General features: G+C 40.3%; 1 protein-coding gene and 2 long non-coding RNA genes across 3 annotated transcripts; 1 reads left to right on the top strand and 2 right to left on the bottom strand.

Annotated features, from left to right (window-relative positions):
• Window positions 1-7,952: 7,952 nt before the first annotated feature.
• LOC310882456 lies at window positions 7,953-39,576 on the bottom strand. Its single transcript, XR_014572977.1, has 9 exons — window positions 38,464-39,576; window positions 37,392-37,497; window positions 27,863-27,958; window positions 27,118-27,201; window positions 18,683-26,350; window positions 12,302-12,474; window positions 9,871-10,005; window positions 9,228-9,279; window positions 7,953-8,062 (listed from the first exon to the last, which is right to left on the bottom strand). It is a non-coding gene; the product is annotated as an uncharacterized lncRNA (long non-coding RNA).
• Window positions 39,577-63,966: 24,390 nt separating this feature from the next.
• Window positions 63,967-83,296, top strand: LOC310882458. Its single transcript, XR_014572979.1, has 5 exons — window positions 63,967-64,092; window positions 68,044-68,711; window positions 69,202-69,334; window positions 70,747-72,341; window positions 75,197-83,296. It is a non-coding gene; the product is annotated as an uncharacterized lncRNA (long non-coding RNA).
• Window positions 83,297-101,006: 17,710 nt separating this feature from the next.
• Window positions 101,007-112,333, bottom strand: ZFP64 (ZFP64 zinc finger protein). Its single transcript, XM_083801241.1, has 6 exons — window positions 112,141-112,333; window positions 111,525-111,764; window positions 110,035-110,196; window positions 108,769-108,831; window positions 107,900-108,151; window positions 101,007-104,013 (listed from the first exon to the last, which is right to left on the bottom strand). The coding sequence occupies exons 1-6, from the start codon at window positions 112,193-112,195 to the stop codon at window positions 102,713-102,715; spliced, it is 2,073 nt and encodes a 690-aa protein (XP_083657367.1). The 5' UTR covers window positions 112,196-112,333; the 3' UTR covers window positions 101,007-102,712.
• Window positions 112,334-128,353: the final 16,020 nt, after the last annotated feature.

The raw sequence follows: 128,353 nt of genomic DNA, 5'->3' as shown, positions 1-128,353 counted from the left end.
AATTCCCTCAATTTTGCACATCAAGAGAGTAAACCAAATCCAAATATTGATATATGCTGAAACTACAGATACAGCTGAAAAGGTATCTTTCTTTTGAGATTTTCCAATTTCTAAGCCTGGTGTTATGTGACAACTTTAGCATGAACAATCTTTATCTCTGTGCTAGTTAATTGAGAGAGGTCAGATTACTTCAAGGAGCCAATCACTTCGGGGTGGGGGTTGCTGTAATTTAGGACATCAGGAATTTTGACTCCAAGAACAATTCTTTTCAAACTTCTCTTTTCATCTCCAAGATTAACTTTTAAATTTGCAGGGAGGAACAACCAGAAACACAGAAGAGATTGGCAGTCACCTTGAATGTACTAAAGGCTGACCAAATAGAGGAAAAAAATTGCAATTTCCTTTATTTACTAAGCTTGCTCCATTCCTGATTGTGTATGACTTGGCAACGATATATTGATTTTTCAAGAGTTTCTTTTTACAATTACAAAAGAAAACAAAATTACTGATTGGGAAGGAAAACTTCTTTGTTCTGTTTTGTAAAGGAAACAGTTTTTTTGTGTGTTTGGGAGAAATAGAAATGCATTAAGAGAAGAAAAAGAAAAAGATGATGATGCTACAGGAATCAATACAGAATTAGGTGAAAGAACATTTTGTATGTTTTTAAGAAAATCATTTTTCATATACTAAATACACTTGCAGACTTGTTTCCTTACAAGCCTCCTCAAGTTGCAATTTTGAGTCTGAAGCAATAGGCCTCCTGATAGGTTTTAAGATGGAGGTAATCCTTTATGTAGTATTATTTCCGGAAAAAGCAAAAGATTAGAAAGCTTTGGCTTTCAGAGACCTGAAATTATCTTAAAAAATGCACGTATATTTATCATGCCTACAGCTGTGTCAAAGAAGGTATAAAGTTGTCGCTGCCCGAGGGTTGAAAGACTTGATCAGGCATCATCAACTTGCAGGGCTTTCCCTCAAAATGAGGCAATGCATGTGGCGTGGCACATCAGGTCTCAGAAATGGCACAGCCGCCTACAATAACCAGCGAGCAGTCTATCACCTGCATTTCCCCTGCTATTTTGGGCAGTTGGTACGCTCAGGACTGTATAAACACAGAAGAGGACAAAGATGCAGTCAGGAGACCCAGTGTTTTCTCTCAGGGTGAAGCTACAGAGTAAAGATGGGAGAAGACTAAAGCCTTCTCCCTTGGGTGGCAACAAGACTTCAGATGGGTTTTCTTGTTCACAGAGCCAAGACCTCCCAGTTTAGCTTGGTGACATTTGGTATCAGCCCTAAACAGCAGCATAGCTAGGTGCTCCCACCTCTTTTGTTCTTTTTATGCTGCATTGGCTGAAAAATAGCCAGTAAGGAGTTCATAACTCAACTGGATTATTTCCTCAGACCACAACCACCAAAACAAAAAAAAAATCTTGTGGGTCCAGCAGGCTAGGCTAGGCATGAGCTGCAGCCTCCTGCCACATCCCTGGGACAGATCTGGTGTAGCAAGGTAGAGAGCATCAATAAGCACAGAAAGGACCCAGCCAGAAAAATTCCCATCAAATTCTCTCACTTTTATCGGGTTCTCACCAGCATGGCTGCAGTCAGGACGGGATCAGGTCTTGTATCCAGGAGCACTTTCGAGGAAGCTGTGCAGGATTTTTATTTTTTGCTACTAATGTAATGTCACCTCTAGGAAAGGGAAATTAGTCAGCAATTAGGCAATTATCAGTCACTCTGAAGCTCAATTAATACATTCTGTAACCTTCTGAGAAAGGAGAGAGGGCTGTTGGATGCACAGCGTAGATATAAGTGCTGGGAATTTCCCTCTATTTTCAATTCCATTGGTAGGGCTGTGTCTGACTGCAGTCAGATCAGTTGGGATGCAAATCTGCAGCTCCCCGAGCAGGATCAGCTGTGTGTTAGCCTTGGTGCACATTATTTCAGGCCCTGCCTGTATGAATGGAGTTGCTTCAGCACAAGGAATTTTGCTGCAATAGCCTGGGGCAGCCATACACAAACAACCAGCCTCTCAGGAAGAAATACTCTGAATGAGTAACCCAGGATACAGTTTCCCAGGCTAGGGTGGATTTACCTCAAGTCATGGAATTGTATAGTAAATTGTATAGTATGGGCACTCCTCCCACCCCCCCTTTTTTCTTTCCTTTTTTTTTTTTTTTTAAATAGCCTGCCCCATCTTTTTCCAGTGAGGCACTGGGGGTGTTCCTGGGGTTAAGCAGCTTTTTGAATATTTAGGTATCTACTGAGATTTATCAGGAGCAGTGACACCAAAATAAGGCTTTATGTAAAAACTTACAAGGAACTTGAAAATTAGTGAAACAAAGAAAGGATTGACAGCGTTGAAGCCCACGTACATGCCATAGTGCAGCCCCCAGGTTTGCTTTTCCCAGGGGTGTTATAGCCTGCCCCCCAGTCTCTGCACAGCTCTGGGCTGAATTTGCACCACTGAAAACCACAAGTGTACTTTGTTTCTTGCTAGTTCACCTAGCAAAAGCACATTACTAATACAAGAGAGGAATACAAAAAAACACCCATAAATTTCACCTGTGCAGTCTTCACAAATCCCAAGGCAGGAGATTGCCAGCTCTTCCTTTGGGACACACCTCTGCAGCCAGAGAAGAGCACCTTCTCTCACCCTTTGGCATGGTCCTTAGTAAGGACCCCAGGGCCTGGGTGTGGGTATAAATGGGCTCCGACATCGGTGGCGTGACGTGTAACAGCTGAGCTCTGGCCGCAGCACCAACAGCCGTCAGCTGCTCTCCCACCTTGCTCCCTACTTTCAACATTCATTCAAGAAACGCTGATTTTATTTAATCAAGCCTTACAGGGAATTCTTTGTTATCTACAAAACGTTATGGAAAGTCCATCCATGCATTCACAAGAAAAAAGGGAAAAAGTTCAAATTCACTTGAGGATATATTTCTGAACATTTCTATAATTTTGGGATCCGACTTTTACATGGCACTTCAGCTGATGGCACTTCTGAAAATGAATGACTGCTATTCAGAGCACTCAATGTTGTATCAAGCAGTTTCTTGATAGGAGCTGTTCGGTTTCAGGTTACTAACTCCCACGATATTTGATGTTTCATTTAGAACTGGAGTTCCTAGAGAAACAAATGGTTGTATGAGAAGCCTTTCTTCTGTGGATCTGTAAAGTAATCTTAAAACACATGATAACAAAGAAAATCTTGAAAATGTGGGGTCTCTGTGGGGTTCACCCTAAGGTCACAACCCCCAGAAAGTAAATAGAACATTACATATATTTGTATAAATCTCAGAGGGCTTATTGTGGAGATTTTTGGGAAATTGAAGCTAATACCTGCACATTTTTTTCTTAAAATACCTGTGAGGCAGAATGCTATGTTTATCTCACCATTATGTGAGATGTATTCCTTCAAACCCAGTGCATATTCAGTTTTCCAGATACTGTCGATGATACATGAATAAAAAAGGCACAGGAAATCAGATTTTGGCCTGATGGCAATAGGAGCTTCAGTCTCTTTCTGCTTTTAGTCTGATGATCACAGTGGGCAAATAGATGGTGGCGATACAACTTGGAACAGGTATTAAAAATAAGGAAAAAAAAGCTCAGAGGAGCCAGATGGCAGGAAGCGAAGTAATGGGTAAATAAAAAGAAACAAGCGTCCTGACACGGGGGAAGAACAGCACGTCACCATGATCGATTGGCTCAAAGCGACAGATTCGTCGGACGTAGAAAGATGCCTCAGCAAGACTGAGTTTAACTAAGTGAGCAGATCCAAGGTCCCTAGCTATAAAGCAGATTTGCCAAATTGCCTTTGATTCATTATATTTATGAGCTTTAAAAGGATGTAAAATATTTGTACTTTTTTTTTTTCTTCTTCCCCCAAACAGAATAACCATAAATAATGTAGGAAAAGGCTGAGTTCAGCAGTGTGGGAAGCTGCACCCACCTGAACGTGAGATGATGAATGTGAGATCTGGGCATGTGGGATCGGGCCTGTGTGGACTGAGACTTTAAGGACAAATCACAGCATGCAGGGCAGAAAACTTTTATCTAAGTAGCCTGGTATTGCTGTGCTCACAGAGCTCATAATCTCTTGTCTCCTACAGACAGAATCCTTCTGCAGGGCGTTTGCACAGTACCTTCCCTGCTGCGTCTGAACACCAACACTTGATTTTAGACCAGCAGAAATTGCTGCGTGGGACTAAAAGGGGGGAGGTCCCTATCTAGTTCAATAACCACTCTTGATACTGGACAGCAGTGGATGCTCAGAGCAGACAGTGTAAAAGACCTTGCATTAAGTTGATGCAAGATAATCAGCCACCACATTAGGTTTCATCTTGACCTGAAAATCAGAGTATAGATTAGGCTGTGAAGCCTGAGGTTAAACAACCCTTGCAGAAATGCTATTAGCAATTACAGTTAAACAAAGATAGTTCTGTCATCCAGTCTGCGCATGAAACTTTTAAAATCCTTGTCTCTGTGGCCATGAGTCCCACAGTACTATAAATCACTTCACAGAAAAAAGCATTTCCTATGAATTTGCTGTCTAACATAATAAAATATCTCTTGAATGTCATGTCCCCTTTTTATGTGTCTCTCTTGAAATTTTAAATTATTTTCCTTCCTGCTGGAGTCGGGCTATTGTTTCATCTTTAAAAGCTTCTTGCCTGATTTTCAGAAGTGCTGAACACCCACAAATGGAGTCAATGGGTTTTGTAAATGTTCGAAATCTTTTTCAGACCAAGGCATATTCTTTATGTTTAGCCAGTTCAATGATGCCGTTGATTTGAGGATCACACCTAGGGAGTATGTGCTTCATGAAAGGATATGGGATCTGCTCTGAAGAAGCCTTTAAAGAATTAAAACCAAAAATGGATCCAAAATCCAGTTGCTGGTTCTCCAGCTAACAATTTACCTTCTGCAGCCCTAAGCAGTATTTAATCTTCTGAAGAATAATTACTGCTTGTAAACATGTTAGCAAGAACAAAACAAGATTGGCCGAGAATCCATATGTTACAATTATTGGGTCTTGCTGTGGTAATGTGGGTGGGCTGAAGGCTGAATTTTCAAAGAAAAGATGCACGGGGAGAGAGAGAGCAGGAGTGCAGTTGAACCAGGCGCAGTGCTGAGGCTGTTCTGTATCTGAACTTACTCAATGGAAGTAAAATATTTTGCTTATAAAGAATTTTCATAAACATGTCTTAGGATGTGTATTAGAGGTACGTCTTAGGATGTGCATTAGGAGTAAGCTAAACAAGATGGTATAAACACAGGAATGGCCTGTAATAGGAGAATGAATGGCCTGCCTCTGCTTCCTCCAGCAGCCAGCGCCCAGGCTGCTGCACTGCTGCCTCTGCCTCCTCCTTGCCAAGGGCACCAACCTGCACGGATCTGGCCCCTTGGCCAGTGTTTAAACCCAGGAGATAGCTAAATACAGGAGCATGTGGCCAATTTGAGGATCCCATTTTTAAAAATGTCTTAAACTTGCGAAAACATCTAGGTTATCTTCAGCTAAAATGAAAAAGGGCAGAGCTACCTCAAGAGATGTCTCGATGCCAAAAATGCCGAAAAGTTTCTCAGCCATGGAAAGAAGAAATCAAATGAGCAAGGAGATTTTTAATGGGTTTGCTGTTACGTGGGTATCCAAAGCATCCCGCCAAGATTTTAAAGGTATTTGAGCATTGACAGGTACAGATAAGCAGGTTACGGGGCATTCACAATAGTCCAGGCAGGTCAGGTGCCTAATTCCCATCAAAATTCAGAAACACCTCAAAATTTGTTTCCCTTTAATTTTATCTTCCAGTCTCAATGCCCATTAAACCCCAACTTAGGCAAACCTCAGCTAGGAAAATCAGATGGTCAGCATTTAAAATCTGATAGATGCCTAAATATAGACTCTAATGCCTAATTTGAGACTTCCACTAAACTTGTTTTAAAACTACTACCACATCTAACCTATATAAAGGCAGAAATGCACGCAGAATAATAATAATTGAATTCAAATGCTTTCATCCAGATAAAGTGCAGCAATTGAATTAAAATCTGCAGGGATTTTTGGAGCCAGGGTGGACAGTGTAAGTTATAATCAAGTTTACTGTATAAAGTACTAATTATACATCCACGGTATTCATCAGGCTAAAATGTTTCCTGTATGATGGAAAAAAAATATGGTAAAGATTAAATTAATCACGCATTTTATAGATGAAACTATGTTTCTAATATTTTGTAACTAACAATAACTTTAAAGAGTGACTGTAAATATATAGTGTTTTGGAACCTTAAGAGATTAAAATAAATAACATATGGACCCAAATCATCTGTGAGGCCTGGATTACGGTTTTGCTAACATCACTTTTAGAAGTACGATACTTTACTGACAAGTAAGACTAGCAAAAAAGCCAGCTCAATATAAGCTCAGTAATATTGGCTAGAAAAGGACTTTTTACTAGTGAAACTGGGAACAGATTTAAGCTAAATTGACAACAAGCCAATACAGCCTGTGCTAGCAAGGCTCGATGGTACTGAAGCAGTACGGTGTCTGGCGTTGCTGCTATTAGCAAAAGTGCAAGGAATAAATAGCTGTGCACTCTCAGCTGTCAGCACTATCCATCGAAATGATACAAAATAGATGAGAAAAACCTTGTTTTGTCTAACTCCCACTTTCATACTTGCACCTCCATCCCTGTGCTTTCAAGCAGGTTGCACGGCTGGGAGCCTCAGCAGCCTGCCTGGTGCAGCCGGGTGGGCTCCCATGGCACAAGAGGGTGGGCTCCTGCGGCCAGGCAGGTCCCTCTGCCCCATGGAAAGGCAAGCCGTGAACTTCAGCACAGTCCTAGCGAGGACAGACATGGTGCTCACTTTCTCTGCCTCATCCTCAGCTGTGCACTAATGTCATTTCCTCATCACGGGTGGCTTCTGGGCAACACGTGACAAACACATTAGAAGAGGGGGATAGTAAATGAAACAACAAAAAGGTTGTTTTCTCGACAGAGTAATTAATTTTGACTATTATTTTTTGAAAGGGTGGCTTCACTCTGTTCTCTGCCTGTGGAGAAAGCTGACGAAGGGTAACAGCAGCTGTGGAAAGCATTCACACTCCGATAGCACGGCTGTGGCATCCCCAGTGAAAGCACCACCATGTAATGAGCAGGGAATTTCCATGTGATAGTAAACAAAGAATATCTATGTGAAGATACTCTATGTGAAGTCACTCTTGTACTACTTTTTTTTTTTTTTTTAAACCCATTCCCCTGTTTATTTTGTGGCCTCAGCCTGATAAAGCTCCCCTTTTTGTCTTTCTGCTTGGTCTCGTAGGCTGCATCACTAACAACTTGGTGCTATTTAGTTTTATTTGCTCTTAAAATGAACAAGGCATTCTTAGGATGTGTTATGTGATACTACTGTTTTGTTACTTCCCCTGGATAATAAACAGTCTGGAAATTAATGATTTATAAAGGGTTAGTGTTTGTGTGACAGAAACTAGGACAAGTGGCTTGACTCTGATCCCGTTTGTGCCTGTAACTCCAAATATTTTAATGAGTCAATTCTAATTTACATTTATTCAGAATCCTGCCCAATGCACTTCTTTTAACCTAAACAAGTCAAATGAGCATTAAAGCAATGGCCACTGATGAAGAAACCCAGTGGAAGTCATCACTGTATTTTCTTTGCCATGAAATACACACACAGCTGAACTGCGTTACAGAGGCACAATTCTGCACAGTAAACTCCAGTCGGGCCTTGTTTGTTGTACAAATAAGCTTCAGCCCTCCAAGATTTAGGAGGACGCGGTATCAGTCCCTTGCACAATGCTGCTGGGAGGCTCTTCTCCCATGGGCTCAGCTGTCAGCTGCACGTCACGGGCTATGACCAACCTTATCTGCAGTTTCACATTACGGAGACTCTTGAGGCCGTTGTGGTTTCCAATAATCCAGGACTCCCTCTGCTTTTATTTTTTTCCTTTTCTTTTCTCCTCTTCTCTGCACCACAGTCCTTTTTGTGTTGGTCCATCTGCCTAGGCAACCAGTCTATGGTCCAGTTCAGGGAACTGATCCAACTTAAAAATAAACAGGAAAAAAATAAAGGTGGAGAGCCAGCTTGGGGTGGGAACTGGGGAAGGTGTAACTGGGCAAGAACAGTTGAGGCCAGCCCTGTCACTGAGCCCTTTCTGTCATGAAAGCATGAATCATACAATCATTAAGGTGGGAAAAGACCTCCAAGATCATCTGGGCCAACCATCCCCCTACCACCCACTAAACTATGTCCCCTAAGCTCACAGATGCCACAGGTATCCCTCTGAGCAGTTATCAAGCTGTGTCAAACACAGCCAGGAATATACTACATGACACAGAAGGTTTGATCTTGCAATAAAACTTAATCATCTATTACTGTAAAACAGCACTATGCTGAAAAGGTAAGCTTATTCACATCTGCTCGTGTCTTCGAGTACAATTGCCTGGTCTTGATTTAGCTTTTGTTGAACTGGACAAGCCCTCCCCCAGCTGTGTACAGAATATTCCCTTTTTAATGGGAAGATACTCAAGCACACCCTTAATAAATAAAAATGAGTAATTCTAAGTGATGCAGCAACAATTTTGGAGGTCACCACTAAAAATCAAGATTTGCTAAGAATGCCTGTTGTTCCAGCTGAATTGTGGAATAACTCCATGGACTGAGAAAAGATTCCTTTTATAAGCTGTGCACCTGCACAAATGTCATTAAAAATCCAAACAGAAATACTAGAAAGCAGTTCTCATGCGAGCTCACCAACACTTCCATGACACACGTATAAGTCCCAGGCCAAGCACGCGGGATATATAACACCCTCACACAATGGGCTTTTGTTAATGAGCTCAGGAGAGGCTCCAATGTAATTTACCATACAATGGCGCAGTGTGAGAGATGTGCAAATCTGTAAACACCCCCCCAGTGTTTTCTGGGTTTGAAACAGCACGGTAAGATCACATAACCTAAACTGCAGATGTAGGAGCAGAATGGGCATTTCAGCCACCCCCAGCTCCATTATGGAGACTCTGGGTCAATGTCTTTAAAATACTTCCAGTGTCATGGATCAGTGGCTACGTGAAAAGGAATAACATGAGTATTACGTGTGGAGTTTTGCTCGCATGCGCCTGTAAGCACGGTGTAAGGCTTGATGTCTCTCACGGACTTCCTGAGAATGGCACACGAACGGGGGTCCCTCTCTCATGCAGGAAACTCACCGTAGGGAGACCTGAACAAACGTAGGAGTTCTGGAAGCGAAATGCCTGAGAACTGAAAGAAGGAAAGGTGTTATGAAAATTGTAAATCGTTACTGTATTTTTCTAGAAGATTAATGTCAGATCCTCAAGAAAAAGGCACGTCTACAGGCTGCTAATTTATTACCAGTAGAGCTTGATTTAATAAACTTGTGGTAAATATTTTCTGCTTTTAAGACCCTTTAAGGCTTCAAAGGCTCCCATTTGTTTTAGGTCCCTAGGGATGTTGGTGCCAATGAGACATGTTTCATTAATTACGTTGCACAAATAAGCCAAATATTGCACAAATGTGTGTAGCAACATTGTGAGGAATGCAGCAAGGACTCTGCCCAACTTCACACAGAGCAGAGCCGCCCAGCTGGGTGCTCTTTTGAAGAGCCACGGCCTGAAGCACACGCTTGGGACCTGTCCACACCCCAACATTTTATTGGTACTGTTTGGGCCAGCACAGAACTGCCAGTAGATTTCTCTCTGGAATCCCCAAACATGCCTTTCCCTGTGCATGGCACTATTAAAATAGGAACAGAAACAAAAAAGCATGCGGCAGAGACACCACAGATCCCTTGCATCTCATTCAGTTGGGAATTATGCAAATGTTGTGAGGTACCAGAGGATGTTGAAGCCTGAGGTTACATCCCCGTAGCTGTCTTTTCCTGGCACAGACTGGAGCAGGGCTTCTTGCTGCGAGGAGCCCCGAGGGGAGATGTGCTTGGGTCAGGTTCACAGCCACAGCTCTTCGGTGCTGGGAAATGAAAATAACAGTGATGTGAGTGAGTCTGCTGCAAGAAAACTGAATATACCAGGGAAAGGGAAGAGCCAGAGATGTTTCACGGCTATTAGTAAAAGGTGACTGAAGGCACATGGCGACTGCACCTTTCAGAATGAGGACTGTCACAAGAGCTACCAGCAAAGATGATTTTCCCAGAGGGGCACACTGGGATAGAAATTCTTATTTTGATTCTCACCTTACCTTTTTCCTTGCATAACTCACACACAGACCAGCAAAGAGACACGTCTTGTCTGGGCAGGTGAAAGCCCCTGTTAAACAGGCAGTTTATAAACTTTAAAGCTGAAGATAAACTTTGACCAGTCTCTCTCTAAACCACCTATCCTCACAGCCTGTGTTTTCCTGGTAGCTGAGAGGGAAAATTAGAAAAAACTCTATGGTAATTGGAAAATGGGAAGATGCTGTTTGACTGGCTGGACACGAGCAATTACAAGAGCACGCTGAAGTACTTACAGCTAAGGGAGGCCTTAAGAGCACACGTTGACAGTGTGCCATATGTCAGGGCGCGTGCTGCTTTATATTACTTGGTGCAGCTTTGTGAAGGAACTGTACTTGGCTTGTATATGAATTTTAAATGAATTGTTAACACATTTTATGAATCTGGTAAAGGGGTGCTGAGGTGGGAGAGCGCACATGTCTATTCTGCAAGATGGAGTAAATAAATCATGACTTTCACAAGATAAAACTTTATTGAGCAGCAATAAACAACAGAAATACTTCTAGCAGCATTTAAAGCCATGTAAAAGAGAGCACAAAGCGCTGACTGCCTCGAGTACGTGCGCTTGTAACAGCTTGCATAGCACTGATGGGAGAGAAGGTGCTTTGCTGGAGGAGGGGGGCACAGAGCTGTCTGGGGGGATCGCATGCTGGCTGCTGTGCTGTAACTCCCCGGGCCTTTGGTCTCCAATGCCAGTCAGCATCTGCGTTTGTTGCTCACAGTATCTACAATATTTTGGTGCCTTGTTTTAGACATAACCCTTCTTTTGCTCTGCCTTTCCCCACCATAAATTCCCCCGCTCTTTGTCCCAAGGGTGGTTTTGGAGCAGAGGACACCTCGTCTGTGCCCACTGCACCGCCCTCCTGCCTGGATTCACACTGAGCAGGTGGGGAAATGCATCCTCCAGAACAACACACCTAAAGCCAGTGGGCTGACGTTTGACCAAAAAGTGAGGAAAATGATTCCTAACATTTTCTCCTAAGTTCGTCATACAAATACCTCCATGCTTGTCAGTGCATTTGGCCATTTGTAGTAGAGGGGGTAAGAGCCATCTGCTGGGTCCTCTGCACTAAGGGATGGACTCTGGAGCATCTTGGGCAACATGTACAGGAATGGCACCCCAAATTTTTCTTAACATGCTGGTGACTGACGTATTGCTGCACATGAAGCATTAGAGAACCAGAGGAGAAAACTGCCTGAATTGGTATCAGCACGCTCTGGCAGCTACCTCCCTTGTGTGGTGCGGACCGGTGTCCTACCATAAAGGAAGCAAGGAACCCTTTTTAGAAGTATTTGCTCAGCTTTAAAAAATATCAGTAGAGAAGTTGGATTCTGAAAAGAGCTTCTTCTGCTATTCCCACAAGGTAATTTATGCCAAATCCTCTCAAACAGCAACAGCTTTTCTCTTTCTGCAGAAAGTGACCAAATAATTTACCTGGACTCTCCAAACTGGAAAACAGTAGTTCTGCATTATTGGCATCAGTGCTATAGATTTACTTTAGCATTTTATTCATGAAAATCTCCCAGTCTAAATGATCGGTTACCAGATTGCTTGCAAGATTACTGAATGCTGTTTGCATCACAGGCACTCTTTCAGCCTCTCTCTGTTCGCTGTGCTTTGATTTATGCTGCTGGAAGCCCACTGGGCTCGGCCTGCCCTGTCATGGTGGCTTTTAGAATTTCCTTTTGTCTACAACTATCACTACCTATTTGTTAAATAAACCAGCTGTGTAAAAAGGTGCCTTCTTCTCTGCTTGTATGTTTCTCTGTCATTTAGAGGAAGAAAGGAAGGGGGCTGTGGAGTGGTATTTTGGGAAATGTGTAACATGGTACCTGCCTGAACGTCTTTCCCTTCTTTACCCAGCTCTGTGTCAGAGTTGCTCTGGGTCTCTCTTGGAAGTGCACTGAATGAGCCCCCTGCCTTCCACAAGCTCCTCACCTGAGCATGCTGCTGAGACTCCTGCCTTGCAGGCACACACAGTCCATAGGATCAGCTACAGTCAGAAGCTGTCTGGGTTGTCCCCAGAGCCCTACCTTTTCTTAGGCTGGCTCCTCCCCTGTACTCTGGCCAGTGCACATCTCCATCTGTCCCCTGTAAATTCGGCTCTTCATGTGCTTGGGACATTCAGCAGGTTCGTTCTGCCCTGGGTGGAAGCTTGAGGTCCAAATGCAGCTTGAAATGGGGCCACTCAGGTCTTCCTGCATGGCTGCGAGAGGAATTGCAAGGCAGACAGGCAAAGCAATGCTTGGAGGTTTTAAAGAGCTAGGGCTGATCTCCACTCACTGTGAGTATGGGCAGCTGGGGTCAAAATCTATACCAGAGCATTTTCTGTCATTTCTCTGGAATGCAGCTTGTATTAGGAGATAATGAAGAGCCTGTACAGTACACTTTGTGGGTGGAGCAGGCTCCGTACAAGCCTTGTGCTATCGTCAGAAGTAATTTCATTTGACCACCAGGAACATCAGTTTTTACTGGGGGGAATTAAGCCAAGTGTGGGTATATGCAAAAATACCTCCAGTTCAGACATATCGTACCAGTCAAGCCTGGCTGGCCTGCCTTCTTAAAGAGCTTAACTTCAAATACAACTACAGTGAGGGTATTCAAGTTAAGATATTACAATGAGAGAGAACAGATCTCCTTAATCAGGGGATTACTGCACAGAAGGATCCCACCTCCCCCCCAATATTAAGTCAAAGTACAAAAGATACTTATCTAAACTTACCCAAAAAACTCTCAGTTCAAAATCTTATGTAAACAGGTCTTTATAAAGTGACAAATATCATTGTGCTCCCCCCAGCACTGTCAGATTTATCAATAAGTAGTTCACTAAATTTGTAGGTGCAACTGTGACCCAATGAAATCAATGGCAACATTTCCACCAAACTCGATGGGACCAGGATTTCAGTCTGCAATTTGTGAAATTAGGAACGTCAAGCTGTAGGGCTCTGTTTTGGTTTTGCTCCAGACCTACATTCTGATCCAATATTTGTTTGCTTTTCATAGATACGTGGATGATTATAGTTGGTCAAAGCTGGCAAATGAAAAAAAAAATACAAAGTTCTCTTATACAAAGACAACAATACTTTATGTTCCCAGGAAAATTTAATGTTTAATGCTACTACCCCCCTATCCCAGCTCAGGCACTCGGTAAAGACAAGAGTAACTTTCTTCATCCCAAAAGATTCTGGGTTCACAGAGAAATTCCCTTAAACCTCAGTCTTCCAGAGATAACCACAGAAGAGGAGCGATGAATCACTCCTCTCAGGAAAAAAGTTTTGCAGAGTAATAACTTTTTTTTTTTTTTAAAAAAAATATGCCACTTGCCTGATTGATCCCTTTTGGTTCAAGTGGAACAAAACCTCTTACAATGGGACAGCCTTACTTTTCCTCTAGTGTGCTCACTGCAGCCCAATAAATCTGTTCTTCGGTGTGCCCATAATACCACCAGCTGATCAAGGCTCAGCTGAGTGCTGTATGCTCGGTGACGAGGTAACAGGGATCCAAGATAAGTAACCTCCTATACACATGACAGTAATCCCCCCTCCATACAGACGTTTTTAAACCATCTTGATATAGAATTAAAAGACAGATGCAAAAAGAGGTGAAATTATTCAGGATATACAATGGAGGAATTTTATTACCAAACTGACTGCATTATAAATCAAGTGCTCTGTAAATGCAATAAAACAATTGTTTAGTCTGCATGATTCATACCACAAACCTCAGTATTCTGTGTTTTGATCTTATTGCAGCAATAAACTGTCTAGACAGCAATTAACAAACTGTTTTTTCTTCAGATGTTTGGAGTGCCTTTGCTGCCTGATCGGCACTCAGAAATACAGGGCTTTTTCTTCTATTCCTATTAATTATCAGGTTGATCAAGAAGCACGGTTAGCCATTCTCTGTAATTGTACAACATTTCTCTTTAAGTGAATTGCTATAGGAAAAATACCAATAATATTGTTTTTCATTAGTACTAAGTAGCTAAGATAAAGATTTATTTTGCCATGGTGGTCTAGAATGAGCTTTAAACTATAACTTATACTGAGAAATAGCATGCCATTTTAGGCCCTGATTCAACAAACTACTTACTCATGTGCCCAACTTTAAGCACGTGAGTAATCCCAGCAGAACACGTGTGTTTAAATTTTGGTGTGCGACTCGGTATGTTCATGAATTACAGCCAAATAATTGATCCAACCTATATCGTTACCCCTTATCTTTCACAGGACAAGTGGAGCAGTCACGTTGCTTTTTGATGTTCAGCTTAATGGTTTACCAGTCTGAGGTGAAATGGGAAGGGTCTTAAAACCTAGGTGGGAGAAAAGATACTTGAGAAAATCCTACAGAAGAGGATTACAGATAGCTCCTTCAGGTACTCCTTTAGCATACATGATACAATGAAGCCTTTGAAAAATTATAATGAAATTACAGAGGGTTTTACAGAAGGTTAAACAGAACTGTATTTCCCGCAGTGGCCCTGCAGGTGAACACTTCCCTTTCAGGAATGATTTAGGGTGTGAGAGGAGGCTGAATGAGGACGAGCAGGGGCTGCGGGACGTTTGTTCAGCCCAAACACCGACGCTGTAAACATGTGGTGTCTGCGCGTTCACGCTCACAGGGAGAGCTCACACCCGGCATCGTCTCCCTTGCTTTGGGAAGCAGATGCAACTCTGTAAAATTTAAGGCAGATGAACACAGACAGTCCCTGACGTTTGCCTGGTATAAAGCAGCCAAGCAGCGTGCCGGTGGCTTCCAAGAGCAGCTGAAAGCTCGACAGCCACCCGGGCCTTGCTGGACAGCTCCTGCCCGGCGCCCGGGAAGCCGTGCTGTGCCGTGCCAGCCCATCGCGCGTCCCACTGGCAGCCGCAAGAGAACCCAGATGGAAAGGTAGCGAGGGTGCTCTGCTTTTGTGAATTTACAGAAAGAATTCCATAGGATTTGGCCGTACTTTGAATGCAAAGAATAAACGTGAGGTCTCAAAAGCAAAGTGAAGATATTTGGTTTGAAGCTTATTTTCAGAAGTTACAAGAATAGTACTACTTCTTTTAAGAAAAAAGTGCAGTCTTTTAAAAGTGTTTTCTTTTACTCCCTATCTTCACTGTAGAATGGGGAAATGAGAAAAAAGAAAAAAAAAAGGAAAGAAGAACGGAAAAGCTAGAGTCTGATCTAGTTTGATCATCCTTTTCATGGAAAAATAAATTTTCACTTGAAAGGGAACTTTTCAATGAAATTCACATTTTCACAGTTTTCATTTGCAGTGTTTCTAACAGTTCTGGAGTACTGTTTTGTACCTGCAGAAGCAGAATATTTTATCTCGATGTAAGAGAAAACACTGTGGGTCTGCTCCTGGTAAACAGCGTATAAAAGATGCTTGCTGAGCTGACCAACAGGAGCAATGTGAGTGGTATTTTTTTAAGAGAAGCAGGTTGTGTACAAAGACCTGAGAAATGAGATGAAACTTGGGAAACAATTCTTAGAGCATTGTATGAAGTACTACAAGGCATTGAATTTGTTAATAATATCTATACTCCACAGAGTTTAAAAATAAGTAACAAACATGTCATCCATATTATAAGGAGACAGTTCTAGTGCAGATGCTAAGGAGTCAAAATGCCTCAGCAGGTGCCTCAGTTATGCACCTACCTGTTGTTGGCCCTTATTTCATTCAACAAAACAAAACAACAACAAAACACACCACCGGCACCACCAAAAAACACCACCACAAACTAGATACTGGAAATGGCTGGAAAAGCTGTAAGAAAATGTTATAGAAAAATGGCTTTTACTGGCTTTAGGAAAATTCAGAAGTGGTAGAGGTAACATTACCTCTTTAATTGAACTACATGAACATATTTTGGTAACTTTCCATTCTGAAACGATGCCCTAGGAATAGGTACGTTTACCTTGGAGATGATGTTACTTGTAGCTGATTCTTTGATATATCACAGTTCAAGAGCAGATCACCTTATCTTTAGGAAGCTTCCATGGCTTGCCCTGTTATTTCAAGCAGGCCGTTTCTGCAATCAGTTGGCTGGAACAACCATGCCATTAGTAAAATATTTAGATGGTGTATGCTTCCAGAGCTAAAAGTCACATGTAATGAAGTTTGAGTACATGCACTGAGGGCAAGGCCAGCAAGGAACCCCAAAGCTTCACCATCTTGTTTCATCAAGCAATGTCACAATAGCAGGGGAAAAGAAGTTTCTGCGACTGCATATAGGAGGACACACATCTTACAAGTTATCGATTGAATAATTGATAAGTCCTGCAAGCAGCAATTACAGTGGAGAAGTGTGGATGTCAGGATTTGTCTGCTATATCTGGAAGGGCTGAAGCAGATGGGAGACTGAGTGTGACCCTGGGAAGTATGGGAACTGCTATAGGAGTCAATAAGTGCCCCATAATCCACTGACAAATACTTGCTATGTTTGTTTGGTTTTTAAATTTCAAAGAGTTTTGCTTAAAGAGTTGTACACCATTTATAAAATCTAACTCTTGGTTCAGCTTTTTTTTTTTTGTTTTTCCTCTTTAAAATAAACTCACTCCTTTGGAAAGCTTGAAAAGGAAGCTTGCTTTCATTCTAATTTGTTTTCTGTCTATTATGTATGAACGCTGGGCAGATTTAGCAGGGTTGCCCATGAAGACAGACAGACCTTCAGCTTTGATAATATTTTCCCTAGAGAAATATTTTTTGTCTTGAGAGGGAAGGAAAAAAAATAAAGGACTGTATATAAAGAACTGTGCAGCCTTTTCAAAGTTATTAGGAAACATGCCCAGTTGGTCAAATCAAATTCTGAGGATGCTAACCTTGGCAGTGTCCCTTTAAATTAATTTTGCAGTCTGGAAGCACACAAACAAAATGTTTTAACAAATTTCTTATCTGAACAAGAAGTAGTGGCAAAGCTGGAGTTTGCTGCCCTGCATGGCTCGTGCCGTGCTGGGGAAGAAGTCCGTGAGGGCTCTGCGCAGGGCCTGCCGGCTGCGCCCTCTGCCACCCACCCGCATCCCCCGGCCTGGGCGAGGAGGACAGAAGTGGGGCAGCTGGGAGGCTGGCGGTGAAAGCTCCTTTGCTTTATGACATTTGCTGGCAGCAGTGGCGTGTGAAACACAAACATGAGGCTCATTTCACCATGCTGGTGGGGTTCCCTCTGGCAGGGCGGACTGGGAGGGTGCTGAGGCTCTGCAGGCCACGGGTCCCCTCTCACAGGATGCCCCTCGGCCTCCAGGCCTCCATCCAGCAGCCCCGAGAGTCACTGCTGATGCCAGACTGAGCGGCCTTTGCACTGGAAAGGATCGGGAACCCAAGACCCTTCGGTAGTGGGGTGGTGATTTGCAGTTGGGGGCTGCCTGAGAGGGGCTGTCAGTGGGGAGATGGACAACAGAGAGGCAAGGGCAGGCTGCAGAGGCACAGCCACGTGGCCACTCGTCCCCTTCCTCGAGGACATGAATCTGCCTGTGGATTCTGTCCATGCCGATGTGCTCCTAAAAGGTGAATCTCTGTCCGGCTTCAGGATATTAGCTCATCTAACTGTGCAACCCAGCGAGGCACTACATAATATTCATGAGGGCATGCTAGCACTTTCAGAATATTTTTTTTAAAGACAAATCAGTATTTTAAATCTGTTTTTCAGGTTTTCAGAAAAAAATCTCAGCTACACATTTTTTCCTTTTTATTTCCCCCTCCCCCCCCCCTTTTTTTTTTAAATCTTAGGCATGAAAACACCTTTTCTCTCTTCTCTTGTAAATTTTTCTTTGGCTTTAAAAAAAGTACAGAGGGTAAAGGCTGTGCTGATGAGTCTTAGGAAGGTGGGCGGAAGGCAGGGGAAAAAAAATAAAAAAGTGATTTGTCTTTTGTGCTGCAGCACAGAAACTGCTGCCTGTAATACTGCAGCCAGGCATGCTTTGTATGGCCAAAAAGCAAAATAGTGGCATTGTTAAGTTGGATTGCTGAATTTCATTAGTGTTTTTTCCCCCCTCCTCCCTGCCCCCCCCCCTTTTTTTTTACTCAGAGGTAAAATCATGTTTTTACAGAAATAGGAAAAAACAGCCTTGTTTAACTATTTTTCAAGATTTTTTGTTGTTGTTGTTGTAGAAGCACAGAACAGCTTCTGCAAGAGGGAGATGCTGATTCTTCTTTGTTTGCTGTAACTCTCTGCTAAACTATATGCAGCTGTTGCATGTTTATTTTTTTCTTTTAAATTATTTATTGTTAACTAATACTAGGTCTTTTAAATAAATAGCACTCCTGGCACTAGTTGTGCAACCAAGGAAATCTTTAGGAAAATAGGAAAAAGATGACCAAAAAAAAATTAATAAAAAATAAAAGCACCCCACAGTCATTTCTTCATGGAAAAATTACCAGGACCACAGAAGTTGTTTAAAACAGAAATATGACATTCCACAAGACTCACCTGGTTTATTCTTTTACTCCAGGCTCTGAATTCAGATCAATTTCTTCCCAGCGCTCCGGCTATTTTCCAAAGTGAGCCTGAACCCACTGAAAAGCAAAACTTGAAACAAGAAAGTCCCCTCTAACTCATGGCATTGCTCACACTTTTGCAGCCAAATCAAGGAAAAAAAAATAGTTTCACCTGGTTTTGATTCTGAAATCAGGTGATCGTCATCTATTTTGGATGACTATAACTTTGAGGATTAGCTTTCCTTTAGACTTCGGGGATTTAAGTGGTTAAATGTCCACGTTGATCAGCCCCTGGCAGAGGGCTGTAATGAATGCCAATCTCTCCAAATCAAGTTTTACATAGCTCTCAATACAGCCTTCGAGAAAGAAAGGCAAAACAAAAGCTTAAAATTTAAATATTCCAAATACATTTTGTTACATTTTCTTCAACCTAATGCTGCCAAACAGTGAATCTAATTAACTGGACACAGGAGGGCCTTTATGAATGGAATGTAACATAACCATACAAAGTAATCTCGTTACATTGCAACAAGAGGTTAAATACCACTTCCTGCTATGTAGTAGCTGTTAAGTATAGTATTGATGAAAAATATGCTAATAACACCTCCTGAAAAGAATAGCTTAGTTCTTGTTCGCTAATCTCTGCAAGCTGTTTGGTAAGCTTCTTTTGTGCTATGGTTATATCACATGCACATCAAGCACAACTATTCTGTTATGTCTATCACCCTGTTCTAAACTGTGTGATTGTATTTTTTGTTTTTCCATAGGGAAGATTTACATCTGTATACACATAAATATAGATGCACACAAATAGCCAGCGTTTTGACCCACAACACCCTTCCTGCCCCCTTCTCTGCCTTCCTCTGCAGGAGCTCAGTATGCAAGGAGCTGCCAGATGCGCTGGTACCAGCTGCGGCACAGAGGGAAGACAAAGTTGGGAACAATGGCCTGGGTTTGGAACATAGTTTTTGCTGAAAATCCCCAAAATTTCACTTAGGGCTATGCTAGGATTTATTTTTTTCAGATTTATACAGAGAAGTGAGAATCTGTCCTTTCACCTGCAAGGCAACAGAAATCTGCTTATAAAGTATTGCTGTTTGCATCTGGGGGATAATTATTAGTCAAAGTTCACAGTTAAACCCGAAATTTTAACTTAGGAATAATGTCAGAAATGCTAACTGTTTTAACTCAGAGCAGCTGGATTGGATTTTCACAGTCACTGGACTGATTTGCAGCTGTATTAGTCTATCAGCATCTTTCATTAGGTGTCTCTCATGCAGGCAGGGACATCATGCTAAGCCCCTGTGTTCCTTCTGTGCATGGGCCCATCTTTATCTGGAGAGTAATGTTCTGTTTTCTTTTCTCCCTCTTCATTTCCATAAACAATATGCACAGTTCTCTGAGCCATTCAGTCTGCAAATAAAGGCAGAGGGCTAAGTAAATTTGCTTCACACCAATTATTTTTGTGAGGTCACTGAGTTAAGCATTAAAGAATACTGCTGTGGATGAGCACTTGGGAACAGTATGATTTGCGCTATGAACTGGACAAAAGCACTCAGTGCACAGCAGAATACGACATTTATTGGGAAGCTTTGTTCCACGAGCTAACAGAAGAATAATCCTTCTCTTTTAACAACTCCGAATTACTCATTTTACCACATAACCCAGCCGCACTGTAAGTCACTTTTGTAAGTCACAGCATAGAAAAGAAAGTGAAAGATGTGTGATTTCAGAAAAAAAAATAAAAATTGATTGCTCGGTTTAGTCGTAAGCTGTTTTGCTTCTATGCACAGCGTGAGGGTGAGTAGTCGTCAAATTATTGTGTTGTGTTTTTATGCAAATAAAATTACAGAAGGAAAGAACATTTTTAAATAATCAGAAGCCAAGTGAGGAGCCAAGAATCCAGCTGTTGCAAATTTGCATAGCTTTATTGTCACACTTCTTACAGCCGCTTGCACCAGCAAGAGTCTGGCCCTGGGTCTGACTGTTTACTATGTACGGCTGGCTTGTGAGCAGTAAGTAACTGTGACAAAATGCTCTGCACATGGGTAATTGCTGATGATTACATTTCAGACAAAGGACTCCAGCGTTAACAAAACAGCAAGGCAATATTTCCCCGATGGAAGAAAAATTATACTGCAGTTATATTGCTATTAATGGAAGAAGTGAGTCAAAGTCACTCTTCTGATTTTAAGATGTGAGGCCAGAATCAGACCCTGACATTTCAAGGGATTTCAAAAATCAAAGAGAAAAATATGATTGTGTCTGAAAAAAAAGAAAGATATTGGGCACATGCGAGAATCAATTGAAATTTGATCTGGAGTCACTGCAGGACTGCATACTTTATTGGCCCTCCTAGCAGATAGGAGTAAAAAGTAGTACCCATGCTGGCACCTTTAGTAAGACTAAGTTGCTTTATTTTTGGAAACTTTGTTCTCTTACCGTAGAACATAAGTGACTATTATGTGTACCAATAAAAGGAAGGCAATCAAATTACACACATTTGATTATTTAGTCAAAAATAGCTTGTACATTATACATCCAAATCCAAATAAAGCACGTGGCGTGCCTTTTGAAACCAGATGAAAAGCTGAATGTAACAATGGCCTGAAATCTCACTGCCCGGCTCTCGTTGTGCCTTGATTCCTGCCAGGACGGTACCCAAAGCCTGCTGAGAGGAGATGGCACTGCCTGGAAGGAGCAGAGGGAAGGCACGGGTCTGGTCCCCCTCGCCTCTCACCCCAGGGCTCCTGCTTGCTGGGGCTCTTCCTATCATGCTGCATCGTAATTGTCCCAGAGGGTGCAGAGCCACACACCAGAATCAGGCCATGAACCACCTCCTTTTTAGCTGGGGGGCTTGGAGCTGGCTACAAATCCCCTTTATAGCAGCTTTGGGTTCATTCTGCTCTTTCTTTCTCTTTTTTACTGTTGCCCACTCAGCAACTGGGGGTGGCATGCAGATATCTTCACCTGGCTGATCAGAATAGAGAATTTCTTGTCAGAGGCAGAACAGTGTTTGGAGCCTTTTCTCTTTTTTCCTTTCTTTCTTGGCAAGTCATTTCTTTATTTACCCATTGGCCAGTCACTGTATCAAGCTCTCCCGGGTGCTTTAGTTAACCTTCTAAATGACTTTTCCCTCTTCTTCAATATCATGCTTCAATTCTGTGTACGGGATGTTCATCGTATACCTGCGTTGTGCTGAGATCGTATGGCAAGGCATGCAATGGAAATATCACAGTGGAGGATACTGTTCGTTTTTTCTTTTTAAATATTGTATTGAAAGAGAATATATTGCAAATAAAAGCTGTCTTAAAGAGAGTTTTTAATCTTGCACTAGTTTAATGCCTTCCTTGTTTTTATTAACAATGCAGGTGATTATTGCTTTCTCAAAACAGGAAAAATTGCAGTACCTTAAGGCCTCATTGGGTCATCCCTTTGTTCAGACAGAGAGAGTATCACTTAATTAAAGTCAAACAGACAAACCTATCCCTCACCCATTTACAGTATTTAAGTTAGTAAGGGCTGAAGCAGATCAATACACGAGTCTGGTAAAAGATGTCATTTTGCCATTTACAGGAAGAGACAATACAATGAATGCAATATTTGCTCTTTTCTTGAGATGTCTGGGTGTCAACGATAACATCCAAGGTCTTTGCCTTTGTCACAAATATTTGATTGTCTTTTCAGCACCCTCAGTCAATAACAAACACCTCCGACACTCACTGGCTGCTGTCCATTTTCAAAAAAAAAAACAAAACAAAACAATGCCAAGAACCACACATCCATCTGCTTCAGAAACTTGTGAAACTCTTTGTTTCATTTTTTTCCCACTGTTCTGAATAACCCGTTTGTCCCGTATGTCAGTGAATTTTAGTTCCTTTACACTTTCCAGATCTGTGTGGACCAGTCTAATACAACTAGCGCTGACAAATAGACCACTGCCTCCAGATATTAAGCATGAGCAGTGTCTGAAAAAAAAATATTAAGAATTCTGTAAGTTGATTAGTGCCTGCTTGGAATTTTGTGCTATTTATTCAGTCCTGGGAATGAATGGTGAATTTTACTTGAGTCATCTTCCTAATCTCCAGTGCTGCAGATCTGAATGACCATGCAGCGCACGCATGACATTGCTGCTTTTAGGGAACACAGAGTGTAAACAGGTCAGAAATTAAAATAGCAAATTCCACAGTTATGACTCCAGTAAAAGTTATTCAGGCATTTAAATAATGGGACTTCCTACTCCCCAGATATCTTCCTTTCTGAAGAATTGTCTCAGGAAGGGATAGCATCAGGGATCATAAATTGTCTTTTGGCTTTTCAACACTTTACAGGCTCCCATGCATCGCCAACAATAGGACTGGGGAATGACTCTTAACAGCTCATTAAGGCTGTTTTTGCCAAATGCAAATAATAAAAAGGCCTCTTAAGAGGCTGTCTCATTTTTATTCAGAAAAGCCTACTACAGAATATAAAAAGATGCCATAAAATGGAAATGCAATAGAAGACCCAGTGTAGTTATCTTTGGTGTCCTTTGAAAGATTTCCAGGCTAACTTCAAATCTCATGGGCGTTTCTGGATGGATAGCTGAATGATTTTGCTATGTGAATAAGATGGTTAATTCAGAAGGGCACTTAAATAAAATAAAAAGAATAAGATACTGTGTTGGGAATGCATGGATTTCTGAAGAGTAAGGGGAGTGAAATAAATAGGAATGAGAATTTAGTGGACTTGCATCACATTTGCCACAATTTTTTTAATATTAGTTCCCAATTCATTCCCCTTCTTTGGTCTTACTGTAGGTCTGACTCTTGAGTACTTTTGCCCTTCCCACAGACAAAGAAAACACATCTCGGCTATGCCTGAAATGCAGTTTGGTGTCCTCAGACAAGAAATTTTCTTCCCATTTATGATAAGTGCTGGACTAGATTAGCACAAGCAATGGCGAGAGCAGAACTTCAGAGCATCGCTGGAGTGTCAAGGCCATTGCCCCCTCCAGCCACACCACCTCAGTGCCCCCACTGTACCGATATTGCTGGGGAGGCTCACTCCCAGGTATCCCCCCACAGCCTTCAGGATCACCAGATCAGGTACGATCCCTGCAATCATGTCCCGGGGGGTACTGGTACCCCAGCTGACAGTGGAAAGAGAAACACGTGCTGAGACCTGACAATTTCAGCTCTGATGTTTCTTTCTTTTCCTTCCCAGGCAGATGCAGGATTCTGGCTTGATTAGTCTATCATGATAGCACCCAATTTACACAGGTTTAAACACCTAAAGCATTCCTCAGTTTTGCTGGGAGTGTGGGGGGCTTGAAAGCTCATTACTTTTTAAAGTCAGATCTGCAGGTAGTCTATGGTAGGAACCACAATAATATCTGAAGATTGCACTGGAGTCTGCTTTACTCTCTAGTTTGTATGGACAGAAGTTTTGGATTCCTATAGATAAATCCCAGTCCACGTAGGCACCAAAGTCACAGCTTGAATAAGTCCACTGACTTTGACTGAGTAAAAAAATTACTCCAGCACAGCTCTAGAATAACTCGATGAAAAACTAACAGAATGATGACAATTTATATCAGCTGATGTTGAGTCCAATTGACTTACATGAGTGTCTAATATTGATGTATTCATATGAGATTTAGGTTTACTTCTTTCCCTCCAAAAATATTTTTCTTATAAAGTGGGTTGGAAAAAAACATTTCTCATAAGCTGAGCATTTGCTTAAATCTGCATTGTTTGAATACCACTAGGTATTCCTTATTTTATTATCATCATTGTTATTTATTGTGTAACAACACTAGAAATTCCTCCAGTGAGAATCGAGCTGTCCATGTGGGAAACAACTCTGTTATGAGAAGTCCCCCAGAAACATACTGGAGATCACCACGTGGAGCCTGGAGTCTGCAGAATTAAGACTCTTAATAAATTTGTGGTACTCTCTTAAATCAAGGTTATGAATAACATGAAGATCACACTCGGTAACTTCCCTTGAGGAAGGATTGAAAAAGAAACAAAATAAATAAAATCCCCTGGGTCTGCAAAACCGTGTGATCCATCTCTGGGCATCACTTCGGCCAGTGCTGACCCATATTATTTCCTACATCAGTTTCCTCAGTGCTTACCTTCATACAACCTGAGCTAGTAGGATCAAATCTCCTGGTCTGAGGTTCCTGATAAGTACTGGGAGGAAAAAATAAATAAATAAAAGAATAAGAAAGAGAAAGAATATCATTAGCTTTGGCCTTTTTTCCTCTGCTGTAAAACTAGAGGGGTCATTTCTGGCTCTGTCCAATGCAGTTGCTGATGTTATGCCACACGCAAGCTTACATTGTGATTTATTGCAGTTTTCACTACCTTGGCCTTTCAGAGTGGAAGGAATGGGCAGACTTGGGTTTTTTTAAAATGCAAATGAACCAGAACCTTGAGGGGCCTTGGACTATTTTCCTAGCTTCCTGATAGCCCATAAAATGTGCCTCTAATATTTTGTTATGATGTGAGACCCCCAAGAAGCAGCATAATGAAAAATGGTGCTGAGTTCCTAAACACAGGAATCAAAAACATCTTCATGGTCTCGGGAAGCCTGCTTCCCGATAAGTTAACTTTTCCTGAGACTGCAGTCTGCTCCCCAGGTCCCCCACCCTCCCACGTTTAAAGATCACATTGATTTGATAGTGGTTCATTGGCACTATGCCCTATAAAAAAAAAGACAGTAGGGTTAAATTGTGAATAGCCCTTAGTTTTGAAAAACTGCTGAGCTCCACCATATGGACTGCTATATGGCAAGGAATATGCTTTATTGGCATTGCTTGGAGGTTTACAAGCAATCTTCTTGAAGTTTTAATGGTTGCTTGGGTGATTTATCCTGTCTTGAGAGTCAGTGCTGTTAGGAGGCACCCAATTCTTGAGCTCTTGCTTTCCTTTATTATGAAAACCTTTAATCTTTCCTACATGTACCATAAATAACCTCATTATGGCCACACAGAGAAAATGTAACAGTTCCCATGTAAGTTTTGACTTTTTACTTAACACTTTTATGAGCTACTTTAACTTCACAAGGGGGGTACTTAATATACAGCAGCAGAAATTTGAGGGGTGAAGAGGAAGACCAAGAATGAAAGTGTCACGCACAATTTTAACTCCAGTGTCATTTTTCTCAGACAGGATTACTGACATGAAGACAGGCAGCCTTTGCTTCCTTGAAGTTCTCAAGGACATCTCATACTGCTTCTTCCAGTGAGTGCTTCACAGCACTTGGCAACCCAATATCTGGTATCCCAACCTAATTTTCTCCCCCAACACACTACTTAAATCTATTCTGCTCCAAGGTATTTTCATGGAAAGAAATATTGGATATCTTTGGAGAGTGGGATAGATAGCACTGATAGAGTTAAACTGGACAGAAATTTTGAGGTTCACACCATGAATAACAATTAATTCAAGTTATCAGATGCATGTATTTAAGACAAAACTCACAAAAAATGTTGAGCATACAGGAGAAAGGAAAATCATGATAACCATGGTAGCTCTCCCCAGCTATATCACCCTTATGATAAGTATAATCATTTAAAGAAGCGTCCTCAAACCCGATGAATACCCCAAACCTCTATGACTCTGTATCAGATTTGTCTTGGTCCAGATGTACTCTTCCCCTCTTTGTGTACCTGTAAAATGCAGATGGAAACATTTACTTCTCTTTGTGAAGCTTTGTGAGATCTATAGAGAGAAAAGGACTGTATTAATGGTCAGTGCTAATACTTCTATTTCTTCTTTAGCTTTAGCAGTTCTGCCTAAAGGGATTTTCTTTAACAAAACCTAGTTTTGGGTGAAGGAGTTAGTCTTTGCGTCTATGGGGGATGTAGATCACCACACCCATGGGTGGAAAGCATGAGACGAATCTCAGATAAGGAGGGAACAATTAGAGAATTCAGAGTGATGTTTCATGCAAAACGACATTCAAATTAGCATAAAACAGCCAAACATATAACTTGAGATGGAAGGATCTGTAATTGAAGCAAAGCTCTAAGTGCTTCTCTTGAGCTAATTGCCATCTCAAAGATTGTTTTAAAAGAGAGAGGGAGAGAGAGAAAAGGACTGGAGGGCAAATTACAACTTTGGAGTAGGGATGGACTAAAGTTAGAGGATGCATGTGAGAGTTATGCAGGGAATTTGCAAAGGGTTGGGCAGTGTTTTATGGAACATTTGCCCTTAAGTTTTAAAAATGTCCTTGGTTGTGTAAGGGGGATGGGGATTGCAGAGTAGGAAATACCTCTCTTTTTTTTTGATAAAGGACATTCAATTTGAATTTAAATAGAATGTAAAAGGTAGAATAATAATAGACCATCGTTTACTTACTCTCACAGTAATCCTTATGCCACAGGTGAGGACTAAAGCCAACTCCCCAGTTCCACATTCAACATTACACATTTACCTGGGAGATTTTCACTATTGTCCGGAGTTCAGCTGTTGCTCTCAGCCAGGAGCAGGAGCCCATACCTGACAGACCAGTGGCAAACTGGCAAAAATAACATTACTGTAAAAACACTTCAGATAATCAGAACTAGATTAATTGGCAGCAGCTCACATGTTCTGGAAACACTTTAGTACAGAACGTAAAGGGTGATACTTTATCACCAATAAAATGTCCTGTTAAAACCTAATAATAAATGTATACATATTGCTGAAGCTTCCAGAGGTTCAGACTATTAGCCCAATCCATCAGTTTTTTGTCCTACTGTGTTATCTTATTCAGGGATTGCAACTAATTGGAAAATGAAACACTTTTTTGTTATAATTATTTCCAGCATCTAACACAGTTTAAATGTGGGATGAGAGTACCCGTGTGCTGCTACAGTATGGAATAAACACCTGTTATTAAACTGGGATTTTAGTTGCAATTTACAGTATCAAGAAAAGTGTAAGTAACTGTTTTTCACCTCTGTAAGGTCTATGAATGTAAAATGGATGTGATGTCAGTAGTAATTTTATTATTTTGTCTTCTTGTTCAGCAATTCTGGTAAATGAACTTCCATTAACAACACAAATGCACTGACAAGATAGCAAGTCTGTGTGCATTTAGCAAAGCTGGAAAGAGTTTCCCTTGGAAGAATTATGAGTGCACACAATCCCTTCCAGTGAAGCTCAGAAGTGAAACACAGCTAGAATTTATTCCTCACCTTAATTTTGGCTTCTTTGTGTATTCACAGAGAAGGAATGGTCCTCCAACACAGTGCACAAAATGAACTTGATTTGTACTTACAGAGAAATAGTTTCTGTTGGAAAAAAAAAAAGAGGAAGGATTCCATAAGTCTAGGACTGCCTGCTATATCTATAGAAAAGACTTTGCAGAGAAGCAACATTGGTCCTGCGGGGCACACGGAACTCTTACACTCTGGTGGGCTTCAGAAGCAGCCATAGGGGCTGGGGAGGCAGAGATGGCTCTGTGGGTACCACAGTGGCTGTTTTTAGGGGCCAACCCCCAGGTGCTCTGCATCTCCTGCAGCGGGAGGTGGGGACCTGGCCCTGGTTGTGCCGTTAGCAGTACCAGGGGAGCAGCTGGGACTCCCCCTGCTTCTGGGTCATGCGTGAGGAACGCAATCTGATCTCCATTGTGGGACACCACTCAGACATCCAAACATGTCTTCTTCCCCCGTCCATGTGCTGTGCAGATGGGTGCACTGTGTTGATGAGGCAGTTTCAATTCTCCTGGCTAAAATTCTTAATGAAAACGGCATACGTTCTCAGACAGAATGTAGTCTTCAGAGCTCATTTGCTCAAATAAACACAGATTAAACAAATTAGGAATATATAATCAGATATTTTCAGATACTATCAACACAGTTATCAATTTTAACAAGCTGATCTGACAGACAAATTGGTGATATCTCTCCTACAGTCAATTTTCCCTTTTTGGGTCTCATCATCAGGTCCACCCATGGGTGCTGGTTGAGGCTGCACAATCCTGAAGAACTGTTTCCTTTAGCTCAGCACAATATTCTCATAAGTCTGTGGCTATTTCCCAATTTTGAAGATGGTGTGGGGAGGGGATTGGGAGCTGATGATAACGGGATGGAGGAGATTAGGCAGCTAAGCCATCCATTTTAGTTCCAGTGATCAAATTTCACAGCCTTTATCTGAAGCACTGACTAGCTAACTTTTCAAGTGAGGGTAAAATGAGGGAGTGCAGCTATAACCAATAACTTAATGCATGTTGATTGACACCAAAGAATTGTCATCTATCCAGAGGTGCCTGTGTCGCCGTGCTGGTATATGTGCTTGAGCTTGAGAGTTTGATCTTGTAAATGCTTATTCTTGTTAACTGTAGAATTACTTATAGCAGAAAGTTCTGCTCCCAGTTGTGATTGCAGTCATGGTACTCACAATAAATATCACAGCACAAAGATGAGGTTTATAAAAATCAGTGTAGATATCAGGGAGCAGATTCTGCTCTTAGGCAAACAAAATGCTTAAGGATCGAATAGCAAATGCTAGATTGGACCATTAGGTAGAAATTTCTTATCAAGAGGGGAAAAAAAATAATCAGGAGAATTAAAAGCCAGTGTTGCCCAGACATTTTACAAGGAATTGTAAATGCTTAATACCATGGGTGCCAAATGCTATGAGATACAATTAACTGTTATTAAGCTTTTTATGATAAAAGAGAACTTTCTCTCACAAATAGTTTTTAACTAGCAGTTTTACTTGTTTATCCTCAGAAAGAAAAACCTTTACATGTTTTATTTAAAACTAAAAATGCAGTGTTATACATATTAACATTCTGTGAAAGCTCCCAAGAGTTTTCCAGACCTCCCATAGGTACCCTGAGGGGAAAATCAGAACCACATATGGGGAAGTGTGGGGGTGAGAAGAGAAAGAAAAGTTAGTTCCACGTGGATTTTAATGCATCGGATCTCAGGAGGCATGAAAGAAAACACAAAAATTGGGCATTTTACAGGGGGAACACTGTATTGATTTGCGATCTTTATATCAGAGGGAGCTCAATTAATCTGATTTTAGTTGACTGATAATACATCCCTACCTTTCAAAACCGGTAGCAACTACCATAGCAACAAAGTATAAATAAATGTACATAGCAAAATCCACCATAACAAAAGATAATGATGTATATTGTTAAAAATGGAAAATACTGTAGTTTAGGTCCCAAAAGCTTCAGAAGTGCTCACAGCAGTATTTCTGTTACAGGAAAGACTTGAGGTCAGTTTTAAATACAGATGGTGATTTAAGAGTTTTGATCTTTGTTGTTATTTTACTCTAATGATTACATGCTCTATAAACAGAACTAGACAAGTCATGTTTCTTGTGAACTGCTGAAGTAATAAATGTGTTATTTAAATTAACCCTGTAGGGCTGGCTATATGAAGGTGAAATGAAAAGACAGAGAGGAAAGGTGAGAATTTTGTAAAAAACATATGAAAACTACAAATCTCTCTGACTTTGCTGTCATGGGATCAGAAACTCAGGTGTACAGACAGTATTGAAGCTGCCAATTCTTTGACTCCACAGAAGTAGAACTAATGGCTTTTCTCCAAGTGTTTGAATGGTCACTGTCATGATGTTTGCCTAGCTGAGAATCCTCCAGTGTTGCCATTGGTATTTGTAACCTGGAAACCTCTTTTTGTTTGCACATACAGTAATATATGTGTGTGTTCTGGAATTCTTTTGGCTAGTTTGACACCAGAGGATAAATAATAGGGCACCATATTAGATTTAAGAGTCAGCTGTCAGCCCATAATGAACAAAGACATTCAGAGGATTATAGATGTATTGCATTGTGCTAAAACTTGGTGCAAAACTGCTACGACTAGAGCAAATATATTTTGTACGACTCTGTACGACTAGACCTTTTATACATATTTAAATACAGAAAGAAATAATTTTCAAGTGGGATTATGATAATCAATTTCCATTGTTTTGCTATTTCAGAAAAAAAAATCACGCCCAAAACAAAAACAAACATACAGGAAAAACAAACAAACAAACAAAAAAACCCCATGAGAACAGTTCCTTAAAATTTCTGCACAGTTTGTTGTAAAGAAATGATGCAACGGTTTGGGCTCCAGGGCCACCTCAGCCCTGCAGAAGGGCAGCAGAAGACGCCTCCCCAACAACTTCCCCTTCTCCAGGTGACCCTGGCGCACACGTACAGAGACTCTCACCCAGCAAAGTGTGGGACCGCACACAGCATGTGACCATTACATTGCCGCAGCAAAGGCACCTGCTCACCAGAACATGACTGAGACCTTCCTTACTCTTTTCTCAAAAAGGAATTTCAAGAGCAGGAATGTTTTCTTATCAACAGCAGCCACTTTCAGACAGGCAGCCTCATGACTGCTGGATCAGATAAAGTAGCTATGGAATTTATAGTGTCCCCATTACTCAGTATCTGACTATGATATGTCACAACATCACACTGACATTGGGAAACATTATAATCTGTGCATTTCCCCGTATAAAGGGTGAAACTGGGGCAAGCAAGGAGAGAACAGGTAGTTTGCTCAAAGTTGCCCAGGAAATTGTCAGTCCTCAGCCAACATCCCACTCACTGCGCAGCTCTTCCTCTCTAAACCGATGCCTGTGAGATTTTCATTAATGATGGTGTCTAGTGAGCTGTGTAGAGTACATGGAAATGTTATATCTGATGGACAAATTGCTGCTAGAAGTCCACAGAAGGCTCCCACTGTCCCTTACGCACACCATGCATGTTCCTTATGGAACCTGCGCCCAACGACTCCTCCCACGCAGTGGTGAGCAAATCATGGATTTTAACAGCACATTTGGTATCAACACACCCATGCAGACTGAGAGGTAGACTATGCCTTCCTGCTCAGCTGTCAATAATCTGCTGTTTGTGTTTTATACAGCTGGAAGAGTCAGTCGTGGGCTGGACCTGCCTATCATCACAGCTGAAGTCATCGCACTGGGAGACTCAGTGCAGGATTTCAAAAGTGTAAGTGTGGTGGATAAAGAGCCAAAAGGCATGAGGTGGGGTAAAGGCAGCCGTACTGCTGTAACTGATAGAAAATGTCGCTCTTATATGAAACTTATATGTCTCCTTTTAAAGAAGTAATCAATAAATCTTTCTTCAGGGACCGATGTAACTCATAGACACAAACTGACATGCTGACGATGGAGAGGCCTCCCGACCTAACTGAACTTCCTTGCTTTTGCTAGCAAGAATTAGAAGGTTCCCTCTGCGCTCCTTTGTACACCGGTCCTACCTGCAGTGTTGTATCTGTGATTTGTTGCAGATAGGTTTCTACCAGTTCCTTTTTCAGGGTGCACTGAGCACTTTCTCTTTTTGGTTACTGCATGACCACAATAACGGCCTACAGTACGCTGACGAGCAGTTGAGCCTGAGAAGAGTGAGGAGCTCTTTGAATTAACCCCAGCGCTTTGTGCTCAGAGAGAGATGTTATCTGTTGCTCAGCAAAAGTCATTTTTGTGCAAGACGAAGAGATAAGACATGAAAAACATTAGACATTTATTTCCATTTCTTGTTTTCATGTGTACATTGGTTTAAACAGCATTATAGTGCAATTTCTTAAGATGCATTATGAAAGACATACAGTCATACTCAGGTAGTAAATTAGAAATTAATAGGCTCTTCCAACTAAACAGAAATATTTTTTATTCTAGCAAAAACTCTCAGATAAGTAAGTACTTGTGGGCATCCAAAGAAAATATAACTATTGAATCAATATACCTGTCATTTTTTAGTAGTCAAAACCAAACCACACAGAGGAGGAAACACATGTAATATGGATTATATGATCATTTGGCTAAAAAATGAAAAAAAAAATAGTCCCAATTTATTCTCTATGTGAACAAGCAAACAAAAAAAGGCTTTTAATTCAACAGGGTTGCTTCTGACATGAAGCTGTATTCAATGCAAGCGTATCAGAGCCCAACATTTGGTTATTTCAAGACACACACTCAGTGTTGGTGGCTTTCAGTGAAGACTACTGAGAAACTATGAAACCAAACCCAAACCTACCTGCTGACAAATGATCCATGAGCACATTTCCCACTTCCTCATTCTGTCTGCACTTCCAATGTACTTAACAACTGCAAGACTTGTACCAGGACTGAAGTTCATGTACAAACTGTTAAGTTACAAGCTTTAATCTAAATGATACATAATATAGTATAAAAATTACATTAAAATAATTTTATGGCAGTCTGCTCTTGATACCACATGCGGAAACAGAGAAAAAGCACCACATGTTAAGCTGATGTAACCGTGCTAACTTCACAGAAAAACCCTTCAAGTGAGCAGCAGACAGAGGAAGTCCAAGGGAAGCTTCGCTTCCAGTGCAACAGAAGCCCTTTCTGATCATTTGTCAGTGTGATATGCTTGGGTTAGTACCAATTCACCAAGGTTCTTAAGCTAAGAAATTACTTACATGCTTTAAATGAAGGACACAGAGCTGAAGTACAAATGCTATATTAGAATATATTGTCCTTTGAGTCAGGAGATGTTTTGGCACTGGATTAACACCAAGAGCACAGATTCAAAAAAAAGTTGTGAAGAAATCCACAGAATTCTAGATGGGGCAGAGATTTCACATAGGTTTTTACCTGCGCTAATACCTGAAATTTCCTGCCTTTCTGGAGTACTAGGAATATGAATTTTTTTTATTTTTTTTTTAGATTAAAAATAGTATTTATTTAATATGGAAAATATATTGCAGGAGGCACGTGTTGATACATACTTAAAATGCTGTGTTACTGTGACACTTTATGAACTATGAATACTGAGATTTTCAGGCCACATTAAATCTGAAGCTGATGTGCTTTGCAACAATTTGTATAACTTCACCACAGATCTTTTCTTCAGAAAGAGGGGGCAAGCAGCCCCCCCATTATTTTTTGTTCCTTTTCTCTTCTTTTTGTCTTTTTTTCTTTCTTTTTTTTTTTTTTAAACCAAGGATTATATTTATTTGATTAAAAAAAAATATAACCCCCCATAAAACTTATGAATTCTCTCTTTGTTCCAGATGATTGTAACACTTCTGAATTAGGTAAACCATTTGGTGTGTGCTTGCGAGACCATAGAATGAATTTTATTACAGCTACAAAACAGATTTTCAGAAGTCGCTTAGTAACTGAGAGCAGATGAAAGGGGAACCAGCTGAGATCTGTGCACTGCAAATTGTTTCCCCATGATTAAACTATTTCATCCTCCGGGCTAACATCTCTGTACTTGTTTGGCAACAAGTGATAATGTTAGTGATAAAAGTCTCTCCTGGATGATCAGGGAAGGACGATAACAGTTATTATTACCTTTCTTGTGGTTAGTACATATTTCTTTTACAGACATTTTGCCAAATGCAATGAAATACGAGGGATTCAAATAAAATAATAATTAAAAAGAGTAACATTGTCATATTGCAGAATGTTGTGATATGTTGCTAGAATTTTGCCTTGGGAAGAATGCAGAGAACACTCTTATTAGCACATGAAGAGCACAGTATGTGGCTGTGTTCCACTTTGGCCAAACTTTTTTTGGTTTAATAATCACATTTTTGGTTCAGTTGTGAATAACCAATATGGATTATTGCTATGGATTAGTAGTTATGATAAACTTAACTGTACTATTCACAGAAAAACATATAGATAGCCACTGAATTTATAACTGACTTCTTTTCAGAGTGAGAAAGAAATACTATTTATCCTCCAAGCTTTTTTTTTTTTTTTTTAAAAAAAAGAACAAATTATGTCCATTACTTTGCTTATCTGTTTTTATTATTATTATTTTTTTAATACTCATTTTATAATGTTACATTTTGGACAAAATATCTCTAACTTATGGCCACCGGTTTCAAAGGTGAATCAAACACAAATTATGCACTTATATTTTTTTCACGTTAGTGGGAATGCTGAGCATTCAGTGTCTTTGAAAACCAAGTTACATTTTTAGGTGTTGTAAGCCTGAGTTCTGAATGGTGCTTAAAATAAACTTTGAGCTGATGTTTACAAGCATTCCTGAATAAAGGCTTAATTATCAATTCAGATGCTAGTTTCCAGACATCTAAATTTACAGTTTTGGCTTAATTTGTGTGTGTGTGTGAGAAAACTTGTGGAAACATTTGAAATCATGAGTTTAAAGAAATACGGATAAACCAAAAGAAATGTTTCTGAGCCATTTAAAGCTGGATGGAGATTAAAAAAAAAAAAATCACAGGAAACTGATACCAACATACAATCATTACTACAGGAATCCGAGCACTTGGACTCTCAAACGCAGCGGCGCTGCTTGACATAAAGACACCCATTATTTCAGCATGCATCTGTAAATGCGTGCTAGTGTGTGCCGAGGCACCTAGGAAGCCGCTTCCTAGGTAGGGAAGATTTATATGCAGCCTATTCAATACCAGAACTTTTGCTACTAAATGGTTTTCAAATACAGTTCATTTTCATGCCATGATCTCTAATGAAAAGTGCCTGCTGAGTGCAGTACAAACCATTTGGTGCCCCAGTGTCAGGGGAGGAAAAGAACAACATTCAGTAAAACTGAAGGTTTTTATTATCACGTCGTAAATGAACAAATGGCATCTGTCAATACAAAGGGACTCATAGGGGGTATAGAAAGGAAGCTTAGTTATTACACTCAGGGTGTGCTGCTGAAGTGACAAACTGGAGTTTTATTAACATGCCAGTTATAGATCTCTTCCTCCCCCACCACCCCGACCATTTTCTTTTACCTCCTTCAATTTGGTACATACCAGAACTGCTGTAAAATGAGCTTTGCTCAGACAGTGCTCGCCATTTAATGCTGGAAGTTGCAATCAATGCTACCAGTAATTAAAAAGTGGGGGCCTCTGTATTCACAATGAAAACCCGACCCCAAAGTCGCCCTTCATTTGGAGAACATCACCATACAGGATCAGGCGGCGAGCCTCTTTAACCACTAATCCCATCACAGTTTTCATATTTAGGCAATAAACATCTTTCACTGCACTGATAAATGACAAAGGTGTTTATGAGCTTCAGGAAATGTTTATACCAAATGTATAAAAACCAGAGATGGGATTGTTCACGCTCGCGGGGAACTAGGTTTGCACCGAGCCTGCAGGAGAGGCAGGGGTGCAAGGAAAAGGAGGCTCAGGGGGAGGGAACCTCCAAAATGATTTTTACTGGAAGATATTAAGCTGCTTTTCTCATAAAACAGTTTAGTGGCCCTGAGAAGGTGTGGCTGCAAGCTGGCAACTGCCGGTGAGGCAGAGCCCCAAGGAGAGCCGGGGAAGCCCTGGGGACCCCCTGCTCCCTGCCTGGCGGAGGAAATGGGGCTGGAAGTGCCCCCCCCCGTGCCCCGCCGGGGAGCCGAGCCCTGCTGCAGGTTCACAGCGGGAGCGTTTCTGTCACAGAAAAGGGAAAAGCTGGTGTTCCTCTTTGGGAAAATTGTACAATTAGACCTACAGTATGCTGAAAAGAGCTTAGCAGGCCAGATCTAAATCATGTTAGCAACCATGCAAATACAGGACATTGGGCATTTTTAATGGAAACAAGAAAATCCCAGAATTGCTTATGTGCTTTACCAACTTTTGCAACTGCAAGGATGAGTTTGTATTTTATTATTAGCGAGCATCAGAGCTGCATTTAAAATGAAACATGAAAGGAAGTGCTTTTCGGTTATGACTATAAACAACAATTTCAGTTAAACTTCTTTTGCAAAACACCCAGAAAGTGATTCTTTCTTGCTAATGCAGAAAAAGAAAGCAGAAGTTTTATACTGTCCCAAACAAGAAAGGATTTAATATAATGAAACATAAGGATCAAAACTATGAAGCTAGGAAGTTCAAAAGAAGCAGGTCTCGTTCAATTTGCAACTCAGACTGAGCTCGTAAATTCAAGGCTTGCTGGTGCTTGGCAATGCGTGGGAATGCCGGAGTGGTTACCCACAGTCTGTGCTCGCCGGTTGAATTCCCTCCCTACACAAAGGAGCATGCTTTAGCTCCATTTTCAAAGGGTAGGAGGGTGGATGTGGTCCCCCAAGTTTTTAGGGAACACACAGTTAGGGAAGGGTGCGCCATCTCCTGCGACTCCCACTGGGGTTAATGCACGAGCAGACTGTGTCATACCACTGGCAATGAGTTACAGTCACAAGTGTTAGAGCAAACTCATTGCAAGTGGAAATTGTGCAGACACCGACACAGGCTGCTTGGGATAACACATACTCGTTATTTTTCACCTTCAACACCTGATTCAACCTTGTTCCAACATTATTAACATGTCATGAAAACAGAAGCCTGTCTCTGAGACTTGCCCACCCTGGCCGTGATATTGAGAAAAACCTGTTTTGTCAAAGCTGTTTGGAGGCCAGGCTGTGCTTTGCTCAGCTCTCCAGCAGAGCTGGTACCCTCAGCTGACACCACTCCGCGTGGCTCCATTGGCCGTGCTCCCTTTTCACACCTGCACAGGACTTGCCCCCGCCACAGGTTTAGTGCTGCTTGTTGTAAAAAGATTTATCCCAACCTTTGTACAAAAGCTGGGCTTCCTTTCACCAATCTACAAATTAGAAAGACTCTTAAAGCAGGAATAATCTCAGGGGTGTCGCCTTTTGTATGGGATGGCTTTATGTGCCCATTTCCTTCTCATGAGGACTCCTGCTTTTACAGCTTAATGACAACAACACTTGGCTACGGCGTCTGTGCCACAAGTGGAAGGGAAAGCAAATCTGGGTACCTGGCTGAAGCAGTCGGTCTTCTCTTCTCTCTGTCTGGAAGAGTAACATCGCTCAGACCTCCATCCACGCACACAGAGGCGAGTGTAGGCCGACATAAATGCTCTGCTGAAAGAGGGAAAACAAACCTGATAAGCCTAAAACACTAGAGCAGTACTTCAGCCCTAAAAAAACACTGAAAATTGTGATGGGTTCCCATCATATTGAAGCAGGAATCTTGCCTTAGCAGTCAGCTTCCTACAGCAGAGTTACGATGGGTGACCAAGAAGAGTTTACCTGCGCAGAGTGGGGCTTGTCTTTTGCAAAGTTTTAACTTAAAATCAATGTAAAATGCTAATAGATTAATTGAAGATTGCCAAGCTGTTTCAGTAATTTTCTTCTTTTTGGTTTTATGTGGTGGGAAATGAAAGAGCTCATGTGTTTTCTGCAGATGGAGGGCTGGGAACAAACCTCAGTATTTGCTTCAAACTAAGAAAATACATGGCAATTTTACTTGTTTGTCCCCATGTCCTTGTGTGTTTGCCTCCTGTAAGAGATTTGCTTGCTGGAAAAACCTCACAGAAAGAGCAGCTGTTGATATAAAAGGGATTATTTAGAGAAGACAACTTTTAAACTAATAACACAGAGTATTTACATTGGAGATGTGATTATGGCCTACTTTGGGATGAACACTTCACCTCTGACATTGTGGGACTCTACTGCATGCTCATGTGCCTCTGAACCTGTCCAGATTTCCAAGCTTGTCTGAACTGGGGACTTTGTTGTCACCAAGATAAGGGTGTCTTTTTATGATGAGAGCACAAGCACGCGATCGGGACTTTGAGTGAGACAAGGTGGAGACCTGTGTGCTCTTGGTCACACACTCATCATGGGGTGACCAGCACAGGCAGGGGAGGAGGCATCAGACATCCTTGCTCCGTGGCTGTGCACGTGTTTGGGTGTACAACAGCCTGTGATGAAGTCTGGGTCTCTACAGTTACATGCAGATTTAAAGCCATGTTGAAAACTGGGCTTGGTGTTTCCTCTAAAGACAGAGTGTGCATATTTAACACAGAGATAAGTAAATATCTGTACCTGAAGTTCTGTATGAGGAATTCCTTCAGGTCAGTCACAGGAGTCACAGGTAGGCCTCCCACTGCAGTCTGCTGAGCTCAGGATGAAGCCGACTAGCCAGGAGCTAGCAAAGCTCAAGCCAAACCTGCTCGTGGGGGCATCAGAGGACCTGCAGGACAAGCTGCCAAGAGCTGTAGCCTCGTTAGTAGGCCCCAGACTGGGAGGGGACATCTATCCACTGCATTTCACTCAGCTTTTGCTCTGGGCACAAGCATTTAAAGCAATAAAGGTTTCCTGTATATCATGCAGTTGGATAGTCTACAGTCCAATAAAAAGTGAACGTTACAACCCTTTCTGCAATCCAAAAGTAGAGATGTCCTGTTATATCCAGTTGATTCATTAAATGAGCCGTGATCTCTGAGACTTCTGCTTCTGTCTAACTTAGGTCAGACCAGAAAACAATTTCTGGAGTTAGTTGAGGAGAAATGTCTACAGAAAGCTTGTGTCATCACACAGCTTTCCTTTCCTGCATAAATCAGAACAAAAGGCTTTAAATTTACAAACGCTTATCTTATGATATGAAACTAGAGACTGACAATACTAACGCTGGCTATTCCTGTAGGTACCACAGCATGACCACAATGTTTTGTTTGCCTAGTTGTTTTGACCTTGATTGTATTGTGGTTTGAGATAGATAATAAGTTAATTATTGTGAACAACATACCAGTCACGTAAAAGTTTCCTATTTTCTCAATTAATGGAGATTTACACATAACATGGCAAAGCTCCTTTTGTAGCTGGTGTGCGTGTGACTTAGTCACATGAGTAGTCTAAGCGTAAAATCCCCCCCTCAATTGTCATGTACAAACAAAGGAAAAATCCATTTAGTTGAGAAGGGGGGAAAAAAAAAAAACTTCAGCCCAGGTTGTTTTCTTTTGAATCATGTCAAGAAAAGGGTTGTTATGGAAGAAAGCCCAGGCAACAGTCATCCTTATCTAAGGACCCTAAAATAAATAAGGTGAGATCATCCGAATAAGTTATTAACACATAAACTATGCTGAGTACAAGCACTGTGACCCACGGTCATCTTTAGTGCAGTATAGTGACTACAAAAGGGATATAAAATGTATGGAACATTTTTCACCTTTTAGCTCATGCAGTGGTAAATTGTCTCATACTGCTGATACATTGCTATTTGTCATGAGTGATCTAGAAATGAAAGGAACAAACACAAAACAAATCACTGAAACATTTCACACCTCATCATCAAATTCATGCTCAGAAACACTGTGGAGAACTCTTTTGTTGTATGCTGCTGATAATCATGAGGAGGAAATCAGCCCATATATTTTCTATTAGAGGAACCAAAATGTGCTTTCTGTGGATAAATCTATAGCATAGATAAGCTATAGATTTATGAAGTCAGTATTTTTTTTCAGCAACAAAGCCAATACCGATATATTGGTACTAATATTTGACATCTTTTCTAGCAGCTTTCATCTAACAAACTTTACAAAGTATTGCATGTGAGAAAACAAACAAACAAACAAACATGTGAAATGAATATAAAAATGAATATAATTAAATCTACCTACATGAGAAAACTGAAACATTGAGACAGTTTCTGTACATTTTGCAGGACAACAAGCAGTACACTAGAATTTTTTCCTCTGCTATTTGCATCTGATAAATAGTTTATTTTACCATCTATTTAACATGCTTTTCTTTTGTCATTCAGTGACAGCCTGGTTGGCGTCCAGGACAGACACACAGTATTTACACCAAGATCAGATAAGCACCAGGCTCACTTACTGCAATCCAGAAGCCAGACTGGTCGCATTTAGAATAAGAATTTCCTGTAGTGTTACTATTCAAATTCAGAAACAGAGAAATGAAGCTGTCTGAAAAGCGTGTTGGTATTGCATTAAAATCGGCAGTACTTGGAAATTTCCCATCGAAGATTCCCATCAGGGATGAAACCAGGCACCCTTTTCTACCCAAAATGATTAATTAGCAGCACTGTTAAAATAGCATCTGAGGTCCTGTTGGTGGTCAGAGAGGAGGTCGCAGTTTGGAGCACCCCCCTGTAGCCTGACATTGCCTATAAGGACATTGGTTAAGGATGCACACGTGTTTTTTGCTGAATTTTCAGGTGGATCTTTCCCACAGTCTTATTTTTTGTATGTCATGAGGATAGCTGTACTAGGACAATAAAACCAGCACAATTGTATGCACATGTATGTGCATGTAACCAGCAAATATATGCACGCTGACCTAAGCCTCCAGGCAGACCCTGCCTGGGCTGGACAGAAGCTTCTTGTTCTTAGGAGCAATGTAGTTGCTTCATTTTTGAAAGTGAGAAAACAAACTCATTTTCACAGCAACAAAGAGGAAAAACTGATACTTACTGTATTTGAAGAAATGTGTTTTGTATAAATGTTTTTACCCCATCTTCCCATCCACCTCCCCTACTTCTGGCATAAACTGTTGCATTCCTTTAAGATTTATGAAAGATTATTAGAGTGAGAAGTGAATGTCTCAGCAAATGACTAACTGACCTTCCACCTATGATCATGACCCTCAACCAGACGAGCCTTTTGAAGAAATATTTTGGATTCAGCTAGGAAATGGCAGCGTAATTGAAACAAACTTGGTGGGGCTGTTCAGTGCTCTGGAAGGACAATGCTATGGCTAGGAAACCTTTCCTACTGCTTTGTCCTCAGGAGTTAAGTTGATGGTCGATTTTTCCACATACAAGAAAAGACACAAGGAATGTTTCAGACTTTAGTGGTAACAAAAATTTAGTAATTTGTTTTTTAAAAATATTTCATGTTGAGAAAATAGCTTTCATGAAATCTTTAAATCAGCCACAAATTAAAAGTCCTTTTTAAAAATTGGCTTACATTGTGTATCTATCCATATTTCTGAACAGGGAACAATGGGGGTCTAAGGGTTTATTTTTTAGTCTCACAAGAGATATCCAAGCATTCAGATAAACAAGTGATGCCTGTATTATAGACCTTTACATAGTAAGAGAAAAAGAGGTAGGAACAGCAATGACGAGATGCTGCAGCACTAAGGAGAGAAACTGAACTTGTACACTAAATAAATTACAGCACTTCAAAATTCTTAAGTCTCTGAATCAAAGGGCCCAAATAATTTGTAAATATGAATGAAGTTTTCTATTACCTCTGTGAACCAAAGCAGGATTTGCTTGACATGTAATCTTTGTTCACTCTCTCAGTGATACTACATATGTGGTCAGAAGTTATCTACACAGACATACATTTCAGCCAGATTGAAGCTACTATGCAGGGCTACATTTTGCTGCCACAATTGGGAAATATCTCTAGGGGAAAAGGCTTGAATGCTGAACAGCATCTAAGTAATATCTTTGTGTTCTGAGTTTAAAACAATGATGTTAACTAAAAAACAAAAACAAAACCAAAAACACACACACACACACACAAAAAAACAAAACAGAAGAATCTCAAAGGCTGATTTCATAAATAGTTTGACTTAGGCAAGAAAATCTGAAGAAAATGCTCAGTTTAAGACACAATGACCCTTCAGACTATCACTAATTAAGCCAATATACAAACTGGAACTCAGCCCATTCCCCCAGGGCAGAGGCAGCAGCTTGCATCATCGAAGTTTTGAAGAAAGAAATTTTGAAAAATGCAGATGGGAATGATGTGCACAGACCTCAATGGGGATGGACATTCTTGACCTTCCTAGGCTTTTTTTCTTTTTCTTTTAATTTTTAATTCTCTAAGTACTTCATTTCTGATTTGCCTTCAATATTATTGCCTAAAGTGGGCTAATTTAAAAATTCTAGACGTGCTCTCTTTTTGCATGTTTTAAACTACGGGGGGAAAACTACAAAAAATAACAATTTTTCACAAACAGCAATAAGATACAGCTATAGTGCAAGGTCTAGTTAGACATTTTGGTCATATGACCTTCATCTTTGCAAGAATCTATTGTTACATTCCATTTATTTTTGTCAATATTGACATCTGACCATGGACACAAAATGATCTTTTTTTTCTTGCCTATACTATCCTGTCCAACTTTGCATTAAGAAAGCAATTGAAAAGCCTAATGCATGGAAAGTGAATCTTTTGTATTCACTATAATGCCCAATTTTTTCTTTGGAGTTACCAAAGCTGTCCAAACAAGAGCTAGATTTTCCCTTTCAGGAGAGAATAATGGAAACTTTAAATGAAATCAGAAGGTTACTTGACCTGTTAGAAACTCTGAGGTAAAACTGATGTGAAATTATAATGTAAAGCCATGTGAAGATGTTATATAAACTGCAGTGCATTATGCAATCTCATATTTTCAACAGAGCTAAAAAGGAAAAAAAAAAAACAACAAAAACTTGGGAACTTGGAATGATTGTGCCAGGTGCTAAACTATCGTATTTTCTGCTGTTGCTTGGATGGGAATCTCAATATGATTTTATTTCAATTTACTCACAATGAAAGATTGATTACAAACGATCAATCTGTTAAAAGGTCTTTCAAATAGCTATGAACAATATGTCTGCTTGCAACTGAGTTTCACCCAGCACTTTGCAAGATGATTCCTGAGTGTATTCTGCTCACCTCAACACACATCCCCCCCCCAAAGCAAATCTTGGACTTCTGAACCCCAACAGCAATTTTACATGCATCAGGCCCTAAATGTGGCATGTCGGTTTGGACATTCAGAGTCCAGCTATTGCACCGACAGAGAAAGACTATCAGAAAGCAGTGATTCCACCTAATACAATACAGTCCCTCCTTGCAGACATCTTCCCAACCTTTTGGTTGAATACAGTGAAACAGAGAGAGGAAAAAAAAACAAAAACTGATTTTTCACCTGCTTTAGCAAATTTAAACCTCTAACACTGAACATGAAATGGAGGTTAATTCATTACTTTAGCTCCAGTTTAAGTTGAGTGTGCTAAATAAAACGCTATATCAGTGACCAAATCCTGGGAGTGAATAAGAAGGAGCAGCACTTCCTTAAATCTTCTCCTTGCCCCCTTACGCCTGTGATAGGCAACCACAAAGAAAGGAGGAGGAGTTTTCTTGCACTGTCTGTGGCTTATTAGGAGGTGGGGAAGAAAAAGAAAAAAAAGTGTGTTTGCAACCAATTTATCAGTAAAACAATTTAACATCACCTTGTCTGTGTGCTGTGCTCATTCAGCAAGGCAGAGTCAGGGGCACCCAAGGCACTGCTTGTACTCAGCAGAGCTGGAGAAGGGATCACCCTGTTTCAGATCACTCCAAGTCCAGACCTAAACTCCAACCTATGCCATGATTACAGAGCTGCATAGTTCCGCATCCAATTAAATATGTGTTTCCTTTTGTTTTAAAGAGAAAACACAATCCGTTTTGAAGATGACAAATAATACCTGAATATGTTGCATACATATGCGTACATTCATTGCAATCTCATACATTTCCCAGTATCATACAAACAAGAACACAAGTCTCTTAATCTGCCTTTCACCTAAATGAATAAATATTCTGTATAGTTAAAGTGGGTGTAACACATCTTTTGATATAGGCATGAAAGACTTTGAATACTTTCAGAACGTTCTGTTAAAGCTAATTTTTATATATATATATATAAACGTTTCAACAAAGGTACTTTAACTTTTTTTTTTTAAATATAAATTATGGTGATTTTTTTTTAATTGCACAAGCATTAAGAAAATGGCTAAAATTGTCACTGCTTAGAAGGGTGTTTGCCCTTTAAGCTGAGTGCCTTTTCTTCTTTCTACATGCATTTCGCCACCATTTCTTTTTGATGAAAGTGTTTTCTCTCCCAGTTCTGTGCATTAGGTTGACAATGCACAGGATTGCCAGACAGTTTTGTCGCTTATGCCATAGACTTTACTATTCCTTTGAACCTTGCTTGGCGTAAAAGAAGTTTTTCTTAATAAGTAGTTGTTCATCCTTTGATATGCACATCTGGATGTGCCTCTTATCTGCAACATGGTAATGCTGCTTCCTGAAGATAATGATAAAAGAACAACTGCAAATAACAAAAAAAGAAAAGCCCAAAATGCCTTAAGATTTCTTTTTAAATAATTGATGGGGTGATGGGTGTGGAGAAAAGGGGAAACCTCTGTCCCCTCACTTCTTTGGCTTTTTATAAGGAAAACCAAAACAGCAAAAACAAACAAACAAACAAAACCATATAACCAGAACTCACAAAGGAAACAGCTGAAAGGTTTACATATAGAAATCAATGGAATGAGAAATATGATAATAAAAAATGTATTTGAAAAGTCTTATGTAGCTCATTTGGCTCTCAGTTTGCTACCTATAATACATTATAACATCATTATGAATAATAATTAATTCAAAAGCTTTTTCTCAGCGCAGCTGATAACTGATGAAGGAAATAAATCCCAAAACCTTTATGTGGGACAGAGATCTTCCAGTGTATGCTGCTATGCTGTGTTTTGCAGTGTGGAATTTGCAGTATTTTCCTTAACTTTTAAAGAAAAACTGCTTATCATTGCTTAACTGCACCTCCACCAATTCTCCAATCAGCTCCTAATCTCTGGGTTTCTTCATCTATTTTCATCACTGGGAGTTGAGGAAAATGGCTGGCAGGGGCAGGATCAATCCCACAGCACACAATACACTGCTGAAATGCATGATCTGAGGCCCCAGTGCTTTCCTGCATAAGGTGTGATTTGCTTTTTTACTGACCACCTAAAATGAAGTGCTCAAATACCAGAAACTTAAAAGTTTCCAGCTCCCAAAGTTATGCCCAAATGAAAGAAATCTCGGCTTTCCCTCTGACATACATCTGAAGCCATTCCCTTATCTTTGTGAATACTTCACAGCTGTTTTTCCCCATGACAAATCAGGAAATAGTGAGTCAAACTTTTTGGTCAATGCAGTCATTCGGTCGGTCTGCTGCATATCCCAATCTTGCCACAAATAAAAGTTGAGGAGCAGAAACCCTGCTCTGTGCAACACCGTGCTGCAGCCGAAGGGCTGCGAACAGGGGTGCCATGCCAAGCACTGAATGCACCCGAGATTGTGGCGCTGGACCCTTCTTAGCCTTACAGATAACATTCATGAATTGATCCCTCATTAGTATGCAGCAGGCATGGGAAAATGATAAACTCCTATTAACACTGTCATGGCAACTGAAAAAATGGCTGCTTTGGAAGAACAAGGTCCACAACAGAAGAAAAGCAAAGGCCTCTTTCCTTTCTTCTGTTTGACATCTGTTGTTTAACATACAAAATTGTATTATAGTGACACACACTAGCGCAGGCATAGTTAAAGGTTGGTCAGTGATTGTTATCATTATCAGCTCCTATTTTCAGGGCTTACATGGCTCATCTCTGAAATCTCGCTCTGGGCTGCAAGCTGTCATACAGGATTTCAGCCCAGAAGCAAAATTTATTGTACAGATTTTGACTGGATTATGCCTGAGCAGAGAAAGAAAGAAAAGTTGCCATTAATTAATTCTCCTTTGTCACAAAACCTCAGAAAACATACTGTACATTTCTTTTATAGCAAGTTAATTTAAATACACATCCTAAGAAACTTAGAAGTCCAAGAGTCATTTAAAAAAATCGCTAATTTTTAGGGAAACTTAGGTACCTAAGTCAGCTCTACCTATTGTATTTGCTCATTGTTAAAACACTGTTACTGTGTAATATATGTATTAATATATGTATTAGGCATGAATTAAGGGTTTTTGCTTTTTTTTTTTCTTTCCATAATTTACTGATTTTACTTCTAGAATAAACGGTTTGTTCCATTTCTTACTGAGCTCGCAGTTCACAATGTGAGTTTTTACCACATATATGTACAACCTTGTGTTGTACCTGACTTTGTCATTCTGGTGACCTTGGGGTTCAATTTTCTTGTTTTCAAACTGAGGGCAATTTCCTCCAGTTATAAAATATTTCATCTGTCGTTCCAAGAAGCAAAATAAGTGCTAATCATTGTCACGGACTAGGAATTGATTGGTCAGAGATTCAAAAGGCTAATAATTAGTCTCCCTACCTCGTTAACGGAATCAAAAGGATGGAAATCCATACATGAAACAGCTCCCAGAGGCGCCTGGGCACCGGGGCGCTGTGCTCAGGGGTGGCCTTCACCAAGGAGGGTCCCGCTCCCAGGGACGGATCCTGCCCTGCTCTGCCCACTCCAGGAGCAAATTTAACTCCTTCAAGTTGGAAGGAAAACAAACAGACAAACAAGAAAAACCTTTCTCCTAAAACCATCTTCCTCCATTTTAGTGAGTTAACTGTCTCCTTGGAGAGCCACTGTGTATTAATTACATATTCATTTAATTATTAATTTTGTATTAATGTTAAGCTAGCATTGCTTGGCCCAATCCCCGATCCGATCTGCAGTCTGGACACCCTACGGTCCCCTCTTCCCAAGGCAGGGGAGCCGCTGGTCACCCCCGCATAGGTGAGATGGTCCCACAGGGCCTCTCCTCACAGATACACTGCGACCGCTTTCCATGGCCGCTACTGTCACGTGAAACTGTGCTCAGGGCCTATTTACTAAAAAATACATAATTAAAGACACGACTACCACAATCTTTGGTATTCTGATCTCTGGGCCAGGGGTTACTGCTCCCCATGTTATCTAGAAACCTGAACGAACCGCTACGTGCTCAGTCACTGTCGCACACTTCTCGGCCAGCTGCGGCCATCACATCTGCTCCCAGCCTGCACTCATGAGGTGCCTGCGCTGGGATAACAGTCCTCTGCTTTAGCCTATCAGCTGCACATTCATGGGATTAATTCTGCCAGTGCTTTACACTCACATATTATGGGCTGAGATGCTGCTAAAGATGCGACAGAAAGAAACAAAAGCATTGGATCTATCTGCACTGAGGATCTGGTTTAGATTTCATCCATGTCTCATCTTCGTGGCCATAGACCTGAGGCAGGAAGTTCTCATTGACACAGAGACCCTTCTTGTGGACTCCTGTCCATGTTTCAGAAGATCCATAGTCTTTTAAATGCAGGCTTCTCCCCTGCTAATCACACACTTAAATCTTTCCCAGGTTGCCCTCACCACTCTTAGCTGTGCCAAGACCTCAGGATTTTTTGGAATCAGGACACCTTTTGTATCCGACAGACTGCTGTGGGACACTGCATCAGACAAGACTATGATGTCTTTAGCAGGCTTCCACTCAAACTGCAAATGATTTACATTCTTAAACAACTGCATCTCTGTTATCTCCTGAAGACAACTCTGGAAAAAAAAAAAAGTTTTGCTAATTATAAAATTGTGTGAGATAAATCACCTTGTATCTGTGAAATCTGGTGAAGTGATTAGCATGCCAAGGAGTAGCATATGCCCAAATACCATCTGCATCTTTCAGAGGTGTATAAGAAATGCATTTTTTTTCTGTGCACCTGCATCTATTAATTGCTTTCCCACAAGAACTCCTTCTCCTTAAGACTGGAGCTGCGCTGGGTGCAGATAAATGCACACAGAGGTGATCTAATTTAATGTCCTCTTATTAACAGCCTTCCTCCATGGCAACATATTAACTGTGACAATAAGGACACCTGAGTATACATGTATTCTGTGTAGTCTCTTTATAGGCAAAAACATGTCAAGCTTATTAAATGAAGCAAAAAGAGAATTTTGAAACATCTTTCAAGCAGTTTGTTGTGGGTTACTTGATCAGAGCAATATCTCAAGCAGAAGACATGAGCTTGTACATGGTTGTAAGCAAAACCTAAACACAGGGCTAGGATTTTGGCCTTTTATAGCTGCAGTGGGATCTTCATTATCCCGGCAAAAAGCTCAAACAAAGGGGCAGACGTGCTGCCTCCTGTGTACATGGTTGAGGGTAGGAGGAGGCAGTGATCTCCAGACCAAGGGCCAGGGACAGAGGTGTGAACCCAGCGCTGCCATCCTCCTATTACTCTCACCCTGTTGTGAACTACAATGCTGGGCCATTTAAATGCTAATATTATTTAGCATGAAACAATCATTCAGGTTGGAGTCCCGGATTTTCTGAGGCGGGACGGAAAAAGGAAACTTTGAAAACATTGCTTTCCTGTTCCCCGGGACAGCTCCTCACTCAGATCTGGTTTGGAAAGGACAGGCTGACACATCAACCCCGTTGATACATGGGGTTTGGTTTTTAGTTCTCTAAAGCTCCAGCTAGATCTTTGTTAAATATAGACAAGTTTTGTTTTTACCTATTTTTCTATCATTTTTCTGAGAGCAGTCTTGCAGGTTTTCTTTGTGTCAGAACCCACAACACTCCTACAGTCACTTCATTATTTTTCAGGGGAAATTTGGAAATTGAAAACTGTCACAAATGTTTAAAGCGCAAGCCCTGAGCTGAATTCCTTTGTGTTACCCAATTTGTGAAGGAGAGAGGAAGAAGGAAGGTCACAAAACTTGTTTTCGTGTCTGACCATTTCCTAGATAGTAATTTCTTTACAGCTCTTGCATTGAATGTTAAATATCACACCACACACACAAACAGAACAACGACAACAAAAATATGAAAACCACCAACTGTTATTGTTTAGCTCCTGGTGGTTGTTTCAGGCAGAAAACAATCAACACTGAAAGAAATCATCACTGACATTAAAAACAGTATCTGCATAGAAATGCTGCACTCAGTTTGTACCACTGGAGTTGAGAAAGATAATGCACAGAAGGGACACCAAATCTCTTACTGTCCAGAGAAAAGGACAAAACCAGAAGCTGTAGAGGTGGCTGGACAGGAAAACCAAGTCAGATGAAGAGCTGAACAAAGCCCACAACTTCCTTCTCGCAACACTGACATCCGGGATTTAGAAATTCCTCTCCCAAAGACATTAAATTCCCTTCAGCCTCCAAAAAAAGAAATCCTGAATACATAACTAGGGTGCCTTAGTCTTAAGTAGTCACTGAATGAACGAGATGCTGCTCTGCTGGCTGCTCTGCTGGCCACCCTCCCAGTAGAAACAACTCTCCTGTTTTCTAGGAAGGGGGAAAGAGATTTAGAGAGATCTGCTCTGAGCTGGAGACCTTCATCCTGGCTCCCAGCTGGGTGGGAAGGAACCAGGAGTCCCAGTTGCCCTGGTCCCAGTACAGCTGGCCTGTACAGCTACAGATGTTCAATGCCAAGACTCACAGACTGGTCGTCCAAAAATAATACGGACCTCAGCAGAGAAAGGGAAATAGAAATGAAGTGGAAATTTCTCTCCCCTATCCCCCCTCATGGTTTTCTGTAGTTTGAATTAAAGCAACGTTTTGCAACTCCCCTTCTCCATCCTCATTTACTGGTCTGGGAAATGTCTATGCAATTTGGGAGTGAAACTGCCAGCCTGCCCTGGAGGTCTGGAAACTCAGAGAGCTGTCCCAAAGCCCTTTGAAGAAGATCTGTCTTTGCTGTCATGCTTTCATAATTTCAGTGAGCTCTGGTTGAGCTCTGGTGAAGCCCAGGTATAAACCACTTTCATATTTACATGCGCTCTGAAACTTGATGAGAGAATGCTACTTGGTCTGGATCTAAAACGTGTTATTAAACTTAAATAAAACAAAAAAGCAACCATTTGTTTTCAAATGAGATTTTCTGGCCCAATTCTGCAGACTCAGGAGGTTGAGAGATTTGGGAAAAACACACTTATCTACAGTGGATACAAGCCCTGAGCTTGTGAAGACTCATATGCCACTAGTTCCCATGCATTTTTGTTTTTGAATTACACAACATTTCCTTTAAAGAGTTAGCGAAGGAGACGGTACCCCAATGATTTCTTGGAGCCAACAGAAGCAATAGAAGTTGTGCGTTTTCAACGATGTGCTAATCTTCTGAAATACACTAATATGTATAGAAAAACTAACTCTATTCCTTCAGAAGATAATTTGTGACATCTAGCCTATGTGAGAGTGGGAACAGAGCTGTGTGCTGCTGATAATTTTCTTACAGAGAAATAAACTAAGTGCATTTTGAAGTTAAATTACTGTATTGGGAACTTATCCAGTACTGACATTACCTTACAGCATTACAAAAATTAACAGAAGAACTTGCTTTACAGAGTTTGTACTCTGAGAAGCAGCCACACAACGAAGCATTTTTGAGCCCTGAAGTTCTGTTTCTTGCACCTGGTTCAGACCTTACAAGAATTATTCTCATTTCAGTAGGTTTCTGTGAATCGCAGTGCCAAATTTCTGCCAAATTTGGGACACAATCCATCTTTTGGAACATATTTTAAGTTGTACCTGATTACTCCAGTGTCTAAGATACCGTTTTACTCCTTTTAGCCTTGCAGAATATATGCAGGACAGCTTTTCTCATCTACACAATTGTTCGTGAATTTAGAGTCAACAGGACCACCTCTCTGTTTTGAAGGTTAGATGGAGAATAAAGCAGAACCTCAAATTTGGTGCACAGGAGCAGAGAATAAAATCTATTTGTCCTTTCTCTGTAGCAGGTAAGACTCGATGGTTTATGTCAATGTCATAAACTGCTGTTTGCCAGGGGCAAACACGGGGGTTTGTTCATAGTTACAACCAGTTTGTGAGCTGAAGACATGCAAGGCAGTAAGCGGACCCTGGGCACAGTTTTCATGACAGTGTCATTGTGCTGGTATATTTAAGCCATAAGAGTCTGTCATGGAAAGCACCTCCTTGTCATGCCAGTTCTACAGGTAGCACCTAAAACGTTTCAGACTTGCTTTCCCAGTGTAAGTTATTATTCCAGAGTGCATCAGCAGAACTGTTTCACAGCCTGTAACTCATCTGTTAATTACATATTACTCCAGAGGAGGTTGGGGTCAGATAATAACCACATTGTGGATTGCAGACATTTGGAAAAAAAAATGGCCAGAAACTGATGGCAACGAAAGATGCTAAACTGGCAGCTTAAAGATGGAGCATGCATTACGTACCTAAAACCGATAACAGTCCCTCAGGTCAGTCTGACTTGTCCTGTCCCAGAGAGGTCCTCACCTTACTGAGAAGAAAGCTGTTTAATACTCCATAAACTCCCTAATAAAATTGTCAATAACAGCAACAATAAAAATGTTACACAGCAGTTAGTGTGAGACTACCATTGTCTTAGAGTAGACCATTAAATAGTAAGAAAATGAGAATGGCTTTCAGGGATTGCTGCATGTCCAGAGCAAACTCAAAGAGACCTAATAATGTCAGCAAGTTCCTATCTACAGTTATTCCTCTATGAATGTCTTGTTTTGGGAAAGGGGTTATAGTGATTTTTTCATTTGACAAGACAGAAACAGTGCTCAGAAAGGCACCTGGTCCCTAGAGGCCGGTGGCTTTTCTCAGAAAGATGTCATAAGATGTCTTAAAGAAACCAAAATATTTTCTAGCCCTCAGCCTAACCCTGTCACCAAGGAGGCTGCAGTGTACCACCTGAGGAAGTCCTCTTCTTATCCCCTCACACCTCTTTAGCCAGACCGCTGGAGATGGTATTGAAAGGAAAAGAAAATTCTTAATCTAGTAGGTCTTCTCCCTCTCTACTTTTTCTAGTTTCACAAAATTTAACACAACACTTGAAAATGCATTCCAAGCAATCACATCACGATTCAAGGTTCTGGATTTAAATCATAAGAAATGAAGAGAAACAAACCCCAAATAACACTCCATATCCTGCTTTACAGCCATTAGAATCCATTAAAAATTGCCAGAAACATGCCAGAATTTCATGTAGTTCCTCATTATCCTGTGGAGTTTATCATATATGTTTCCTTTGTATATCCCTTGTCACCTACTAGCTGAAAATCTTTTAAAAATCAAAGCCCACCGTTGTGGGAAGAGGCTGTGAGGTCTTCCTTACAGCACAGACAAAACACCAGGTCCAGTCTCACAGAAACCAGAGTGGCCCTGCTGCAAAAATCAGGGGAAACATTTCTGTGCATGAGTCATTTTAAAGCACATGAGGAACTTAAGGAGCCTTAGGTCAGTTGAATAATCTGAGAGGATACCACAAATTCATTTAACCCATGACAGAGTAATTCACATCACATCATAAAAACTGAAGAGGACCAAAACCACCCTGTTGAATTCACTGATTTCGCCACTGAAGATTTTCCCTCCCTTCATATTAATAGAGACCTTGAAGTCTGTAATGGCTGTGATAAGATATGTGGTTACATTGATGTAAATGTACTTTTTCTTATCAATATGCAAACAGGACCCTAATCTATTTATCTCCTTCACATTTTATTCGGGAATGGGGGCAAGGAGGGTTGTCTTTGAAGGCTGCTTTCAAACTTTGGTATCTAATGAAACTAAGTTGACTTCTAAAGCAAATAATAATTATGTGCAAAGAGTATTGTTTTATTATTTCCATAGTATTTTCCAGGCTTCATCAAACAAGTTTTGAAACAGGCTGGAGCTATACACAGGATTTACCTTTTGCAGAGGGTGTTTGAGTAGGTCAGCCATTACAAACACCCTTGCCAAATTAAGGCCCAGCAATTCACAGATGTTCCTTGGGAGACCTAATGTATGAGACTAAGCAGGATAATAGTCTTTAATTTTCAAGGGGAAAAGTCACTCTGGAAGATGCATGCTAGGAGGGCTAATGCCAGGGAGCCAGTGACATTCAGACAGTTGCTATCAATTCATTTCAAGAAAAGTTCAGGGGTTTTGATTGCAGGACACAATTATCTGGGCAATAACAGCTCCTCACTGCCAGCCACCCTTCCCTTCTTGTGTGAAACTCAGTTGTGTCCCATGTATGGCTGTAAATCCTCAGCACGGGGATAGCTTTACAAATATACACTCCTGAGAAGGTTGAAAAAGAAGCTAAATAGAACAGGTAAAGATTATGAACACATTTTTCTTTTGCCATCCATTCTCTATAGGGGATGGTAGCAAAGGACCACGCTGCAAGTACGACATTTCGTTTGCTTCACAGTGGTGACAGCAGTGGGATGGTGCATGTATGCATTCTCCTGCTGAGTATGAGAACAAGAGTGTTCTCACCAGGAACCAGAATAATAAAAAAAAAAACTTCAATGTAATGACCTGGGGATTCCAAGTTATATTATTTAAATCATTTTTGCTATGCTGAAACTCAATCAAAGATCAATATACTGAAAGCGTTTGGTAGTTCTTTGTCATGTGAGGCAATCACAGCAAACTTTTAGCTGGTTCCTCTCCTTCATTTGGATTTGTTATTATTTTACCCCATTTTTCATTCATACTTTGCAGGTGTGGACAGTAAAGAGTCTGTAAACAGGGAGAAAAATTCTTAGGAGAGCATGTCTTGCAGTTGCTATTAGCAGAATTAAATATGGATATTATAGAAATTGAATATTTGCAGTAAATTCACAGAATCACAGAATTGTAGGGGTTGGAAGGGACCTCGAAAGATCATCGGGTCCAACCCCCCTGCCAAAGCAGGTTCCTTAGAGCAGGCATGATTCTGTGATTCTGTGACACCTGCCAACAAGTGCATCTTACACATACCGATCTTGACAAAATGAATGTTTTCTCACCCTGCCATATTTTCACAGAGGCAAATGCAGTTTTGCAATGTACAGTGCTGCTGAGATATTAAGCTGTGCAGGACATGAAGGCCAACAAAAGTTTCCAAAATACTGTACACAGGGGGAAGGTTTAATGGGTGAACAGCCTGGCCGCAGGGGGAGGACACCCCGGGCTCCGGCGTGCTCTCTGGATGGCTCTCAGCCTTGGCCTCTCATACACATCCAGGGAATCCTTGTAGCTGCCACAGCTTCCACAATTAAAAGTTTATTTTCTGTGCATTTATAAAAGGCTTGACAGGCTGCAAAGGGTACATAGAGCCCACTGTTGTGGGACTCTGCCCTAGAGTCCGCGTTTGTCTTCTGTGGACCCCAGGAGTGGCAGGATATTGGTGAGAGCAGGGTGCTTCTTTTTCAACACTGGTATCTCCTTCATGATAGCAGCTGTGCTACTCAAAAAATATTCACATATCTGCTTTGATTAATACTAAGAGAACATTACATGTGTAATTAGTTGCCATACATGGTGTTCAAATGGGACATTCGTTTTATACTGTGCAATCCCTAGCTCACTGGAGCACCAGATCTCTTTGGTATTATAGACCACTGGTCTTGCACAAATACAGATGTGAATGTTACTGCTTTCCACCGAGAAATTATTTTTGAGCATAATGCTTAAGAGTGTTTACAGTTAAAATACTAACAACACATTTAGAGGTACACATTTCAATACAGTATATGGGAAACACCTGGCCTCAGAAACATTCGGGTAAAAATTGCTGTCAACCTTCTGTTTGTCAAAAGGGTATATTTATCCTCTGACTTTTTGTCATGACCTCTGCATTCTGAAATGAATTAAAGGTTTATGTGCAGGAATGCAGAGAGCAGGAAATCAGGAAATAGCATGGGAAATGGCTTTCCTGTCCCATTTCACTGCTTTACGTACTGTAACGTCATCGAGTGCAGAGATTCTGTCAGTTTATGTTGGCATACTTGATTTGGGGTGTGCATGTCATATCTCTTTGTTCTCCGCTGCTGTATTACTAAGATGATCTATTAAAAGACACAGTGTTGATTTAATTTCAGTACAAGACAGCAAGAGACATGTTCAGTTTTCAACAGTGATTCGTTTATGTGGTTAACTGAAAAACTAGACATGTTTGAGCTGGTTAGACACAACTAATGCTCACTTTGAACAATTTGCCCTTGCATACATTTTTAAAAGTAAAAGCGGAAAGATTTAGTCTAGCCAGGAAGCAGATGATTCACCTGGCATTTTCATTTTCACAAACTAATTTTTTCTAAAGGAACATTCAGTTTGGAAGTAGAGTCCATAAACTAAGAGTGCAAGACAAGAATTTGTATTTTGTAAACAATTTTCCATGAGACTTCAATGCTTTTAAGCACTAGCACAAAGAACCAGGTGGGCAAAGTGCATGACCCATTTGGTGCTTAACAATCTTATTGAAATGCATTGAGATACTGAGATTGGTGGAATTGCTGGCTCTGGCTCCGCATGCGAGAAACTATAAGTTGCCTGAACAATTTTAAAATTGCAGCACTGAACTACATGACATACAATAAAATAATTAAAAAAAAGGAAGAAATAAATCAAGTTTTCCAGATACCTTACATAAAACTTATCACCAGTAAGTATTACCAGTATTCGGTAACTGCTTTTATGGAGTTAGTAGAAGATGAGATCTCCAAATATCTTAAATATCAAATCTCTTTCACTGGAGTACTTAACTATGAGTCTCAAGATCCAACTTCAAATTAGCTGTACTTTAAAGCTTTGGCTTGGTGGCCTTTTGAATTAAGTGACATCTGTAGAAATCAATGGGAATGGAGAACGCTCTGAAACAGCAGAACTCACTCAGCACTTTATAAGATCAAGTTCTTAAAGAAAGTCCTGAAACCTTTAATTCTTATTGCCTTTTCCATTGAGGTTGACAGGAATGGCCATACGTAGGACTGTAAGAGAGGTTTTACGCTCAGACTTAGCAATACTCCACCTTAGGAAATAGTGCCAAATACCTCCCTTAATAAAGATGATCACAAAACATATGCTAATCTTGTGCTCAGCTGAGTTTTTCCTCTGTTAACACTACCAAGAACAAAATCTCGATCTGCCTAAATCATTCAGCTTTGTCTCCACCCTCCCCAGAATAGTTTTTGCTATTAATTCTGTATAGTCAATACCTGGATGGAAAATCAATTTATGTCAATTTTTAATATTTTGGCTTATATGTAATTTTAAACAAATAAACCAAAAATAAACCAAAATAGATAAAACATGCAGGTTTTCATCCAGCTGTTTAAATAAGGTATTTGGAAGTAGCTTGCTGTTTACAGGAAGCTCCAAAACAGGAATGTATATTTTTATGCAGTAATTAGCAATTGTTTAATATACCAACTGGGAAGCCAAAGAACAGCATAAACACATAATTGTTACCAGGCAGGGCGAAGTAGAGCATTAGGAGATAGCATAAATAGTCAAACGTGACCTCAAAAGGTCAAAAGAGAACTAAACAATTTTGTCACAGCACTTGCTTATTTAAGTCAATGCAAGTCCAATTTCCTCTCTGCTGCTTTGCCTGGTATTTTATACTGTCCAGTATTATTCTTATTTGACAGAGACACACACAGAACTAGTTGTCCTAAGTACATTTACAAGTTGTTTGTGATTATTAAGCAAGAATAATCCAGAGCATTTTGCAAGTCAGAGAAGACTATTTTAAACCCAATGCCACGTAAAACACTGAACTAAAAATGTCCACGTTATATTAATTTCTAACAATGATTTACTGAGGTCAATGACAATAAAAATACAAGTCAGCTATAGAGGCATTTTGTAACCCAGTTGATTTTTTTTTAACCCCCTTCATGCTGTACAAGATTACCCTGGCACTGAGGAGCAACCAAATTAAAATTAAATTTTAAATTTAATCTCTGAAACAAAGAATTTTCACTAAATCCATTCATGTTTGACCCCCCAAAAAGAATCCTCTATTTCAATACAAGGCTAGGATTTCACTGTGGGGGAGTAGCCCCTATGTATGAACCACATGGAAGACAGGATTATTTGGTTACACTTTAAATCACGTTCATTTTTAGAGCCTGTTCTTCAGAACAAATAGGGTATTCTATCCTCATATTCTTTCTTTTATTATTATTATTTTTTTAAAGTTTCCTTGGAGTGATTATAAAAATCACTTAAATCCTGAAGGGGAACTATGCCTCAGTGACAAAACAAATTTGCCACAAATCATTTTACAAAAGAACAGCAGGACTTTAGACCAAACTCGGGAACTGTTCCTATTCATCATTCATTTGTTTTGGAAACTCCACCCTCCTCCTGCCATGTTCAATATCTAATTGGCATTCTGACACTTCAGATAACTAAACATCTGCTGCATGGATGCTTCTTAGAAGTCTTTTGTTCTGTAAGTTGGAGTTCAAGGGATACAACTCACCGATACACTGGATTCATGCCATTGTTAGAGCAACTACTCTCTTTGAATGGAGAGAAAACAGTCGAATAAAAGCATTTTGCACAAATACTTCCCCCTACCCTTCTGATAAGCTTCCTAAGGAGTTGGTGTATTAAAATTCAGATGTCAGAGTACTGCTGCTTCTCTGCTATTTCCGCAGTTTGGAAAGTCAGGGTCTTTGCAAACCTCCTGTTAACAGTTGTTGACAAAAGGTTAATTTCCGTTGCAGTGACAAGAGGGTTTCATCACTGAGTAGAACTGAATGCAGATTATTTATTTATTTATTTTTAATACAGTAGGTCAATTAATGTAAGTGAATGAGATGGGTATCTACCGTTCAGGGCTGGTGTAAGACCTTAGCAATAAATGTTTTGAAAGTATTTTGGAACAGAATAGAAAAAGAATTATAGATCTGTGAAACTGTATTATTATTAGATCAAGAAATGAATCCTATATAAAATTTTGGGAGTGAGATTTGCATCTATCTGCTGCTAGAGCTTCTTTAGCCTAAAGGTTTCATTAGATATATATGGTCGGCCAATACTACAAATATATTTATTACCTGTATGACAACAGCTTCCAGAGTTTTCAGATCAGCTTCTGTGTGCTGGGTGCCGTTCAGCCCATGTGAATGAGCATGAGCCACCCATCTTGTGCCCTCACGGAAGGACCAGAGAGGGAAAGGCTGGGAGAGGAGAAGGGCATGAGTTGGTACCTCAGCTACAAAGTGTTTTGGAAAACAGCCAAGGATAAAACCCACATCACCAGGGTCCTCGTTCTGCTTCACCACTGGACTTTTCGCAGCATGGTTACCTATTAATTGCAGCTGAACCTGGCTCTCATCCAGCAGTGATCTCCCTGTTCATAACCACAACAAGGATGTGCCCTTCCCAAGCACAGACTCTTTCTAAAAACAGCCTTTTAAACAACTGAAGGACCTGGGGAAAATAAACCCCAAGACCCAGAAGAGGTGCAGACAGCAGCCATACAGCTCTGTCTCTGGATGTGGAGGGCCGGAGCACAATCCACTGCAGACAGCCTTGTCAGAAGTCGATGGGATGCCTGCCCAGGTGCTACAGCAATGCCCTACCTGGCCAGATTTCCAAGCCTTGCTTGGTGCATTTTTTTGCTCGGCATGGAGGAAGTCTAACACACTGGCATCAAGTTGCTGTAAGCTGTGTGAGGCGGGTTACAGAGGAGGGCACAATGAATGCCCCGAAAAACCCATTGTGCCCACGCTGCTGCATGAAAAAGACTGCTGAATACACTGCATAGGAAACAACTCACGTCATTGTCCTTCTGCACACACAATCACTCAAATGATGCATGTAAATACGAGATTTTATAGGCACATTCACTTTGCAAATCCTTCCCATCTATTCCAAAAGAGCCGCATTGTAAACATTAACAGGCTGATCGTAAGCCTGAATTTAGCAGAAAAGCTTCCAGTAACAGATGAGCAGGACTGAATTAGTCAGACTGACTTCTATATTCCAGATACCCCAGTGGCTACCAGCCTGAGATCTTGGCCCTCGAAAGCATTCAAAATGTTTAAAATCTCTTCTGTAACATCTAAATACACCAGCCAACTAGCGGAGGAAGGAGGCAAAACTGTATTAAGTATCTGTCTAGGCAGAGAAACGGATGGAAGAAAACAACATCATAGCTACTTATTTAAATGAATGACTCTGCGGGAGCTGGCACAAATGGAACAGTTCACAAAGAAGTCACGTTTAATATTTTCCAGTGGTATTTCTGATGAAGGACTTGCTAGTTATAAAGAGCTAGATGAGGTAGGTGAAAGTGGAAGAGCCATTTGTACCTCTTGATGACAACTATGGCTGAAAGCTATCTTGTTCCTTGTTAAATGTTGATTTATATTTAGTGTGGATGAGTCCCGACTGGCGAGGGTGGAGTTAGTGCATGGCTTTGGGAAATCAGGTTTTAATTCCCCACTTTTCTAAGCAAAATCTTCCTTGATCTTGGCCAAGCAACTTCAAAATTGGACCCTTGATAAATATAGTCTAGGGATGTTGAATGCAAAACATGTTTGCATCAAAGCACAAAATTGACAAATCCATTGCATTTCCCTTTATTTTCACAGGGGATAACCTAGTACATGGCTAGGATAATTAAATCCTCTGCATAACTATTGAAGCCAGCTAGCTGGAAGAGCAACACAGCCCCAGGTCTGCTTGGCCCGTCAGGCAGTGACTGCCACCTCCATGGCCAGGACTAGTGGCAGCTCATTGCCAAGAGATTGCAAAATGAACTACATGAGAAATTACATTTGGGAATTTGGTGCAGTCTGGATCTGGACCAGCATCCATCATTTGAGTAAGCTCATAAAACATGTTGTACGAGATGAGCTTTATTTCTGCTTTCTGGAAAACACACTATAAAATAGCAAATCCTTTTAATGCCATTTTTGTGTCTGCTTTTGAGATTTGAAACCCTATAGCACCATCAGATACATGTCTCTTCATCTGAAAATTCAAAACTCAAAGCAGGACCACTCTCATTTTTCCCATTTTAGCACACAGAACTGGCTCCAAGAGGAGGCAGTGTTTCACTGAGAAACCTTCACTGACATTTCTGCTTCTCCACAACCTTCTGCCTGGAAGTTTTCTGGCTGATGAGTTTTTCTCATAAAGCAAATGAGAGTCTGACATGGTAAGAATAGGAGCAAGCTGGTGCTCTTTGCGTGCCATGTCTCCAGTTCTGTGCTGCCAGGCTAGTAGGCCCAGGTCTGTGTGGGGATGGCCCAGGTGAAGTACTTCCCAATCAGCTCCCACATGCATGTTTTTTTCCACTGCTTGGCTCAAAGGGCCCCTTGAAGCACGTTTTCCTTTCCTTCATGCCCTCCCCCCCCCACCATGCCTGCACTTATGGCCTCTCACAGGCCTGGTTTCTGGACATGGTTGTTGGGGCCTTCTGTCAATCTGTCCAACCCACTTTCTCTTTTCTCCCCCTGCCTTTTTTTTTTTTTTCTTGTAAAAAAGAGAGATGAACATCTATGTCAATGAATCCCTGACCTACATAGGCTGACCCTGAGAACTCAGAGATAATACACCAGAGTAAATGAGGTCAAAAATAGTGAAAAAGGCCCCCATGCGGCTAACGTCCTGGCAAGGTTTTGCTGGGCCACGACTTCCTGAGAGCTGCTTGGCTCGCGGATAAGTTTCAACCTCTCTGTGTCCTTTTAAAGGCCTCTCAGATTCTTTACATAAATTTTTGGCATGTTTTATTGACAAAAAGGGTAACTTGAGTGAGAGGGCAACAAGGGAAGATTTCCTCATACTGTCATTAGTTCGTCCCTCCGCAATGCCGGCACGCTTGAGTGGATGTGCCAAACTCGCTTGTGCTGAGGACAACGCGACGCCGTGGCCCTGGTGGCTCTGGCATGCCTTGCCTGCTCTGCCGGGTGGACATTCCCAGTGTCCTGCACAAAAACCCCAAATGTGCCCCTCAGAGCCACCTGAACAACCTGGAAGTGTGAATGTCCAGCAAGGGAATGCTCGCTCCTTCTCATTTGGCAAGAGTTGGTTTAAAAAGAGTAAATACACGCATATAGATAAGCATAAAATGTTGGCCCATGCATTTAAGCTGCTCATACCTGGCAACAAGGGTCATATACAAAGCATCCTGAAGCATTTAATTCAAATTGGACAGCCTGCAGCTTTCTCGCATACAAAAAGGAAAAAAATATCAGTTCACAAAAGAGATCTGAGAAGCCTTACCTGTCGTTGTGAAAGCAACAGTGCCAGGATCATATATATTCATCCACAGCATGAAACAGGCTTCTTTACTGATGGCAACATAACATCCAGGTGTTAGGCCTCAACCCCACTTCAACTATTGTTTATTGCCATTGCATGGATTAATCCCTGCTGTCAGTCCGGCCTGCAAGATGCTCTCAGAAAGAAAGGTCTGCATAGCATCACGAATGTCAGATCCTGCTTTGATACACTTTATCTTCCCTTATCCCTTCAAACTCACCATGACTACTCTGCCTGACATGCTAAAAATGCTTTAGAATTGGTGCATATAGGCTAAACTCTGGTTTGAGGGAGAAAAAACCTCCCACCCCCACTTTTTCTTTTCTTTTTTTTGTTTTTTTTTTGACAGAAATCATTGTTGATCTGATAAGAAGTTTGTGGAGTATCCAGTTACAAACTGAGAATCCCCAGAGTCGGTGATTCATTAGTAGTTATCCTAGTGTTACAGGAAGTAAACAGCTTTTAGATGTGCATTTTGCATCTAATTATGTCACAGTCCACTGGCCTTCTCAAAGGTGTGTTGTTTTTCAGGGTAATACATTAAAGATAACAGATTTTACAACAACAGCTGGGAAAAAACAAAAATAGATAAGTCATGGAAGCTTTGTGAAAGAAGTTGGAGATCTTTGCTACGCTGTGAAGACAACTGGGTGTCATTTGGGAGGATGTGAAACTCTATCCAGCAAAAGGTGGCTGTTAAAGCATGTCTGTGTTTGTGGCTCATATTCTACTTCCAGAAGGGTCCTGAATCTATTTGTTTTTGTGCTTCCCCACTAAACAATTAATTTCAGTTGATGCTGAATGACATTTTTCTGTCCTCAGATTCATTAAAACAAACTTTTCTGAATTTGTATCACAGCACGACAAGGCAGAGCTGAGCCCAGTGGGATTTCTCCGCTTAGAACTTCTAGTTTACTACTAGGGGTCAGAAGCTGAATTGCTGTGTATCCAAACTGTTTTTTTTTTTTTTTTTTTTTAACATAAATTACCCAGTGTTTCAGCCAAGCCAAGTTTGTCAGGACTCAGGAAGTATTTTCTCTTTCAGAGTGGATGCCAATGCATTTTTCCTACCATTATGCAGGGAGGCTTTACCTGTTGCCTATCTCCTAATCCAGGCATTCATGTCTGTCACCCACCTACTCCCACCCCAGCGTGGCAACTGGCATGGCCCCACTTGTGACGAGTACATTAGGACCAGTACAGAGCGGGGGGCAATGTCTGAAACTGTGACACCAGCAATGTACAGGGAAGAATTTGGGCCTACAGGGAAGGGTTTGGGCCTGGTGAACTCAGGTTATAGACCCCAAGGAGATACAAGGATAAGCCAAGGACAGCAGAGACTCCTGGTACAGAGGCCAGTATGGTGGGAGAGGTGTTCCTGCAGGCGTACCGGGATGGCACCGCCTGCCAAAACCTGGTGTGGTCTACAGATGCCGTGATTTTCACTTATTTTCAGAGATGCTAAAAAGAGGACATCAGTGCATTTTAGACACAAACAAGGACATTCCTGTGAATGCTGCCCAGGATGTATTTAAGTAGGAGATGACTGATCCCATTAGTCTGCTAAATCCCAGACTCAGGGGTGCAGAGAGCAGCATTCTTAAGAAACTGGTAATTTCATACAGCTTTGCTTTAAAAATAAATGAAATTAATAGTCTAAGGTATGTTTAGACAAATCATAATTTGATAATGAGTGAAAGTCAAGGGTTTTGCTGAAGTAGATTTCCTCCCTGCCATATCTTCCAGAATTGTTTCTTACCAGTTTTCCAGGAAAAAATATTTGTTTTATGATTTTAAAGTACTTTACATCCCTTTTTAATTTAAAAGGCTGCTCTTCTGTTATTTTGCTCCCTGTCACCAAAAAAACCATGACACTGCCATTTGTTGTTCCTGCCCAGCTCAAGGCTGCCGTCAGACTGCCTATCCTCTCTTCTGCTCTTTTAACACTTCCAGCCACCTCCTACACAGCAGCAGCATGAAATATCTTCCTGCTTTCTCAATTTGTAATGATGGGTAGCAAAGTGAAGCTCCATCATTTACCAGTCCACACACCATCATTTCTGCTGACAGCTGGAAGAATGTGTAATGCTGCGGTGCCCTTGACTTCCCAGCAGCATGTACACATTCACAGCAGCTTTTTCCTTGATGCTGTACCACGCTTCTGTGCTATTACCTCCTTCCATGTCACAACAATCCCCTTGTACTCACTAAAAGCAAGGATAGATGTCTGGATAAACGTGCTTGTTCCCAGCTTCTCCTGGACCAGGAAGCAATGGCTGGGAATGGAATTACAGGGTGAAGCTGAGGGATGGGTTTGGTCAATAGTCACTTGGGCTTTTGCCTTTGATTCCTACCTCGAGCACCTACAATGCTATCATGCCACAAACTAAAAACAACACAAATGCACAGGGAACACAGATGCTTTTCCTCCCCCCCCATGTGTTTTTTCTGTTTCTATCAAGGAAAACCCAGACAGATGCCACTGCCTCCATCAGCACACTGCCCTAACAAGTCATCTCCTTCCCTCCACTCCACTCACAGAAACCTTAGGAAACTGATCTTCCTTTGGGACTTCTATTTGTCTCTCCAACTTGGTTGAAATTGGCCAAAGTCTTGCAGTGCAGAGGAGGATAAGGGAGATGGGCACACAAACATACACATGAGGAGTACAATCACCTCATGTCCCCAGGGAATGGCGGCCTCCTTCCGTGCACAGCTCTGCCAGCTTCAGCTATTCCCGCCTCTTGCAGCACATGCCCCAGTTCCTCCCACCTACAAAAGGGAAGTTAAGTTTTCCTTCTTCATGTGGGCAGGACATCGCTAAGATCTTCAAACTGATTAGCGATGCTATACAAGGCCATATTACTCCTCATCTGCAGCTGGACCCTACACCATGAATGCACGAGACCTGAATTTAAACAATGTAGGTGTTTTCTTTTGCTTTGTTAAGTCAGCATTTCAGTAATGCAAAGTGAATTAATTTGTTTGAACTCACAGTTAGAATAGTGGTTATATTTCTAAGAAACTACAAAATGAAGGCATTTTAGGGGGCTTTTAAAGAGAAGTGTAAAAGCCCTGCTGGCAATGACAAAACAAAGTTTGAGCTTAGAATGGAAAATGGATGGGTTGTAAATAACACTGATGTTAAAACCTCAATTGATTCAGTTCCACAGTCAATCTATTATATTCTTCCAATGGAATTTGTTTTGCTTGAAAGGGATTATATGAAATCATAACCTTCATTAACTTTGAGTGATATATATATTTTTTTTTTAGTAACCAGATGTTTAGTTAGAGCTGATAAAGCATGAAAACCTGCATTCCTCACAGCTTGCTTTGCATGAGTGTGTTGGGTAACGATGACAAATATTAAGGTACAACATTGCTCTTCCTTGCTGACATAGCAGTGACTAATGTGCTTATCAGATTCAGCTAGGAACTGGAATGCCACAAGAAGAGGAAATATGAATAAGTCCAAATGAGCCTAATGGATCCTGAGAGTATTTATAGCTCAGAAGAGGCTAAAAAATAAAATATGAACAAATGTGAAGAGAACACATACTGCCATTCTGTGGGGTGAAGGAGGCATCACATGGCTTTTGAGTAGACAGGACTGTTATCCAGACTGTATATGAAAATAAAAATAAAGCTACAGTTGCTGACAAATGCTGAAGGAGCTCCATTCTTTATACATGACTGCAAACTTCAGACAAGAGTTGAGTTTCTCTGGAGAGGACATGGTCCAAGAGATCCAGCTGTGCCTGTGAACATTTGAGTGTAGTCAACAGGCTTACACAAATTAACTTCCAAGTGGGATTTTTACAAGTATGAAGGGAGAGAATGTTTTTTGTTAGTGTTTCACTGTGAAATTTTCAACCATGCTTGGAACGAAAAGCCTCTGCTGGTTATGGAGAAATGTGTCATAGTGCTGGCACAAACTGGCTGCTCAGGATAAGTAACTCATGCCCTAGCGTAAGAGAGCAGCCGTCCAGTCATTGTATGTGCCGAGCACCGGGATCAGCATTTCTTTGAATAATGAGTTCTACATCTTCTAACAAATGGAAAATGTAACTCAAGCTTTAAGAAATCAATGAAAATGTAGAGGGAAACATCAAGGGTTTTCTTAGCTGAACTTTTTATAAACAGATTAATCATTTCCAGAAATAGAAAATGTCAGTCAGATCATCTTGTTTGACACAAGGTCAGCTTTCTGCAAATAAGGCTAGTGGTATGTCAGATGAGAAGATAAAACAACAGCTTCACATTATGTGAGCCCATGGTGCAGTTACCTGTGGAGGGATTTCATTTCATTCTTTTCAGTGTTCTACCCAACCCTCCTAGGAACTGAATTGAGAAATGGAGTTTTGTTACTGCTCTTTTTAAGGGCTGTTTAAAATAGTTGCTACAAAATTCAGAGAAGGGGGAAAAAAAAGTCTCAACAGACTGAGCCCACATCAGGATGCAGGCTGGCACTTTTTGAATGGATCTATCTGAAATAATTGGAGAAATTACCACCCCTGTTTGTTTGCTCCCACCTCTCAACTAGTTATCACCAACCAAGAGCAGCCGGCAGGAACGGCGTGGGCTGCAAGAGTCTGTCAGTCAGTGCTCTTTGTCCTGACTACTGCAGCTCTGGCATCCCAGTTGTGGCCTGCTCTTGTTCAGGTACTTTCGTCTACACCTTAATTGTACAATGGTTTGGAAACATAGCTGCATTGTACCAAAGCACTGTTAACTCTCCTCATTTTAAGAGAAATTGGTGCAAAAGTGAATTAAAAATTTTAGTTTTTGTTAAGAAAAAGATGATCTTTTCTGCATGCCTGATGGAAAGACAAACTGTAACATGTATCAAGAAAGGGCTCAAAAATGATAGAACAGAGTAAAAAATTATTGAGTCATTTTTTAAATCTCATTATTTAAAATGATGCCTGACAGGAGATGTTAATACTTGGATCAGTTATACATGTTTCCTGTCTAGCATTTCCAGCAAGCAAGATCATTCTGTGTCCACTCTCCGAATTTTCAGGTATTCCTTATTGCCTTGCCTTTAGCCTGTGGGTACTACAGATAATAGGAGAGGACAGAAGGAGGAACGTATAATGAAGGTTATTGTTTTTCTAGTGCTCTTCATTAGAATTAGATTTTTTTTTTTTAAGATGAAAAACTATAGCCGTAATATACTTTTTAACAAAACTTCAAATGACTTGCAGTGCTTCTGCCAATGAAGATTGATGCCTTACTGTTCATTTTGCCTTCTGAACACAAAGGAATTCAAAGCTGCATTTTCTGAAATATTGGTTGTGAAGAACACAACCACTAGCATTTGGCCCAAACAATGACCACAGCTGTTTATTGCTCTCTTGGCACATTGCAAGAGCAATTGTTTCGCCAGGAGCTGAAAGAGTCATCCTGTGCAAATGAAGTATGCAATTGCCCGTGCAATCACATGCCTCTTCGAGTACAGCTCTCCCTCTGCTACTCATATCTCTGTCTTGTCATTTACTGACACCTCTCACAGGATCAGAAAAGCATCTGGGGGGAAGGTATGTGGGCAGTAGCCTTTTTTTTTTTTTTTTTTTTTTAGGAACTGTCCAAAGGCTTGAATGCCTTTGTAAAGTACATTACTGCAGTAAGTACACTATGAATATTTACCCTCTCCTTCCCACCTCTCAAAAAAACCCTCTCTCTCCATCCTGAAAGCAAGCTATTCCATCATCTATGTTTTTCCTTGGAGGGAGGAGGACAAATGCACTATGACAATAAGGGACGTTACTATTGCACTGCTAGAAGATGTTCAGATGCTTCCTGCCAAGGTCAACTATGTGAGAACTTAGAAAGTGTAGGTTCACACTGACAGCAGGTAAAGTCTGGACCATTAATAATTTAATATATGGTAACAGTGATAAAACTTTGCAGAGGCTAAAAGGCAGCCTATACAAGGAAGAGCTAATGAAGTGTCATAATACAGACTGACTGCAATACTGATCTCATGTGAAAGTGGTCACTTGAGTCATGGCAAGCATGTCTGATGGCTGCAAATCATGGTTTCGACACTTAATGACAGGTTGGCAGGTAGAGGGATTAGCGGTACCACGGACGTAGCCAGAGACCTAGACCTATAGTCCTGCAATTAACAGTTTTGCCCTCATTGAGGCACCAGATGCATTTTGTAGAATTCAGGTACAGTATTGCCCTGCTCCAAAGCCTTTGAAGTCTGCAGAGATCACGAGCTATTTTAGCTTTTGCCAAAAGTGACAGTGTAATCAGCCATGCCTGAAAAATAATGGGAATTGTCAACAGTTAATAAAACTGTACTTTAAGAGGTTGGATTGATCTCTCTTCAAAGGCAATCTTGCACCTGTGAAAACTTGTCTATGGTAGTATGTATCATTGAATTGTACAATTGTTAGGGCAGTGTAATCATCTGTTTGCACCTACAAAGTTGCAATCCAGCTGACTTCAGGACAGGTGAGCCCAGACATGTTTCCTGAAGTTTCTTATGATTTTATTGCATAGAATGGACCATTAAAAGATGAAGAAAGTTCCTGTGGTAACTTACCTGTGACTGCTTAATAAAAAATATGTAAATATTTGCTGAAGCAAGACTCCCAAGACAGTGCCCTAGCCCCTAGTTAGGAAAACTAGGAGTACAATAATACATGCAACTGTTTTTTCCTTTTACTCCATGAGAAGTGAAACAAGTGAAGAACCACAGCTGGGAAGGATGGAGAGGATCACCTCCAGACAAACTGAGGTCCTGTCTCTAAAACAAGCGCTGGCAATAAAACAGGACATAACCTGACTTCAGGACTGCCAAAGTAAGTGAAAACCAGAGAAGAGGCCCTCATGTTCTCCATCTCTTCCTTCTTTGCAGGACAAGGACCGCATGGCTTTTGCGCAAGAAGCAACACTTGGAAACAACAATTGCTGAAACTGCTTTAGGTGGCACTGGCCTCTCCCATCCTTTCAAAATCTAAACAGAAGTAACACAATACTTAAAACTTCTCATTGCAGGAGACATTTAATGAACCCACAGACTAACTAAGAGACTTAATTTCTTTTTTCCTGCTTTCTTTTCTCCTCCTCTTGCCCAAGCTGGGATGCATTTCTTATGCAATGCTTGTATGAATGACAGCATGCACAAGGCATAGCAGAGGATTTCCACAACACCAGGGCTTGTATTGTGCTGCACCTTATTATCATTCTCTAACCCTGCACATATGGTCATCTTCCATTCTTCTAACTGGTTCCAGGGCCCTGGAATTCAGCATGACCCCTGAGGGCTATTCTAATGCAATCAGTAGGAATACTATATCCAGGGCCAGTCCAAAATCAAAGGCCTGGCCAAAGCCCAGGATAAATTACAGCTGTTATAAAGAAATCACCTTTTCACCTTGGCCCTCATATTCTTTCAGTTTACAGTCATAACTCAGCAAGGCCAGCAACATTTGTCATTAATAAACCTGGTTGGATAAACAAGACTGATGGATTAACAAGTCACATGTAAAGAAATCTGAGAAAGTGAAAAGCTTTAGACAGAAGGTAAGGATAAGCTGAATTTTTCTCTGAGGTAAGAGAAAAAAATTTTTACACATTTTTCTCTACATTATTGTCACTTGTAATATGCTGGCATGACTGACAGCTCTAAGTACAGTAGGTCTGAATAACTACTGAAGAGAAGACACAGGAATGGTCTACGTGGTTCTGGAATGCATGGACAACTGTACGAGCTAGGAGTGTGATGTTAGCAGCCACCTTGGCTTCACTAAGCAGACGCTTCTTACCTACACTTTTTTTTTTTTTAATCCTACTCTGACACCATTATTTCCATTTGAACAAAACCTTTTGTGATTTAAAGTAAGAGAAAGGACAGTAGACTTTAAAAATACAGAACTATTTAAGGCCCTCATTTCAAACTGAATTAGAGATATACCCTTCATGAGAGACATTTGATTAACAATATTAAAATAAGGTTGTTCCCAAATTTGTACTACGTGCATTTATGCAACTTTGACAATATCTGACTTTCCAGTAATGTAACACAAATACAACATGGCAAGAAAAGCATGCCAGAACCTGAAGGGTTAAAAAAAGAGCTGTTGGAAACCTGTGAGAAAGAGGAAGAGCAGATTATATTTCTAGTTCTCTTGGGAAACCCTATGAAGGTATGATTATTCTTTATTAATCCCTCCATGATTTATATTAGCTTGATTTTAAAATTATTAAATATCTGTTAAAAAGAAAAAAAGGGAGGTCAGATGCTGTAAAATATACGTTGTGTATTACTATTTTATATAAAAGTATAGGAGTATAATACATTTTTAAAATATGTTGATTTTCTTTTCTGTAAAGAAATAATGTGGACCAGATGAATGGTACAGTAATGACAAACCTCCATTAATGATCTTAGATCAAAAATCAGAGCCAGAGGTTCTCTGAAAACACACGGACAGCAAGGAACGCCACAGCGCAGTTGCCTTTAAGAAAGCGATGCCCAGGTGTTCAGAGATGTTTGTACTGAAATTCAAACTGATTGAGAAGTCTGTAATCTCCCTATTTTTGTTTCTGACACAATTTGGTCTAATTAGTCCCAATTTGCCTCTCACGGTAGTGGTCTCTGCGCAGAGGAGAGGGTGGGCTGGCAGTAGCTGTGAATGAATATGCAAACACAACATTAGAGGCTCAAAACTATATCCGGGGGGGGGGGAGGCGGAGGAGGGAAGAAATAATTTATTAGGGTTTCGATGGGTGTTTTTTAAACTATCTGGCCTTAAACTGTCTTCATCTGGACATCAGCTGTTTACTCTGCAAACATCCCCACCCAGCCAGCACAATGCGAGGTGCTGCTGCAGAGCGGGCAGCTGCAGAGCACCTTTTGTGTTTTCAATTTAAAGCCTCTGGGTTGATAGTTCACATTAACATGGAGAGAAATATACAACTTGCAAGTTTGAAAAGCAGTTTTTACTCATAAAAACCTTTGATAGTTTAGCCATCTGGTCAGAGTGAAAGAAGCTCATAAAAGAGGCCCAAATCAGGTCAAAGGTCTCTTGCTACGTGGGTCAAGGGGGCCGAGGAGGGTTTGCTGTAGTGGACTTTACTAAAAACTTGTCAGTGAGGATCTTTGACAAATTATGGCACATTCCATGGCTTTTTGGGAAAGTATTTGATTACAGTGTGCAGGAATGTTGTTGATATTTGCAACCTTTAAGGAAAAAGGCGTTTCAATCAGAAGCTTTAAAGATCCTTTACGAATTGTCTTTGGGAGGGAATCTGCACAGGGGAGATTTTTATTTTAGTCTGCCTCATTTTTTTTTTTTTCCAGTATAACAAGATTCAGGGGAAAACAAAACAAAAACCTCTCTACTGCAGAAAGCACAAAGGCTTTGACCTTTGATTCAGGTCATTTATTCTTTTAAATGGTCACAAATTATAAAACATCCAATTACTTTTTTTTTTTTCTTCCAACTGTTGGTTAGTGACAAAGCAATAAACAAAACGGGGAAAAAATTCAAACTTCTACCTTATTTTTCTGTTTTGTGCATGTCAACCTAGCTAACTACGCTGCTTTTATTTGTAGGAGGTTGTTATGAAAAGTAACAGGATTTAAGCAGACTGAGAGCAATTTTCCTGTAAAGGTCCAGAAGAAAGCAGAGGAAATAACATTATTTTTATGAGGTGTTTCATGGCACGGCATTATAATAAGTCATAGTACAGTAGTCATGTTTTGAGGGTCAGGGCTATATCACTAAAAACACAAAAATAATTATGTCAAAAGTTTCCGTTTGTCTTTTCTTCCTGGGGGAGGGGAGGAAGCAGCAGAAAAATTAGTCAAGATACTTCATATATACAAATGGTAATGTTACTTCATAGAAATCCACCTATTTCAACTTACACTTCTAATTGTGCACGTCATGGACCATGGCCCCCCAAAACTGGACGCACGTTCATTTCCCTTAGAACAAAATCTTCACATATTTTTCTGAAGACTAACATCAACAAGTAAAATAAATAAATTAGTACTTTTGCAACTTACTAAAAATTTGGCTGGCTAGGATGACAGCTTTAAAAACATTTTGCAAGTTCTTGATTTAAAGGTATTTTTGTTGTTTTTAAGGTTGACAGGACAGTTTATATCTACCGTGACTGCAGAGAAGTTCGGTGTTGCAAAATATCTGTTTTTCTTTGCATGCACACAAAGCTGCAGTGTGCTTTTTAGTACACTACCTTTCTTGTGACATCTGAAATTAGACTCTGACCTTAAAACAGTGAAACATCATATCTACTAGTGCAAAACAAAAACGCAGGATTACACCAAAGCAAATAAAGATATGCATCAGTTAGTTGTCACCTGACTGTTTTTTAACAAACATAAATCAGGTTTAATAAGTTGGATTAGTCGTTAAGTTTTCTTTTAAAGGAACCCTGATTTCTGTACATACCATTGACCCTGAAACGGCTGTGTGTCACACAAACACACCAATTTATCTGACTTCTGCATATACATGTATCTCATACCTCCTGGACGGAATTTATTTTATGTGGAGATTCTCAGGGGATGTAAATCAGCAAAGCCCCATTGATTTCAACAGACCCTTGCTGCTGGGGGCGCGCTGATGTATCAGCCGAGGTTTTGCCCTATGGTGTTTATACTGGCTCTAAATAAATAAATAAGAAGCATTAAGAGGTGATTATGTTTAGAGTGCAGCTCTGCTCTTAAGCAGGTTACAGAGTGACAGTTAAATAGAAATCAGGGCTTGTTAACTACTCTTTAACAGACTTTATAATAAATAGGCTTGTCCATTAGTTATAATGAGCGTTGAGGAAGGGCGTTGGCCACACTGTCAGGCTTTCTGAAATTATGAAAGGAAAAAGAAAAGGTGGGAGGGCAAACCCCTGAACTGCTGGAGCTGTGAAATAGTCCTGACCTGACCCACAGGCACAAAATAATCCCTCAACAGAAGAGAGCAGTTGTGCACCCAGTACAGTATTTTGCCTGATTGACAAGCACATTGATACCTTTTCCTCCTCCAGGAAGGAAGAACCTTTGTCTTGGAGACCTGCCGGGAATCATGGGCTGGAGAAAACATTACCCAGCCTTATGTAGTGATCATTTGCTCACCTTATGTATCAAATTGCACCAGGAAGAAATTACCTTTCTCAAATCTAGAAAAGGTAACTAGCAAATGCTCTTCTTATTCATGTGTCTAATCCTTAAATCCTACTAAACTATTTGCCTCAGTAATATCCACTGCAGTAAATTCCACAGGTTAATCATATACCAAGCACAAGATTATTTTCTTTTATGCATTTTTGTCGACATGTAAAAAGACATTTTAAATTCAACTGCCACTTATTTTTAATCATTAGATGCATAAATACATGTTATTAACCACATTGTTTTATTGGTGACACACAGAGAAACATCTCTGACAGTCATGGGGAATCCTAGCAAGATGAATGGAGGTCCCCGTGTACTGTCAAAACCTCAGTGCCATACCTATAGGCACAGCTGTAGTGTTGGATGAGACAACTGTCAGGATAAGCGCAGTGTCCAGCCGTGATAAAGCAGATGTGCTATAATTTCTCCTGGGAAGGAAAGTTGATTTCTATCACTGAAATTCCTTAGAGGTCCATTTGGTTAATGTGGGACATCAGTTGCCCTTTGATGACAGAGCATATATATGCCAGCAGCTGCTCTTTAACTATACCATTACCCCAGGACCTACAGGGACAAGCGGTTGCAGTCTGGCTGCAGAGCGTATGTGGGTCAGTAGCTGATGAAGCTGAAATTTATCATCGGAATGATCCCCAAATGCTTTGCAAGGTGGGAGAATGATTAAGTATGAAGGTAGCACTAAGCAAGGTTTAAAGATTAAGGAAGAACAAGCTCAGATCAGAGGTATTTAAACTCAGATAATGATGTGAAAGCAATGGACAGTATTCTTGGAAAGATGTTAAAGGTTAGAAATACAAGGTTTTACAATACAGAGGCACCTCTTGGATCAGGAAAACCTTTCTGCAGTCAGCAACGGACCAAATCACCCCTCAGTCACACTGGGTTAAATCACAAAGTTTCTCCCTGTGAGAGGGAAGTTGAACTTAACATATTTCCCTTGTTCTCATGTTTGGTTCATTTTGTTTTATTGGCACAGGCAGATTTTACTATCTTGCAACACTCAAACAGAAATAAAACAAACAACGTGTAGGTGTACGTTTATAGTTTCTGCATCTGTAGTCATAAAATTAAAGAACATCACATTATACTGCTTCAACAAACATAGGTCAGGGAAGACCTATTCACAGCATATATCATGGCATTTTCTTACGCCTTGGTAATTCACGGAGCTAATGTTGCTCCAAATCAGAGAGCTTTTATCCTCCTTTCCTTTCAAGCCAGGAATCCCCACATTCTGGTTGAATACCAGCTTTCAATTGGGCCAAAAATTATACACACAATTCACATTGCTTTCATTAGTCACGACCTGGTCCTGAGCACACTTTGCCTTTTCTTTTTTGAGACTAACCTTTTCTATATGAAAAAACAAAACACCTTGCATCAACAGACTGGGAAAAGTTGGATTTACTGTTTTTCATTCAGTTATGGACAGCCTTATTTTTATATAAAATATCTCAGAATAAGTGACTTCTCTGATATATACAACAGGAAACACGTAGGAGCTGTGAGAAGTGACTAAGGTTTGAGTCATCCACTTGAAATATTTCTTCCTTCCCAAGAATAGTTTGATACAATATTCATAAATATCTAAACTGCAGAGTAACTGTTGATTTTAAATGACTATTTGACACAGTCCTATTATTTTATTATTATTATTTTTAATTATAATCTCTAACTCATCTACCACTCTATCTTTGTACTTAATGTTGTGGTTAGCATGGGGCCCACCTACTTAAAAATATCTGATAGTCATAATTTTTGACATATCTAACATGACAGACAATTGTTTAGCTGCTATTTTTACCTGATTTACTCTTCTTGTTTTGTTCTGTTGCCTTTTTGTCAGAGTTTTAGATTACCACCTTTCCAGCACAACAAACAAAATGTGGGTGTTGTGATGAACTTATCAATCTCCATTAATTATATCAGCAATGTGGTGAAATCATCTATTCTGTCATCTCTGGAATATTGCTTGGCTTCAGGTTTGGCTCTCCCAATCCGATTTGTAGATACTTATTCTTGCACTTGTGACCTCCTGATTGGATTATTGGAATTCTTTGCTGACAGCTCTTCCTGATAAGGTCTTGCACAGGATTCAATTAATCCAAATGCAGTAGTGAAGAAATTCTGTTAAACAACTGCTCTCTTCTTGTGATCTATGTAACTCTGTACTACCCTGATGGGGCTATGTTTCAAGCAGCTGTAGAGGCAGCTCGTACTGTATCAGGAGCCAGCAAACATCTCACTCTTTAGCACTCTTATCTCTTTCATCTACTTTCTTCCTGGCTCCACAGTAAGATGTGCTGACCTTTTGAGCGCTCTTCATCTCTTTATCTACTGACCTCCCACTTACTATTTGTCCTAAGTATTAAAATCATTTCATCCCCAATATTACTGAAATGAAGACGCAAAGTTTCCCCCTTCAGACTTTGCAATGTATTACTCAGCTTTTTAGTCTACCAGGTTAGGTTTTCGTATTAAATATCATGTATTGCCCTATGGGAAACTGAGATCCCTGTGGTCTTCCCACTCCTAGTGTCCTTGGCCAGGAGGACAGGCAGTCCTCAGCAAAAGCTTTTAGGCTCTTATAACAGATCTATAGTGAAATTGTAGTGCTGGATCCAAGTTCTTCAAGAGTCTCTCTAAGTCCATTATTTATTGCAACAGAAATGGAGTTTTAACGTAATCCTAAATCTTTTAAGATGCTTGGAAAAGGTGAATACACTCAAAATTCAGAAATTTGAATACATTAAATAAAAACTTCAAAAAATAAATTTTCTAAGTAAGACTACATTGAATATTCTTGAGAATTAATGAGCAACACATGAAAAACTCTTGCTTCTACCTCAAGATAGGTAGAACCTGTGAAGCAGCCTGTAGTGCACCGAGGCACTGCAGTCAAACATGCTGGACAACCTTTCTGCTTGATCAAATTCTGAAGCATAAGGCTTGGAAGCAGCTCCCAAGAAAAATAACTGTCAGACTTGAGGGAAGTCTTTATCTGGGCCTTCATCAAGAAGAGAAAGAAAAAAGTTTGGATGACACCTGCTCTTACACAGAATTTGACTGCTTTCCTGGGATGGTAACTGATGCTGAATGCGTGCAAAGATCTCTCCCAAACCAAGAGCAAGATTCTCTCTTGTTTCCATATCATTCTGAAAATATCTTTAATCATTATTTTTAATAACCTGTTATAACAACAGGTATGACAGGTTATTAAACAGGTATTTTATATCACAGTTTCAGCCTACTAAATTATCTGACTTCACTGACATACACAGAAGGTAAACTATTTCTATTATTTCGCATGGAGCACAGATTAAGTTTACTAGTCAAAACATCAACTGGGACAAAGAAATATGGTTTTAAACTAATACAAAACTTTTTTTCACCTTCCCAATCTTATTTCAGTACACAGTGGGTTGGAGAATTTGGCAAGCCAAAATACTGCATCCGTTGGTATTAAACAAAGACAAGAAGCTGGAGGTTATCCATGCAGTGGGCAGCCACGTGTCCACACGCACTGCTTGCACACAACCTGTGCAAATATTTTGAGAATTCCAGAGCCTATAGTGTGTGTGGGAGGGATGAGGGGACCCTCATGAATCTTCCTAGTAAATCCTGAGGCTTATCAAATATTTATCAAAACTTAGCAGTTGTTTTGCCAAAGGTTTATGATAGATAGAATTTAGATAACTTCTAAAAATTAGGAGTGGATAATGAAGTTCACATGAGGAATTTGTTGTTGCTGTTCAAGAGTGTCGTCTGGCGCAGAGTTCAAGGGTCCTGGCCTACTGATATTTAAAGAAACTAACATTACACTCCAAATTTCAGCAGAGTATATTTTACACTAGAGAAAAGCAAGCTTGTGTCAACCAAGTGTAATGTAACCCAGAGCACACCACTGTCCGGTGTGAGGCTACTCCAGGAAAGCTTGGGAACTTCACAAACATCGACACTGGAGGACTTCGCTTATAAACAAAGCAGACAAGCCACTACATTCAGTACCTGCAGAGCTAAATTAGCTACTTTTCACTAGTACTAACTCGTTGGCATATTCGCTTATTGTACATTTTTGAGTTCCTCATCAGTCCAGCTTCTGCAGCTCTCATCGGCTGGGGAACCACCTAGTGGGGAAAGGGCTGTGGGCACCAGTGTCCCAGCTGGGCACACCAGGCCTGCCCTGCAAGGGTAACCAGACACTGACCAGAACACGTGCCTCTGTGGCCAGTTTCCAAGGAACGGGAACAGAGGTGGAAGTGCTAGCATCCATAAAAGCAGCGTATACTGTGGCCTCTTTTTTCACAAGTAAGATGTTCCCAGCCAGCAGATTATAAATGCCATGCTTCGTTACATTTTAAACAATAAAAATGAATGACCCATCTCCAGCAAGTGTCATATTTCTGGAAGGGAGGATAACCTGTGTGGTTAGGAACATGTCCTAAATCTATCTGCTCCATTAACCTTTGGAAGTTGGAATAGTTCTAAGGTTTGAGAAGCAATTAATATCTTGTAGGCAACAACATTCTTGAATAGATGACCCAGGATTTCAGTTACACCTGAGCAGAAAGTAATACCTCACCAAGCTCTCACAAAGAAAAAACCTCATTTGAAAGTGCAGTGAGAGGTCATAAAAATTGTGGATTACTTTAGTTAGTCATTTGTAACAGGTAAATGCATGAGTATAACTTCCTGGAGTGGGGGGAAAGGTCTTTATGATTTTTCCAGGGTTATGAATACATAAATAACAATGGTCACTTAAGAAGGACAGAAGCTTTGGGATTAACCTTTCCACACATTTCTAAGTAACCTGTTGACCCAGTAAAAGATTTTTTCTTGTTTGCTCTCCACATCAATCATATCTATAGGAGATGTAAACATTTCACCATCTAGTTCAAAATGAAAACCAGAAAATAATCACTCAGCCTTTACAATTAGTTGTTTACACTCAAGCTGCCTTTTGGTAAATGCATTACTACAGGAATTCTTGTGTAAGAAATTAATAGCTTTAGCTATGTCATGTATTACTCCTGTTTCAGAAATAAATCCATTCTGCCCAACAGGTTTACCAAGAGCTTCCTCACTGCTTGGAGAACAAGAAATCTGTTCTCTGCCACGGAAGCTTCTTTCAAGCTGTTTGTTTCTCCAAGGTGGAGAGGAACTGCCCACTCCACCATGTCACATCCCAGAGTGGCTCCCCCCCACATATGGCCCTGTGAAGGGCATCTTGATGGCCCCAGTCTGCAGCTGGCCACTGGGAGCCCACATAGTGTGGTCGTTAATAACAGGCCTGAACATTAATCAGTACAAAAATGGGCATTCAAGATTAAATACATTCTAGTAGCTATTGCTACTAGAGGACTTCAAGCCATGATGTACAAGATATTATTTCCCTTATTAAATTCTACAACAAGTGAGTTTGCCTGAGGAGAAGAGTCACCCAGATGATTCAGGCTAGGTTAATATGTGCCAATGTCTGGAGTTTATGGGTTACTTCCAAGGCTTTCCCACACAAGTTTTCTGACAAAAATAGAATTCCTCATCCAAAGCGGTCAAATCAGATTGCTAATCCGGCATCCCATGAAGACAAAGTGTATTTTCCACTGGCATTGGGATGGGCCTTTGTTGCCTACCAATTGTTGAGTAAGAACTAATTAAACTGTCTCTGCTTACCCAGGAGAGTTCTGCTCATTGTTGATTTGTAAACACAGCTATTATTTATAAATCATGAGTCAGATATAGAGACAAAAAAACCCTTTCTACTGGTGCTTTAGAGGAGCCTTCATCATCCAGTAAATAGCCAGTGAGCAAAGTTTGTTGTTCTGAACCAAAAATCGTCTCCAGACCAGTGACCCTGTCTTAATCACACAGAGCTTAAGAGTCTCCTAACAGTACATCAAACTTCATTTAAACTGGACAAATTCTGCCTCCTTCCTCACGCTTTTAGAGTGCAAGGTATTTCCTTCAGCTTTAGTTTGCTCTGGTTTTGCTTGCACATTTTCAAAGTAGGCCTTTAACTCAGGTGCTCAGCCACTTTCTCCGAGGGTGCCCATCTCTTCCTGTTGACTTTGTAGGGCATCCTGAAGGATGTCCACTTTAAACATTGGTCCAATATCACAAACCGTTCAGCAAGGATAAACAGTTTATGGTGGCATTGTCATCTCAACTGTCCCTCACGTTTGGCCCTGCCCTCCATCTTTCCATCCCTCCCATTCAGCTGTGCTGTGAACTCTACCAAGAAAGTGGTCCAAACAGAAAAAAAAAAAAATCGGCACTTTTTTAGGCCAATTTATTTTCCTCAAGCTGCTTCTCAACACAGCCTAGCAACTGTATTGACCTACCAGAGGGGCCAGCACACAGCAGTGAGATTGAAAATGATGGAGAAATGGGCTGCTGATGAAGCTACTATTTCCTTGCAGTTCAATTTCCATTTGCAGTTTCAATTTTCCATTTCAATGCACGAGCTGAGGTGCCCCAAGCAGCCTCAGCACCCATGAGGTGGGACCAGTGAAAGAAGGATCACTGACTTCTGTGGGTTCCGAATAAGTAATTTTGAATCCAAGCTAATTAAAGCAATGGTATGGCTGAACTCATGCTACCTACAGCCAGCTGCGTTTATGGTATCACATAAATTGCAATATTTACATTACAATCAGCCAGGTTTATCAAAAATAGTAGGTACAGTATTGGGGAAATAGAAAGCACTAACCACCAAGTTGTACCTGTAACTTGTGCATCCCTTTTCCATGACTAGATAAAGAAATGAGTCAATCAAAACCTAAGTGTAATTGTCTAATTAGCACTGCCATTTGATGCTTGCAAATAAATGCACATCCTAATTCAAAGTAATCAGAATGGAGACTTCAAAAATTCAAAAAATCAAAGTTTGCAGGAGTAACAATTTCACAGAATGAAGATGTTTGCAATTGTAGCTATTTTTTCAAATTAAAATACTGAAATACCATGTGTACTTTGGATTTCAGTTTGGCAAGCATGACATGCCACAGCTATTCCATATGCTACGAAAGAGTAATGTTTCTGTTTGAAGATGACAAATAGACATAAACAGACATAAAAAGATGATATATTTTTACTGTAAAGGATGGCTAAGTACTGGAGTCAGAGATACTATCAGTTCCCTTCTATTCAGCCCCAACAGCCTTCTTTAAAGCAGGCTCTGAGCTCTTTGCAATTGTTAGTGGCTTTTTAGTCTTATAACAATCTAGAAAAACAAAAAGCGGCATCTACACTATAGGGGAGAAGGCTAAAGTACACGGTGGGCTGTGTAAATTGCCCAAGGTGAAAAAAGGAATCTGTGACAAGGCTGATACGCTGCTTGTGCCTTTTAAATAAAAATTACCAAATCTCAAGACAACTTAATTTCCGCCATACACCACCCCCACTAGTGCAAGTGAGCTGTGCTGAGAAAAACTACAGAGGTCTCCTTCCCCTCATATCTGCCAGCAAAGGAAACGGGGCCGTGATGCAGAGAAACTTAACATTATCACATTTTAGATTAGCTTGAGGATGGGTCAAATGTGCCCAGTGAATATCTTCCTGCTTGCTTTCGTAAAGGAACCCTCACAATGGATGTAAGGCAACATTATTTGTCATCTTGCTGTAATAAAGGACATTTCTTCACTACTTTAATGACAATGGAGGTTTCTAACCCTCCCAATGTAAATAGGTTATCTCAAATATTTTATTATGGAGGTCTGGCCAACATGCATTTGACTTACAGCGCTAACAGAAGCCAAAAAGGCTCTGGCTGCTGCTCCATCCAGCTGGACCAGGGCTCGGAGCCCACCACCATGGCTGGTATGTTAACATAAATAGGAAAGGATAATTCACCTCCAAATGCTGAGCTGCAAACTGTGGAAGGAGCAGATATGCTTCCTGTGCTGCCCTCTGCTCTGGGGTGATATCCTTTGATTTCAAGATTTCAGTTCAGTGTACAATGAACACTGAAATGAAACCTCGGTATTGCAGGCCCCTTCTTCCCTCTCCTTTCCTCCATGCAAGTTTCCCTTTTGCTTGCACTGGACACTACAGGCAGTATTTCAGCTTCTCTTCAAAAGAGTCACAATTGAAATCTTCCTTAAGAAACACCCCTCGCTCCCTTTGGATCCTTCCCCCGCTGCACACCTTTTCCTTGTGCTTGAGGGATGTGGAAAAAGTGCAAGAGTTTGCAACACTGAAAACAAGCAGTGCCTTTAGGTTAACACAACATAGGAACTCCCAGGCGTTTAGGATTTACATTCAGCTCTCCACATTGGAGAGTGATTTCAATCTGGTCCATCAAGTCACAAAGTAATACTTTATCATAGATATTTTTCAAGGAGGCTGACAAAATGAAACAAATAGGCTAACAAGGAAGAAACTCAGCACAGTGGGGAAAACAACAACAACAAAAACTCCTTGCTTTGAAGGTGCAAATCTAGATTCCTGGTTAATAAAGCAGATGCTTTTATTAATGTCCAGAGAACAACTGAAGTGGGGCAATAATTGGCAGGGACTGACCTTGGGCTAATTTGAACAAACTAAATTCAAAGGAAACTTGTGCTTTCATGAAGCACTTCTCTTTCTATTCACATCCCGCTATTCCAAGCACAAAATTATTATTATTATTTTTTTTAAATCTATACTACGGAAGGATTTGAGGTTTTGACATTGTTGAATCAGTCCTCTAAAAACGAACTTTGGGGTTTTGTTTTTTTTTCCCCAGAACATACACGTTGCCAAAAGTTCCCACAAGTTAAATGACAGAGCTGTCTTCAAATGGCAACAGTACCAAAGCTTACTGCTAATGAGTTGCAGATCTGCATCATAATTGAACATCCAGATTTCCATTTACAAAAGAAGGATGTGGTCAACAAGAACAAATACTGCCACAGAGCCAAAAAAATAATAATTAAGAAGAAATTTGCAGAGTCGAGAGTACAGTAACTGACATAAATATCGGTCTAATTGCTGAAGACATGACGCATGAAAAGACTAATCAATATGGTCAACGTTTCATTGTTTGTCTGACTCCAGAAATGATATGTGGTAATATCAGCTTTAATTGTACAATCTCCGAGAAATATTTGTGATGGTGTTTTCACGCTTCTTTTCCCCCTTAAATGGCAAAGTACTTGGGAAGTTATTTTCCTTCTACAAGTAATAACGCATGCACACACACACAAAGAAGAGAGGGAAAAAATGACACAAATAAAAGAAATTAAGCTTGCCATAATGTCTGTGTTTCATGTTAACAGGCTCACTGTCCTGCTGGGTTGTCCATAATACTCTATCACAAGCACTGTCAGGGGCCCATGCTGGGTGGCTAATTAAAACAATTACAAAGACAAAGAAGGTATCAATAGCATTCCAAGCAGCAAACAAAGAGATAAAGTAGTGAAGATTTAAATCATCAATGGTTGATCTCTCCAGGACAGTTTTGATGTGGGGACCACGTCCCCAACACTCTCTCCTCTCAAACCCAAGGAGCTGGCTGCTTCACTTTGTGTTATTTCATTACAAAAGGTGTGTGAATGGTTAGATCTTTAAAAGCACTTTCTAAAAAATCGCAGTGAAGTAAGTCTCTGTCTGCTTGGAAATTTCTGCCTTGCACACTTGGGATAGAGTTGTATTCGGTTTCACAAGATATTTGTTTTTAAAGCTCACTAAACAGATTATGGCTTTTACTCACAAAAAAACATCACATCTGTTTTCTACCAGCAATTACAGAGATAAAATAGAAATGCTTCGGTTTTAATTCTAGGTTTTCACAGGCAGGGAGGATAAACATATATCATGGAGGGAATCAATAGAAGGAGAATAGATGGCTGCATAAATTAGGCAAGTTCCTCAGATTCTGTTAAAGATTTTCTCAAAAGTTTTGATAAAGACAATTTCACAGAGTAGTCTAAATATAGAAAAATGGTAAGCAATCCTGAAGTGTTTGCAAGCCAAGCTGTAGTAATACTTTAGACAAACATGCTTACCTTGATTGAAGAGTGTAAACAGTAACAGTTGTTTTTCTCATACACTAAAATAAAGGCAGCTTCTTTAAAAGAGCTGTTCCATTTCATACAATCTATATGCCCCAGCACAAAATGTTACTTTACAGAAAACCACTTTTCAACAAAAGCTTTTGTTATACTGATTTAGTTATCTACAGGATAGTTTACCCAACACTCACTTAGAACTATATAGCAACAGTAGTTTTGTATAGGCAAAATGTTATGTGAGTTTACAGGAGTTTCATTTGCTAAATTAATCAGAGTAAACCAAACAGCAGAGCTGGGTGTGCCAGCTCTGTAAATGCATTCTGACTTCCACTCAGCTGTTCTTTTAATCATCAGGATAAAGAGCCAAAAACTCCAATTAGCCAAGAAGAAACCTTGAGGGGCAATGACAGGTTTTTCTGATTGCTTCCTCTGATGGAAGAAAAGTGATTGGGAATGCAATAGTTAGAGAGAAAACAGCAACTAAAATACATATACATATAGGCAAGGAAAACTACAAATATGGGCTATTTTTCTAAAGATATGTGCCAGAAAACATGCCTTTAATAAACCTGTAACAAAAACTTGTATTGAAGTGTCTTCATAGATGTGCAGTTCGCCTCTAACCATCTACTACAATTGTTAAGAAGGCACAACCTCTCTATTCATGTCTGAAAAATTGAAGACTAGGTAAAGGATGGTAAAAAAATTAAATTTGTTTTTAATAGTTTCTGACACCTCTGTAGACAACCTAAAAAAAAAAAAAGGAAAGAAGATAGTTAAAAAAAAAAAGTCCAGAGTCCATTTGCATACATTTCTGTATGTGCAGTTCTGCACTGATGCTGAAAGATCCCCAAAACAGGCAAGATAGAACAGAACGTAGTTTCATAACTTATTAATTTTTTTTTTTTTTACTTGGGGTTGATTATTGGTGTTATTGCCTAAGCATGCCAAAATGTAATGGAGAAAAAAAGAAAAAAAAAAAGCTATGAATTAGGCTACCAGAGCAACCCTCACAATTTATTTCAAGTGAATTGAATGACAGGTAAGATCTATTTGATTTTTTTTAGTACATCCAAAACTTAATATGTGATTCTGGTCAAGTTTCAAGGAATGATCATTGTTATTATTCTTTCATAGCAAAAGCTCCATGAAACCCCAATTTCTATTGGGAGATTTGATACTAATGTTAAACTAACGTTACATGAGCATGGTATGAAGAACCTGAGGATTTCTTAAATGAATGACTCTCAAACGTCAGAAGGATTAAGCTGACACTAAACTGTTTGACTACATGCTTCTTTGCCAAACAGAAAAAAAAAAAAACATATTACTTTTAATTCAGAAATATAAGTAAAGGATGAATTCATTTAAAACCTCAAAAGTCTTCTCACTGAACTGAATCTAATTTGTTACTTGGAATCCAAACCAACAAAACTGGCACCGTTTAGACTTTATGGTAATCGTTCTGCACAGCTGTAAAACAACAGCCTTCCAGATGCATACAGGGATTATTGCACAAGACCGTTCTCTTCATAGGCTTGATAACAGAAGATGATTTCAGTAATTTCTGCCATTTTTTTGTATACCTAAGGAGGGAGGACAGAAAACACACTTCCTTGCTTTATTGGGGGTTCATAGGTGCATTGTAGTTCCTGCCTTCCCAGCCCATTGGTATAAAAGCTGCCGACGTCCTCACCAGTGTGTTGTATATCTGCCTCCGTTGACCACCTATAAATCCCGCCACTTTAAGCACTGCTCCCATGTCATCACGCTGACTCCCCCCATTGATCTATTTATTCTGTAGTTGATATCTTGAACAAGAGAGGAAGATTAGGCTTAGGAGTAAATGTGAGGTCACCGAATCAAAGAGAAGTAGAAAAAATGGAAGGTTTGCTGGCCACGTGTGTGTTGTGTATTAAAGCTGTCGCTCCCAAAGCAAAATCTTCCTTTATACATTCCCTTGGGCATTCCTCCCTTTACCTGGTTTATAGAGCCTCTGTTGGCCATTCTGTTTTTAACATGAGAAACCTGTGAACTTGTTTTCTTGTTATAAAGTTGCAGATATTAGCAAAATTACATCATACAGATTTCTAAAGAGATTCCACACACTCCAAAACAAAACTCATCCCTGAATTTTATTAACCAGTGTAATTGCTTTTAACACATCAGGAAGAAAGGCAAGGACTTTAAGCCCTGATTGTATAATAATGGAAACATTGTGGTTTCTATTTGGGCTAACTTAAAACATCACATCTTTTGTCTCTGGCTACCAGCAGCAGCTATATAATCCCTTAACCACAATGGTGATCTGCCTTAGCTACTGTCTAAATTCTTGCCAAGCTTTTCATCATATGCACAGAAGAGAGATTAAATTCATATAACTGCTAACTTCAGTTCATACAGCTGCTTGTAAAAATTGCTTAGTCAAGCCTGTAGGTCAGTTTTGTGATAAATATCTGAATCCAGTGAAGACCATTAAGTCTAACTCCTTGCCTAAACATGTGTTACAGTCAGAGGTGCAGTCTGCTGTGATTCAGTGCTTGTACAAACCGCAGTTGAAGGAGATCTGGCCCTAAGACTTCCCTACAAAAACTGATTTGCTGCCAGTCATTAGTTATGAAGAACACTATATACAAGTGTGAAAACAGCCTGTATGTGCATATTTAAGAACCTTTACTGTTTCATCTCACAGTCAAAGGGAACTGATATCAGAAAGGAATGAAAACATTTTAAATGCTTAGATTTTAGGGAATTTCTTAATGTTTTCTTTGAAAGTTTAAGGAGTGTTTACAATTTCCTACTTTCATGACAAAGAAGCAAGACAGGATCCCATAGTTATGCTTTAATTACTGTGATAAAGATGGCTTTATTTTTATGGAGGCATACTTATGGAGTATGCAATACCTATAAAGTACAATTCTCAGAAGTGTTAGAGCTGTGTTCAGCTCCTGTAGCAGGTTCCTGGGTATGCATGAAATTTAATATTAACACAATTGTTTTTTGAGCATGCTGCTGGGTTGAGCAGAGGGTGAACGGAGTGACCACATACCACTTCCATGGTGGGCAGCCTGGCTCTTGGAGATCCTACTTGCCCACAGCTGCAAAATACACAAGAGTAGTATGCATAAAATTAAATTCATGCTATGCCTACTTCATATTCTTCTGTGAGCTACACACTAATCTCATGAGAAGAGATGAGAAGAGATGATTAAGAACTCACTTTAGAGGCCTGATACTTTTCCTTCTCCCAGAAAAGTGGTGCAATAACAGGACCAGTCACTTAACATTTACGGTGGCAAAAGATATCTAAGTGACAACATGAAATGGGGAAAGAAAATGACCAGATAAATAATTGATGCAATTAATGCTAGGGAATCAGCCGTGAACTTTACAGTAGGGAACAAGGGCTAGGAACAGCTTCTTTTTCAGAGGAGAAACTCCATGTATGATACAGAAATCAGCTGTTGAGTTGCAACATGGGCTGTGCCAAGATGAGCTGTACAACACACAAGCCCAGGGAACCACATGCTGCCAGAGCTTCACCTCCTGGGCTGCCACAGCTCTGCAGGTGCCACCTGAGGAGGGCAAGCCCTTGGGCTTGGGCCCCTGCTTCTAGGACTCTTTCTATATTTTGTCCAAAGACAGTTCAACATAAGGCACAGAAAGCCATAGAAACAGGGCCCCAAGACCTGTATCTGTGTGTTTCTTGCAATAGAAGGGCTGCCCAGCTCATAGCACACAGTGCACTGATGGATGAAGCTGCATCCAAGTCCCTCGCAACAGAAAGTAGAAGTCACAAGCTGCTGGAAAGAGCCATCACTGAGAAAATAACACAGAGGAGTATATAACCATATCTCTTGGCAGCATTCTTCTAAAGGAAGAGGATGAACCCTCTTCCAACAAGGAAGATTTTTATTATCTTTCTGGGTTTTCAGCTATGTGCGAACACAGGTACAACACTGCTCTCCACAGAGTTTTTGGGATGTACTGAAGTTATCCTCAGCATTTCCTATTGGCCCAATTTAGTTAGTGCTTCATACTCGCACAACCTTTTTCATCCATCTTGTCATGGGCTGCTGAATGCTCTCCCTGCAGCCACCAAGAGGCCTCGCACCTCTGGCAGCATTTGAGCCCTCATGCCAGAGGCATTACACCAATATCACAGCCTCGTGCCTCCGGGATAGGGATTGGATCTGGCCAAACACTCATTTTTTCCTGCAACTCCAAGAACTCCAGATGTAGTGCTCATACAGTCACACATTTTTGACCACATAACTGCTGTGATTTGCTCTTCCTCAGGGCAATAACGGTTTAGCAGTGTCTGTCAAGGCTGTGTCTTGGATCACTTCAACAGTCAGAGCACCCCCCAGCAGAATTCCCATGGGGATTAAAATTAAAGATGGTAAATAACAGAAGAACTGAAGCTGCTGTGTTTTAGACAGTTCTAATAGACATCAAATTAAGAATTCCCCGAGAAATCATTCCTTCTACTTTTAATAGCAGCTTCAGAGTTAGAGCCCTTTTATATTTAATCAACCTGCTTAAAATTCTTGCCTCCAGCAGGAAAGAATCTCAATCAGAGGGAGACAAACATTCATTAAGCCATGTACAATAAACCTGCTCTGCAGCTGAAGTGCTATTAATATCATTTTACAGAAAGAGGAAATAGAAGAATAGTGAGATGGGAGTAACTTGCTTGGGGTCACAAAAAGGTTCACGAAAGCATGGTAGAGCAGTAAACCTTGAATCAGAGACCTCTGCTATAACCCAGAGCCAGTATGCTCTCTCTTACTATGCTTTTCTACATTGCCTGCTGTTTACTATTAAAAAAAAAAACAAAAAAAACAACCATGCAACAAAGCTTACAAAGCGTGAATACATTTTATTTCTTAAAGATCTAAACTTTTAACACATTTTAAGATTTCACTTTACAAAACAAAAGCACTTATTTTTATTCTTGCTTATTTTTCCCCAGTAAAGATAGGAATCTGACCACAGCATTTTCTGTGCTGGCAAACCGGTGCCAAGATACGTGTGCTGTGAGTCATTTTTGAGTGAAAGAGGCAGAACTTGAGCTGTGTGTTGATGGCCTTGTTGACTTATGACTTGTCACGTCACCTCAGCTTCTAATATTCAACTCATGGCTGTCCTGTTTGCTACTGGGAATATATTATACAGGAACAGCAGACATCTCTTGCAAAAGGCACTAGGTGATGCCTAAAAACACATGAAATAGTTCTACTGGTAAAGAATTAGCATGCAGACCAGACGCCAACTAATTAAACATCCACAGAATTATACAAAAATAGTGTAGGGCTAATGTTTCTGTGAGACAGGGTAGTGGAATAGGAGAACAACTAGAGATTAACAGATTTGACAGGCTTTGTACCTCAGTGAAATATGCTTTAAGCTTGGAAAGTTATAGGTATATTTTACCTGTTATGTGAAGGTACAGATATGCAATTGCTCATACTATGTTATTTTGGCTAGAGAGGAAGTAGTAATTTAGTGCAGGGTCAGCTGGAACTGTAGGATCTGACAAGACATTAGGAAAAGTCATAATGACTTTTTATTTTTTTTTTACAGAAGTATGATATAAATAATATATATATATTATATAGATTCAGATATAGGTAAAAGAACAGAGAGAATATTTTTCCCAAGTTGTTTGCCTGGTGCTCAGGAGAGATGCAGAGTCCTGATGCACTAGAGTAGAAGCTTTATGCTACTTTCATGCCTTCGTAGCACCCAACCACTTGGTAACTGAAAAAACAATTCCGGCACCCTTCCCAGCTACACGGATGTCAGCATGATGGTTGCTACTGCAGATCTCATTTTATGATCACTGGAATTTGTTGGCGGTCTCTCTTACATTGGTACCATCCCAAACTTTACCAACAAGATTTGAAGCAATGAAGAACTAAAGAATCAGCAGTCCAAGGCCTGGTGCTGGTTATCACACATCAGCTGGTTTAGGATGGGCTTAGATCACCGCAGATGTAAAATAGACCATCAGCACTGTTTACAGGGGTTTTCACTAGTGGATTTTACCACAGCTGCCATCCTTATAGTCAGTTGCAGCAGCACAAGGGATAAGGAGTAAGGTTGTGCCAACCTTTGGCTGACTCCAGGAGGTTCATCCAGGCACCCAGAAGACCCCCACAGCATCCTGCGGTGCCAGGTGCTGCAAGGACCCCTTGGGAGCAGGCTCCTACACAAGAGCTTTATACCTGCCTCCAGTCTTATCCATCCTTACACTGTCCCAATACAAATATCTCAGTGCAGAAACTGAAAAGCCATCACAGCACTGCATCCAAAGGAACTGCATTGTGACCAGGACTCAATTAAGGCAAAACAGGGGAAATCAGCAAACTCTTGAAATGAGCAGAATTGAAGGCTAAAACATCAGGGGTAACTTTGACAACTCAGTACAAGGCACGAGGAGATCATGGAATGGTGGGAAATGGAAACAACAAAAGTTGGGGGGGCTGAAAGCAAGAGGAGTAAAAGAACCACCGAAAGCTTACACAGTACGGCAGCGCTCAGCTGCCCCTCGCAGCATGCTGTTTCATGCGGCTCACCCTGAGCTCCCCCTCGCCTTTTGCGCTTCCCCTTTCTGCAGGTTAGTTGTCCCTGCAGAAGGAAATAGAAACTAAGAGGACTTTTAGTTGACTTAATTAATGCCTGTAACACTAGCCAATTGACATCAGCACCTTGTCTGTCACTCACTGTAGGAGGGGGAGATGTGTTAAAAATAACAGCCTATTTCCGCTTCTCCAGCCCGAGCTCTGCTGCAAACCAGCGGAAAAAGCCAAGGCCAAGTCAGTTAGTGACATCTTAAGGCTACTTACAGAACTGGCTATGTATTTTCTTTGCTGCATTTTGCACATAAGAACAAGAACACCGTTGTTCCTCAGGGTATTTGCAGCCAGAAGCACCTGGGCATTGCTTGATCACCAGGCACGGTACCCAGGGGCTGCTGCTGAGGCACGCAGCTCAAAGAAAACTCAGCTGATTTCAAAATCAAAGTCATCATTTAACAGCCTTTCTACTCATAAAACTGACAAAGAGTGCATCTAAACTAAGCATACATGGGTAGAGGAAGAAATTCTCCAATATCTCTTGTCTTTACAAGGAATATTTGCAAAGCACAGCTTGAGCCACATAAGCTTAATTTCACCCTGCATCAATGCAAAGAGGTGACCATTTCCAATGGGTGAGTCAAAGCTAACATTGTGCTGACTCAGCCCCGGAGAAAACTGCTTCCCTCCACTGACACAGAGCGTCAGGGTGTGATTAGCCACATTAGGTGATGCCCAGCCTTTGTGACTATCCCCAGTGGTCCAGATTGCAAAGTTATAAATGGCATTTAAAAACAAAAGTACTTTGTAATGAGTATTTCTTTTACCTTCTATTTGTAAGTACTAAGGAGTACTAAAAGAGTAGTAGGTACACTACAAATAGAGCAAGTCCACTGCTGTCACCCTAAGGAAATAATCCTGAAAACTTCCCATCTGCATGGGAATTAGTGTTATCAGCCACTAACAGCATATGACAAGATGTTCCCTCCTGGAGCCACCCCAAAGCTCAGGCAGGGAGCTGAGAGGCTCCCAGAAGGAGCTAAAACATCACTGCTCAGCACAATAGCTCTAACCACTGAAGACAACATTATTTTCTTAAAAAAAAAAAAATCTGAACAGCAGCAAGGCAGCCAAATATTGCGTACAACTAGCTCCAGCCACCAGCAGAGTACCTGTGCCTCAGGAGGTAACAAAAAGCTGTGCAGCAGGGAAGATTTTCATCACTGTATACCACAAGGATGAGATGAGACAGGATGATTTACCTAAATACATGACTTCAGCTGTGGTGGGAGCTGGTATATATAGGGAAGGAAGGTGCACGTTCCCCAGCTGTGGCCCGTTGGTCACTCACTAAGGGTGAGAAGCAGCTGGTTGCCCCTGCAGGCATCACTCTGCTTGGCCTTCAGCTGAGGGTGGTATGAAAAGAAAATGAAGTAGCAAGTACCCCACAATTCTCAATATAAAGCCACTGATCTAATTCTCAGGAGAGTAGTTATGACTGCAAAGAAGAGAGGGTCATCAAACCCCACTGCTTTATATGCATGGTATAACGTAGCTACACCTCGGCAAAACAAACAAACTTTTTGGAGAATTCTAGCATTAAATTACTTCCTCTGGTCTCAGAGTATCGTAATTTATACAGAGAGAGAATTCACAGAACAAGCTGTTCTGAGGGATGCTGCAGCTCGCAGCCTGTGCATTCGCACACAGGCAGGATGAGGCAGTTACAGGGGAGGCTCCCCTCACTGAACAACAAGGCTCAGCACCTGCTGTCTGAGGGGATCTTCATTTGTGTCAAGTGCAATAAAACTTTAGTTTCAATTTTATACACAGTACTGCCTGAAAACTATCCCTTTAAAAGCTTGACTGGTCTTACAGGCACTGGTGTTATTGCTTGCTTTAAATGCTGCTTCTTTAGGAGGCAGAGGTGAGACAAGTCGTCTGCGTGCCTGCATCCTGGCTGCAGTGCAAGTAGCGCTCTGCCTTGTCAGTCACACAAAAAATGCATGCTACTTTTGAGTTGTTCACCTATGGAAAATATAAAGCTTAATACCTTAGTGAGACACGCACTTATCTCCTGCAGTGCAAATGTTTTGGGAGCAAGAGTTCTAGGCTCTCTAGTCCCTGATATCTAGCCACACAGCTATGTGGGCAGGTACTAAACCACTGAGCACAGGAGAGTATCAGCCACTCTACGTAAACACAAGTAAACTTATTCCTTAGGCTTTACTAGAGGTTTAATTTATTATTTGATTGATAAACTTCCTACCAGAACCTCCTGTACCAGGCACGCTGACATGATACTTCAGTTTTGGACTCTTCTGCTGGCATCACAAATGGGCACCCATGAGAGGTTTGTGAGCGCAGAACGCTTTAGCATTTTTTTGGTTGACATATTAAGTTTTTTATTTAAATAACAGAGATGGTACCTCTTATCAATTTACTGAACAAACAACACACTCCAGCATCTGATCCCTTTGAGCCGGGGGTAGATTTTGTCAATCAAGCCTGTTGGGACCTCTGGCACAGAAATGACAAATCACAATGTTAGTGGAACTATTGACACACATTTTTAATACATAACTACTGTTGTTATATATAATCAGAGCTGATAGAGTTCAGCATAAAAGGGTATTTTAAAGTGCCAATAAAACCACTTAGCTTTTACAACACACTGTGTTTACTCCATTCCCCCCTTCCTCCAAAAAAGCTTTTCTTTTGAACTAAGTAATTTATATATTGGGTCAGTGTTATAAAGTAGGTATTTATAGCAGATTTCAATGGAGTGGAAGCTGGAATAAAGGTAACTTGCTTTTAAATGCAGCACGGAGGCAACTTTGCATTGATAAGATTATCAACTGTTTGTACATTGAAGATGATGTGGTCACTGGGGGGCCTCAAATTCCATCTCTGTAACTGTAACCCAAATTATTTGCTTTTCTAACAAATCATTTATATTACAATTTTTCTTGGTCTCATTTAGTGTCAGCTGGGCCACTTGTTCAACTGTTAGGAGCTGAACTAAAGAATTTAGCTGGTAACACTGCACTGTCTTTTTAATTTGATCTTTTTCTTTCAAAAAAACACAATAAATGCTTCACAATGCTAGTGATAAAAGCAGCTTTAAGCTGTATTATCACTATAAGATGATCACATACAGAGACAGTTGGCCATAACTTGTGCTTTGTTATGCCTCAGGGTTATATTTATCTTAGAAATCAGTTTGGTATCGATGGCATAACTCATCAGCCATGCTAACTGGCCCCTTATTGCTAAACTGTTCTCAATTACCATAGTGAGACCTTCTTCCTTCAGACAAGCTAGCTCAAAGAACAAGGAGAACAAGGGTCACATAATATTTTCCATTGGTTAGAACCCAGATTTTTACCAAGCATGAACAAAGAAAAATATATACACCATTTAAACAGACAGTCTTCAAAATGAAAATGAATAAGGATTAAGTTTTTGAGAAGTCCTCTCCAGAGAAATTGTGCTTTCTTATTTTTCCCCTAATAACAGTGCAGAAAGAAAGAGAGGAAAATGCTTTAATTTGTGGTAAAACCTTTATGTCTAAATATGAACTAAAATAATGATAGTCTTTGTGATTTAAACAAATTAACATCTTTAAAGCATGGATAGTAGGTACAGACTGGAGAACCTTTGGATGAATTTGATTTTCTTCATGAATTAATACTCCTGTAATGTTGAGTGTTTTGTGTATGTGTGCGTGCTTGTTATTAGATATCATGTATATCTATGTATATAGAAGAACTGTGATGGAAGTATAGTCTTCCTCCAAATGCAAAGTATTTCTGTTTAACAAATGCAAACACTGAGTGCATACAATGGAACATGCAGACGCATGGCAAATAATAGAAATTTGCATGTCCAAACAGACTAATTATGCATGCATGAATCAATAAATTGTGAAACAAATATTTTGAAAACCTATCCCAGAACAGGAAAGTGGTATGTCAAAAGGAACAAGTAAAACAAACTCCTTTTGTTTTATTTTGTTTTTACTTACTGCTAGTTTCTGTACCAACCATACCACCAAGCACATTTTAACTAGGATCTAACACAGAGCCCAGAGAAGTCAATGGAAGAGATTCATACATAGTTCAGTGACCACATGAACAATATTTTCAGAGCTTAATATAGCGAGAGCTTGTATTCAGAGCTTAATATAGAGAGAGTTTTCTATTGCTGCACATGGATTTTATAGATCATGCCTTTCCATATAAGCCAGATTGATAGTTGGATTTATTATTAAAGACTTATCTATAAGGGAAGGAAAAGAGGATTAATTCAAATTTAAATAATTTTCTGCAACTGCTCAGTGCTAGCAGGAATTCATTAACTGTGCACAGACCCAGCTGGCTTCTTGTTCCAGCCATGGTCTCCGCATGTGGGGGCTTCCACCCAAGGGATGCACCCAGCCCTGGCATGAGGAAACCCCTGGCAGAGCCTGTGCCAGGAGACATTTAATGTTACAGCACCTGGAGAGGGTCAGGCTCAAAAAAAACCATATTCTGATTTCTCTCCTGACATAAGACTATTCATTTTGGGCCTTTTCAATGCTGTAGCCAATCAATGAGGTGAGTTTTTTTTTTTTTTTTTTTTTTTTTTTTGTGTTGGCTGCTTGGCTCTGTACATCCTGAGTAAATAGAAAAGCCAAAGAGTGAATTCAGCAGGGAGGAGAGGGGGTACATGTCAGTTTTTGTTAAACATGCTTTATGTACTTGTCTTAGTTTTATATTGGAAGGAGGCTAGGATTTCACTGTGGGGAAGGTGTCATTACTAATTCACAGTCCTGCCTTATAGGACTGAAGGAAGACTAAGGAGGCAGGTGAGGTTTTGGATGGGTTTGATACTACTTTACTGTGGTCTGAGCACTAGTCATTGCTTCTAGGGGAATATGTGATTTATCACAAAGAATTTATGGATTTATTTTTTTTTTTAATAGGCTTAGATGATCTTTGCTATGCAGGAATTGTGTGCCAGTCCCATGCTCAGGGTCAACACTCTTTTTCTCTCCTCATCACCAAGTATCCCTAAGTCTTTACACTCCCATTTTTCTTTGCAAGAGACACTTTCTTTCCCTGATCTCCTGTTCCTTGGTGGCTTCTGTACTAAGCATTTTGCCCTATTTGTCCCCTTTTTTCTTCCTTCAGAAGTCCGGAAAATGCCAGACAGCGGTTAACTGGTATTCTTGAGTGTCTGGATACATGAGGACTAAGTAGGAGAAAATGTTCAGTGAGTGTCTGTGGCTCAGTTTCCATGGTAATAAATATTAAAAAAAAAAAAAGACATCTACTCATAGTTGTTGGGATGTTTTAGAGATGAATTCCTTTACCACCTTTTCTCCCACAGACTGTGGAAGCACAGCACAGGGAGCAGCAGCACGCACAGAGACTCTCAGGCTGAGATTACAGCTTCTCTACAGCACACTTTGGTGCCAGACGGAGGTAACACTCCTGACTAACAACAGTTTCAGAGCATTTTATGTAACCAGGGGGAGCAGGTGGAGAGGATGTCTAAGGAGGTCAGAGAAACCGTTGCATTTGTAACCCTGCAAGCAGTGCTGGTAGTCAAGGACCCACCACTGACTCACACAAACAGCTCAAAACTCACTTTGCTGCTATGCAAGGAGTCCTAGAGCACACTAGATATTAAACAAGATGGGAATGATGAAGTAAGAAAGTTGAATTACTTTTGGACAAGATTATATATCAGTAGTTTTCTGTTGCGAAGAGCAACAGAAGTTTGAAATCTATATGTCCCCATGCCGAAATCTCCCCCAATTCATAAAATTGGCCCTCTCCAATCATTGTTAGCTTTGGTCCAGGGCCACATGGGCAAGTCTTTTCAGAGCTGTCAAACCCCAGGCTGTGCCTCCACAAATCCAGGCCTAGTGCCTACTCCCACCAGGGCACGGCCAGGCCGCCAGCCCTCCTGGTACAATGTGAAACCAAACCCCACTGCAGCTGCACATATGACCATGGTGGGGAAAAATACATATATAATTTGTGACATCGATGCAACAGCTCAGCTCTAAGTGTGCCCGAAAGGTAGAACCAGCTAGGACCAAGGCAGAGCTGAGGCACCTCTCCCATTCCACAGGAAATGGTGGCAAGGCCCCGCGTCTTCTCACACCGCTGCCACCTGGGCCGCTACCAGTTCTTGGCTGCAAAAGTGAACTTGGTTTTTACCAGAGGCCTTCTCCGCTGCAGCTTCATCAAAAGACTGGCTTTACCCCGGTGGTGGCTCCAGTGCTTTGAACTTTACTCCTGAATCCAAATGAAGCACAAATGGGAGCCATTGACACTGTACTGAACTTTTAGGGCTGACACGCTATTTAGCAACTTATTAATGCTGGATCTTTTGAGGAAAGTTTTCACTAACCATCCACTATAAAGAGCTTTGTCAAACTGTAACCATTTTAATTTTACTACAATTGCCCCTGGAGGAGCTGGTGAAAGTTATACCAGCTGTACATTTATTTTACTGTTTTTTCCTCCCTTTTTTCTGATCATCAGTCTGTCAAGGCTATCAAGATTTACATTTAAATGTAAAACTGGACTGTCCACCAAATAGCCTTTGAAGCTATTAGCTGTGAAAGATAATCAATTGGGAATGGGCCCCTGCAGAGCACTTTTCAAGCAGAGTCATCACCAAAAAGCAATTTTGCTGGCAGGCTTTTTTTTAAAAAAAAAAAAGAAAAAAGAATCACAAATATCCCTATCCAATTAAAGTTATATCAATGGCTGATCTATGTGATTTTACAACTAAGAAAAAAAATAACGTTGCTTAGGTAAATTGATTCATATGATACATCCTGAAGTTTTTTTTATTATTATTATTATTTTTTAAGGAAACAAGAAGCAAAGATTGGTAATATCTTCATAACCCCTCAGCAACTGTATGTACTTGCAGAAACAAAATGATCCTATGTGCCTCAAGATGAGGGAAAGTGCTACTACTTCAGGTGATAAACTTTAAGTCAGTCTTGCAAAAATTTAAAAACAAGGTACATTTTCTACACCTACTTAGCTTTACAACATTCACACAGCATCTTACATTGTTGTTTTTCTCAAACGATGTCACAATTTGTAGTCCCTTTCCTTTATTAAAATAAAAAGCTTGTTTCGCAAAGAACTTTAATCTATTAATTATGATTGTTATGCATTATGCAGTTCAGCTTTATGCATTCCTGTTCTTTCAAATTTTCCTCTAGGCCACCGTGAGCTGTGACTATCTCTAGTATCCATCTAGGTATTTGCATCTTGCTCATCACTGAGGTATCCAAGTTATACTCAGCCTCATAACATACTTCTGAGATGCACGTCACTTCTCTGGGTGGGCAATTCAGCAGCACTATTCCAATACACATATGACTAACATAACAATAAACATGTCCAGTAAGTGCAGACACACTTTGGAAGTACGAAATTCTGATCTGGCTTAAAAAGAGGTGGAGGGTGGATATTTTCTTTCAGAACCTGACATCTAAAAAAGGGACAGGGACTTCCAGCTTTGCTAAGCTTCCATTTTGCGAACAAAATAAAATTGTTAGACAATTGTCTCAACAGCTCTGACCAACAGAGATATGTAGTGTACAGCTGTTTTATAGGGCCAGCCTTTATTTCCAAGTATCGCCTTTAACAAATATTTTAACAGTTCTCTTCCATTTTGGAAGGTATCAATGGAAAAGTCAAATTGAAAATGTTGGGGGCTTCTCCAAGCTTTGTTTTAGGCATCTGTCATATCATCGGGTTTGATAAACTGAAAGGCATTCATGGCATTATACAGTATTTCATGTAGGAGGAGGAGAAGGCTTAATTCTATCATTGTAAACTTAAACACAAACAAACAAAAAAGACTCAGGTCCCCAAAGAATTATTTTCCAGATAACATTCAACTTTTACCTGCAGAATTCACCCACTGTTAGCACTAACTGGGAAAGTTTTCACTTTCAGGCATTAAAAACAAGTTTACTTGAAGTCTGAGAGCAGGGACTGAGAACAATCCCCACAACAACTTTGCCAAAGCTGAATCTGCAATACTAGATAATTCCTCTTTCTTATAGATGCAAACCAAAATCCTGAAGCTTATGCAACAATTTACCTCATATCATGGGTCACAAAGTTCAGTGGCTTCACAGCAGCAGACAATGTGACCCCGAACATACATATTATATGCTATTCTAATAGTACATAGCATTAAAAAACCCTTTGCTTTGTCATACTTTTTTTTTTCCACTTCCCTACAACATTGTGAAGTCTCTAAAAGATGAAAGACAGCCATGTAACCAAATACTGTATGTTTTATGAGACCTTCTCCGTGTCTAGCAACTGGAATAAAGGCGAAGGCAGAACTGGATACCTGAGAGAGAGAAGAAAGCTTTTCCTGCTACAGACTTTTAATTCACAATGATACCTGAGACATTATTTCCTCAGGTCACTATAGAAACCTTTATCACCTTATGAAAGGTCATCTGGATAAGTGACAGGAGACATCAGTTTCTCTTAACAATATTGGTTTCTCTTCTTAAAATTTAAATAACAAGGCTAAAGATTTTCCAACTGGAGATGTAAAAGGCCATTAGAGTATCCAGTCAATATGCCTGAAATTATAGGATAGAAGCCATTCTGTTGAGGACATAGCAATTTTTTTTTTTTTCCAAACACCAGAGCATCACATTCCAAAAGGATGATAGATTACGCAAACACAAATAAATATCCCCCAAATAAAAAGTATGGAATAAAATAAATGCATCTAAAAAAAGGAGGCTTTCCCCAGTTGTTTGTCTTCTAGATAAAAATGTTTTGGCATGCTTCTATCATTTAAAAAGAACAATTTAAAATCCCAAAACAGAAGGTACTTTCCACTGCAGTCAGATCATAAGAGCAATAAATAACTTTGCCAAAATGATTGGGAAATATTCTATTCTTTTAAATGAAAAAACCCATGTGTGTTCAACGTAAGTTTGGTTTTCCCCCAGATCCTGAAGGAGCTAGCTTTGGGCCAAGTTCTCTCACTTCTGTGCCTCCTCTCACAAGAGGACTTGATCTTATTCAATCACCCAGGAGCGCATCTGCATCCCCAGTAACACCCCCCCCCCCCCGTGCACAGGACAAATTGATGCTGATTTTGAGCAGGAATCTGCCATTTTGATGCAAATGACAGTTAAAAGTGTTTATCAAAACCGCATAAAAGATACTGGTAACACTGATAGAGGACTTAATCCAGGGTGCTGCTGGTTTATTGTTACAACTCAACACCGCATCTTTCTGTGGACGTTGTGCAGGATCACGCACAGATAACTGCCACACCGAAGGGCAATTAAAGGTGTTGAAGACGAAATTTTCTCTAGACTGTGGATTTTTTCCTGCTGCATGTTTCAATCTTACAAAAACAGAGGGAAAGCACGTTCTGGTAGGCCTTGCAGAGGATAAGTCTCTGCCCATGTGATTCTCAGGTCTGTTTTTAAAAAGCAGTGTTATGGAGTAACGACGAAGACAAAATCAAAAAAGGTTGGGAGGCAAAAAAGAGAAAGATCTGCTTTATCTGAAATGCATACACACTATGCACCACTGCTTTCTTAGTGTTCTTGCTAACATTCTTGCTGTTTAACCTCACTTCTTTAAGCAGACAGAGACATTCACAGAAAAGGGAGGACTGTAACACACTGTAACTCACGTCTGGGGCTCCACAAGCAAACTCCTCAAAAAACACAGGCTATCTAGAGAACAAAAACTGCTGTGAATGTGTGGAAGGAACCTATCTGTGGCTTATTGAGTTTTGCACTGAACTGGCTCTAAGAGGAAAACATAACCCCGTGTAAACATCATCCATTTTGTACAGCATGATGTGCTCCTGACGAGCAGCCAGGTTTGCTTGCTCTGTGCCACACAAGCAGAGGGTGTCTTACCAGAGAGGGTCTGGAGATCCCGTGGCAAGGGGAACAAAATCCATCCAAGTATTTTCTCCTGGAAAGAGATAAATTGCTACAGGGTTCTGTGGCTGTGGCAGAACTCTCGGAAGGTATACGATTTATTTACTACATGCATGCAAGCAAGGAAGCTCTACCAGAGACACTTGTTATGAATTACCATGCCCTCTCAAGGGATAGCTCTATTGATAACATGAAGAATGTATTAAATGAATATCAGAGTTTAAAACAATCTGCTTCTACCAGCTCCAAAACACAAAGACCATTACTGCCAAACACAAAAGTAAAGCAAGATTATTTGAACAGAAAACTGATGAAAATTGCCCCAACTTCAGCCTTGCTTATCAGCATTTTTTTCTTTTTTTTTGGGGTGGAGGGAAGAAGTCTCTCTAGATTGTTCACTTAAACATAATGCAATCAGCTAAACAACGTTGAAGCAGCAGCACTAAGCTTCGTCTATTCATTCACACCATTTTGTTATCTTTCCTGTTTATCTTAGAGGCACACATAGGACCAGAATGAAGGTTAGTCTTTGCCTTATGACAAATCTACTGGTTTCCTATTTTAGAAGGTAAACTGTTTTTTTTTTTAAACTGAAATGCAGATAACAGAGCTGTATATCATTAAGTGTGACATTAGATTCCTGGACGTACTGGTGCATCCCCTGGGTGCAGGTCTACTGGCCAAGTGCAAACACAGATAATTGCTATTCTGACCATCCACTTTGTGAACATCTCCCTATTATTCTTGCACTGTACTACAATTCTGCAGCTGCAGTATACAGGCTCAAATTAATTGACAGTGAGTCAAAAATTATCAATTAATATTAAATTATGAGATTAAGTTCTGGCCATAAATCTGCTTCATGGGATCTTAACAGCAGAAAATTGTTTTTATTAGTTGCTTTTTATCTTAAGTGGTGAAAGGAAAGTGTTTACAGCTAAGCTTTCTGTAACTTCTATAAAGGCGGATTTTGAAATATTTTTACCATCTGAACCTGGTAGAGTTAAAAACAGGGAACTGTTTAACAGGAAACATCATCAGGCAGAACAAACCACACTTTAGAGTTTATCTGGATCTCTTGCACCACCTATAGATGATACAAAATATTTCATGTTCACGAAACCCTACACGTAGAGTTTGTATACACCAAGGACAGTATGAAAACCAGTGTAACTTTCTAGTTGCCAAACTGTACTATATTTGCACTTACAAGGTAGTGTAAGTTTTGCTCCTGGGGAAGCTTCACCTCCCCTGCAATGTGGCCTAGAAACACAGTGAGCTGCGGAAGAAATGCGTATTTATTGATGTGTGACTGAAGTGCACCATCTATCGCTAGTGCTTACAGTAACTGCTGCACAGAAGTGCACAGAAACACTGTACACAGCCCAATGGTTTAACTTGTGCATGTACACATATGTCTGGAGGTGAGTTAATAACAAAGAACTGTTCCTGTGTCGTGCATTTTAATTCAAAGGTATCACAAAATGTTTGATCTATGCTACTACAGTGATCATTTACAACCTGGCTATCAGGGACCACACATAACAAGATCAAGCACTTACCTGTGATGCCTTTTATCTTCCAAGTGCTTTACAAGCTGTTTCAACACAGCTGTGATGATCAGGTCTGTGCTACAGGCACAACAATGAAGCATGACTTGAGAGCCACAAAACACCAATGCCAGCATTAAAATTCAGTGTCCAGGCTTTCAATTTATTGTTCTCAATGAATATTCTGCAGTGATCTAACGTAGTAAAACCCTCCTGCCTACTTCTAATTTATTTAAAAATACGTGTGCTTAGGGACTTGGAACTGGGTCTTGTCAGCTCCAGAAATCAGTTATCTGTAGGGAAGAGATAATTAACAACAGGCAATGAACCTGTGCCACTAGAAAAGTTGGAGAACAAGGGCAGGGAATCATATACCCTGAAATACAGCTGTCGGTGAACTCAGAACTTTTACCTCTCATTTCAATACAGCATAGGGCTACAAAATAAATATTTAATAATTCCTCTTTAATTAAGCATTCATGAAGTTTCTCCTAACTGATGTGTGGTCTTTTCTGACATCCCTAAGTGGAAGGACACATTGTCAGCCAGTTCAAATCAAAGATCAGATTTTAAAACCTGGATTATTTGGATTTTATTTTTTTAAAGAACATTAATTATGAATCAAGAATTAGGAAGGCAGGATAGCTCTCCAAAAAATATTATTTCCCATAAATAATTAAGTCAGTGATACTGGAAGACTCAGATTTAAGCAACCTTTCAACAAAAGACAAAGGTCACATTTTCAAGAACAACTTGTGCTTGCAAGTCATGATTGAATTTTCCTGGACATATTGTAAAGCAGAAAGCCTCACACTGTACATAAAAGTGCATACCACACATAAAGAAGTGGTGGGGGAACACCCCCAGATATGCAAAATAAAGTCTGTAAAAAGATTTAAAAAAAAAATTAAAAAAAAAATCAAACAAGGCCTATTCAGAAAGTGGCCCTAGCTATATAATCTTGATTCGGTGATTCTCTGTAAGTTTTCCAAGCATGTTTCTAGCACGTAAAGCTATCATTCAATGTCTTCCACTAGCAAATACTGTGAAATTTAACTTGATTTTGATTCCCCAAGATAGAATCTCAGAGCTGGTTTTGATAAGTCTCTTTCCAGACTTCACAAATATTAACAACTGTCCTTGGGATACTGTCTGGCTGTGAACGATCACTCATCTTTGCAGATCCAGGGACCTATAAAGCTGTCTATTTTCTCAAGCTACACATTCTGTTTTTCAACTAGATAGTAGAGTAGTGATGATATTACTAGCTACCATTACAGGAATACTCATCAGATAGGACTATAATATTGTATAATTCAAAATACAGCCCAGCATTCATTCATTAATTTAGCAGTAAATGATGCGTGTCTATCTCACGATCCAATCTGATTAATGCTAGCGTTGCAAACCTCAGATTAGAATCTTTTTTTAATTATTGTTTTGAATTGAATGAATTCGACCTTTTCCTTTTTCCCCTTTAACCTGAAAAGAACAGCACTAAAATGGAATGGACTTTTTCCACCCAAGCAACATCAAAATAAAAACAAAATTTAAGTAGTGTTTGTAAAAAATATATTTGTGGTTGTTTTGTTCTTTAAAACACAGGTGCCTCTGACACATCACTGTGCCATATACATAATTTGCAATAGTGTTCTTGCTAACAAACTTAGTTATTACTGATGGACAAAATTATTTTGTCTTCTAAAAACCATCACTTGGTCTTCTGCATCAGCATTACCAGATCAAGTGTCACATGCTACCCACTTCTACTCATATTAAGCAACAGGTCCCATGACCTTCAGTAGGGCTCCATTATTGATCTGTAAGAAATGTCTACAACCAGCCAGGTTCAGTTAATCCATACATAGCATGTAATCAAAACAGACCTCACTTAAAAATATAGCTTGGAATGGCTCGGACTATCGTCTTTTGTGTATACATGAAAGTCTGCTGTGAAGATAGTTCATCATAAGGTGAGGTTTTCTTATTTTTGCCAGCACAATGCAAGAATCCTGGTCCAGGAAGCTTACTGCTTGGTGAAGCTTTCAATAGTTGCTTTGATGCTCAGATTTTATGAAGAACATAGCCTCCGATTTCAATAGAAGCACAAACATACACAACCTCTTTGCCACATACAAGGTGTATGTTTCCACGTACAGACAAGCAGAACACGTATGTGGAAGGTATTTGGCTTTGTAGGACAAATTCTGTATTCACTTATGTTCTATGCATTTCTGCTGAAATCACCAGTGCCTCCAAGGCTGAAATTTGTTAGTTACTTTGTGACTAATCTGGTATTGAGTCTGCTGGACACAGCAAAGCTGTGTGTGGTCCACTTTGAATGATGGAGTAGGTCTGCTTAGGGGCTTCTGTGTGAGAAGATGAGGAGAAGATAGGAGGAGGGGGAGCTGAAGTGGACACCGTGATACTCTGATCTCCATCACTAACCACAGTCACTTCTGTTGCTCCTTCTTGTATCAAAGCATTAAGGCCTTCTAAGTCAGAGCAGCTGATTCCAGAGCTGGTGATGAAAGCTTGGTTTGCTGAAGCCTCATGACTGCTGACAGGTGCAGCAGGAATCAGAGTTTGATGTAAAGCAGTTCCATCAGTTTGATCATGGGTTGTTAGAAGAACTGCTGGCTGTGCCACAGGCACTGCTTCGCTTTGTGATATTGGAGGTGGAGGTGGTGCCAGCAAACTGACTTGGCCCAGCAGCTGCAAGCGGCTGTTGCCTGAGAGATCTTCCTGGTTCTGGCTAACTAGTGTGGGGGGCACAACATTCACTGATGCAGCCTGAACTATGCTGTTACTCTGAGGAACCTGGTGACCCACAATGATCTTGACCCTTCCCTCGTTGTATGGAGAAACCTGAGCAGCCTGAATTGGGACCTGGAGGTGACTGACAGTAATCGGGGCACTGGTCTGTCGACTGGGATCCATCTGGAGCTGTAGAACAGCCAGTTCATTATTTTTAGATCCACTGTACATACTGTGCTGCTTCTTATGACTCCTAAGAGAATCTTCTCGGACAAAGGAAGCATCACACAAATCACACTTAAATGCCTTCTTGGCATCTAATTTGGCAACTTGCCTGGAGCCACCTTGCTTTGGCCTGTCTCCTTCCTTCTTCTCCACGGTTTGCTTCTTGGTCTTGACTTTGTCTCCATGAGCTTTCCTCACATGAGTAGTCAGGTTGCTCCGCTGCTTGGTATCGAAGCTGCAAAATTCACATTTGAAAGGACGATCTTTGCAGTGAATTCGCTCATGCACTTTCAGAGCTGCCTTGTTGGAACAAGAGTAGTTGCACTCCGAGCACTTCACTGGCTGCTCAGGCTGATGAGTTCTTATGTGGTGTCGAAGGCTTGTTTTGTTTCCACACTGAAACTCACACTCTGGACACTTCAGAGTATTTTCCATACTGTGTTTGATACGAATGTGTGATTTCAAGTTTCCTTTCATGGCGCACCGGACCTCACAGAACTCACATTTGTAAGGTTTCTCACCAGAATGCACACGCATGTGCCTCTTCAAGTCCGAGTTGATTTTAAATTTAGCAGGACACATCTGACACTGGAAAGGAGCATCTCCTGTCAACAAAAAGCACATTACAAATTACAGATGAGACACCAAGATCCATTTTATTTCTGGGGAGACAAAAGGTCATAGTGAAACATGCACAGCCAACTTGTTGAAAATATGTTGGGAGTTTACAGGTATTTAGAAGATGCAGAGGACTTTAAGGGCACAGTATTGATCACCTGCTCTAACGTATCTGTATGCAGATTTTCCAAGAGAATGCCTGCCCACATCTATGTATTTTTTTTTTTCCATATTTAGATGTTCTCATTTTCTAGTTCACTTTGTAAAACTGTACAGTGTGCTCACAAAAAGCAACTGGAGTTTCTTTCTCATTTGTCCCTCTTTGGCAACAGTATGCCTCAACCAGGGTTTAAAATTCATTAAAATAAACACTGTAACAGCTGCTACATTTTTCAAGTCTAAGAAATCAACAGAAACACATGTGTGTCTCAGGTCTACAGTACAAGATTTACAGTGAGATTCCTAAATTAACTTTAAGCCTAGGTAAGTTTCAGGCTACTGCAGACAAGTAATGGGCAACAACCTCACTGCTCAACCATACAGTCCTTATTGCCTTTCTTGTACTGACATTTATTCACATGGTGAATTAAATTAGCTGACAAGAAAAGCTGGTCTGGTTTACTTTCTGGCCTGGTTAATTCCTTGCCCTGGTTCATGTGGTGCAGCACAAATGCTATTGCTGGCATGCACAGAAAAGCAGTGAAAACTTTTGTCCAAAATGTGGGGAGTTGTATGGACAAAAGTCCGTATCTTGATGAGTGTCAGGTGGCTGCCAAACCACGGTGGTACTGCACTTATACAGAAACAGAAGAATCACAGATACGTAAACGTAACTGCAAGAGAGAAATGGGAGACTAATGAAATATGCATGCAAGTATGGGACTCCAGGGAAATGTGTTTATACAGAGAAATAACATGCAGCTTTTGTTTTTCCAGCATTACAGCAACCAAGATATTTACATCATACCTAATAATATTCTACAGATTCAAGAAAATCTGTTTGTATTCACGTGGTATCAGTTCACATTCATGCAAACAGATACATAAAATATTCGTAAGTGCATAACTTTTATGAGCGCAATCCTGACCCAAAACCTATTTAACTGAAAGTTAGGTTAAATTCTTAACTGCTAAAGCATGAAAAATGAACGTACTCATCTGTAAGATCGTTAGTAGCCTGTTTATGTCAAACCACGTACACAAATAACCATTTGAACTGCCTGAATCTAAGCCACTGTTTTGCATTTTCTTTATTTGCGGGCTTGTGTCACATGTATGGTCAAAATAAGCTGTACATCTGTCAATCCATATAGTCAATTACAGCATAAAAAAGGACTCTTTTCTGAAGTCATTGAAAAAAAATCTAGGGCAAGCAAGCCAATCCTATTGAAAAACGTCCTTTACCATTTTCTTTAATCTAAATACATAGTTTTCTAAACTACTTGAGCATAAAGTTTAAAAGAGTTATTTTGAAAGAGAAGAACTGTGTTCCTGAGTGCTAAGACATGCTTGGTGGAGGGAGGAGAAAGAGTGTATTTGTTTAACAAGCCTTTTCTTCTTTAAGAAAACCACAAATAGCTATTTTATAAGTTAATATTTCATACAATTCTTACAGCTATGACAATAGCTGTATAGTTTTGCATAATTTGCTTATCCAGCTACATATGTCATAGGTTTAGCTGCATATTTTTCATATCAAGTTGCGGCCTACTGTGCTAATCCATGTATCTGTTTAATAATAGAGATACATAGTGTATTATCTATATTAAACAGATTTTTATTAATGAAGATGCACTGTTTGCTCATCTAGTTTATTTTACAGTCGCAGCTGCATACTCTGCCATGAAATTTTTATCTACTTCACTGATGAAGGCATTGTATGTATTTCAATGGCTTAATTTTCACATACTGCATAGCACAATAAGAAAAAGAATTGGTAGTTTTATTGAATAGAGCAAAGACTGTTCTGTTTACTTTAAGAGTGGTTTATTACTTGCTTCTTTACATTTCTGTTCATTTATTATTAATGCTGACAGAATCAAACAAAAAAAGAGTGTCTGATCCTGGAATTAAAATTAACAATTTTAATAGTATTTCTACTCAAATTAATAGGAAACAGCTCTTCAGATGACTAGTTCAAGTAATGTCATGTAGATGATGTGACTCTGAGCAATGTAAATTACATTCACCTCCTACAGAATGACTAATTTTATTGTAGTAAGGAATGTATTCTAGAAACCAGTCTTACTTTTCTCCTAAAATTGGCTGTGTGCATAACAGCTTTTTAACCTAAAAAGGATGAAATGATTACTGTCTAAATTCTTGTGCCTCCTTTCAGTTAATCAAAAAAGCTTCTTTTTAAAAAACAACAAAAGGATTTAATTTCAGAGAAATGGAAGAGACGAGCAAACTAACACCTTGCTTGAACTTCAGCACAACGTTGTTTGCTTAAAATGCAACAGAATAATTTGCTAAAAAGAAAGAAGGCAGCCTAGAAACCCTTTCCAACTATCACAATATTTAATGGAACAAAAATCTAACTCTACTGGGAATGCGTGAGTATCATCATTCAGAGGTTCTCCCACGGCCAAATTCAAAGCATACCTGTCCACATTCATAAATGCAAACACAGGCACACTCCTACATTACATGTGGAAAACTCAACATCATATTCTGTAACTACTGTGTTTACTAACAGCTACCTTCTCACAACACCCCGTACTATTTTGACTGACCATCACATCATCTTGTAGAGCAACAGAAAGAAGGACGCTTGTAAAACAACTGCCTGATAATCCTGCCTGTTCCATCACAGCAGACTTGTGAAGTATAAAAGATTCTCTTCTGCTAGAGACAGATTGGTTTAACCCTCCCCTCCTTCACAATGCACAAGGGATTTATTTCTTTTATCTGTTTGAAATAAATCCCATCTTGCACACATCTGAACTAATGTTGTTTAGTACTTGAATTCCAAATCAGATGCAGGATAGGTTCAAAGCTAATCTATTAATCAATGAACCATAACCACCTTGCAGCTAAAATTCACAGAACTAATCAAATATATAGAAGACAACACACAAACCTAAACCTGGAGTAGATGAAAAACAACCTACAGAGAAAATTGTACAAAGACAACTGTACAACAGTATCTTTATGGCAAAACTCTTATAGAAACAACCTATAAGTGAGAAGTCTAATTAAAAGGAAACCAAACAAATAGTGTAAGTATAAAACAATACAATGTTTATAAACCCGGAGGCCAAAGTTTTCTATCCACAGAACAAATATGATATGAGAAAAATATAGTTCCAACTGATCATACTCCACAGTTAACGTCCATTAGCCTGAACGGGGAAGGCACCACAAAGAAAGGTCAAAAAAGGTGCAACTTAAATTGCTAATTACTTTCAAGTTTACTAATGAGATATAAATTAAATTATGCATCTTAAGTTTCCGCTGACACAACTAGTTTAACTATAATTTCAAAGTTCAAAAATAATTTCAGTGTTTCTTATATGGTGGACCAGACTTGAGAAACACAGATAGGACCCTAGACGCTCTAAAGGACCTAATTATTTATTGATTTATTAAGTTCTATTGGTTTAAGAACATCTTAACAGGCAGTTCCAAAGTCAATTTAAAAGAACAACTACCAAGAGTCAGATCTGTCTTCCAATTGCTTCTAGGTATTTTCAGGAGAGCTGTCTTGCCCTACTAGATTATATGCCCAAGAGACTGAGAGAAGCCAGATGCCTAAATGCTTCTGAGAATTCAAGTAGGCACCTCCTGGCATCTTAACACCCTGTATACCTTTTTAAAATCCTCCAAATGGCTTCCAAACTTTTACAGATCTGAATTTTGGTATAAGCTCACCTGTGTGGGATCTGAGGTGTACAGTTAGCTGGCTAGAGTTGCGGCTTGCATAAGGACAGATTTGGCATTTAAAAGGACGCTCATTGGAGTGAATGCGCTGGTGCTTGTTGAGACTGCTGCTGTCAGCAGCTGCATAGTCACAGTGTTTACATTTGTAAGGCTTCACGCCAGTATGGGACCGCATGTGCATCTTCAGCTTATCTTTGCGACTAAAACATTTGTTACAAACATCACATTTATGGGGCTTGTCTCCTGAAAAAACAAACAAACAAAAAACAAACAAGACAGCATCAATACATGAAGAATTTTTGCATCATAAAGTTGTTACTAAATAACAAACAAGCAAACAAAAAACACTAAACACTTTAATAGCAATGTGGCCAGTTTTCAAAAACTGGATATAGGATTTCAGCTGACAGCCAGTCGGCTAAGGCTCCAGAAGGCTGCATATGCAAGTGCAGAAAGTTGAGGCGGCCTTTTGGCACAGTCTCCCCTCAGAACTCTGAATTAGTGTTTTGGGGGATGGAAGGTGAACTGTTGAAATCACTGTTTGATATCAAAGGCAAATTAAGTTTACACACCACCACACTGCACCCTGATAAACACATGGTCTGCATCTACGAAGTTCGATAGTGCCTTAACCTACGTAAAGTGCTCATGTTTCATAGCTGTGAGTGGTATGGCCCAGTTGGGCCGTAGCTTACCAAAAAAGGCAATTCCCTAGGCACTAAGAACTAAACCTCCAGTATATACATATACATGTATAACTTATCTGATTTATCTGTAGATGTTATTTTGTAGGAAAACTCTTTTTAGCAGGAAGCCAGAAAGGAAACCAACCAAAAATAAAATATAGTGACTGTGTAAACCTGTGTGGGTTCGCAGATGACGTTCCATATCCTTCATACCATAGGAAGTCTTGAACTGGCAACCTGACAGTAGTAAGATTAAGAAAAGAACACCATTAAATTAATGGACAGTTTAACAAAATAACAACAACAATATACTACGATATTAGATGAGGCCCTGGGCAACCTGATATAGTGGGTGGCGTTCCTGCCTCTGGCGGGGGGGTTGGAACTAGATGATCTTTAAGGTCCCTTCCAACCCAAGCCATTCTATGATTCTGGGCATTAGGTTTCTTCTCAGTAAGATTTTCTTTAAAATTCAGTATTTACAAAAAAACAAAAATTCCCCATCTCATTTCCTTACAACTGCTTAAAACTGGCTTACCTATGAACTTTAGTTTTCTAATGCTTCCCCGGGGAGGCAATTCCCCCTCTACATTACCATTTTCTGTAAGCTTTGAAACAAGTTCTCTGTACTCTCTGCCTAGGATTTGAGATGCATTTTAAAATACACAAGGGATGCAGAGGTATCTAATTAATTCCACATATGATTTCAAGTTAGTGCTATTGGGAACTTAGGTAACAGCCCACCATTCAGGAATTCTGCCCAAGCAGAAAATGTTACAGGTTTAAAGCCCAGAAATGAATGCCACACATCTTAACTGTGCCTTTCAAGTGAAGGCAGGCTAGCAAAAAAGAGCCTGCAACTTCTGTTCCCATTAATGATCACTACTCATCTACATGGCTGTCTCCACGTATTTATTGCATATTGAATGATTTTTACTCATTAAGGTCTCCACATACTTTGGTTCAAACTACCATCATAGTATCATAGAATGGTTTGGGTAGAAGGGACCTTAAAGGTCATCTAGTTCCAACCCCCCTGCCATGGGCAGGGACATCTTTGTACACAAGCTAACTGATCAAAGACAAAGCATATAATGCAAAATGCACATATAATATTTTTTGCATGCAACAATGGCAGCTGGCAAAAAGGAAACCAGACTCTGCCCTTCAACAGCACGGGCCAGTACGCACAGGCCAGTGTCAATATGCAAGCCCACTGGAGCATCACCAGAGTATGTCACCGTATAGGACCAAAGTCTAAGGACGTGCAAAATCAATAGCAAAACTACTACTAATGTCAATGGTAGTATACCACACCCTTTGTTGGCTGCCCTCCAAGTTTCATGCATCTTAAGTGCTTAAGACAGACAGACCTACTTTGTATATAACTATACCAATTCTATCAATGTTATAATGAAGACAACATAATCCATATCTTACCTGGATAGCAACAGTTTAGTTTCTTCTGTGTAAGCGAGGAAGTCGATTTTCTTGAACGTGCTTTTGGTGGTGTAGGGACAATAGCAGCAGTTGGAGGCTCACTGCTCTCGCTAGGCAGGTACGTTTGATAGCCATGCTCAAAAACAAACTCTGGTGCAGAAACTAAACACATAAAATAGCTCAGTTTGATAACATTAGCTTGTCCAGTCAGTAAAACCTTTCTAATTACTTTCCATCTCATAAACTACTCCTCTACTCCGTTTTCTTTTCCAGCAAGACTTTCCTTCTTGGCTTCTTATTAATATGGGGGAGTTGGAAGAAGAAAGGCATTTCTCTCCCTTGCTATCCTGCTATCAGATGAAAACTCTGTAAAGACCACATGAGCCATGCTGAGATTCATATGACCCTACGTAGGCCCACTTGTCTCCCTGTTTGAATCCTATCTGACTGCATTGTTAAAACATTCTGCTTCTTCCGAAGCCTGTCCAGGTCTTCCATTAATAAAGTTCTCTTTGGTTTTCAACACTGGCTGTGCTACAGCCCAAAGGAGGGAAAAAAAAATTATATGGCTAATATTGTCAAAAAGGCATCACGTAAATAAATAAATAAAAAAAATCAAAAAGTTCAGCTTCTTTCAACTATACTGTTTTTAACTATTACTCATAACGGGTAAAACTGTCAGGCAAAGTCGCAGCTTTTAAATCAATTAAACGTTACACCCCAAAAGGGCAGAAGGATATAATTGCCCTCATTTTAAAGATGAGTAAATATGAAGCACAAGAGTGACTCATCCAAAACCCACACTGAGTTGAGGGCTTATAATACAAAAATTCCTGGAAGTGGGCCCTGAATTCATTTTGCTTCACTGCTCTTTCAGATTTGCTGTCCTAATCTATCTGTACAACTTTAAAATCATGTAATTTGAATTTTAGTAAAATCTCAGACCAAGCTAAAACAAAACTTCACAATATATAGCAGGACAAATCTTCATACATTGAACAAAATTGTAGTTTTATTTACACATTTGCGGGATCAGGACCTTACTTAAGCCTTCGCATACACAGAAATTTTGAGTAATATTTTTTCTGCCAATTACTTGTGGGAGCAATATTAGGGAATGCAGTGTTCTCACATAAAAGTGCCTGGATTAGAGCCCGACAGCAATTCTGAGTCTGTTTCTCATCAAAAACACTCTTAAAAAATAAAATGCATAGCAATTTGATTACTTTTCCTAAGTATTGACAATTTTAATTAGTTTGCACAACTTGGTTATACAACATGTTAGAGCTATTGTAAGTGAACTCGTATCTCAATTACGTATCTGTTGCCACACCAAAACCGAGGCTGCACACCACTCGTTTTCTTCCTTCCTTTGCACAAATATGACAACTAATGTGACCAGTTTGTTCACCTTAGTGTGATGGGGACACGTGCAGGGAGCAATGTAACACTGCTTTGCATGAGCAGAGTGCTCTGAAGCACCGCGATACCTGTGATGGTTTGGGTCTCCGAGGTGATGGTCCTGGCCGCGGTTTGTGCCTGTGTCGAGGGCACCGTTTCCTCCGACACAAACTGGACCGTGCTGGTGGCCCCAGCTGCCGCACTTGTGAGCTGGCAACCGCTCTGTTTGTGCGCGACGAAGGCATCGAGGTTGTTGAACTGCTGCTTGCAGATGCCACAGATGTGGATGTCCGGGGTGAGCTCCACCAGCACCGTGGTGCCTCCTGGAACTGGAACGACAGCAGAAGGGGCAGTGATTCTGTGATTCTATGACTCTAAGGAGACCAGCACCCCCGGCACCTGGCGCCCGGGGCCCCCAGGGGCGGAGCTGCCCGCTGCGGCCCATGCCCATGCCCGCGGCCACGTTGCCCGCAGGCCCCGGACCCCCTGGGGGGCCCTGCCCAGGCCCAGCCTGGGCCCCGCAACCCCTGGGCGCTCACCCAGATTCCCGGGTTCCCCCCCAGCCAGGTTCCCGGGCTCCTCAGCTCCCGCCTCGCTTCTTGCGCTACTCAGGTTTCGGGGCCTGCCCGGGCCCCGGTTCGAGCCGGCTTCCGCCTCGCGGGCCCCGGAGCGCGCATAACCCGCCCGGCGCGCAGCGCCACTTACACTGCACGGGGCCCGGGAACGCCGGCGCCGCCCCCGCCCCGCCGCCGGGGTTCATGGCGATAGCGAGCCCCGCACGCCGCCTCTGCCACCTGCCAAGGGCCTTATTACCGGCGGGGAACCTCCCCCCCCGCGCCTCTCGGCGGCCGAGCGGCGGCGGATGTGGAGGGGCCGAGCATGCTCAGTGGAGGCGGCGAGGTTGCGGCTGCCCTCACCTGCCGCCGCGCTCAGGGCTCCGTCATGTCACCCCTTCACAACAGCGCCGTGCTCGGCTCCTTGGGCTTTTCTTCAGCCCGATCGTTCCTGCCCCCCGTAACGGCCTGCGCTGGCCTCATGAGCCCGGGCTCCGTGCCCTGACGAAGCCGGCAGTGAAGCCTTAGTGCTGAGGCGGCTGCGCTGCGCAGCCGTGTCCATGAGGCAGAGGTGGCTCGTGTGAGCCAGCCCTACCTCCTGGCGAGGCCGTCGTCCTGAGCCGGGCTATTTTTGTGTCCGGCAGGGCGTGTGTCAATTTGGAAATGCACATTTGGAAATGAGGCAGGGCAGGTGCTAGAATTACGGTTCAAGGTAGTCTTTCAGTTTTGGCTATCTCACTTCAGTCATGTGCCTAGTCACAGAAACATAGAATATCCCAAGTTGGAAGGGACTTACAAGGATCACGATCCCAAGTTCTGGCTCCACACAGGACCACCCAAAAATCAGGCCCTGTGTCTGACAGTGTTGTCCCAATCATAGAATCATAGTTGGAAGGGACCCACAAGGATCATCGAGTCCAACTCGTGGCTCCATAAAGGGTCTACCCAACAATTCAGACCACATGACAGAGCATAGTCCAAATGCTTTTTAAACTCCGACAGGCTTGGTGCCATGACTACATCCCTGTGGAGCCTGTTACAGTGCCTGACCACCCTCTCAGTGAAAAATGTTTTCCTAACACCAGGCCTGGCCCTCCCCTGTCACAACTCCATGCCTTTCCCTCAGGAGGAAAGTGGTGTCCCCCAGGGGTCGCTATTGGGGCCTATCTTGTTTCCTATCTTTATTGATGACCTAGATGAGGGGATTGAGTGTACCCTCAGTAAGTTTGCAGATGACACCAAGTTGGGAGGTAGTGTTGATCTGCCTGAGGGTAGGGTGGCCCTTCAGAGGGATCTGGATAGGCTGGACTGCTGGGCTGAGGTGAATAGGATGACGTTCAACAAGGCCAAGTGCTGGGTCCTGCACTTTGGCCACGATAACCCCATGCAGCACTATAGGCTTGGGGCAGAGTGGCTAGAAGACTGTGAAGAGGAAAGGGACCTGGGAGTATTGACTGATGCTTGGCTGAACATGAGCCGGCAGTGTGCCCAGGTGGCCAAGAAGGCCAATGGCATCCTGGCCTGTATTAGAAATAGTGTAGCCACCAGGAGCAGGGAGGTGATCATCTCCCTGTACTCAGCTCTGGTGAGGCCGCGCCTCGAGTGCTGTGTTAAGTTTTGGGCCCCTCACTACAAGAAAGGACAACAAAACTGGTGAGGGGCCTGGAGCACAAGTCTTATGAGGAGCGGCTGAGGGAGCTGGGGTTGTTTAGTCTGGAGAAGAGGAGGCTCAGGGGAGACCTCATTGCGCTCTGCAACTTCCTGAAGGGAGGTTGTGATGAGGAGGGGGTTGGCCTCTTCTCCCAGATAACTAATAATAGGACTCGAGGAAATGGCCACAAGTTGTGCCTGGGGAGATTTAGATTAGATATAAGGAAAAACTTGTTCTCTCAAAGAGTGGTCAGGCACTGGAACGGCCTGCCCAGGGAGGTGGTGGAGTCACCGTCCCTCGCGGTGTTCAAGAAGCGCCTGGATGAGGTGCTACGAGATGTGATTTAGTAGCTTAGTGGTGACAGGAGGACGGTTGGACTAGATGGTTTTGTAGGCCCTTTCCAACTGTTTTTCTATGATTTTTCTGAGGGAGCTGTAGGCCACCATGAGGCCTCTGCTCAGCCTGCTCTGCTCTGGGCTGAACAAACCAAGGGACCTCAGCTGCTCCTCATACGTCCTCTCCTCTAGACCTTTCCCCATCTTTGTAGCTCTCCTATAGTTTCACATCCTTCTTAAACTGTGTTGCCCAAAGCTGCACACAATACACAAAGTGAGGCCGCACCAACGCAGAGTAGAGTGAGGCAGTCACTTCCCTCGACTGGGTAGAAGTGTCGTGCTTCGTGCACAGTGTTAGTCATCATGCAAAACCATGTACTGCGAGATTGCTGATTGTTAGGACAACACTGCAGTAACTGCTGAGAACCAAACTGGTTGCATGGTTATCATCACAAGAAAACCATCCTTCATGTCTACATCTCCCATTTTACAGGCCGTTTGTCCTCCCCAAGCCCTCACCTGTCCTTCAGTCATGTTCACCCCAAATCTCAAAGACAAACCTAACTTAATATCATTTATACAGCCCAATAAGAATCTGATGCCCACTGAAGTTAGTGGAAAGCCTCTTCATTTGCATGGATTTCTGGATGTAGGCCTAAATGTCCATTATAGGCAGTTGGTGTTCCTTGTACTTAGGGCTGTAGAAAACTTTCCTCTAAGATGACACCATTTTTAGGGGGGTGGGGTGGGGATGGGGGTAGGGGTGGTGGAGGGGGGTGTTAACTTTTTTTTTTTAAGTTATTACTTTATTTATTTATTTTTCTATTTATTTATTTTTATTTGAAGCATAGCCTTTAGTGGTTTGCTGCAACAAACTGGCTCAGCTGTTTTGGAGTGCCACATTATTGAAATGTTGCTTTGTCCTGTATTAAAAATGCAGTTATTCAAGGAAGACTCACTTCACTGTATGTAAACTAAGTAGAAAATGGAAATTTGGAAGTCACATAGCTTTTAGTTCTGGTAGATTCCTTTTGCTACTTAAATTTCACCAAGCTGAAAGAAACAAAAAAATATATTTGCTTGTGGTCAGTAAAGGATCAGTGGCAGCTGTAGTCTCTGATGGACACAATCCATCCAGGCATGCTTTGCATCCAGTTCAGGCTCCTGACACCTTCAAACTTGTGTTAGACACCAATGTTTCTTCTGTGCTCTGTGTGCTCCATCTAGCAGTAGGGAGGAAAACACCTGGTGATAAGAGCGTAAAGCTGCTGCAGGAGCAGGGCGGACTAACGGGTAACTGAAGATCACGTAATACAGTTGAAGATAAGTGGGAAAAAAAACAAGTATTCTGGTATTTCCTTGTGAGTTTGATTTTGCTACTGAACAATTTTATAGCTGTGTGGATGTAGCCTTGTTGACGTAAACGTGTAATGAATACACATTCATTAATAAAATAGTTTGCAGAGGCACTGAACATACCCAGAATTTCAGATGCCAGTTCATATTACAGTTGAAGTTTTATTTTCCTGGGAAAGCGGCGTCCGCTTGACATTTCCGTTGACCCATTTTGCCAAAACAATATAGCACAGACATGGGATTGTTAGGGGGCCAAGATAAGACACAAAAGGTGATAATCCTAGTTCCGGCCTTTGAAACCTGCTAACTGTGTTCAATAGCACATCATAGCGCTGGATGCAAAGATCAAATTTATCTCAGTTCAAGACCTCGTGTATATTTTAATCCAATTTTAGATTTAAATTTTGATAAATACATTAAATACTAAAGAAAAAGGAAGCCAAGTGAACACCACACAATGTGTATTGAACGTGGAACATTACTAGCAGCTTCAAAATTTATTCAGAAACACCTTCTCCCCTGAAATAATAAAAATTAAGGAGTTTACATTGATTCAGGAAATACAGATGGCTTTATGTTAGCATGACTACACAGCCAGTACCTACAAAGTATAGCACAGAAATAGGAATCTGGTCAGTGCTGATGAGACTGTTTTGGGAGTATATCCAAAAGAAATCACAGCTTTGAGTAAGAGCAATCAACCTGAATCTATTTTTCCACAGTGCAGACATGTTCTGTAGAACAGAAAGCTGAATTTTAACTCATTTTGCTGTTTTTTCTAGAACACCATGACCCATTTCCAAAGCTGACAGAGTGACTGCCTGTCTGTCTATCCACCAATTATAGTTGCAGTCACAGGTGTATTTTGGAGTATAGCATAACTTATTTTAATCTATTTCTCCCTTGGTTTAATGCATTTTCATTACAATACAAGCCTGCTTGACTTGATTAGAAAAGAATAGTCATTGTGTTTTGTTAAAAGTGAATTTTCACTCATCCAAGGACCTGTAATGACAGTTAGGCAGGCTATGTGCCCCCTTTTGATTGCCAGAACAAATACAGCAGGGTAAGAGCACTGCAGCTGTACTTGCTGATGTACTTGCTGTTTCAGACTGGGTGTCAGGGTAACAGTATTTAATTGATACATGAATGATCTGAGGTTGCGCTACATTCAAATACGAATGACTGCATGTCTGGTGTGCTACCAGCTCTTTTAGAAACATTTGCTTCGTTTTTCCGACGGACACTTGAAGAAATACGTTAACTTAAGGGAAAAGATTCAGAGCTAAATATACTGCTAACTGGCATCTGAAAGAGGAATTCCCTCCACCCCCTTCCACCGTTCTTTCCAGCTATCTTGCAGAAAGTGCTTGGTCAGTAGCAAAGCAAACTGCTTAGCTCCCTGTGTTGGCAAGGGCTGAAGGCAATTGGAAGTGCTCAGTCTTGGCTGCTTGTGCATTGTTCTTCCCATCTCTGGTATTTCCCGGAATGCTGCAATACAGCTCGGCTGGGAATTTTCTGACTTTTTTTTTTTTTTTTCAGTGGGGCAAGAGGAGGTGTGGCCAAATGAACACTTTCCCGTACGGCCATTAGAATTTTGGTGATGTCTGTGTTGGGAAGAGTTTTTCAGGTCCATGCAGCTACGTGAGGTTTAAACTAGAGGGGGACAGTCACCTGCGTGAGAATAACCAGTAGCTTGCAATGCTGGTGCCTGCGGTTCAAGTCCTTGGCCTTTTTTCCCTTAGGGGAATACTAACTGTCCAATCACTCTCTTTGGCCTTTATTTTGCTTTTGTTTTACCTGTATGGTTAGAAGAAGGAGGAGAAAAAAAAAACAGTCAATAGGCATTGATGAACATAATACAGACTGTGAAATATTTAAAAAAAAATGCCTAATTTTTCCAAATAACATCTACCATCTGATCCACTGCTGTTTACAAAGAACTCCTGATATATGGCACCTGCAAATATAATTCTGTAAGGACCCACCTCTAAAGATACTGGACTGACCGCTATATCACCTCGTCGCATAAGGCCTTCACAGTGAAACGTTCTCAGGAGCACATGTGGTTGTGCATACCATGACTTGCAGAGATACCAGTTACCTAGTGCACATTTACACTGAGAGCTCTTTGAGGCTGGCACTGCTCACTGCCTTGTGTTTCAGCAGTACTTAGCCCAATAAAGGCTCGATTCAGGCTTTGGCATGAACATGGAAAGCATCATTATTATCTTATTAATAACTAATAACACTTACAGATCAGGACTTTATCGAACGATGTTCTGGACAGAGTTTTCATTTCACTGGATGAGGATTGATGTCTGGGAGTATAACATTGTGCTGAGCACTTGAGTCATCGAGCAGAGCTCAGCTGAGATCACACTTGACACTATTTCCAGCCTTTAAGGCATAAATCAGTATGCATGTGTAATCTTCGTCACCCTTAACCTGACTGAAATGAAAATACTGCACTGCTTCAGGCTGCCTACAAGTGCAGTGCAAGCAAACAAGGCCCGGAAAAGACAAATGTCAATCATGAGAGAAAAAGAAAAAATCAGACAGAGGCGCAAAAAAGTCAGGCCTCATCAGAGACTCCGAGACAGACATTTCCGGGCACTGTGCTGGACAGATATGGCCTGAACGCTCTCCTGGAGACAGACATTTATGTACGACAAGAAATGTGTAGACTTCTACCTTCACACAGCGTTTCCATCCAGCCCCCTGTCGTCTGAGATCACACAGGGGCAACGTATCCTACCTTGCAAGTTCAGAGAAAAAGAAAAACCCTAACTTATTGAAGTAATGGGAAGAGAGCTATCAGTTGCCTAGACAGGAGAGAAATAGAGAAAGCCCTTTAAAATATTACACCTTTTATTGTTTCATTTGCCTTTCACACAAGCTGCAGGAGAATAGTTTTAAAAGAAAAAAAAAACAACAAAAAACAACACACAATAGAAAGCAGAGGTATAAAAAGTATAAACAAAGGACAACATACCAATAAAATGTGAAAAAAACCCCAACAGTACTGCAAGAAAAGAATATAAACTTGGTTCTAAGCTTGCGGTCACTGAAGAGGGAAAGCTTATCTCTCTTGAAGGCCATGGTGCAAAAACATCGCAAGTGAGATTGGAATGCGGCCTAGGGGACAGATGAAAAAAAAAAAGTATAAATTGTAATTAAAAATTTCAGACATGGAAGATGGAGACAAGTGAAGGGTGGATTTAGAGAAAAAAAAAAAAAACAAAAAAACCCCAGCCAATTAAAATAACTTAAAGATTCAAAAACCAATTTTTAGCATTTCATAATTATATTGATGGATAATGACATACACAGCAACATAAATCCACTGAGCTCAAATTAATTATGTTAAAATAATAGGTAATCTGTCTCTGTGTTGATAACATAATTATGATGATGTTTTTCAAATGTTTTAAAATAATGTCATTTCAACTCATAATGCACAGTAGGTATTTTGCTGTTTAACGTATTAGCTATTTATACAATATTTTCAATGTCATTGCTTTCCTCTACAATAAATAAAGTCTAAATAATCAGCTAGTACCTTAAGATATTTCTTACTGTTGTAGGAGCTGTAAAATAACTCAAAATGAAAATATTATTCACCGAAATAGCACATTGACAACTGTGATTAAGCCTCAATTGAATCCTGTAGCAAAACAGAAATACATTTTTATGTTGAGATGTCTAGTTAGTCTTTGTCAGAAACCAGACCTAAATCCACAAAGGGAAAATTTTAAGGGTTTTATGGGGTTAACCATGCAACTGCATTTCAACATCTGTCCCACAGTGGAAAATACACAGCTATGATCGGAAAAGTTAGCTATATTGTTTCAGTATTGAATTCAGTTTCTCAGGGAATTTCTGATTATCTGCAGTTGCTTCTCAGCATAAATTGTCTGTTTCCTATGTCTGGCAGCCTTGGTTTGCACAAGCTTCTTGTTCAGATGCCGTGCGCATGATGGATGTGTGGCAGGGTGCAAGAACAAATGACCAGTTGCATCAGTGGACGTGTACCTAAGCCGGGTGCATGGGCAGCCTTTGGTGGCCTGGGTTTTTGTGTGTGAAAATACTGTTCTGATATCCGGCTTTGATTATCCTTAAGGAAATGTTTTGTGCCTTTTTCTTTTTTTCCTGAGAGTTGCATAGACTTTAGGTTTTTGCTGATTTGGAGTATCCCTAAACTATTCTACAATTGAAAATTTATTTATTTATTTTCAAAATCTATTATATGTAATTCAATTTTTTCTTTGCAAGTTGTTTCTTGGCCGTACTTGCCTTTCCTTCCTGTTCCTCTCATTCCTTTACATTTCTGTTTCTTTTTTTTTTTTTTCTAAATACAAATTGGTTTTTATCATCCTCTGAACAAACTTTTAAAGCAAACTTAAGTTATTATGGTGATGCATATGCCACATCTGAAAATAAACTAGTTAATTTGTGGAATTTATTTCAGCACATTCTGTACAAATATAAAAGTACAGTAAAACTCCGCTGGGATAAACATGATAACAAATAAATGCAGAATCTAACATTGTACAGCTCCACTCTAATATTTAGTCATTTTTATTATTATATTTGGGTTAAAAATGGAAAGCAACACCAGCAGAGGGACTCCCTTGATACTCAGTGGAGTTTTGCCTGCTCCCTAGCAGGGCATAGAGGTAATTTTATTCTAGAAGCTTTTGAATGCTTTACAAGTAATAGAAACCAAGTGGGAAAAGCATATTCCATATTTTAGTTCTGACATTCTCATAGAAAAGAATATATAAAAAAAATTAAAGATTCAAAATACTTGCCTGTGATTCAGTACCTAAAGACTTTCTGGTGTTTTTCAGAATTCCCTTGAGACCTATAAATGCTTCTGAGCTAGAAGTACCCATTGTAGCTATAGTCACTTATGCCACTTTATCAAACTAACGAGCCATTGAGTGATGCTATTCCCAGGTTCAACTCTACTGGGGAGGGAAAGTAGAAAACAAAACTGAAATTTAGACAGAATGGAGCCAGGACAACTAGAATTTATTAATTCATACACTCCAAAGCTTACCAAAAATAATAATCTTCTTTCAGTTTTTGTCTATAAATCTTACCATCTTTCACAAAGTCTGTGCATATAGAAAAGACTGCAGAATTTCAGTACAGGCAATGCCTATCAATTTGCTCAAAACACCTTTACTGTGTTTCCTCTTCTCACAACCACAGTTTGCGCAAAGGGCTACGAAAGAGGAATGTTTTACTGTCATGACAGGAGGAAGAACTTCTGCTTAAATCTTAGCTAGTAAAGATAAACCTTTCCAACTTCTAAATTAAAAATTTCTTCAGCTAGATTAGCTGATTACAGATTAAAAAAAATCATTTTGTATTGCATAATTATACATCATTTATTAAATATCATGTGACTTGGGCATTGGAGCTACAGCTCCTGACAACTGCAAATTTTTCTTACAGGAAAAGTCTTTTCAGAGTTTAATGGGATTATCCAAACAAGCAAGAATTGAGTTTCTCTCTACTTTATTGTAGATTAGTTTTTGATTTTGTTAGAAGAATAAACAAAGTATATGATACTCTTTGCATGCAAATTTTAATTAACTTGGCCATCACACTGAAAGACAGTATGACTCCCAAATCTTCCTTGTTATTTTACAAAGTCTTGGAGGACATTGAAGCTAGGAAATTTTATCTACAAATCTGTAGATATCAAGGTATTTAGCTTGTTCAGTCCTGATGCAAGAACAAAACAAAATAAAAAATCCTTCTGAAAGAAGGCTTTAGCTTGGTGTTTATCATGTCACAAGATGTACTTTTTTTTTTTTTTTTTCCAGACACTGAAAATACCATGAAGAGGGTAACAAATGTGAGGGGTAACATCTTAAGTTATTTTAGAGTAATATCTGCATGCAAAAATCACAGCTAGGGAAATATTTTCTGACTTCAACTATTACTCATTTTCAGTTCGCAATTAAATCTCCCTCTATCACGTTAATATTCCCCATGGTCATATGTGTTTTCTTTCTAGGAATCCTGTAACAAATTCATTAATCTATTATCAGGCTTCATGAATTTCAGAGAGTGTGACAATATATTCATTGATGGCAAAATTTGAATTTGCATTGGAAACCTGAACTTAAGAATTAAATTTATGCAGTAAGGTACCAGAAAGATAAGAGCATCTTCCTGAAGAAGGAAGAATATCAGATACATATAGCAAGTTGCTCATAAAGAACTATAGACTAAAATGCAACTCCACAAACTATTTTCAAAACATATATTCTGAAAATAAAAATAAAAAAACCCAGTGTTTTATGATAAGTTCAGAAATAGAGAAAAATGAACATTCTGTTGGATACATAAACTTATTAACCCAGATCTGTTGTGTGACCTGTCTGAAAGGTCTTACAGTAAAGATAAAACTAATGAAAATGATCCTTTCATAACTATGGTCTACTTTTGAAGCAAATTTGAGTCTGTTTCCATCCAGTTTTCATGTTTTAATATAAAACATACAGAAAAATAAAAGTATAGTAACATTTTTCTTGTGTTTTCCTTGGAAAGTCTGATATAAAAGGTTAGCTACAGCATCTTACCTTCTCTCCCTTTCTCCTTTAGGACCAGCATAGCTCTTAAGACTGAAAAATCTGTGCGAGAAAACATTTTGCATGGATGGCATTGTCCGGAAGAGGGTGCTATTTGGTTGTATTTGTATTTTTTTTCTGTTTATATGGAATGACTGATACAATTGAGTATACTTTGAAATCTCCTTCCACACATTATTTTATTTTAGGCTCATTAGTGTGAAATTCCATTTTAAATAGCATAGGCTAGCTCTGAAAACTTCAATGCCAGTATAAATTCTTGCTCAGCTATATTAGGCAGAACACCTAACAAGTTTAAATTCCGAGGGTCCTTTGTGTCTCTTAACTAGTTGCTACCTATATCTTATGATATAAAGGTAACATCAGGTAATATAGTTGCTCCTCCCTGGGGTTTTCATAAAATTCTCATGAAAATGAGATGAACATCTAGCAAAACTATTCCTGTGAATGCTCACAAAGAAAAAAATAATCTCTGAAAAACAAGCAAAGAAATACAAATATGCTGCACACTGGACTTAGTAATTTTTCAATTTATAACGGCTTGATTATCATTATTGAATTAATGATCTCCTCCTCCTTGGAGATGAATATGCTTAGCTGGATTTTGCAAATAATGGGAAACCAAGGCAAAAGGGACTTAGCAGCGGGGCCGAGGCTGTAGGCGAATGGCCTCCTCCTTTAGATCGAGCTGCCAAAGAAGATGTTGCCATTTTCAGGTCTTTGTCACCGCTCCCCACAGAGGGTATTTCCACCTCCACCAGGTTGTAACAGAGCAGTAATCATAAACGCTCCCTGCTGTGTTTCAGTTTGCATGTTTGTGTAGCTAGCCTTCGCTCACTTGGATCGGTTTTGGGGGAAGGGGTTAGGAAACATGATGGCTCCAAAGCCGCAGTGAGGCCTGGCTGCCAGGCCGTGTAGGTCTTTCCACTCAAATGGCTGCTTCGAAGCACATTTTTGCTTCTGCCCACACAGCCACAACTCAGATAAGAAGATGAGGACTATCAGGCACACCAGCTTATGATCTCCTGTAGTAATTACTTAATAATGGGTCCTTGGAGAGATTAGGGCCTACCCCTGGCTTCTAACCCCATTGCAGTGACTAGGGAGGGAAGGAGGTAACATCTTCTCCACTGCTCATACCTGCTCATCTGTCTCCTTCTTCACATACTCAAATTGGCAATCAATTCAAGGCGATCAATTAACAAGTTTGACGGGGGAAGCATAAAACATATTCTAATGTTGGCCTTTTTACCCAGAACTCCCACATCATTCTTCTGACTCCATGGCTACGGGAATTGAAGAACTATATATTGACCACTTCAAAATACAAAGCTGATCATCCTAGAGAGGTGACAGCTGAATCAGCGCAGCAGGGAAGGCACACAGGATAGTTCTGAGTACAGACTGAGAGTTACCACGTATTTATGTAGGTTTAAGGTTTTGCATTACCAAATCTGTCAGTCATGCTGAAATATAAAAAGAACTTGATACCTACAAATATTTATTACCTAAATCTTTTTCATCTTAAATATCTTCAAAGTTAGACTGTGATTAATAATAGCAAACAACTATTATCTACTCAAGTATTGTTTTATTTGGAAAGTCTGTGAAGCAAGCTTAAATTTATAATTGTTACTAAATTAGCTTCAGCAACTTCTTATTTAATGGTATCTAGCAGTGAGCAGTAAAGAACGTGAGCCAGTTGCACGAACATCTAGGGTATAAAATGGTTGTTTTTTACTTCTTGTGGAAAAAAACTGCATGTTTTTCTAGTGAACATTCTTTGAAAATCAGCAAACGTTTGCGTGGAATGTTTTAGGGAGATGCAATCAACATTTTCTAGAATTTATTGGACTAATCAGCTTTGTGTAGAGTTCACATTAGTAATGTCTCCTGTTTATGTTCAACAAAACCTGAACTTGTACATGTTGTGGTGCCTTTGCTTCTCAGTTTATGCTGCAGCTGTTCTGTGCAGTAGGTAAAACGAAAGGTTTTAATTAAAACTGACATTGCTGCACCTTGTGCTGCTAGTGACAGTCCTGTTGAAAAGTATCATGAGAAGTGTGGAAGCCCACTGTACAAGTCTGCCCTCCTGTTTGCATCCCAGCATTAATGTGTTTTTCAATCTGGCAAGTGAAAATATCCCTTGAAATCTTCTTTTTGATGGGAAATGACTTTTCTGACAAAAATCACTGTGCAAAATATGTGAATGCATATTTTTCATTGCGTATTTTGGACAAAGGCCGAAGGGAGAAAAAGGTCATTCAATACTTTTGAAACTGTCAGCAAACAAGGATATTTGCCATCAGTTTCCAGTGAAATATTTCCAGCTTTTTAAGGAAAAATAAAACAGGTTCACAGATTTAACTTTTTTTTTTTTGATTAAAAATAAAATTTTCACAGACAAAAACATTCTGATTAGTCTTAATGAGAGGTAAGCAATTGTAAATAACCTCTTGTGTCTACAAAATATGCATTTGGGTTCAGAGCTGCCCTGCAGCCTCCATTTAAAACAAGAAGGACCTGGTTCACAGTCTTGTTTTGTACCACTTTGACATTTCAAAGATTCACAGGAGCTGGTTTACTGCAGGGCAATGCCCATTAACCCTGCCTAGCAGGGCACGTGAATTCTCAATTACATGATGCCATGCACTCTCTCCCCATCTGCTTTTCCATTTAACGCTTCTCTTTTCCCTAATAAAGGAATTAAAATATTTACAGGAAACCATTGCACAGTGTAACTGCAGAATCACTGCAGTGGTTTTATGTCTTTTTGCTATTGCATCTTCAGTATTTGGGGCTTTGCTGTTCAAAGGGGAATCTAGTGAGGGACCCAGCAATCTTCAGATGTAATACAGCCACATATGGACTTCATTAGCCTATAATTTCCTTATGTATGATGGAGATGAAGCTTAAATGATCCTAAACTGTGGGGAAGAAAGCATGGCTTAAAACTACATTTTCTCCCAAACTCATTTTGTGCAGCCAGCCAGTAAAAAAAAATAAAAAAAATCTATTCCCGATTACATTATTTCTAATTGTAAATATAATTATGAATGCATAAACTGAGCCACTGAGGCATGCATTTAATTCTGAAACCTGAAGTCATATTTCTACTGATATATTATAGTAAAAAGGCAAATAGCTAAGGGTTTCCTACTGTTAAGAAATTGCAAAACTTCTGTATCATCAGTTATTCTGATAATGATAATTTTTTTGTTTACTGCTACCCAGAAGTGTACTTAAAAAGTGACCAGAAAAAAATCAGAGAAGAAAAACGCATCAATGATGAGTTAATAAATGTAAATTACTGAAAAATGTTCAAGTGAAGTCTGTAGTAATCATCGTCCTTTAGTGTGCCATATTTCCAACAATGGGTAGGACACTACAAAATGGCAAGCAGACCAGGTCTGACAGAAGACAGGACACCAGCCCATGGCCTGAGCCATCAGCAACATCAGTACATTTTTATATGTTCTTACACTCTTCATTGTACAGGCAGAAACAGACAATCCTTGCCTGGAGGACCTTACAGCCCAGAAGATCAAAATCCAGTGAACTGGTAGAGAAGAAAATGAAGGTAGAGATGACTAAAGAGAGATTTCACATGTGCTTTTACAATTCGTTTTTCTAAAATTATTTTTAAATTGAACATTCAGCTGCCAAAAGTTCTCCAAATCCACAGTCCCCCCCTGCCTCTCCCTCCCAGTCCCACCAGTTTGGAAAGAGTGCTGTAATCTGGAAAGCATGTAACGGCGCATGGAAATTCCACAGACACTTGATCAATCCTTAAGCTAAAGACATTGTTTAGTCTGCAGCTGCCACACCATGCTGCAGTGGTGGGAGTGCATGAATGGTGAATGAAATGCATGATTTCTACATGTTGTTCAGAGATCCAGCTGAATCTCTGGGATAAACAGCACAAGATAAACCTCAGGGTGGTTTTCCATGTTAAATGGGAAACCAAATAAAGCAACTACTCTTTGTAGTTCAAGCACACAACTGGTGAAGAGAGAAGAAAACACAAGTGCTGACCATTACCTATGATCACTTCATTACATAGTATTTGTGTTACACAAGCATTTGGTGGCATCAAGCATGATCCATGGCTTCACTGTACAAGGTGCTGAACAAATACAAGAGACAGTCTGTCTCCTAAAAACCTCGCAAAATAACTGTAAGATGGCAAACAACTAAGACCATATGGATGTGTAAAGCAATAGTAGGAAGCGGCAATCAGTACAGCAGTTCAGCATGACATGAGTTTTGATCTGCTTATGAGTTGAATGGATTCAGGCTACAGTTGATAAGCTTATCTTGAAGTAAGACAGAAGTTCGGCTGCTGAAATTCCTACCATTTCACTGTCATTATACAGCTGAAAGTCAAGAACTGTCAAATTACATGAATAATATCTATCCATATTTAATACAGTGAGCTGTTGACAATTGCCTCTCATCCTTCCCTTCGGTGCATCAGCCCCACGAAACAGCTAGGAATGATCAGACTGAATATAGGCAAATCCACGGCCACATAACCACACTCCAGATAAGAAACTCACTGTGTCTAAAATGGAGAAAAAGAGCAGATAGCAGCAAACACAAAAAAACTAGAGAGATAATTCTTCCTGGACCACAGCAAGGAAAAATGTTGGAAATTGTGCTGACACCACTAACATTAAAAATACTATGAGGCTAAGGATAATGCAGACTAGACTTTTTTCCCCTTCCCGTTTAGAAACAATCACATTATATCTTCTTATAAGATATGAGAAAGATTGTTATCTCGCATAATGAAAACCAAATGACAGGCAGATAAACTTAGTAGCTGTTTATAAAGTCTTGTACAGTATTCTCTATGGTATACAGATAAGGAAATCACATAATTGAAATGGCTACAAACAGCATTAAAAAGGCATATAAGAAGAAAATAAGGAGATCAAATGCAGAAGGCAGACAAATTTTAGATTACTGATGGAGGCGTTCTTGTAAGGAAGTTTGATTTCTCATGGGAACTGAGCACCTACTTCTCCTCAAGGCATGTGCTTGCTGAGCACACAGCCCCATTGCCCTCCTTCAGTGAACCCCCATCATCCTCGCCCATCTCAGAGGGCTTGGAGGCTTGATAATGTGGCTCCCACAGTTATAACCCGCAGTTTTGCCTTTTATTTTAAACTCTTTGCCCTTTAATGTCTTCAAGGATATTTTTGCTTTCACGTCTTTAGAAAGAGTAAACGGAAGGCGCTAGCTGCTGCTTACTGCTCCCTTCAGAATTTTGAAAAATTTGTCTTCTTTCCTACCTATATAAGCAGCAATGTATGTTGTTAACTTTCTCAAGCACAGACATACCAGGGGAACATTTTTAACTGTAGGTAGAACAAGAGCATAAGAGTTTCTCCTTTGAAGCAGACTTAAACTGAAAACGCGTTGTTAATGTGAGATTTGTTGGAGTTATCCGATCTCACAAACTTAAGTAAGAGGACCTACGTTGCGTACTCTGGTGCAACGTTTCAAAGGAGCTATAATTCAGGTCAAAGTGGAAGTTCTTACGCTGCAATAATCTTCTTTCATTAGAGAAGAAAAAAAGAATTCAGCTGGACAAATGAGCTAAAATCAGAATAATCTTGAACAAACATCTCAAGCATTAATCTTTTATACATAAATAAGAAGAAAATCATCAAAATAATTGAGCAATTGCAGACAAATACCACAATGCCTTTTATTGCCAAAAACTCATCATTGGAAATGTATACGTCTGATTTCCAGCTTTATTAATGAAACAAAAAGGCATCTACAATAGATAAATAATACATCATATGGAATTCACACAGTCTATTTATAATAGAGATCAGTGACACCTATCAACTCATATTAAATCACATCATGCATATTTTGCCTAGTCTGCACTTTGTCAATCTCTGCTTCCTATTTCATTGCTGTAGTAGCTACATGTAACGAAAAAGTAATGCATGGACCAGTTGAAAGGTCATTTAAAAAAAACATGAAAGAATGTTTAAAAGAACAGTGAAGATCAACTCTATTTCTATGCTTTCATGGTAATGCTCCTTTATCACCTTTTACTTTTTAGACATCTAATGGATGAGTTCTGATGTTACAGCTGTACAGCAGGTATTTAGCTTACAGACAGACAAATCAGAATTAAAGTCGTATGAGGAATCAAAATCATATAATGAGTCCATGGTGGGATTGGTTCTAGAGTTAGGGTACCCAAACTCCCGAGCTGTAAGCACTGAATTATCTTTCATCCCTGACCTGTGTACTGGTGAAAAAAAGCATGGGATGGAGTGGGCTCTTTGAAAAAGGAATTCATTTTTGAGTTCTTACAAACATCACCATTAAAACATAACTTGGGTTTAGAAACAAACACCCTTCAAAAACAGCATAAATAAGTTA

The sequence above is a fragment of the Anser anser genome, assembly GCF_964211835.1.
Source record: "Anser anser genome assembly, chromosome: 16".
In the NCBI taxonomy this organism is placed as follows: Eukaryota; Metazoa; Chordata; class Aves; order Anseriformes; family Anatidae; genus Anser; species Anser anser.
The sequence above is the reverse complement of the archived record's forward strand: the minus strand, read 5'-3'. Positions and strand labels throughout refer to the sequence as shown.

What these genes read in the sequence shown, in the direction of transcription:
- ZFP64 (XM_083801241.1), bottom strand. Translation starts at nt 112,195, where the DNA reads ATGAACCCCGGCGGCGGGGCGGGGGCGGCGCCGGCGTTCCCGGGCCCC. An exon ending in GTTCCCGGGCCCCGTGCAGT is followed by an intron (nt 111,765 to 112,140) that starts GTAAGTGGCGCT and finishes CTGTCGTTCCAG; the next exon opens with TTCCAGGAGGCACCACGGTG. An exon ending in ACACCTCAGATCCCACACAG is followed by an intron (nt 104,014 to 107,899) that starts GTGAGCTTATAC and finishes TTTTGTTGACAG; the next exon opens with GAGATGCTCCTTTCCAGTGT.